The 144,179-nt window shown below is 39.0% G+C and overlaps 2 protein-coding genes and 1 long non-coding RNA gene across 4 annotated transcripts; all 3 read left to right on the plus strand.

Annotated features, from left to right (window-relative positions):
* Positions 1–18,447: 18,447 nt before the first annotated feature.
* col8a2 (collagen, type VIII, alpha 2) lies at positions 18,448–73,325 on the plus strand. Its single transcript, XM_032580185.1, has 3 exons — positions 18,448–19,264; positions 64,774–64,962; positions 66,730–73,325. The coding sequence occupies exons 2-3, from the start codon at positions 64,800–64,802 to the stop codon at positions 68,622–68,624; spliced, it is 2,058 nt and encodes a 685-aa protein (XP_032436076.1). The 5' UTR covers positions 18,448–19,264; positions 64,774–64,799; the 3' UTR covers positions 68,625–73,325.
* Positions 73,326–74,953: 1,628 nt separating this feature from the next.
* On the plus strand, positions 74,954–101,491 carry ptp4a2b (protein tyrosine phosphatase 4A2b). 2 transcript variants are annotated; one of them, XM_032580190.1, is made up of 7 exons: positions 74,954–75,094; positions 95,356–95,661; positions 95,998–96,106; positions 96,188–96,280; positions 96,365–96,495; positions 98,774–98,848; positions 100,157–101,491. In XM_032580190.1, the coding sequence occupies exons 2-7, from the start codon at positions 95,657–95,659 to the stop codon at positions 100,263–100,265; spliced, it is 522 nt and encodes a 173-aa protein (XP_032436081.1). In that variant the 5' UTR covers positions 74,954–75,094; positions 95,356–95,656; the 3' UTR covers positions 100,266–101,491. The 2 variants fall into 2 exon arrangements, with proteins under 2 accessions (XP_032436081.1, XP_032436080.1); XM_032580189.1 differs by lacking the exons at positions 74,954–75,094; positions 95,356–95,661 and having other exon boundaries at positions 95,700–96,106.
* Positions 101,492–106,888: 5,397 nt separating this feature from the next.
* Positions 106,889–113,166, plus strand: LOC116730742 (uncharacterized). Its single transcript, XR_004341400.1, has 3 exons — positions 106,889–106,961; positions 110,096–112,240; positions 112,329–113,166. It is a non-coding gene; the product is annotated as an uncharacterized LOC116730742 (long non-coding RNA).
* Positions 113,167–144,179: the final 31,013 nt, after the last annotated feature.

A 144,179-nucleotide genomic window follows, 5' to 3' on the forward strand; every position in this document is an offset into this window, starting at 1 on the left:
GAGTAAATCCTGGACCAGTTGCCAAAACATCACAGGGCCAATACAGATATATATATATATATAATTCATATTTTTCCATTTACACCTATGTGGCAAATCTAGAATTGACAGTAAACATGTAGTGTTTGACACAGTAAATGGAAACAGCCAAGCCTGCAGACAGAACATGGACACTGCAAAGAGAAAGGCCGCAGCTGGTGATGACCATCAAGCAACAGTACAAATCGCAGTGCTTTTCTGCAACTGATTACAACAGTTGATCACTTTTTATTCAAAAGTATTCATACACATTTTGTGAAGTTTAAGTTTGGGATTTTATGTGAAACAGCAAAACCCTAAGAGTGGGACGTTGATTTTTGTTAGACCAGATGGTTTTGTTGCAAGTCTTTTAAGAGTACGTCTCGACCGGCTTGGGACCGATATCTAGAGACTAAAACTATAATCCATTCTTCGACAAAAAGCTCAAACTTAGTCAGATTGAGTGGATTGCATCTGTAAACATACATTTTCGAACCGTACCACTGATTCTCATTTTGGATTTTGGCCTGACTAGATAATTTTAACACATTGACATGTTTCAAAATAAACTGTTCTATTACAGTTCTGCCTGTATGCTTATGGTTGTTTTTGTAAACCTCAACCTCAGTCTTAGGTCATTTCCAGCCTCTACCAAGGTCTTTCCAGGACTGCCTTGCATTTAGCCACATGTGTCTTCCATTCAACCTTTTTCCTTACCCTACTTAGGTAAGGGGAAGATTCAGTGTGTAATGTTTGGGGTGCTGTGCTGTTAGTTTTTTACCCAAATTGTGTTTTCCATGTGGGCTAAAAACTGTAATATTGGTTTCATCTGTTCAAAGCATAATCTTTCACATGTTTACTGTGTCTTGTACATACTTTGTGGCAAACTATGTTTTATCGGTCTTTTCTCAAACAAAGGTTTCTTATTACGCCTTTCCCATGAAGGTAAGATTCATGGAGTACATCACAAATCAATTTCCTGATTCTTGTAACGTAGCTGTGAATCTCTGTAGCTCCTTACCATAGATGTTTTGATATGGAGCTACAAGGAAAGAGAGACAGTGCTAATGCGCTCCTTGCCAAGCATGTTCATTTAGGCCACAGGTGTCAAACTCCAGTCCTGTAGGGCCTCTGCCCTGCAAACTTTTAGATGTGCCTCTGCTGCACCACACCTGAATAGAATAATTAGGTCATTAGCAAGGCTCTGGAAAACTGATCTACACAAGAAGGAGGTAATTGAGCCATTTCATTCCAGCGTTTTGTACCTGTGGCACATCTAAAAACTGCAGGACAGCAGCCCTTGAGGACTGGAGTTTGACACCCCTGATTAAGGCGGATGGTCATGTCTTGGCCCAAGTTTGCAGTTGGGCTAAAGGACGACCACTGAAAGCTACCCAACGCTTAGGATAAGGTTTTAGAAGTTAACACTGCTACCTTCCTTGGACTTCAGGTTGTTGTTTGTTTCCTAACAAACCTTTGAGGCCTTCACACAGAACGGCTAGAGATTAAATTAAACACTATTAGCTAATTAGGAGGTTGGTTTGACTGGATTCTATTCAGGGGAATCAGAGTCAATGGAGCTGAATATACAGTAAATGGAGGTCACACATTTTAGAGTGGTGTTTGCCAAAACCTTCTTCATACCACATTGTGATTATGCACTACTTAGAATATCACCTGAAGTCCTGTAAAATATGTTGCAATTGCTCCGTACATACATAACTAACCCAGAAGGAAACTGGCATGACGTACAACTACTAGCAGTTGGCATCCATGTAAAGGTGAAAGAGCGTGTGCAGGAATCACACTTCTACAAAGTGTTAGGTTGTTGATCATATATGATCAATTTAATTGATCATTTATGCTGATCAACTGCTTCCAAGGGAGCATTAATGCCTTCTAGTTCTAAAATCAAGACATTGTTTGACATAGAGCAGAATTTTGTCAATTTATTAGAACATTTCTGGCATTTTTGTTGTAGTGTGTGTGTTTTTTATGGTTCTTATTGTTCATGCCAAAGCTTAAAAGCTGTACGTAAGTTTGACTCAGCCTTAGTTGAAGGCTGTTTCCTTTCCCCTGTGCAGCCATCAGTCATTGCCTACTTGTTCCCTTGCCGTTCAGTAATCTTTCCCTCTCTGCGCCGTAATTGCCCTCTTCCCAAAAAGGCCATCAGGAGGGACTATTTCTACACAACACCACACTGTGATGCGCAAGTGCGGGCCAACAATAATATTGGGTTTAATCTAGATATTATTACATGCAAAACGAGCAGCAGAAATTCAAGGGCGCCATTGTTCCTCGCGCTAAGTCTTTCGAGCGTCCAATGATGGGGTGTTTCCTTTGAGAAACCCAAACCAACAGAGCATCTGAGCTCTAACATAGAAAAAGACATGAAATCAGACAGACATGGAAAATAATTGTACTGCAAATAATGTGATATTCAAAGAACATTAACAGTGTCTCAAGGTTAATCATTGCTATTTTCTTTTACCGTAGTTAGACAAGCAAATTTAGGCAGCAGATCAATGAGTTTAATCAGAGCTATCTTTTTCTAGCCCTGATTGCAAAGAAGGGATGCGTGTTTATCTAAAATGTCTACAATTTCTCTCTTCATTCACGTTTCCTGTAAAAAAATGAAATGAGCGTTATTGAAAAACACATTCAGAACTCTGCTGCCCCTGAAAATACCTGCTGCTGTTAGCACAGAAGAAAGTAATAACAAGAGGTTGAGAGTCTCATGTTTTCTATTAAAAAAAACCCATAATGAAGCACTGCATTAATTACACAAAAGAGATCAGCTGTGAAAAAAGTGCAAACATGTTTTCTGCATCCGGAGCTAATTTATGATTTGTGAAGCATCAGAACATTTGCCAGTTCTCAATGACAATCCTGGAAGATATTGAGGTACAGTGACAAGAAAAAGCCAAAACTTTCATAATGTCGGAGCAGTACTGCAACTGTTTCTGGCCTTAGTTTCACTTAGTAAGTCTGGAGCAGTTTTGGTGTGTCATGTCTTCCTTCACTGAAGATCTCTGTGACATACAGGTCTTAGGTGGCAATCTATTTGGCTGACAGAAACTACTGAAGGGTTTAAAAAGACTGAATATTCACCAACTAAAGATTCAACTGCGTGCGCTTTTCCAACCCGCTGTTAGTATCTTGTCACACATGAAGGAGAGGAAGACAAAAGAGGAAGAGGAAACTCAGAGAGGGTGAGAATGCCATGAGATGCGATTAGCCTGGACCTCATGTTTATGATTTCTGTAATACAGGCGCTTGGTTCCAGACATTCCCTCCATGGAAGGAATGTCTTCCTAACCAGTTCCATGTGAATGGTTTAGGAGGGAACCACAGCCTATGGTCGGGTTGAAGGCTCAGTCTTCCAAACACCCATCGAGGGGGGAATGTGTAGAGAATGGAGAACTAGACGCTCGAGAAGTGGGTAAAGAAAACATAGCAGAGGAACGAACCTTACAGCAGAAAAGACAGTTCTGGAACTCAGAGTGTCTCTGATTCAGTGCCTTACAAAGATTTTTTATTTAATTTTTTTTTTAATAAGGCCCCTGGAAATTTCTCCACATTTTGTCACATTACAACCCTAAATTTTAGTGTGTTATTAGGATCTTATGTGAAAGACCAACACAAAGTAGCACATAGCTGTGAGTGAGAAGAGTAATTTCACATAGTTTTCTGATATTTTTTTAGAAATCTCTAAAGAGTGATATGTATGTGTAGATAGCCTGTATTTACTTGGATACCCCTAGATAAAATGCACCAATATCACCTAAAGTAGCAAATATCTCTCTGTTCAATTTAACTTCCGTTGAAATCCAGCTGTTCTCTAAAGGCCTCAGAGCTTTGTTTGAGAACGTCAGTGAACAAACCCAAAAACCGGTCAGGGATGATGATGTGGAGCAGTATTGTGTGGCACTACAGTACATGAATAGTAACATTCACTCTCCCCACCCAGTGTGACTAATTTTGAGAAGCCCTCTGGGAAAAAAGGCAGACTCTAAATATGGTTTTTTTTGGAGGAATACCACCAAATAGGGGGCGTACTTGTTATCAGTACCAAGTAATCAGTACTTGGTTCTGTTACTGCACCGCAAGGTGGTTCAACAAAACAACAAGGTGATGTTTGTTTATGTGGGTTGTCGTGTTCCGAACATAGTAATGATGTATTGAAATCCCTTTGCTGAAAGTTAAAAATTCTGTCAAATTATGTCATTTTTTTAAAACAAGTTTAAACAAGATACATAAATTTAAGTAATGTGTACTTGCTACGCTAAAATGAACTATTACTTCTACCATCTGCTTGACCACAAAAACACAAATAGCAGAAATATTTTTATAGAATTAGAATATAGGAAGAAATTCAAGTAGTTAAAAACACGTAGGATTTTCCTTCCACCACACAGGAATGTCCTCCGTCATGTTGGTCTATCACATGAAATCCCAAATAAAATACACTGAATTTTATGGCTGTGACATATAGAATGAAAAAAAACCAAAACATTCAGATACCTTCGCAAGGCTCTGAATATGTGAAGGGTCTGATTCAATTTAGATTTGGCGATTTAACTATTTATTATTTTGCTTACATCACAAATTGCACTTCAATTCATATACATTTTAATATTCTTTATAACTAAACTGACATTAATATTGATATTCACAGATTTTAAGGGAAATTAAGTGTAAAATTAAGTTAAATTTCCTTCCAAACATGGCCTGATATCTTTTCCAGGACATTGTGACTTAATCTTTATGAGGCTATAAGACAAAAGGAAAGACATATTACCACCAAGGACATAAATCAAATTTATGTAAAGTTTGCCTGTGGCTTTTAGGTGACATCATCAGATGTATTTTTTTATTATATAGATCTATTAAAACAAAATGGGCTGTGCATGATTTGCTATATAAATCAAACCTAAAGGTTGTTAAGTACATATGGGGTTTGTTTTCATTAGATTTTTTTCCTTCCATGACCTTCTATCGTTCAGAAATCTGTTGCACTCAGACATTATTTAACATCATAAAGGCCCAGAATGCTGTTTGTATTTGAATATGAAGCTAAAACAAATAGCTCCGATCGTAATTGTGACAATCTGGGGCAATTTTAGAAGAATTGCACCATCAAGGAAATCATTACTGCACTTTTAAAAATGGTCGTTTTCTGCAATTCCCATTCAGCCATGAGAAGTTGGCCCGAACCAACATCTCGTCCTCTGCTGCAAGTTGTTTTGCATTCCACAGTTCAGTAGTCGAATGGTGTTGGATGCAAAGTTTGTTTGGGAATTTTTGTGGGTTTTCTGTTGATTTTAACCTGTGAACTTCAAATGTGCTATTGTCAGAAACCAATGTAGTCTTCAGCGTTTTGCAGAAGCAAGAGCCCTTACAAACAATTCAATGACTAGAGGTTTAGCTGCAGAGATGCCGATATCGGAGGCTTTTCCTTTTGCTACTGTTTCCTTCATTTTGATATTTGCATATTATTTTACTGCGGATTGTAAAATAATGTGCTGCATAAACAGAAAGTGCTTAATATAAAGAGCTGATGTTTTGTTTTCCTCAAAATAAAGTTGTTCCTTTTTTTGTTGTTTGAGCACAATATAAAGGTCTGTGCTGTATTTCAGCCAAAACAATTATGTTTATTCGTCTCTCTCCGGAAAGAAGAGAAACGGTCGCCAAAGCAGGAAATGTATGTGAGAAAAAGTAGATGTCCCAAACATATCCAGGCCACCACCATCTTTGCCTCAGTTTTGTAAACAGGCCAGTGCACAACAGATAGTATGCGGCCCAGATGGCAGCTGAAACCGTTTCAGTGACGTGCTTGGACCTGTCGAGCAAATCAATGTATTGTAGCATTACTCTAATATTACTGTGTTAGTCTTTTTGTTACAACTGATACAATGCCCTATTTTTGGTTACTAAAGCAAACAATATTGTAAATGAGCGTATTGGTGGTGTAATGATGTATCCAACTCACAAAACAAAACGGTACACAATATTAGTTTTGCGAGACGAGATGATATTAGTTTAGATTTTTTTGGAAAAAAACTGTCATGCAAACACGTTGTGTTTGCTGGTGTACACAAAAAGTAACCTAGTCTAAGTCTGACTAGTCCATTTACTGCTGGTTTTGTTCGCTGGGTATACCACACATCTATGCCACTGATTCATAACTGATGCCACTGCAAATCAGATAATAATAACATTTCTTAATCTTGCGCTACATTATTCTGTCTTTAATTGATGAAGACTTACTTAGCATGCAGGATGCTTGAAACTGACCGCATGACCTTTTTTCTTGCTTATTCCGGTTAATCATTACCTGTCCACTCGGGGGCAAACCCTTAAAGCATCAAAACTTTTTTACTAGACCATCGATTGATCCCGAAATGTAATAAACGAAAAATGAAGACATCACAGCAGCAAACTCCATCCTGACAACATTTGCAAAAAGAAACAACGTTTGAAGGAAGAACATGTTTCTGTCTCTTGGTTGAACTGGTATGTCTAAAAATATCACAGTGATTCTGTGTCCTCAATGACTTGAGTCATATTACGTACAAGGTATTGTTCTGTACACGAAATCTGATTATTGACAGCAAAATAGATAGTGAGACCAGTTATCACATCCTGTTTTAAAATAAAACCAAAACAAGTGTGTCTTGCTTAGCTGAGATACTCATTTGTACCTTGGTTGTGCACTTGCAACCTTTGTGGGAGTTCCCAACTTCAGAGTCTTTACTTTGGTATTCGTACAGCACAAATGTCCTTGTTTTTCTGGCACGTCTATCCACGCCAACAAAAGTTGGGGGGCCAGCTGTCTGTTTCATTTTTACATCTGCACATCTGGTGACTCTTGAAGAGAAACTGGATAAAAAGCAGGCGAACGCAGAGAGGGCGGAGAAGTGAAAAAGGCAGAAAAACACACAAACTTTATCGCTTCAAAGCCAAGTTGCCACTTTCCCCCATAGGTGCTTGGAGGGTGTTGGTGTTAGCCATGTTCCCTTGATACAAACTGTGGTTTGTTGGCGCAAGCTTGAGACATGCGTTGACAGCCTGAGTATTTATATTCCTCTTTGACAGCTTGTTTTGTTTAATATACATTCACATTCTTCCATCCCTGCTCCTCCCTAGCTTGTCGGTTTCTCAGGAATAAGTTAGCGTGATGAATTTTGCATGAAAAAACAGTTTCTCCTCACAGGACGCATTTTGGATCAAACAACGCCTCAGTCAACAGCACTTACAGTAAAGGCCGACTTCTCTATTTTAAGGAAGGTCAGCTTGTTCATTATTTATTCTCTTAGCTTGATCAAATTTGAATACAAATTTACTTCATAGGGTAATATTTCTACATGGCATTTCTGCACATTTCTTGACTTTGGATCTCAGTCCTTTAGACAATTTTTTAACATAGGAAATAGAAAAGTTCACCATGCATTTACTGAATATTTCAACATTGCTTCAGCTTTATGAAACCAGAGGCTATGAGGAAAACAGCAAGGAATAAAGAAAAGAAGAACACAAAGAAGGATGGAATAAAGTGGGATAGAGAATATAAATTCTCTTCCTGGAAAATGCTTTAATAAAATTCCATACTTTCCCAGCGTTCCAGACTACGTAGGAACCTTCTACATGCCTTTCCAAGAACAAGTTTAGAGTTATTCAAACTATTCCTGAGAAATATTGGCCCAAACTCCCTTTCAGAATTTCAAATTTGTGAAGCAATGTTCACAGATTGTGTGAGACCTGACCTGGTCACTTACTAACTTGGGTTCAGTTCCTCTGTTTCCTTGTGCATTGAAGACGATGAATGATGGCATCGGTGGAAACAGCTGTTTGGGGAGGAGGTTCCTGTGGGCTCTAAGGTCAGGACACATTCACACAGCCACACAGGACATCAGGTGAGACGGGCCACTGCAAAAAACTTTTAGCCGGAAAGAGATAAAACTAAAATGTCGGTTTTGTCTTAATTTACTTTTGCCTCATTAGGGAATTTAAGAAAACCTCTTGCAAGTCCAAATGTTGCAGAGCAACCACTCAGTGTAAAAAAATAAATAGAGATGGTAGTTACTTGGGAGGTCATAACCTTGATTCTTTTAAATATAAAAACATAGCTGCATCTTGCGTGTACGTGTGTGTGACTAACAGAGTAGTGCGATGATGTGTATGGCATAATCCAGAATATGATTAGCTGAATAACTTTCTGAATTTGTTGTTATTATATGTAACAGTGACAAAATTATGAAGGATTTCTTTAATTGTGTTGTTAGTGACTAAATTAAACAGTAAAGTGTGGGTAAGCTAATGTAAAATGGATTCATTGAATGATTCAGTGTTTTGGTGAACATTTAAAAACAATCTTCATTTTACTTTTTTGTAAGTATGTTTTGCCATTAATTTAAAAAAAAGAAAGAAATCATAATTTCAGTCGCCTTTGTAGTCGCCTCCACCACGAGGCCTGCATGATCCGAGTTTATATAATGTGTAAATTATCAAAAGCTGATTCTGAAATCATATCTGTTATAAAAACAAAAAAAAAAAAAAACTGTGACTCAGGCTGCCTGTAGATGAAGGAAAACAACAATAATGCTCATTCCTAAGAAATAAAGTTTGTGTAGATCTGACGTTTACCTCAATTGAGATTATTTATTATCTGTGAGGTAACACAAAATCTTGATGAGAAATCTCATTCATCTTCCTTTTGTCTTGTTTTTTTTTTTTTAATCCATTCTGAGAAGATAGTGAGCAAGACGGCACATTAACATTAAGCTGTATATTTTTGCATTAAAGTGTTCATCTGAGCAAAGAATGGTTTGAAAAAGGATATTTGCTTGTGGGGAAAGTAAGTAACCAAAAGGAGTTTAATATCTGTATGTTCATCACTCCGAAAACACTTCATTAAACCTTTTCAATGTTCGTATCATAAAAATAAGAACATTAATTTCATAAGTATTTATTTCACCTATTAAAGTAATGATTAGAAAAAATAAGCATCCAAATATCTAAAAAAAAAAAAAGGTATTGTGTTAAGTGAAACATCCAGCTTGAGGCACGAACTGCCTCAAAATCAATTCATAACAGCAGAGCAGACTGCGAAGGACTGACCCATGAGTCTGACAAACACGACTTGAGGAAAGGGAAAGGCCAACGCTAATTACTGAATGAGCACAGGCAGCGTAACTCTGGTGAAAGTGTGTTTGATTCTGTCAAGATAAAGCCTGCTACAGTTACAATGCATTAATCAAGCCACAATAAAGCACTCGTTCGACCCGCTTTGGATGTCATCGTGATTAACAATCGCGTCTGGGAATAGAAAGGAAAAAAAAAGAAAAAAGCCCTAGGAAAATATCTGTTTCTTTTCCGATTGTTGCAGCTGAATTACTGATATTACACAGCCTGCACCTGCATCAGGATAGTTCCTTCAGTAAATCCGAGCTGTGATTGATGGTGACAGACCCCGGCGTCATTAGCACACGTTCTGGAACCGTCCAGGCACTATGAATTACAGGAGGAAAACATTTCAAGCTGTTTTCTTTTTACCACAGCAAGTCAAACCGCTGTCTATAGGAGACCTCGTTAGCATGAAGATGCTGCTAGAGGCAGGACAACAAAGAACTGTGAGAATATATGACAGTATTTATCTTTCCTTTGACTGTAGATGTTAATCTTTCTACCGTGCGCAGTTTTGTACATTTTGTTCCCCAAATACTGCGAGCAAGCTCATATCTATACATGCACATACACAGTCGAAACCAGAACACCGAATAAAAGTTGTTTTTTTAAATGGGGTTTTTTCTCGCAATTTGAACTTAAATCATTAAAATCTTGTCTTGTTTTAGATTAGTAATAATTTCAAAAATAATTTATATTTACTAAATGCCAGAAAATGCAGGGAGATTTTTTTTTTTTTACTTTTTTTTTCTAATTCAGAAGTTTACATACCTTTGCTCATTGTCAGGGTTAATTGACTAATTAACAGATTACTCACAGTATTTGTGGTACAAAATGTACTGAACTGCCTACAGCTGAAGGATTTACATTCATAGTCCAAGGAAAAGATAAATATGTTTCATATATGACTGGGACTCAGGTTTTCTTCAGACAGACTCGTTGGCACCCTGCGCAGAGGTATCATCTATTTATTCGCATTCTTGTTGCATAGAAAGAATCACATTCTGTTTATCTTTACTTATTTCATTGCATATGTTGTCTAGTTGAAGACATCATATTAAAAACATATGTAGGTGGTTCAATTTGTGTAATTTATATGAAATCACTGGGTATGAATTTAATCAAAATTAACTGAAGGCATACATTTTTCTTTAAAAAATCTTGATTCCAAAATAAAACAAAACAAAACAAAACAAAAAACCAGACTTATGTATATTCATCTGCTTAGTGGGCTGATATCGGAGTCAAATGTTAAATATATTAATTTCGAGCTAATAAATCTGCTCATGAATATAAGAAACAAAACAATTTAAACTAGAAAACAAAGAACTGACAATGAGCTAAACTTTTTGACATGAAAACAGATGCTTAGAGCATTAATACTTTACTGATTAGATTCTAATAGTTATACAGGTCTAAATAAAACTCTTAAAGAACACGGTCTCCAGCTTTTAAGAAATTTTGATGAGAAATGACCTCTGTAAATTGAGATACAGTGATGTATGTTGTTTTTTTTTAATTCATACAGACTTACTTTTTATTCCTGCCACTTAAGTACTGAATAAACCCTTATGTGCTGAGTGAGGGCAAGTCTAGAGGTCTGACTTATGTTTCTGTTGAGCTGTTTTGACTCCACTTAATATGACCCTTAAAAAGTGGATTTCCAGTCCAGTTTGATGTCTTGGTGAACTCCCTAAAAGGTCCACAATCATCTTCTTTGTGTTGTTTACATTAAAGATGAGGTGATTGCTTCCACATTGAGTCATCAACTGAGTCATATGAGTTCTGTAGATGACAGACTGACCTTTCTGCCTGTAACACAACCACAGCAGTTCCATGAGCTGTGGTCTATTTTGTTAGGTAGTCAGGAATAATTCAGGTGTCTGTGGAGAAGTCCACCTGCCCAAATTGAATCATGTTAAATATAAAAGAAAAAAGCCGTTAACGTTGTCCAGATACAGCGTTATTTCACATAAGCATTTCCAAAACCCAAAAAAAACACTACTCATGGTTTTCCATACCTACAGCTAGAGAACCACATAATTATGGCATTTGAAAACTGAATGCTTCATCCATCCTCTTCAGTATTCTTGATTTCTGAGACTAAGTTGTTAATTTGCCTTTTTTTATTATTATTTTGGCCATTTTTTACATATATATATAAATATGGTTGGGAGTCTTGGGGTTTTCAGCTATTTCTGTAACAGGCTCTGAACTCACTTGTGTGGCTTTGAAACTCTAGTGAAACACATTGACAGCATTTATCCACAAATGGAGATGACTTTGAACAATGGCGAACAGCAGCCGAATGCCGGGTTTCTCCCTCAACCTGACATAAAGCTCTGCAGGCCTCGTCGGCTCGGTTACGGTCAGCAGTCTTGATTCAAGAAGAAGAACTTCAGGGAAGGGTGAACTTTGTACCTCATTGCCAGTTCTTCATATCTGACTGGGGTGGGGTTTTTGGATGTTCCAAAGAGATATCTAAACTCCAGCAGTTAGCTTTATTTATTCCAATCTGATTGTTTGGGTTGAGGGATTGTGTTGCCGCTGGACTGAGGGAAATTGCTCCCATGGCTCCAATTTTTTGAAACAGAAAAAGTTTTTTTTTTTTTCCAAAAAAAACTATAACAACACAGATTTCAGCTCTTCTCTGTCTTTCTCTTCGTTTGATAAAGATTGATGTTCTCGTTGCCCTGTCAGGAACGGGTAACTGAGAAGAGTTTTTCGTGAAAAAGGGAGCGAGGAAATCGTTGAATAGCTTACAGAGTGAAACGCTTATCAGGCAGGCAAAGATTTCTGGGTGTGTTGCTTTTACGTGAAAGCATGCGAGTCTAGATGGAAGGCCGCCAAGTTGAAAGTTAATTTACTGGACAGGGAAATTACATTTGCAAAATGTCTGTCTTGGAGAATACCCTTCAGATAAGCAAAAATATGAAAATGTGGAATAATAAACAGTCGGTTTCACGTATTTATAAGAACCTCAGTAACAATCTCCTTAGCTTCTTGTTTCCTGTGACTGACCTTTCTGCTTCTGCACATACCCCAGGTTCTTGGCTTTGCTATGGTAAAGTGGCATATAAATAGTGCCTAGGAAAGTAGACATAAACCAGGAGTGGCGCCTCACTTATCTCACACGAACAGTGAAACCAAGTTAGCAGTTGAAAATGCCAAGAGGAAGCAGAAGCCGGCCCTCCAGGATGAGCACTCGCACCAGCCAGGCATTCGTTTACCACCGCCAACAGCCAGTTTCCTTATCTATGTTCTGATTCTCATGTTGTTCCCTCTGTCATGAGACGGCACCAGCCGCAGTGCCCAGACATCCTGGTTTGTTTGCAGAGGGGTGCTCCGACAAACTCAAGCGGTTTCTAGAACCAAAGCATCTTGAAGCTATGCCAGGGATTTGGCGAGGCAGTGCAGGTCTGGTAACGGTCTTTCTTTAGATGGAGACAGAGTCCCGCACAATCCACATCCAATGTCAACTCACCAGAAACTTGTGAGGTGGAGTGAAGCCTAGTTTATTCATATATTATATTTCAGTAACAAGGCAGTTCAAAGTGCTTTATGAAACGAGCAATAAACATTACATTTTGTCAAATGCCAACATGAAAGTCATCAAGTAACATCAAATATGTTGATCAATGTTCCACTAACTACCAATCAAAAGCAACTCTAAATATGCTTTGAAACTCAGTGTTTCAGGTGTTTTGCAGTTTTCTGGAAGCTTGTTCCTGATTCGTGGTTCATAGAAGCCGAATGTTGCTTCTCCATGTTTGGCAGAGAAGCAGTGGGGTGAAATCATGAATCAAGTATAAGAACCCAACATGTACTGCTTTGACTCCGTTTGGTTCTAAGAAGACAAAAAAGAAAGAGGAGTTTAAGGAAGAAACCTCCACCACTTTAAAAATCAACAACTTTTTGATCTCTGCCATGAGCAAAGATCTGAAGTGAAGCCTTCCCACATCATGTTACTGCCACCACCATTTTATCCCATATGGGATTTTTTTGTGACATCTTTTCAACTCTCATTCTTCTGAACACGACTTCTTAACAAGAAGGCTTGTGACGTTATTGCAACTAATTCTCCTTAATAGAAATTTTGAAATGCATGCATCTTTGTTATCTTTTTCTTTTCTTCACAATACCCTTTGTTAGTCTCTCATAAAACCCCAATAAAATACCACAAAGTTTGGGTATTAGGACTAATAATACTTTTGAAAAGCAGCGTACGTGCACTTATACTTCTTTCTATTTGAGAGATGTCAGCACTGTTGCACTCTGGAAACAATTACCAGTAAATATTCCTCACATTCTTTCATCTCCCCACCAGCTCAGCTGATTAGTATATCCACTGGTACGCAAGGCTAACCTCAAACATGCACACACACATTCGCATTTTCCCCTGTCTGTCATTTATTACAATACAGTAAGTCCTCCTTCCCCTTTCTTTGCTTGTACTTCCCTCTCATACACAAACACCTGACATTTGACTCCTGCTTGCTTATTATTAACACTTCAGCTCTTTAAGCAAAGACCTCCCAGGACGACAATAACCTGCCGGAAAGAAAGAGGGAGCCATTTTTTTGTTTATATAGGACTCCTTTCTTAATGTGCAGCATGTAAATAAATTCGAATACGCACATTCGAGACAGTGCAACTCCCCTTTTTCTTCTCCTCCTCTGTTTTCCTCTGTCTGGCCTTTCTCAGCTCCACAGACAGAAGAATTGTCCCAGCTGTCCTCTACTCTCATCTGAGAGCATTTTCCCAGGGTGGAAACACTGTCATCCTTTTTTCTCTGCACCGTTCCCGTCTCCGTTCTCTTTTGTCAGTGTCAAATGATTACCCGAGAGGAAACCAAAGAGTATGCATCAAGTGCGCCAGGAGGAGCCTCGCCAAAAAACGTCTCTTTCTTCCTCTACCTGCCCTGTCCATTTTCCCAACGTCCTCCTGTGCTCGTCGTGTCATGTGTCCTCGCGTCAACCCCTGCCACGCTCCACGTCCCTTTTGTCAGTCAGTGGCGGAGCACCAAATCCACAACAGAAGTATGTCTTTGTTGAAATGTGCATCAGTCCAATTGAATGACCAACATTTCATGAAATCATGTTTGAAGTACTTAATTATATTTTATGTCTTCATTTCTCTTCCTGTTCTCTTTTGGAATCCTGCCGGCCCTTGCCAGGCTAAGGCAGGTAGATGGGGGTGCAATCTTTATCTGCAGTGGTTCCTGTATGGGGTTAGAATGCAGGAAGGTGGATCAGGTCGACCTGCAAGGAAGCTGCTCTACTGAAATGTCAAAGAGTGAAAGCTGCTGTTCTCGGCCTGTCATTGCTTGAACCTTTAACTCCGACCTTTCTTTCCAGAAATTTTGAAGCTCGTGGGATCGAAAATAGCTCGAATGAAGAAAAGCGCATTAAATGCCGTGCCTCACTGAAGTCTCGGGACGTCTTGCACCTTTTTCCCACATCAAAATCACAAACCGAATTCTATGCACAAAGTCAACAATGGATTTTTTTTTTACTGAAAAGTGTAGCATGCGTTTGTTTTAGACCCCACTTACTATATTACTGACTAATAAAAACAACAGCAGCTTGTCAAACCTTCACATTTTTGTACATAAAGCATCATGAAAATCAAAACAGCAGAATCTTTTCTGTTATGTTCTTCTAAAATAAATCTCCACCTGAGTCTGTAGACAAACTCATGAAAGAAAACAAACAATGTTGATCGAACATTATTGCGTTTATTTAGGTAATGATTTTTATATACTTTTTAAAACTATTTTTTTGGTGGAGAAGTTTAAAATGGGGCTGGGTTGCAAAATAATGTCCCAAGCTTTGAGCATTTCACAGATCACTGTTCAATCTATTGTCTAAAATATAAAGAGTTTGGCATAACATCCATCCACCCAAACTAACAGAACAGGCAAGAATCAGACAAATAGCAAATAGGACCATATAAACTCTGGAGAAGCTACGGCGACACGGCTTTGCTTGTCAACGTACATGTGAAAGGCTGTGGTGGATAAAGGTTTAATTGAAATTTTCTTAAGCAGGGACAACAAAACTAGTCAATGTTGATAAGAAGATGCAAAATGGAAAGGAATTTTGGAAAAACAAATCTTAGAGGTTGAAACTTAAGACGGGGAGAGCCACAGTTCAGATTTGAACCTATGGAAAAGGAAAGAAATGAAAAATCTACGTACACAATCTACGTGAAGGTTTTCCTCTCCAGATGTGCAAAGCCACTAGAGATTTTAAAAGACTTCGAACTGTTGTTTCTCTGCAGGTATTGACTTCGGAGGACTAACTAAGTCTTTGAATACCACGCAACACACCGACTTACCAATGATCATTTACCTGGTGCTGGTCTATCATGTAAAATTTCAAGAAAATGGATTTGAGTTGTTGTATGTAATGTGACAGAATAGAAAAATAATTCAAGGGGCATACATAAATTAGCAAGGCGTACTTAAGGTCTCTGTTGGTGAGGGAAAAGACAGAAGAAGACCATAAAATATTACTAGCAGTAACCATTCAATATAACACCATTAATATTGTAATTGCCTTAATGTCGTACCTCACTGGGTGCACTGGAACGGCGAGATCAAGTGAAAGCCAACAACCCAATTCTGATCAAACTCACAACCAACCCCACCCACCCTGCACAGTCCAACCATTCAAGTAACCCTCTAAAGGAACACACACAATCCATGCAACCCCCCCCCAAACAAACCCGCTCCACCCTGAACACACCATCTCCGAGCAGAACAGACCCCCATACGTTGAAACACAGTGGACCTATGTTCGTCGACAGCGGGTGCGGTGAAGGGTGGAGTGCATCTGTGACGCCAACCTGCCTTTCACAACTTATTTTTGGCCTGCGTTTGTCAAACATCAATGGCAAAGCGGCTCTCCGGGAAGGGTTTTCCAGTCAGTAAACTTGCCTCTGTGTTTTTTTTTTTTCTCTTACTAATGGAACGGAGAGAAGGAGAAAAGCGCAGTGAAGAAGAGAGAGGAGGAAGAAAAAATTCAAAAACTTATGACAACCAGGTGTTTTTTCCCTTTTCTCAGGAATGTTTCACCTTGTAAAAGCATGCGAGTGAGAGGCAGTTTTTTTTTTTTTTAAACCAACTCTTAGAGAATGGTTTGGGGATTTTTCAAAGGGGTGTGTTCTGACCAAAGGGTATGAGTGAGCATTAATCTGTGTGTTTGTGCGAGAGCATTAGAGACGAGGTTTTTTGGGGGGAGCCAGAGGGTGAATTCTTCATCGCAACCGTAGCGTAGCCATGACTTGGAGTGGCCGAGGCGTTCCTTCGTGTTTTCCGTGTTGACTCGACCAACCAATTTTTTGCCTCACTGAGCCTGCTTATTTGATAGGGTGTGATCACGCAGAAGCACACACCTGGCAGCCGAATGAATGGCAGGCGAGACTGCCACACAGGGGTCCTATTGATGACATCATCGCCGGGCTTCTGGTCACTCCACCCTGTGTGTGTTCACAGAGCCGTTCACTTGCACCACGGCCCTTTCACAGACGTGACGCCTCTGCTGCTTGTTTTTTAAAGGTGATTCAATTTCGTTGGCTCCGTCGCTGCACAAAATAGGTTTTCATAAGAGATTCTGTAGATTTTTGCCAGCACAATGAACAATGGAATGCCTGTGACCTTCGGTCGGTTCAGCGCGGACGTCTGTAAGCGAATGAAAGCCCACTTCGACGCTGCAGAATGGGCCACATGAAATGCTGCAAATGCAAATAAATGCTGCCGTAATGACGCTGCTCAAACGGCCGATCCCATTAAATGTAATAGACGTGATCCAAACATGCCCCCCACCCCCTGTAAGAGAAATTGCTTGAAAGTTCTCGTGTGAGGAAAAGTTGAGTTCAGCTCAACTTTGGCTCTAACGATCGGCAGATTATACAGTCTGGGGACGATGAGTGAGAGGAGAGCAGCGAGACTGCCAGCTTTTGATAACTGCCTGGGACGTGTGTGCGAATCGAGGGTTATGAATCGGTGGGTGTTGCTCTGATGACAGAGCCATTTTTAAATCAGTACCGACTGGAACATCTGGATGATTATTAAAACCATAAAGATTTTGGACAAAAATGGGGCATTCTGAGTTCCTCAAATGGTTTTGATGGCACTTTATGATCTCCTTTTGAAGTCTTTGCATCTGATCTATAACTCAGACTATAGATTAGCGTTTCCTCCGTCGCACCCAATCAGAACGTACATAAGATGAAGAAGGCAGATGAAACATTGTTTTTGGCCCGTGTGCAAAATAATACATGTGGTGGAAAAGCTAAGATTGTGCAGAACCCTGAACACACCATCCCCACAGTAAAACATGGTGGTGGCACTATCATGCTCAGGATATCTTTTTATTTTTTTTTTTATAGCAGGCACAGGAAGTTGCTCAGAGTTATTGGACAGATAAAACTAAATACAAATCTAATCTTCAAGAAAACCTTTTAGAGGCTACAAAGATTTCGAGTCTGGGGTGAAAGTTCAACTTACAGAAAGATAACAAATTCCAAATTAAAAATGTTGCACTTGTAATTATGATATTTCATGCAATTATCATATTTAAAAAATAAAGGAAACAGCTTGTCAGTTTAGCAAACTGCTTCATATGTGTTTTCTCAGCAGGAGCAAGACGTAAGTTTACTGAAACATGTAGCTGCATATATCCCTAGAGGCAAATAATAAAACTTTTCCCACTTAGTGACAGATTAGAAAGTAAAATTGCTTTTTGTCATGAGTTAACCTCATGTTGGAGCAAAAATAATTGTGTTTGTGTTTGAATTATTCAAATAAAAATTACCATGAGATCAAAATCCTGACCAAGTAACACTTATCACAAGTTACAAGGTTAAGTTAATAGTTTTACAATTAAAACTGCCCTCCCCAAGTTAAAGTACATACATGGCTTTGGTTATACTAGTGTAATGTAATATCAGATCAATACACAAACTGTAACATGTTTTCTGTCACAAAACAATGAGGCAGTTTAATGCCTGACCTGATTTGAAAGTCATGGCATAAGAAAAGGAGTGATTTCTTAGACACGAGTTGAGCAGAATATGGCCAAAAGACTCTCCTAAATTTCCTTTTTCATGTCTTTTTTTTTTTATTCCCTTCACATCGTTCTATCCCACCCCTCTTTTTGCGGCTCCTGACCCACCCAGTACTGCACACTCCCCTCCTTCCTTTCCGCTTTTACCCACAGACACTTGCTTTTTTGTATGAAAGGGGGTTAACCCGACGAACAATCCAGTCTGTCTTTTCCCGAAATAAGCCAGTGGGAGAGGGATCGGTGGAGAGTAAGCCAGAGAGATTGGAGCAGAGAGGTGCGCAGCCTCTGGTTATAAGTCTCTGGAGTGGGACCCCGACAGCCTTCAGCTCCAAACACACAGCCTTGCTGCTCGCCTGCCTGACCTGACTGACTGACACACTGAGTTTCCCTCCACTCCCTCTCCCTCTTCTGTCCTGCTCCTTCCCTCCTACTTTCCACCCTGGAGAGTGAGAGTGCACAGATTGTGAAGGTGCTCTTCAGACCTGCGCCTGGATCGCTTGAAGACAGCATAGAGAGGATTTTTCCCTTGTCCTTCACTTTCATTCTCTCCCTGGGTTTCGCCGTCTCTTCCAAGCACGTGGTTGGACTTTGTTTTTAGATTTTTCTCTCCAGACTCAGAAGAAAAAAAAAAGAGTTCGAAAATAGAGTTTGCTTCATCTGCAGCAGAGAATATCCAGTTTTTGAGATTTATTTATTTACTTCTTTGGTTGTTTTCATCCTTTTTGTCTATTCGACTCTCTGCACTTGCAGCAGCACTGGACCAGTTTAGAGTGCCAGCTCTTTGCCCTGAAGGACGCCTCTGCTTATTTTTGGCTGCATGTTTACTGACTATCTGATACTGCCACATCCCATGGGAGACACGCGTGGCTGAACCAAGGAGGGCGGCAGAAGAGAGAGACCCATCTGAGGAGCACACCTACAGCTGGCCTGACCCACCTGCCCTACTACCCCCCTCCAACCGTCCCCCCGCCCCCCGCACAGAGGGTGAGGTAAGCGCTACCTGTGCTCACATTTCCTCTGGCTCCGCTTGCATCCTCACGTCCTGTCATCATTCCATTTTATCACATGTGGCTGAGGTGAGCCGGGCCAAGAGAAACAGAAGGAGAGAGCAGGAAAGGGGGAAAAAATGTATAAAAAACAGATTCAGCATCTCAGTCATAAGAGCTGAGTAAATCTCCTCAACCCTAAGCTAGTGCACTAAGTACAAAACTCGAAGATTAAAAAGAATGTGGCTGGAGTTTGATCACCAAACCTCCCCTTGACCACCTTCGTTTGAATGTCCTTATGCATGTACAGTATATATATATATATATATATATATATATATATATATATATATATATATATATATATATATATATATATATATATGTATATATATATATATATATATATATATTGTATATGTATATACTGTATATATATACAGTACAGACTGTACTGTATATATATATATATATATAGATATATATATATATCAGTCATCTGGAAAGTAATGGCATTCTAAATTCTTCTTTGTGGCTGCAAATTCCAGCCCTGGACTTAGATGGTCTTCCTTCATCCCACATGTTTTGGGGGTGTCAATAATAATAATGTTAAGCAGGCGTGGCATGTCTAAGAACAGTGAGGCAGCAGGTTATGTTTAAGAACAGATGCGATGCAAATGCTCTTCAATAGAATGAATCTCACACAAATATGTAAGTGATAGTATATACTGTATATATATATATATATATATATATATATATATATATATATATATATATATATATATATACAGTATATATATACACACCCATGGTGCCAGAATTACCAACTGCTCTTATTTGCTTCTCTCCTTTCTCTACTCCTCTCATTTCTCCTCCACTGTTGCTTAATTCCATCCATTGTGACGCCTCTGGCAAGCGATGCTGCATTCCTTTGGTAACAACATCCCTTCACCAAAAACTCAGAGAGGACAGATAGTTGTGACTCCAAGTCTTTGGGTGTCCCATATGGAACACAAAAAGTCTCTGAGAGGAAGAAAGGAAGGGGAAAAAAAGAGGAACCAAACACAGCGTTGCCAAGAACTCCTGTTACGATGACGGTTAGTGCGCCAACTTGTAGGTCACTGCACCGGGAAGCGTTCTAAGAAAAAGCCTGTTGATCCCGACTTTTAACATCCAAAAACAGTTGGCGCCATCTCTCTATTTTCTGTCATGTGTGGAAAGAAATTGACTACAGGTGTAGAAATGAGTCAAACTATTGCAAGTGTTTCTGCAGGTATTTATATCTACTGTGATACACACCAAACTCAAAGAATGTCATGCTTCACGGGATATGACAGGACTGATGTCCCAAACTCTCTTTACCTCGACTGAACTAATTCTAGGTTAATGAATACTACTTTGTGCAATTTGTTGTAATGGTTGCTGTAGTTTTTTTTTCTTCTTTTTCTTTCAAAAGACAAGCACGTGGGTGATGCCATCCTTGTCTGCTGATGATAAAGCAGTCCTTTGCTCCTGGCTTTGATTCACAGTGTCCACCGGGTGGAAGATGGCCAGCCATGGCTCTGACTGGAGGCTGCGAGCAGCTCAAGTGTGTGCTCGTGCAAGCTATTTCTCTCTAAAACCACATATGCCAGGATCCAACCAGCTGCCTATTCATGCCTCTTGTGCAAAGTACCAAAGCGCAACCGAGCATACACAAACAACAGTCATGCTGGATGTTGTCGAGGGCACACGCGGTGTACTTTAGCTATTGTGCAGTGCAAACAACTGCATGAGTTTAACACTCACTTTAAAAACCTTTTTTTTTTAAACAGAGTAACACACCCCCGCTCTGTTTTTTTCCCTCTATGTCTGTTTGTCTGAATGTCTGTAGAAGGGATATCTTTGGTTTCAGCTGTCTCTGCACTGATGACCTTTCAAGCTCATCCTTTCTGGCTTGTAAAACACCCTGCAGTTTGTGACCACAAGGGGGCAGTGTAGCTTCCAGCTTCCCATCCAATGCTCACTCAAAACACATGGCGTTGTGTACAAAAGGAGGATTCATGTTGAACCGGTGAATATATTTAAGGTTGCGTCCTTCCGCACTCACATTCTGTGAGCATAGCCTGGATTTGTTGCAGCCACCCTGCTGTCCTGAGTCTGTCTGAAGGATGCAAATTTGCTGTTCAGTGTTTATTTCCTTTCTGCTCCCATAAAGTTTTTTTTTTGTGTGTGTGTGCTCTGCTGAGATTCGTAATGCTTTTACTTGTGCACTTCTGTTCAAGACTCGGCCAGCACATGTGCCTCCACTACTTTCAGCGTTAACAGGAAATGAAGGAGAATGCCAGTCATTCTGTAGCAGAAGCAAACGCCCTACTAGCCCTTTACTGTACTGGAATCCAAAACACCTCCTGGACGCAAGAACACACACAAAGAAGCATACACACACACTTCTCTTATCAGAGTCTTTTGTTCCATTATGCCTCTCGGGGCAGAGAAAGTGAAAATGGGCGACTGCTATCGTTTAAAATCAGGCTTTGAGAGTGTTTTTTATTAAGTACATTGTTTCCCCCCCCCTCCCTCCTTAGCTAGAATCTGTAATTTCAACCCCAAATGTTCAATGAGTCTTCAGCGCACATTAGAAGGAATGCTAACCAGTTCTGGTGAAACACTGAGTGAGGAACTGCAGTGAAGGGTGGTGGGAACCGAATACAGGTTCTGGTCTTAATCAAGGCTTGGACCAAATCGTTAAAGACTAATAGGCTGGATTTGTTTTTCAAACTAAAATGGGGAGCGAGAAAGAAAAGACAGGCTCAGTAAAATCTATAAACACTTTTTTTTTTTTCTGTGCAGATGCTTAAAGGTTTGCACTTTTGCTTCATTTGATTTGTTTATTCAGTTTAAGCTTGTTTTTACTCAACCGGTAGCCCTCTTGGCCTGGACATCTAGATGACATGTGGAAATTGCTCTGCATTGAGCCGATATGGTGAATCGACACAAATATCTTCCCCTTCAAACCGGATGGGGCAGCTTCTTACTAGAGAGACTGTTTTGACTCTGTGTGAGCCAAGGGACCAGCACATGAACAAAAGTCAAATTGAAAAGTAGAGTCTAATTATCTCTCAAGTGGAAGCTTCACTTATTGTTTTGTGATTTATTTGCCTGCTATTCCATATCTTCGTTTATCAATATCCCTCTCGTGGTTTCAGCCTCTCATAACTGTTTGGAGCAGAGGAAGTTTTTCCACTGGGTTGGCAGCAACAGGAGGATGGAGAGAGAGACAGGGAGAGACAGAGAGCGAACAGTAGGGAGGCTTGGCAGACACCCCTTGTTATTTTTCCTCCGCCTCCCATTGACTCTGTCAGCGCTTGGTTCGGTCTTAGACGGGGCCGCAAGAGCAGAATGGGTTGAGAACAGCGTCTATCAGTCAGGACTTATCACAGGAACTCTGGTAGAACAAAAACTGTGGTCAAGGTAGAAGTTGTCAACACCACATCACCACGATTTCCCCACCCCTAATCTTTTTGGCCTTGTTACGATTGTCAAAGCAAATTTGTTTTCTAAGGCCAGATGCTGATTGGCATCACTGAAATGCAGACAAGGAACAGAATGCATTAAAAGCGAGGCAGTTTAAATTCCCTCAATGGTCTTTTCTTTTTTTTTTTTGGAACAGCATCTTGCGTTTCCAAAGGGATCCCAGCACAAACAAAAAAAGAACTGTTCTGCTGGTCAGACAGTACCGCTGGTCTCAGTTAATGGACTGTGATATCTTCATTTTTACTGCTCAGTCCTCGTTTTCTTTGGTTTTCACTCATTTCTGATTGGATGCTGTTTCCCTTGATATTTCTGACATCTGTGGCGGCCTTCTGCCATGCAGGAGTTGAGTCCGTAAAATGAGGGGAATCGATAACACAAGCTAAAAATGACCTAGTAGAAATTGGGCACTTGAGTGGATTTGACTGAATTTTTTGTGTTTTTACCTCTTTGGTTAATTATTTATCACAGCAAATGAGTGCTTCCTACATTGAAGGAAGAAAAGATAATCTCAATATTTATCAATACTTTGATTTGTCAGGTGAGTGACCAGTCAGTAAAAGTCGTTGCGAGAATTGTTACTTTTATTTTTATTTGTCATAAATCACGCAATTCTATTTCCTGCCAATATATTTAGTGTCATACTGTCATGGATGGAGCAGAACGTCAGGAATTTTACCCCACTGATCTCAATATACATGACTCTTTTTAGAACCTGCTCACATAAAAAGTGAAAAGAAACATTTGTAAGCTATGCCAGAACACTGGTGTTGTGCATCTGTGTTGATATTTTATTATGTGAAGTATTGAATTTGCTTATATATATATATATATATATATATATATATATATATATATATATATATATATATATATATATATATACATATATATATATATATATATATGTATATATATATATATATATATATATATATATATATATATATAGACAATTATTTTGTCAAGAAATGTCTTATTAGACATTATGAGGTAGTTGTCCTTATTTTTTCATCTGAAGAATAGAAATAAATAATTTTACCCTATTTCCCTTTACATGTTATAAGTCATCCTTTTAAACCCACTCTGAGAAGGCTTAATGTTAGACATTAGTCACTTTAATCCATTTGTTTGGGTTCACAACCCTACCTTGTATGATTTGTGCAACTCAAAACCCTTAACCCTTTCCATATTTAATGAGCCTAGTACTGGATTAGTCCATATTTGATCGAAGGCAAGATTAGCAAAGCACTCAGCTTGGTTGTGTGTTATTACCCAGGCCATTTTTGAGCGCATTGAAAGTGTGCTGTGCTGGTCGGTAATGGCAGTAAAAGCACGGGTGTCTTATAATCATTCAGTGCATGTGGGGAGGCTTAGTATACCCCTCCTGTTTTTTACTATGCTACCTCATTGCCCCTCTGTTCACTGTCTGGCAAGGGTTTTGTTTGGGGCTTTCAAAAGCAGGACATAGGGCCAACTCTTTACAGGATCAACTACTCAGTATAAAACTCCCATTATCCCTCTTTTCATCATGTTACAGACAACCCTCCAAAGTCAAGTATTTATTTTTCTTATTTCACTTTTGATCCATTATGGATATATATCTCCCTGATGGGTCAATAGCGAATAAGAGGTTGGGAACAAGTCCTCTGAGACTGTTAGAAAAGCTCAAGACTCTGTTATTGTTCAGTCTGAACTTGAACAAGACGTGTGCGTAGGTGTTCGTAAGAAAAAAAAAGGAAAACAAGAAACAGAGACCGGGGTTATTGTGGTGTTAAGATCCCCTTGGATCGGGGTCGTAAAAAGTTTTTTATTTCACAGAGACAGACTCTCTGGAGTAGGAAATGGATGCTTTGCAAGTGACACATGCATCATATGATCGCACGCGGAGGATTTCTCCCCACTCTCCGGTAGAAGGCAACAGCTTCAGAAAAATATGTGATCAATCAACAAGGCTTGTTCCACCACTTATGTCCAAAACTTTACTGGTGCCTTTTATTTTATTCAAACAATTTCCTGTGTCAGACCCACTTAAATATGGTAGTTTCTTAATCTACAAATAATACTCAAGATGACTGCCCGTGTTGTTCTCTACTGGAGGAGAAAATTCCAAACACCTTACTTCATTGGGGTTTTCTTTTTTTAGGACGGGGACATTTTTATTTCCTCTTCATCGTGCACAACTGACTGGCAGCTTGAAACACATAAAAGAAGAGAGGAATCTTAATTCATATACCATAATACTGAGCAAGAACAGTAAATGTAAAAAAAAGAGCAGAATTGGGATAACTAAGAACCTATTAACATTGTTGCAAACCTTGGAACTAAAATCTGGCTTACATTTATAAATACCAGAAGTGAACATAGTTTAATATTTGAAGGTCAAGTTCAGACGTCATCAACTTCCTCCTGACTAGCTCCACTCTGCCAGTCTGACTGGTTAACCCTGATTACAGGTTGATTTCTTAACCTGTGACAATAAATCACAAGTTAATTGTGAATTCTGCGGCACTTCTGAGAAGCTTAATAATAAACCATCTGGATGACAAACCATCCGGCTTCCCAGATTTCAGTATTTTTTCGACTGCGGTTGCATTCAAAACGTGTATGAAGCTGTTTCCCCGTAAAAACCAAAGGTCGTGGGTGGTTGCTTCAAGGAAAACATTTATATGTAAAGGCAGATCTAAACACAGAATTAATGATCTTGTGGTATTTTGCATGGGAAAGCAAAACAAGGAGTAAACAAACTTGTGGAAAAGTGGGCCTTCAGAGACATTTGTAGCACAGAAATTTGGCATTGTTTGGCACACATTTTTCTGATGTCTGGAATTCCATAAATGATTGTCATTGCACACAGTGTTTTCAAAATTCTACATGTTGATCTAAATGTCTTTTCTTATTTAGATATGTCTTTTGTTGGTGAGACCTTCAGCCCCCAGGTTTGAGATAGTTTTTCACGCACACTGTTGGAGTTCGGGGAAATTGAATTCAAACACACCATATTTGTGACCTCCGTTAGTTCCAAGACCTAGAAGCTGTGGGTACCTGAAGTGGTGGATAGTTTGGTGAACAGTAGGGAGCACTGGGGTCACTTTTACAGCCTATTCAATTCTTGGGTGTTCCAGGTACTGGGTGGATTTCACCAAGGTTACCCCCTTCTTCACCAAACCTCTTTGTTGTGTTTATAATCAGGAGGTACCTAGTGGTTTTCTAGACCCCTCCTGCTAATAGAAACCCTGCGACAGCTCATACAAACTAGTTGTTCATGCCTAGGAATGCCTTGGAGTTCCACATGTGGAGTTAAAGAGTGCTGCTGGAAAGGGAGGCATCAGGAGTCCCTTCCTAGACATGTCACGTCCATCCTACCTAATCTCTGAAGTAGAAGAAAATAGACAAACTGCAGGGAAAGACTCCTAGCCGTTGCAGTTTTGTTAATTTTTTCATCATTACCCTGTACGAAGCACCTCATTAAGAAATAACTAACTCCCAGAAGTGTATTTAATTTGATCAATTGAGTGTGACAAAGACTTGGGTACAGTGAATTGATCAATTGAAAAGCAACCAAAACATTGGTTTTCAGAATTCTTTTCATCTCATTACAGCTGAATGCCTTTTCTCCCAGACTTTATGTTTGAATGTTGTGGCTCAGAAACAAAATCTTTTCTATGCACACCATGAGCCGATTGACCAACTTGTATTTCATACCGCAGTGCTCAAAGGCATTAATGAAAGTACAGCACAGCCATTCCTTCGGGGCTTTTGTCCTAATCATTTCCTGTAATCACCAGCGTAGTGAGGCGATAAAATGGAAAAGCAACTTTGGACTTATTTCAGCTCATTTGAGGTAATTCTTTTTGAGCGTTGCTTTAGGGACTGTGCTGTTGACTAAACCTTGGTCTGTAGGGGCGTGTGCATGTGTGTGTCTGCATAGTTACAACTGAACTCCCCTTGTTTTGGTTTATCCCTGCTGTAGATGTAATATGTCGCAGGGTTAGACAGCATACATGATGCAGTTTGGCTGCTTAAAAAAGCAACTGAAAATGAATTAGTTTCTCAAATAGTCCCATGAGGGGTTACAGTTCTGCTTCAAGAAAATGACGTGCTAAGCAGAGTTTCAAAGGATTTATTTTTTTTATATGTCGTAAAGAGAAAGACCAGGAATTGTTACATTAAAAAGACTGCTCTCTAGCTCATTGTCAGCCTTTAACTTAAATTTCTCGGTGAATGCAAAGTTATGTTACAGAAGTACGGTATTCAAGTGACAGGCAAGTTACAAATTGCTGTGAAACGGCATGAAACTGTTTTGAACCTTCCTTAAAGTGCCAGACATGCTAAAATTACTCCAGGAGTGTATTGACAACTCATCTAGCAGGTCCCAAACAACCGTCCATAAAACATTTAAAGCACTGCAGACCTCACGTGTCTGATCATGTTTCAACATTAGGTTTTAAGGCGAAAACAGCGACTGTCTTAAGGGAACACAAAGGCATCACATATGCTAAAAACATCTTGATAGTCCCCAATACTTTGCTTGTATTACAACCAAAGGTTGTAGTATGATGAGCTGGAGCTGATTAGTTGCTTTTGGACATCTGCGACTTGCCGTAAGTGACAGAGTCATTAATTTTGCTCTATGCCACAAAAAATTAGAACATTTAAAAAAAAAAAAAAGTGAATGAGAATGTCCACCCATCAACTCATGACCTGAGACTCAGGAATACTTACGTTATTCAGCAGAACAAAATTCTGCCTCTGAATGGCTAGGAAGAAAAGAAGGTTTTGGTCTGAAGTTAAAATTTGATTACGATACTGTGGCATGACCTTAAAACAGGCCATCCATGATATTTTGAAAACAATCCAAGCTAAATTCTAGAGTGGGCCAAAATTGTTCCACAGAAATGAAAAAAGCAGAATTGCCAGTAACTGCAAATCCTTGATGGCAGAAAAAGTATTAGGTTTAGGGGGAAATTACTTTTTCACATACGGTCAGGTCGGTTTGGCTGGTTTTGTCCACATGTTCTGCCCTTTACTTTATTGTAAAATAGGATCTTAGTTTTAATTTTTGTGTTAGAGTAATACGGCTTTTATTTTGAAGGTCAAGGTAGGTCTGGGACAGGAAGTCAGCCATTTCAATAGTTTTCTTTTGCTCAGTCACACATGAGGTGAATCTGTCACAATCAGCCTTTTGTTTACGCCATCGACATCACCGTCTGTAAGTTTTCATTTAATATTCAAGAGTAGATTTTATTGATATCTTACTTGTTAAGAATGTGTTTTTTGTTTTAACTCTTTTCTACTCATAATAAATGCAGCTATTTTATTTATGTTACAGTTTACTCCATGTCATGCGAGTACTTGGGTCACCAAAATAAAGCACAAGTAAAGAACCTGCATCCGGACTCAGGTGTTCATTTTATTGGAGTTGGACTTGCTGCTAAATTGTGTTGGTAAACACACAAGGAGAGCAGAAAACCACAAATAGATGAAATCGTCAGCTGAAACCTGGAACTTCTGTTTACTCAGGTCATGCTTGTTAAGTGACCTGAAACAAATAATCGTGACAGACGAGCAAAAACAGAAGCAAAAAAAATCTCTAAGAGAGGAAACACTTTTTCCACATCACTGCAAATGTTACACAGCAATACCGGTGTGACTGTGGCGACAGCGGTAGGAGTTTGACCTATAACTAGTGGGTTGATGGTTTGAACCCCAACTCTGTCTGTCTCAGTCATTGCATTCTCTGGCTAAATATTCCCCTGCCTGTCTTCTGTCAGACTACCCCAGGGTAACTGTGGCAAAAGTGTATTTTTCCACCATCAGTGCATGAATGTATGTATGAAGGGGTGACTGAATGTTTTGTAAAGTACTACACAAGTACAGGCCATTTACCATACTTCATTTCTTCAAATCAACTATATTTAGCAATTGGTTAATTCATCGGTGCAAAGATGCAACATTTGAATTCACTTGAATGGGATTGGTTTTAATAAAACAAAAGCTAATCTAAAAATGCAATAGCATTTCCATTAGGCAAAGACCCCATGAAATTAGTCCAAATACATACATGAGCCGAATGAAATACGGGATTTCTGGTAGACGATGTATTTCAGAGATGGCAAAGCGAGTGAACACAAAAACTTCACCTCAAGCTGATAATAACCATGCATGTCTGATTGTTTGAAAACTGAGAGAGAGCTACAGAAATACAGCCACCTCTGGAGGATGTTCTCCGGCCAACCAACATAATCCTTAATTACAGAGGGTTTTGAATCAATTACCACTCACTTTCATGTGGTTTGCAGATGGCAATGCTCCTTCTTGCGCACCACACACTTTTCTTGCTCCTTTGTCTGCAAGATGCCTGAAAAAAAACAAAAACTAAGTGCAGCGTTGCCTCATTGATAATTTGAACCAGAAAAATGATCATTTCCTAACAATAGGGCTGGACTGTTTCACCGAGACAAACCCGAAACCAGTCCCAGCTTCGCAAATTTTTAGCTGGACCGCTCCCAACACTGGGCAGAAACCGCACAAACCCTGGTCTTCCTGACATGTGGTGAAAGTGTGATAGAGGTATGGAAAACATGAGCAACGGGGATAGAAAGGAGGGCTGACGATGGATAGAAAGTCGAACCTGATGAAAATGGAATTTGGAACGGGACGAAGTGATAGCAGAAAGCAGACGAGGATGAGTGAAAGAGCAGGAATGACGTGAATCAGATGGAAGCGTAAATGAGAGAAGAAAAAATCACTGCCACTTGATTTGAAACCATGTGGCGTCTTTGTAGTTTAAGCCAATGTCAACAGAAATTTTTAGGGGGTCATGTGTTTGTTTAGACACTGAGTATTTGTGATGAATTACCCTTTGCCACAGACTCATTGTTCATCACCCGGGTGACATATTAGTCAAGCCAAGTGGAAGGGTCAGTAATGCCCCTGAAATCCTGCAATAGGATAAATGTTCAACGCACACTTAAAAGTTGAAACCTATTTTTAAGTGTTAAGTGATTACTCATTTTGTCGCACAATATAGGAGCCATCCAATCTGCTGTTGTCAACGTTATTTCCAGAAGATTAGGCTTCATCTATGTTATTTTCTGACTAGAAGGTGAGCGGAATGAATGATAAGGAGCAAGACGAGGATGCGCTGATGCCTGCCAGATTGTTGTATTGAGAGGATGTGTTTTGAATACTATGTCCCTGTCTTGTGACCGCCTCCTGATTTAAACCTCATGCTTGAAGCAGAGACATTAAAGAGAAAGCGGGAGTAGAAAGTTCTGAGGGCCGCAGTAGCATTGAGAAATCTTTACATTTTCTCTTTCTTCAGTACTTCTACCCCCACCTGGCACTTTGAAGGCATTTCGGTTTTCAAGCCTTCTGTTTTTTACAACCTGTGCCTGCTGGACTTTCACTCTCACCCCTTTTATCAACGTCAAATCCAGCTGCTGTTTTTGAAAAAGACGCAGAAAAGAAAAAAAAAATGAAGCAATAAATGATAGGCTGATAAATGTATGTAGCGAATAAACTGGCAACATGTATGAGCTTGTGTTGTTTACAAAGGCTTTAAAAGTGTTGGTTTTGCAGTCTGATAACTTGAATTTGACTTAATTTTTATGGTGGCCCAGAATTTACAAATCCTGCATTGGCTGTGGGGTTGGCCTTCTGCATTTTTGCAACTGATGTAGTTTCTTTTTACGTCAGGAATGGTAGAGTCTGGAGGTCCATGACACCTAGGTTGCAATCTGTAACCTTGCCACAAGATGTCACTAATATGCACAACTCAATAGCCTATTTAACAAGGCACTTCAGGAGCAGAGTTGAAGAGAGACACCTTCTGGATGTTTCAATGTGATTGGGGCCTGCCATGCAAAGCAATGGCAGGAACCTATTACTATTGTCGGAGAGAAGCGTCTCTTTAATTGGGGCCTGCCATGCAAAGCAATGGCAGGAACCTATTACTATTGTCGGAGAGAAGCGTCTCTTTAATATTCTTTATTCTTCCGTAACCGTTAATGCGGCTCATACCGCTTGGTGCACACCTACAAATGAGGTATCAAAACGTGCAGAAAATTCACGCCATTGGAGCTATTACTTGTGGTGGGATTTGGGCTTAACGTGGCGACATAATTCGCAAAACACTACGAAAAAAACCCCATTATAAGTCAATGGGAAAAATCCTAGAAATACCCTATTTTTGAGGATTTTCTGTGTCGTCACAAATTCACCTAGAAATGCCATTCAAATTTCATTTTGTAGATACGTCTGTGATCTCTTCGAAAGTGAAGACGGCTCGTCGATACCAGTTACGGTTTGTCCACAATTTGCCTCTAAGCGACCCAAAGTTTCTCATTTTTCTTCAAATTAGAGTGACAGCCCATCTCGGTTCAGATCTGGGCACAACATTTCTTTCTCTCATCGCTGTAAATGCTCTGAGTGAGGTACAGATATGAATCTCGGGACTATCGCAGAAGACACATTGAACTGTCATACGCTACAAACGCTTTTTGAATATGTATTACGGTTCCTGAACAGGAAGGATTTGTTTCCAATGCTTCTTTTCAGTAAAACGTGTTTGCTCAAACACACAATTGTGTGTTTGACAGCTCAGAGCTCAGAGCTCACACCCTGCTGAGACCATTATTTACCATAGCAACGGATCTCAAGAGGCTATTGGCTGCTGATTTGTACTACAAATACGCATCGCTGTAGTTCTATCTATCCTCAGTTGAAACAGATCAGGACTGAGAACTGGCCTTTAGAACTACCTGCTGCTATGGGCTGTATATAACTGATTTAACTCAGTAACTGTTACACATGGGATTAGTTTGGAACTTTAAAATTAAGCATACTGAAAATTTCAAAATAAAAGCCTTGAATATTTTACATGACGTAATTGCTCTTTTTGGCCGTATATGACTTTTTCATCCAAAGCAATGTTACACATGGGATTAGTTTGGAACTTTAAAATTAAGCATACTGAAAATTTCAAAATAAAAGCCTTGAATATTTTACATGACGTAATTGCTCTTTTTGGCCGTATATGACTTTTTCATCCACAGCACTGTTACACATGGGATTAGTTCGGAACTTTAAAATGGAGCATAATAATAATTTCAAAATAAAAGCCTTGAATATTTTTACATCAGGCAATTGCTGTTTTTGGCTTTATGTGACTTTTTCATCCAAAGCACTGTTACACATGGTATTAGTTCAGAACTTTAAAATGAAGCGTAATGAAAATTTCAAAATAAAAGCCTTGAATATTTTTAAATCATGTAATTGCTGTTTTTGGCTTTGTATGACTTTTTCATCCAAAGCACTGTTACACATGGGATTAGTTTGGCCCTCTGAAATGAAGCATACTGAAAATTTCAAAATAAAAGCCTTGAATATTTTTACATCATGTAATTGCTCTTTTTGGCTTTATTTGACTTTTTCATCCAAAGCACTGTTACACATGGTATTAGTTTGGCCCTTTGAAATGAAGCATACTGAAAATTTCAAAATAAAAGCCTTGAATATTTTTACATGACGTAATTGCTCTTTTTGGCTTTATATAACTGATTTAACCCAGCAATTGTTACACATGGGATTAGTGTGGCAATTTAAAATTAAGCTTGATGAAAATTTCAAAATAAAAGCCTTGAATATTATTACATCAGGTAATTGCTGTTTTTGGCTTTATTTGACTTTTTCATCCAAAGCACTGTTACACATGGTATTAGTTTGGCCCTTTGAAATGAAGCTTAACAAAAATTTCAAAATAAAAGCCTTGAATATTTTTACATCAACTACTTGCGTTTTCAGCATTATATAACTGATTTAACCCAATGACTATTACACATGGGATTAAAATAGACTGTTTTGCATGAGCAGCAGATAGATCCTCTATTGCACATGTGTCAAACTCAAGGCCCGCGGGCCACATGTTGCCCGCTACGTCATTTTATGTGGCCCTCTCCCCCCTACCACCGTTTTACAGCCCCATTGATTGACTTAAAATAGGTTTTGAGGACGAATTGACTACAAACTACATATCCCATAATGCCTTCCGATTCTTACCAACCAACATTACAGCTTCTCGCCACTAGAGTGCAGCAGAGTCACCTCAAGCTGATTATTAATTTTCCCAGCGAATAAAACTGAAACATCGACAAGCTAACAAGCTAAAGAGCGAAGTCCCGTGATGTTTCAATCGAGGACTTTTACCGTCTACTGCCCCCTGATTTGATGCCACAGCTTCGACTCCATGCAGCTCGTGTTTTGTCCACGTTTGGAAGCACCTATCTGTGCGAACAGATGTTTTCAATAATGACTTTAAACAAGACCAAGCACAGATCGCGCATTACTGACGAAAACCTACACGCCGTTTTGCGGATTGCCACAGAATAGAACTAAAACCAGACATCGACGAACTGACCAGGGGAAAACGGTGCCTGACATCCGGCCAGAAAACATTGGTAAGCACAAACAAACTACATTTAAATAGAATGAATGTAAAACCAAAACTCAGTATACTGGAATATGCATATAGTTTATTGATTTTGCTAACATTAGCGTTTCTGCTGATTTTAGCTGATATACTTACTTTATAATACTGAATGGTGCACGTCCGCCTCGCTTAACGTTCTTGCGGTTCTCCGCGTGCCACTGATTACGTTGCGGCGTTCTTTAGCGTCGACGCCGATTTGTGGCGTGACGACGCCGGGCCCATGCCCGACGGGCGCGCCTTGGCAGGCCCCGGCTAAATTTCTTCCGAAATTTTCTAGTATTCTTTATTTTTCTTCCGTAACCGTTAATGCGGCTCATACCGCTGGGTGCACACCTACAAATGAGGTATCAAAACGTGCAGAAAATTCACGCCATTGGAGCTATTACTTCTGGTGGGATTTGGGCTTAACGTGGCGACATAATTCGCAAAAAACTACGAAAAAAACCCCATTATAACTCAATGGGAAAAATCCTAGAAATACCCTATTTTTGAGGATTTGCTGTGTCGTCACAAATTCACCTAGAAATGCCATTCAAATTTCATTTTGTAGATACGTCTGTGATCTCTTCGAAAGTGAAGACGGCTCGTCGATACCAGTTACGGTTTGTCCACAATTTGCCTCTAAGCGACCCAAAGTTTCTCATTTTTCCTAAAGTTAGAGTGCGTCTCTGGCTGCTTAGAGTGAGAGATGAAGACAACTTTTTCAGCCCAAATCATTTTTGAAATCGCCATCACGCCCACAAATATCGCACGATTAGTATCAAAATCGGTCCTGACATTGATACGCCTGTCTGCTCCGGTAAAATGTTTCCGAAATTTATCTAGACCGTACGGTTTTCTGTCACGGTGCTTCAGAGCAAAGTCATGCGACAGGATTTTCTGAGGCTCTCAGGCTCTTTCACTAACACTTCACACCTTGGTGTGAAACTTATTTAACATAGCAACGGAACTCAAGAGGCTATTGGCTGCTGATTTGGACTACAAATACGCATCATTGTAGTTCTATCTATAGTGAAACCCTCAGTTGAAACAGATCAGGACTTAACTGGCCTTTATAACTACTTGCTGCTATGGGCTGTATATAACTGATTTAACTCAGTAACTGTTACACATGGGATTAGTTTGGCCCTTTGAAATGAAGCTTAACAAAAATTTCAAAATAAAAGCCTTGAATATTTTTACATCAGAAAATTGCTCTTTTGAGCTGTATATAACTGATTTAACCCAGCAATTGTTACACATGGGATTAGTGTGGCAATTTAAAATTAAGCTTGATGAAAATTTCAAAATAAAAGCCTTGAATATTTTTACATCAGGTCATTGCTCTTTTTGGCTTTATTTGACTTTTTCATCCAAAGCACTGTTACACATGGTATTAGTTTGGCCCTTTGAAATGAAGCATACTGAAAATTTCAAAATAAAAGCCTTGAATATTTTTACATGACGTAATTGCTCTTTTTGGCTTTATTTGACTTTTTCATCCAAAGCACTGTTACACATGGTATTAGTTTGGCCCTTTGAAATGAAGCATACTGAAAATTTCAAAATAAAAGCCTTGAATATTTTTACATGACGTAATTGCTCTTTTTGGCTTTATTTGACTTTTTCATCCAAAGCACTGTTACACATGGTATTAGTTTGGCCCTTTGAAATGAAGCATACTGAAAATTTCAAAATAAAAGCCTTGAATATTTTTACATGACGTAACTGCTCTTTTTGGCTTTATTTGACGTTTTCATCCAAAGCACTGATAAACATAGGATTAGTTTGGCGCTTTGAAATGAAGCTTAACAAACATTTCAAAATAAAAGCCTTGAATATTTTTACATCAGCTACTTGTGTTTTGAGCATTATATAACTATTTTAACCCAATGACTGTTACGCATGGGATTAGTTTGGCCCTTTGAAATGAAGTTTAACAAAACTTCCAAAATAAAAGCCTTGACAACATTTTAAATCATACTGAATGGTGCACGTCCGCCTCGCTTAACGTTCTTGCGGTTCTCCGCGTGCCACTGATTACGTCGCGGCGTTCTTTAGCGTCGACGCCGATTTGTGGCGTGACGACGCCGGGCCCAAGCCCGACGGGCGCGCCTTGGCAGGCCCCGGCTAAATTTCTTCCGAAATTTTCTAGTTTCTGAATGAAATCACACTGCCAGCATTCATTTTGGAGACCATATTGGTAAGACATGAAATTAGAAGTGGACTCCAGATCGGATTATAGCCCATAGTTAGTTACCTTTACTAGTTCACCCTTTAGGCCTGGGTAAAATCCTAGTGGGGCTCTCATACAAATGTTAGACGGGGAGACACCAAAAGCAGCCCCTACTACCATTTTTGCCTAGGTATTGCTATTATTTAAGGTTTTCATTTGGTACATATTAAAGTAACAAAACACAATCCATCAAATCCTTGAAACCCTTTTGCAACTGGCTTGCAGATAAGAACATAAAAGTTGCAAACCTTTCTTTAGTGCACAGATGTTTTCTGTTTGCAGCATATAAAAACCAGCATCTGTAAATTAAAGAAATTTGTAAAATATTAGAAGCACTTGGAAAACCATAGATCTGTATGCTTATTACTTTTCTGACAAAGGATCAGTCATGACATTTCTTCTAAAGGGATGCCGAGTGGAAAAAGCCAGGTGTAACAAAGTAAAAATCCACCAACTTTTTTTTCTGAGGCGGTACCTGGTCCAAACTCTTTTGCCAAATGTAGGAAGAGTTCATATTCCCCCTCCTAGTGAATACAGTATTCTTTAACAATTTCCTAGTTAGATTTTCCAAAGGGGGGGATGTACTGTATATACTGTATGTGTATCTTATTTTAAAAAAACAGGCTCTCTGGCATCTTTCTCTGTTTCCCCTCTTGTTCCCGTACTTAATACTCTTGATCACAAATGTTTATTTGTCTTTTTCTTACTTCTCCCATAATCACATGGCTCATTTTAGATTACAACTCAGGTATTGTTTTTACTCCAATACCACATCCATACTTAAAGGAAATCTCTTCGTTGATGTTTATGCATAAATTCAGAAGAGCCAATACAGAAAAATGGGAAGGTTTTACAAAGCCAAACAGAAGCAGTGATTTGAAGATTGTGGTGGTTGAAAGGGGATTACTATCTAAATTGAGATTGTAACCAAACCACGTGCTAATAAGACGTCAACAAACCGTAAAATATATGATGCTAGTGCCTTTTTGTTACTAACAGCGTCTGTTTGTGTCCCTTTTGGGCAACTTCACTTCCTAGCAGTTTGAGTCACGTCTCTTCTGATTACCTGTTTCTGATTCACAACTAAATATCCTCATCAAAGAGACAGGGTGCCTCCTATCCTTTAATAGTGGAACAACCCTCTGCATATCTGCTTCATTTGGAAATGTATACATATTTTAATGCATTAACTCTACAGACGTTAACAAGGTGTAAAACACATGACCCTGGTACAGAGGCCTCTGTCCTCAACGCGGTCATTACGGGTTCGAGTCCCAGCCAGTACTTGGTGCGTTTTATTCTATTTTTCATGGTGAACACAGAAGAAAAGTTCACTATATGCACTAAATAAGTCCTTCATAAAATTAAAAAGATAAGTAGAACTGTGCTGAGTCCTTTGGGTTAAATTTATATGCGGTGAAGAAGAAGATGAGCTTGAGGCTTTGGGCTGCATGCGGGTCTTTATGGAGCTATCCAGTCACACCATGGAAGAGAATACTTATATATTATAATAGCAATAAGATAATCCAACTGCACTGAAGACTTTTCTCCTATAGAGGACACTTCCTGACTCAAATTGCCAGAAAGTGAAGTTGCCCCGAAGGGACAAATGCAGACTCTGTTTGCGCCTAAACAAAAAGTCACAAACAGCGCATATTTTCCATTCCTGGATTTCCATTTTTTAAATCTAGCTAAGTCAGTCAGATTTTTTTCTTTTTTTTTCTCCTGCAGACCAGCTTTCAGTTGATGGTTTTTTTGCAAACTGCCCACACAAACAGTTACGGTCTTTTGGAATTTCGGGAAATTCTCAAAATGTATATTTGTATAATACTTATATAAATATATATACAGTTTCCCCTGATTATACAGTTTTCACTTTGCATCAAGATTTGGCATGAAAAGCACCTAGAGGTTGGTCACATTTATCGACCTGTTGGTCATATGCATTTATAAGAGGCAGAGCACACCATGGAGAGGACACCAGTCAATCACAGGGCAACACAGAAACACCACAATAGAAAAACCATGACTCCACACACTCACTCCTAAGAGCAATGTAGAGAGACCAACTAACATAAAATACTTTTATTGGAAGCACTTAGAGAGAACCCATTCATGGTTGAGGAGAACATGTAATCTCCACACAGAATGACTGAGCAAGTACCTTCTTTCTGAAAGGCAACAGTGCCAACTATTGTGCCAAAATGCAGCCCCAAATAAATTGTAAACACAATAAATTTTATGTTTTAATGAAGCATTTGACCGAGTATCCAGGGTGGAATTATTAAAAATATATATATATTTTGTGATTTCTGTGAGAAAGAACTGAATGAATTTATTGTGGATTTTCTCAAACCCAGATAACAAAAATATACAGAGCAGAATTAGCCAAGATTTCAAAACCCTGGAACAATTATTATGAAGCATGGTGGTGCCAACATTATACTAACAGCACAGCCGCATTGCATCAGGCATGTGAAATAACAAATATGTAAAGATGGACGGCTGCGTCTATATTATTCGACTTCAACTTACCAGATATACATATTACATATCAGCTAGATATATAAATATCTAGCTGATCAGCTAGATAGATATAGATATATAAATATCTAGCTGATGTGAGTCTCACACAACCAGAGTCACACACCAGGCTGTGCTGGTGTAGATTCTCATTGGTCCAGAACCTGACAATCCTAAGTGTTTAGGAAGAAGGCAACTGGAGTTTTTGTCTTATTTATTGGAGACATTCTTTCAAGCCTTTTGGCTTGTGTCTGGAACTGTGTGTTCCATAAAGAACAAAGATCCAAAATAAGATAGGGCGCTTGTTTGTCCAAGGATGCTAAACGTTTCTGCAAAGTGGGCTGCCTTTTCGTAAGCTATAATAAGGAGACACCAGTTTAGCATATTTGTCTTAAAGCAGGATAAAATCAACGTTCCAACCACCATTGAGAGGAGGATTTTTTTTTTCATTTCCTTATTGATGTTGCCTTTAGCAGTATGAACACTTCATCAGCTGTCATAGTGATCTTGCAAAGATTGTATTTGACCCACAGTTTTAGTCATGTTACTAACCTTATAGGCAGATTTACTGTTTACGTTGCTTGTAAAAGAGCTACTGTGCTACATAACAGAGGACCAGAGCTCCACCAGGCAGAAGCTTGAGGCTAGATCCTTTTTTTTTTCTTTCTCCTCACTGCAGCTTTCCATGTTGATCACTGGTGCATGTCGGACCATTGGGAGAACAACGCATGGGAATGTACTCGGCAGAGTCCACATCGATTAATCTGCTAATCTACTCCATGTGACCCTCCTCCTGCTTGCCTTCACCCTTACGTATTACACAGCTCAAAATACGATTATTGTAATGCTGCCGAGGTCCTAAAATTGGCCAAATATTTCCCAGGCCAGTGAGACACAACAGCACCCTCCAAGACTCTGCTTGTCTGCTTATTTCGTTCAGCTTGGCACATCCGAATGTTGCGTTTTGCTAAGTTCGTCTAACATTTTTGGTACGTCATGGCTGGGTTGTCTTTTTGGCAGCACGGTGATCCTTGTCCATCATCTGCGAAATACATAAAAGCTCATTTTCCCAGTGCTGAGACTCAAACTTAACCCCTTCAAACATTCTGAAGGGAAAGTGCAAAGGCCCCACTCCTGCCTCGTCTGCAACCTCAGATGCACTTCATCCTTTGTGATCCCTGCATCTTTTCTGTGTTTCTCCAGCGGTGCATCACTTGCTCCACAAAGCGGATCTGGAATGTGTCTGCAATCATTTTTCCTCTGCCGTGAGAGTGGAGTCCACTCAGTACAACAAAGTAATTCTGGTAGTACAGAAAGGCAGCACAGACAGGGAATATAATTGATTGGGTTGTTTGTTAACTGATGGCATCAAAAGATATTGAAATGGAAACTGCCTGGGTTGTTGTGATAAGTGTATTAGTGCTAAAACACTTGTTCTCTTGACTTATGATCATTTGGGAAATCAAATTCTGAACCCAGATGGTAAAGTTTTTTGTCTCCGCTATCAGTCTAGACATTTATTTACACATCTGTGCTTGCCCGATAAGCAAATTGTTGCCATTACCTTACTTGTGCGAGAGGGCAGTTGTGTTTTTTTCCCTGCTGAGTAGATAAATAAGCAGTGAGAGGGAGAAAGAAAGAAAGAAAGAAAGAAAGAAAGAAAGAAAGAAAGAAAGAAAGAAAGAAAGAAAGAAAGAAAGAAAGAAAGAAAGAAGGAAAGAACTAGAATTCACCAGCAAAAATGAATGCAACCACTGTGGGAGATGTGGTGAACATCAAGAAGTGGGGGCGGATGGGTGGGTGGGGGTTGAGGAGGGAGAAATTTGGCAACACTGATGGAAACGAGGTCTGGAATCGGCTCTCGCTCACACATAAACACACACGCACGCACAAAGAACGGAGCAGACAGAGGCACCCACCACTTAAGAGACATTGCAATAGCCATTTTAAGGAATTCCTATAAAAGCCACAGACGTTATTAGAGCTTGTTGAGGAGAGAAAGTTATGACAAGGACAGGTTAGGAGTACAGGAGTAAGAGGAAGAAAAGGCAAGAAAAATAAGTCAGACGGTGTTTGTTTTTCAGGTCTGCTTTTTCTTTTTTTTCTTTTTTACATTTTTCGTCTTTTTTCACTTTCCTGTATTTCCATGTGAGCAGAAACAGATCTTCTGCCTGGGGAAGTAATTGGTGGGTGACAAGAAGGTGTGAATGCCAGTCGGTAATCAATTTAGACCCTGAAGAGATGCTTCCAAATGTTTTAAAGTATGCCTTTGATTAAAAGTTATATGCAGTTATTTTGTCTGATTTTCTTGCCATTTTCTTGTCATTTGTATTCAGTACAAGCCCAAATTAGTTGGTCCTAAAGGCTGAAGCTCAACGAGAAGTTAAGATCAAAGAGGATGTCTGCTGTTTAAAGTCTCACAAATGTCCCACTAACTATACAAAGACATTTATACAAAACTTTAAACATTCTTTTTTTTATATAACATTGAAAATAAAAAGTGGCGTTGCAGCTCGTCAATCATTATTTCCTCCTCCTCTAAACTTATGAAGTAGTATTAGTCGTCCCTCTCTGCCTTGATTGCTGTGTTTACTATACTATTGCAAACCACACACATGATGAAACATCATGCCGTATACTGCAGTGGGAAGGCCTTCACAGGAGCTCAACTCTGTGTGTCTTGTGTACCGTGAAGGCCATAATCGAAAACGAACATCCCGAAACCACGTGACCGACTGTTCAACTTCAGTCCGACACGTAACCCTTAACTGGGCCCTTAAACTTTTAGCGGAATCTGTAAATCCGTGGTACTGGCCACATATCTTCTGACGCTGGACCTTTTTTGGTACCTTGTTGCCAGAAGATGTTGGAGAGTGTTTGAACCGTTACATTTGCTTTTTGCTTTACTTCATAAAACCTGACTCGTCATACCAACCGACCGTTTAGACAAACTATCAAAACCCAGCACCGACCTCCGACAACCATCTCCCGTCAAAATCTTTCAGGCCAGACCATCGTGCAACAGGAGCAGAAGGGGGGCGTTTATCTGTCTGTCTTGTGACCTTAAAATGTCCACTCAAAGCCAACAACCACAAATGCATCAATGCATTCCGTTGACTGTTATTCTGGCATTATGTCTGTTTGCACTGCTCTCAACTGAGGAGCTATGAAAAACCGTCTAAACACAACTATTTCATACCATACAATCCTGAGCCAACATTAGCAGAGCTGAATAAGTGCAAATATGGTGTAGGCCAAAGCAGATGTTGGAGACTGCAGGTCTCATCTCTTTAGATTTTTTGACTGTCTTGATTTGTTTTGTCCTTTACTTTTTAAAATGTGTTGTCTTTGTAATATTCATTTAAAGGGGAGAAAAAAAAATCACCAAATAACAAAAAAAAGTCACTTTCTTAACTTACCGCAAATATTATCAGTCAGTATGTTGATAAATGTTTGTTTATCCCTTCTGCTTAAATAAAAGCCTTTTGATTGTAAAGCAAGCAAAAGTAAAACAGATTTTCTTTTGTATCGAATAGTTTTGACCCACAACCATTTTTCAACATTGAACTTTAGCTGTGCAATTCTGTTTTGTCTAAATGTAGTCCTGGTGTTATCATGTAGGCCATACTTAATCCGTTATTTTAATAAGTAATGAACTGAACAGCAATCCTTGAAGCGATATATATATAAAATCTAACTTCACTTTTAGTCTCTGCTCAAAACATATAAGAAAAAATTGGTGAAACCTCCTGTACATCACATTGTTCCCATTTAATTAGTCAGAAGTTCAGAAACCATCTGTTGTTTTCCTTCTACTCTACGGTCATACACTGCTTTGTCTTGGCCCATAAGATAAAATCCCAACAAATGCATTGAGGTTTGTGGTTGTAATGTGACAAAATTGAAAATAATGTTCAACAGGCACAAATAGGTACCGGGTGTTTTTGTGTAATTTAGGTGAACTTAGTCTTTCAGTAACCACGACTACCCAGTTAAATCTAATTGAACACAACTTTGTTTTTTTTTCCTGTTTTTTAAACAGTGTAACATATTTTTGTCTATAGAGTAATATTAATACTACATACTGACATTAGGGGGTGTAAACACCTTCAAAGTTGTTTCAAAGACTTTCATAGATTATTAAAGAATCTTTTTTATTGGATTACAGCTTGTTTCTTTTGTAGCCCTTCATCATAAATATATTTCCTTACAGGTACCTCCGACACAAGAACCTTGTTCTTAAACTGATGACTTAAACACAAGTGAATGCCCCAGTCTGATTTTTTTTTCCTCTTTAAAATACACACACACAAAACAAAGGGACTCGAGGTTTTCAGCCGTACAGCTCAAAAACCTAAATAAACACGCAAGCTTCCAAAGCACACACAGTCGCATTAGAGCGTCGCGTCAGACAAGTCCTGGAGTTATGCTTCCTCAGCAGTGGATGAGTGATTTGAAAAGAAAAACGAGGTTTGTGGGTAAATACTGCACATACACTGAGGCACTTCAGGTTCAACAGCGGGCTTGCGAGAGATTGTTCGTCTTGCTCTTGACGGATCAGGAAACCTCAGTCTGATAGCCATCATTCTCACACGCTCTTTAACTACCTCACAATTACAATTCCTTCTTTGAGCAGAGATTTCAGGTCCATTCAGTGATCCACATGATCACTTCCCTCCCCTCTGTCAAATAGCCCCTTTTATTCCTTTGCTGAGAAACAATGGCAGAAGTCCTCCATCTGGTTGTAGTTTGAATCCTGTGCCAGTTTGAGTGGGAGTGATACAGAAACCTCGGAGGGGCTTGGGAAAACATCAGCTCGCAGTCGAGAACACTGGGTGCATATTTCGAGCTACTGTAGCAACAAACATACTCACTGAAACTTACTCGCAGACACACGGACTCGTATGGAAAAATGCAAGGCCATATCTGCTTTTAAGGTATTATTGTGTGAAGTACGGGGACCAGTGTGTTTTTGGGAAGCCTAGAATGAAAAGACATTGTGTGATATGAGAGACAGAGGAAAAGTACCTCATGTTCCGGACCAATGGGAAGAACAGCGATGGAATGCCCCATAGTTTTTTGAATGGATTTTGTCTCACTACACCTGTGGAACTAATAGCAATAATAGCAAGCCAGTAAAGTCAGATGTACTATGGAAATATTTGCTGGAATGAAAGAGTGGGAGAAGGTTCTGTTTGGAGGTTCATACCTTTGGAATGACGTGCTGTTTGGCCAGGTCTTTGGACTACCATTAAACGGAAGATTTTGGGAACGTGAAGGTTTTCTTCACAACAACTCATTGTTTCTGTTTGATGAACCGTAGCCAGATTGAATAAAGTATGCAAATGCAGCCGTTGCTCAAGATCATTAAAACCTTACAGTGCACCCAACTGATTTAACATGGTTTTTTCCCCTCTCCTCAACAAAATACCTCAGCAATCTTGGGAAAGTGACCTTATTTTAAACTAAATGAGGAGCACCAAGCTGCGTTGTGGATTTAGAAACATGTGTCTTCAGTGTGCATGAAGCCTTTTTAGAACCAGATGAAGTGCTTCAAAAATGCATGGCTTTCTTGCTAAGACACGTTTTTCTTCTTCTTTTTGTTCTCACCCGACAACAGTGCTATGCCAAAGGTTTTATGAGGGCAGTGAGGATGAGGAGCCAGAATGTGGTATGGAAATGGTCCTGGTAGCATTAGGGGATTGGTTGAGGCTTTCCACTGATGCAAACACTCCCCTCTGCTTCTCACTTTGTATTTCTTTGAAGTCAGAGATGATTTTCCTTTGGCCTTTTGCAACTGTGGAGCAACATGAAGCGGTTAGGCCCACAACTGAATCTGTTACAGTGCATGTGTACATGTCTCTTATTGCATTTTATTGCATTTTTCCTATTATCTGCAAAAGAGACATTGTTTAACTGCGTCTTGCAGTTCTAGTTCTACTTGCCATTGATGTATCTAGCCTTCTTTTCTGAGCCGCATCAAAAAGATTTGGTGCAGAAATTGTGAAGCTAAGCTAGTTTTTGTGGTTTGTACAGGATTTTATAATCAGTTGGCAGGGTTATTGTAGATGTTCCTGCAGATATCCCTGGTTCTTCTCAGATTCATATGAATCACTTCTGCCCCTGGACAGTTTGCCAATCTATCAGTGTGCGTGTGTGTGTGAGTGCCTAAAGTGCTTTGAGTGGTCAGTATGACTACAAAAGTGCTAAATAAGTTCAGCTCATTTTGAGGTTTTTCTTCAATAAAAAGGTTTATTGCATAAATGAGTTCATACTCCTGAAAAAAGTTACTAATTATTGAATTCTATTCACAAGCAGATCCTAAACAAACTTTACTTTGTGTCTGATAAGAAAGCTTGACAGAGTAGATGAGCGATAAGTGTTAAAAACAGCAGCAACTAACAACGGCTGACACCAGACGTGACCCTTTGAACCTTCCAAGCACTTCGTAATTGGGTACATTTCCGAGGTCACAATCGGTCATGGTCAGCGCACAGCTGGAAGTCAGGAGGCAGTGATGGTCTGGTTGCTTTCGACTGACGGATGCTTAGCTGGTGGCTAAATGCCACCTTTTTAAAAAAAAAAGTTCAAGGAGACATTAACTGTGCTAGGTCAGATTCCTTCCAAAGGGGAAAAATTCAAAATTCTCCCAGAGATCTAGGTGAACGAGTCATGCACAGAAAAGCAGCAGAGTTTTCGGTCTCACAGATACATCTCCCAGCAGAAATGTCAGTTCGTGCGCAGTCAGCTGACTGGAAACAAAGCCTGGTCTTTATTTCCCTGTAAACCTTGGTCACCAGAGCTACCAGTGGGCAGACTCCTTTAACTTTGTAGATCAAGCTCCTTCTAAAGCTTTGGCTGTGTGCTGGGCAACCCTATATCACACAAATCATTCCCTCACTTTGACTTTTATCTTTATTCAACTTTGATATCACAGACAGAAATGCTAACGTGGGAGGAATAAAAGAAGGAAGGGAAAGAACTGGAAATGTGGAGGTTGGGGGTCGAAATGGGGAAATAATTGGGGAAGTACGGTCTTCTAAAAGCTGCATCTTTTTTTATTAAGCTTGAAGACGGCATTCAGGTTTGGAGATCAAACGTTTGTCGAGTTTTTTTTTTTTTTAGGCCCGAGCGTCGAAAGCGCTGCGAGGGCCTATTGTAATCATAGTGTTAATTATCATTATTTTTCTTGGCACAAATGAACTGGCTTTTTGGGGGCTTTATCATATTCAAAAAGTCACTAAACTTGGCGGAGGGGTCAAGACTGTGAAAAATGTACGTATTTTAAGGTCGACGCAAAAATCGCAAAAGAAACGGCTCAACAGCGCCACCTGGCAACTTTCAATAAACCTTCCTGCTTAGCTTATCATAGAGACAAGAAATTTGTTACACTTCGAACTCCTAGGGATTTTGATCGATCGCCTTCAAACTTGGCTAGATTGTTCATAAGGCATGGCCGGTTAAAAGTTATCAAAACGGTGAGTTTTCGTGCATGCTGAAGGGGCGTTACCAGGGGTCAAAGTTCACCTACTCGCCATGAAATACAAAACTGTTATATATCCTACACAAAAACTCAGAGAGGCACCAAACCTTCAGTGATTGATCATCATCGGGTGTCCTACAACACTCAACAGTCAAATTATGACATCACTTAAGCCACGCCCCCAGAGAACAGGAAGTGTTATGTTTTACTGTGAATGGTCACTATCTGACCGGTTTGACCTAATCAACATGAAACTGTGTCCAGAGACTGAAGACAAGTTGGTGTGATGTGGTTTCCAAGCCTGCCCAGTTTTGATGGAGCAGGTGGGTATGGCAGCGTGGCAAAGTGACCTGTAACGCCATTGCCATACGTTTGGCTCTAAATTCCACAGTTTCGAGCTGAGGTGCATCAAACTGAGCTACGAGTTCCGTTCGAGGCGGATTGCAGCTTTAATTTTTATGATTATTTTCTCAGACCACAGGGCATGAAAGAGCTGAGGTTTCCTGCAGCTGCCTGCGCTCCGTTACCCAAAGATGCAGAGCAGCTCTCCTTTTTTCCAACTCTTTCCCTCTTAAACAGCCTTGTCAGTAACCGGATGCCAGTTCAGATTTTTTTTGTGAGGCTTGGTGAAAGCAATTTGCATCATTTAGCAAGTTGCAGGTAATATTTTCTCCTCTAGAAGATTCAAGAAGCAGAGTGCTAGACCTGCTGCTCATGTAGTCACTGCTGGGTTTTATAGCCGGCAGTTGTACTCTCTTACCATTAAGTGTTCAAGAGGAACTATTAAATTTTAAAAGCTCATTAACAAGTTGGATTTGTTTTTGTCTCAAATTGAATTACTTCAACACTTCTTTATCTACAGAGGACTCTGGTTTCCTATCTGATATGAAACATTGAAATTTTTTTCTATGGTATGCCAGTACCAGACTTCTTTCTTCTCCGAGGCATGTGAGTCTGCGTGAGAAAACTTCCAAATATCTAACTATTTTTAACCAATGGCAAGTTTTTTAATTTTATGCTAAATGTTATTAGTGACCACAATTTATGTTGTTTAGTATCAAAACACCTCAGTCTCAGGAAGGTAAAGTTTGTCTCTTAAAGTTCCGTCCATCTGCTCCTATTTTGTGAGTCTAATAATAGTGAGCTGAACACAAAGGTCACTGCTTTAAACTCAACACCATAAATCTATTTATTTGGTTGCATTTTGAAATATAAATGATTAGGAAGCTTTGTCAACATACCGAGGCTGGTGAAGTTGCTAATGACTGTAAAGATAGCATGGACTTCAAGATTTCCTATTGGCACCGAGCTAGGAGGCTATTTCACTGTTCTTAATCTTTCTGGGCTTGTACACCAATTGTTAAAATGTAAGCTACTTCACACCCAAACATGATTATGGATCAAGGAATGTAGATTCAAAGTCAGTTTGAGATTTGTAAAAACCTTTAGCATTTTTAATTTCTGTTGGAATTAGCGTAGAATTAAGACTAGCATAAAACTGAACTACATGATCTTGTCACACCTTGATTATAATGAAGAGTTAAGTTTTTACTGGGTTTATATAGATAAAAAATTTACCTTTAGTTTTTTTTACAAATACTGTTAAGATTTTGTCTCGTTCTTATGAAGCTGCTATTGGATCTCATGAGGTTGATGTATCGTTACAGTCATACGTTACACGTTTCATAGGGAAGTTGTGCAATAGGTCTTCTTTTTTGAGCTGCGACTGATGATTTTAGTAGTGCAGTGTGAGCGTCATTTTATTTTTCTTCCAAAGCAATAAGGAATTTATTTTAAAAATCACAAAAAAAAAAAAATCTTTGGGGGGGATCTTTGTTTTTCGGAAAGAACTTGTAAAGTTCGGAAAGAACAGCACGCCGCGTAATCCAGATGTCTCAGAGACAATGCCCTATATTTAGACAACATGTGCACCTTGCACTGCTTGCAAAGACGGCAGCACCAGTCTTCGTGTCTGTTTTCATTTAGTAGCCCTGGATGGGCTCTGTCTCAGCAGCTCGTCATCCACCCCCAGAGAAGCTTAGGTATCCAAGGATGTGTCTCGTTCCCCTGTCTGTTGTGTAAGTTTTATTCCTCTGTAACTCTCATATTCCTCCCACCAAGCCCTCCCGTCATCCTCCGCATGCCAAGCAGAGAGACAAAGACGCTACTTCATCCCCCCTTTGGTATGGTGATTATCTAAGTGAGGGCCCGTGAATCTAAACTAACTGCAGACTCTGAAGAATGTCCCCTCCGTCTAGCTGCCAGGCCTGAGATAAACACATCTGATCTCGCAAATCACCTTTTAATGAACCATGAGATGCGTGCGGACTGATGGCGTCTCTTATCATAACCTCTCGAATCGAGCTCCATTATGTTAGACAGACAGATGTCAGCTCAATTAAGCCGCAGTGCTTTCAGATCCCACAGCGCAGAAACCTGCGGCTCTCTTCTTCTTTTAACGGTTGACTTTATTCATTAAAATGATTTGGTTATTAATAAATCTGTCCTCGCACAGGCTGGATGTGCTGTTTTGTTTATCGCTGGCAGGAGCCTGGAAGTTGATCTCATTCAACACTGCACAATAATCTAAATGATTACAACAAATAAGTTTTTGTATTTTTTCTTGTTGCAATCATAAACTCTCCTCTCAATCGTATCATTCTGCAGAGCAGACCATATGCATCTTCCAGACTATCCAGACTAAATTTATCTTATGGTTGTCAAATAAATGTTTTCTTCATTTATTTTGTTTTAATAGTTTGTCTCAAACATTCAGATAGTGCAGATGACCTTACAGGTCACGTTTGAATGATATAACTTTGGGAATTTTCCCCTCACCGTGAACTTTCCCGTGCTGACAAGCCTTTCATCATCACATCTCGTCTCGCTGCAACCGAGGCATTCCACTGTTGTGTGTCTCTGATCACCACCTGATGACTGGATTATGGAGATAAGAGACGAACATGCTCAATGTAATCATCAGGAAAGGAAAACTGAACAGTAGAGTCATCTGAGATTGGTTGATTAAGAGAGACAGATCTTTCTTTTTCACCGACAGCGTCAGATGGTAGGGAGGAGGGAAAGCTGAGTTAACCCCTGTATCTCAAAGGCATCCTAATCTTGTCCTCCTACAAACCTGAGTTGATTTACTCGTCTTCTCCATCTTCACTACCTCACTTTTTCTTCACCTCCTTAAAACTCCTGGTGAGACTGGACATCTATGACAGTCTCACCAGGTTAACTGATTGTTTACCAGCAGTGGGGAAAAAAAAGAAATAAAAACTGTGATTTTTGTTGAGATCATCCACGCTTGTCTAACTTGAGAGAAACCCGTCTTTATTTATTCAGTGTTGTTTTATTAGGTACAGCCTGTCTGTTGCGTTGGCCTAGAAGCCTGATATTCATCAAACTGACAAATTATTGCATTCTTGATGTTAAACCAACTTACAGATTGAGCCAAAAGTAAATCATTTTGCAAATAGTTTGCACAATATATTCTTTCAAGAGGATTTATAAAACAGCGAAACTCACTAGGCGTTGTGGTGGTCTGTCTTAGCCTTTCTGTGGACTTAGGCTCAGTTTCCACCTGATTTTGTCTTGGTCTTGTAATTAAACATTGTAATATTATTCAGCATGTCAAAACATGGTTATGAGTAGTTATGAGCTTAAATACTATTTTATCAATCAAATCAAAGTAGTTTTTTTTGTTCTGTATGCTGCGAAATTAAATCAATATGAAAAGATGTGTAATATTATTTAATTTTAAGAAGTACTCATCAAATGCAGAGAGAGTTATTTATTAATATTTTTGACAATTATTAATGTATAGTTTTATCAATACATTCAGCCACAACCGGACCTTTGAGGACATTTGGGATCTTGAAGATGAAAATGACTTTGACATCCCTGATCTATTGAATGGTAGCTAAGAGCTTTTTGGCTGTCAATTTGTTGGTTACAATATTATTTATAATACTCATATTTAAAACTAATGAATTTGAGGTATTGTATACACCTTTTCCAGATGTTCCAATAATTGTGACGGGCGCTCTGTACAGTTGCGCCATAAAAAAAACCCACGTGAAGTGTAAATGTAGCTCTTGCAGGCACACATGTACAGTGAATTAAGGCCACAACTCAGCATAAAATCACAAGTTGATTCAGACAACGTGTCTTACATACTCATATGAAGTAGAACTGGGCAATATCCCAGTTCTACTTCACTTGTCGTGAGTGCCTGACGCTACCCAGAGCTCCCAAAGCTGCGTGCTCTGACCTGTTGTGCTCTTTGGTGGCTTTTACAGCCTTCATCGGACCAGACTTGTGCTCACTGCAGACAGCGCCCGAGGGACACATCAACTGGTTTTCTCACAGCTCTTACATGGCCCAGTGTGTATATTTCAGCAGCCAAATAGCCTTTTTCTTATGTGTTTCATGTTAAAAAAGCAGAATGGTTATGACTGGGAAGATGTAAAACTTTCACTTATCGCATGCTCGCGCCACCGACACTGGATTGCTTTTTTTTTTTTCTCTTTTTTTTCCAGGACATTGCAGCCATTAAAATCGACGAGGTCAAACACCAGGAAATTCCTGTTTTTGGAGATAAAACCTCTTTTTTTTTTCTTTTTTTTTTACATTCAGATCACATTTACAACACAATGCAGACATAACTTCTGCAAAACTATGCAATCATGCTCTCACAGACACTGGGCTATGCTTTTACAGCCCAGCAGTGGATCCTGGGAGGCGTGAGGCCAGAACTGGCGGGGTCTCCTTACACAGTGAGCCGACTCAGCCAGCAGCTAATAAAGGCTCGCATTGATCCCGATGGGTGGGGTGGGCCTGGGCACAGACCACAGTCGGAGGAAGCAATGTGCTGCACGCTGGTGGTCTGAGCGAAAGGCATGCATGCGTGTCAGGATATGAGGTGCTTTGTGTGTTCTTTTCAGCTGGCAGCGGCTGGAGATTTAAGTGAGTGATCAATCAAACAAGGGCCAGTGAATTGTTAATGGGCCTTAAGTTGGATCCAAATTATCTAATGAACATCCAGCTGAAATTAAAAGGGATGAGGGAGCAAGGGGTTTTCTTGAACGAACATTATCTTCCCCCAACGCTCCAGAGCTCACAGACACAAATCAAGGATACGGACTGAAGAACCCCTGTCCTGACTCCAGATGAACTTCTGTGCTTTGACCTTAACCTTTAGATGGATGTGCTGCTATTGCTGATTTCAATGCACATATGCAAAGCAATATTTGTAAAGTGCACCGTAGAACTCAAGGGATTGCCTTAAGAGATCACTTCCAACGGCCCAGTTCTCTGACTTATCTCCTAGATTTATGGACGCCTTTCATGGCAGCTGGATTCTTTTAATATTTACAAAGTCATAATCTCAAGAGAATCTACCTTGCGTGCTTTTGTGTAGCAAAGTATTCTGTGTGTCTGGTTAACAATGTGCATTTGGTACAAGACATGAAAGGAGAAAAGGCAACACATTCGTCTTGTTTCACCCGTGGCAGGTCATACTTGTTTGCTTTTTATCTTTTGCTACAGAATCACAGTCATTCATGACCAGCTGCTCAAGGTGGCTGATATTATTAGTGCTTTTGAAATAAACACACCTATTATCTGTATTAAACCTTAGATATTTAACTATCTACAGTCCGCAGTTTGTGGAAAGCAGCTGGTGAAGCCTTGGGCCTGTAATTTTGCTTTTGTTTCAATGTTGGGTTTCACCACTTCTGAACACACGTTGGCCATCACTGCCTGTGTTGTTGTATATCTACACACAGTCTTAAGACTTGTTGCAGTTTCAAAGTTTACCTATGGCACAGCTGTCAAGAATGAAGAAAAAGATAGAAATTGGTTTCTTTCTCCTTTAAAGTTGTGTGTTGTATGTATGGGGGTTTGTAGGCAGTGACTTGGGGTAAAATCCCCCAAACTATTGACATCCATTTTTTATAGCTATCTTAGGTGAGCCAGTCATATTTTCTACTTTGTTAAAAAAAACATATTTTCATATCCTTTATATATAACATGTAAAAAGTTGTTGAATGTCAAGCTTAGTTATGTTTTTATGTAAACATCTTTACCTTTCCCTTTCAATTTCCACATTGTTTGCCATCTGATAGAATAAAATAGGTATGATGGATGGATGGATGGCATTTTATATTTATCCGCTACTTATTTTCTCACTGTATGAGTGCATTTATCACAACAATTTTAATACTTTTAGCCACCTGACTTTAATCTAGAATAATTTTTTTTTTACAGACAAACTATAGTTTGGGCCTCCAGGAACAATCTTTATGTTTCTGTGCAAATTGTGATTCTTTCTGTAAACCTATTTAGCTGATGTGGCAGGTTTTGGCCAAGATTCACAATTATAGATAAATCTAGAGATTGGGGTGTAATATATGATTAACTTGCACCACAACACAGTGACATGGTGAGGTTCTATCTATTTACAACCATACAGAAGTACAGATCAGAGCAATTTTAAAAGTCTGAGACCTTTGAAATAAAATAGAAAAGACATTTGGGATGATTTTGCTTAATTCTTCTTTGCGGCACAACTCTTTTGTAAAAGTATCATTATACAGTATGTCCATATCATGTTTATGAGCCTTTGAACATAAGTGGCAGTTTAATGTACCATTTCTGTTCAATTAAGTCAGTTGTTCCCTTCAGTGGCATTTTTTAAAGCCTCTTACTTAAATGACAACCCAGAGGTAATACTATATCATTTTTGTTATATTAAATATTTTGCTACCACACATCCTAGACTTCTCAAAATTGCCAATTAGAGATGTAATATAACAGAATGACTCAGTGTAGTGTCAGTGCCAGAGGGGCCCATGTTGAAGCGTTCAGGCTGCAGCACAGTAGCCTTTAGCACAGAGGCATTTCGACTCTTTCGGGGGGGATTTAACCGAGATTTCCTGCTCCTTATTAAATTTTAATCTCTCTTCTATGTCTCCTTTTCCCCATTTTGGACAGAAAAATAGTCCTTCCTCTGTGTTGTGCTGCCAACCAACAGTGTCTGTATGTGTTCAATGTGTGCATCTGCGTGGAAAACTGTTTTATCAGCAAGTCGAGTGAGCGTGGAAAATGATTGGCAGGGGATGTATATGAAGTGGATGGACGAGGAGATAAAGATCTAAAGCTTTTATTCTCCTCTTTCCATCTGTTTCTTTCTTTTTTTTGTTCAATGTCTTGCAATGATTTCATGTCTCCTTTATAATTTTCCCTATTCCGTCTAATGCTCAGGTCTTCCTTTAAACATCATTAAATGCTTTACACTTAAGCTTCAGGCACCAAGCTCAGTGTTTTCATGGAGAATAAACTTGGACAGACGCAGACTACTAGTGATTTTAACTTTGTTTTTCCTACTTGGATATTTGTCCCAACTCTAGTGCAGCTTAAAATTGTTTCCCAGTCCTACCAAAAAAAAAGAGTGGAACAATTGACAGTGTGTTATTGTTAGCCTTCTTTTTTAGCCCTCTAGAACATGTCTCACCTTCTGCACACACATTCTTAATTACACCCACATGCTCCACTCCCACATGGACTTTGACCATTTCAAAGTTATTGAATAACTAAGACAAAATGCAAAACTGTTATTCCAGTTTCTCCATTTGGTGAAAACTGTGGACAGTTTATATGACAGCTTGTTTCAAACTTATGTGTTCATCACAACTAGAGTCCATGATTAAAAGTCCATGATTCATAAATGAACTCATTACTTTTGGGTAAAGTAAGATTAAAATGATGCTCTCTATAAAAATGTTGTATGAGCTCCTGTCACATGTTGGTTTGTTATATTTTCTGGTCTGTTCTGTGGAAAACTGATTTTATGGGTCCGGATCAGACAACATGATGTCTGTACTGTCTGCCAGTTGATAACAAGAACAGTTCTGTATAAAACATTCATAGCCTGAGCTATGAATCCAGGTAAATATTATATTGCCATGACAGCAACATGTGCACATTTTGCTTCTTTTTACATTAAATGCTGAAAAAAGCAATCAGAATTGCGTTTCTGACTTATTACATTTCTGTCACAACAATTCTGTGGGCTTCTTCAGGGTATGCTAGAAATGATAACACACCAGCGTTTTACAGATTCAACTATTTTATGGAATAGAGGTCATCATTTTTGATATTTTCCTTCTCTTTCCTGACTCAATACAAAACACTGTAGTGTGGATTGCAGGGGCATGTATATTAGGAGTTGCCATACTTACCTAATGTGTGTTGCCTTTTTGGAACTAAAAGTTTGTTCAAGAAGTGTTTCTAGAAAATTCAAATTTCTGTTTCAAGTAAACTACACTGAAGCGATTTAGCAAATATTAAAATCTTTCTTGACCAGTTGTGGGAGAGTTATTCAGTCTCTTATTAGTTCATACTTTTACAAAATAAGTGGCCAAAATCTCTGTTTTGGAGTGATTTGGAAAACACAATCTTGCCTTTTACTTCTATGTCATACGTTGAAGAATTTAAATGAGCTGATGTACACATTCTTTCCCCTTCTGCTCTTCTAAGTTCTTCCCTCTCCACCTTTTTGCTGGTACATCTAAGTTAACTGCAGGAACAGAATCGCCAAGTGTTGCCCTTTTTGGCAGCACACAATAGGAGCATTCACACCAGCAACGGGCTGTGTGTGGAGAGCAGGACGCTTAAAGAAGAGAGAGGAGGAAATTGGAGAGGGGACTCGGGGTGGAAAGGCCCTGAATTTGCCAGAGGAGACCTGTATGGCACGACGAGAAGGCAATCATACTGATTTACAGGAGATCGGATTCCTGGTTGCCCTTGAAGTTTTCCCACTGGTGAGGTGAGGTCATCTCCTCAGTGCTCTCTAACACACAACTCCCTTCATAACAAAGTCGTCCAGGCATAAGTCTGCATCAATGCATCAACTTCTTATTTTTCACTTGACGAGAAAAAACAACAAAGAAAACTTAATGTCAGTTTTTGTGCCTGTGAAAGTTTGCCAGTGAGTCTTGAGTCAATGAAAGGCAGAATATTTATTGCCTTGGAAAGGTTTAAGCACAGAGGCCTTTATAAGATTATTTTTCTACTATTTTCTCTCGATTACCTAATCAGGGGCTTGTATAGAGTTGAAGTGCACTGCTGGGGCAGGAGGAAATCTGCAGATGTCTGTGTTTACCTGGAGACTCTCGCTTTTTTTGTGGTTTTTCTCAGTCACAATCCTCCTTCTTGTTGTGCATATTGCGAACCCACCACCTCCTGGACCAGGGGTAACTTTCCACGCCGCGCAAACTCAATCTGCAGAAAAGTTGAGATGACAGAGCATGAACTGGCAATGCGACAGATATCAGTCAGGCGAATACAATGAACTGGATGCCCTTTTACTGACCTGAAACATGTAATTGTGTAACATGTAACATGTGTGAGACCCCAGAGATCCGGTATTGTGTCAGTAATTCTGCCTTACTTTGACTGCTTCACCTTTCATCCTGTGCTCAAAAACTTTCATCTGCACAGTGCATCAGCCCTTATTTAATTATTAGCATGTCTGGTTCTGCACTCAAATTTACTCCCAGTGGTATTAACAGCATGTTCCATCTAATGAAGTCATCAAGCAAATAACAACCTTGAATTTGACCTTGTCCCATCTTTTCTCTTTCTGCAAACTTTCATCATTTTATACACTTTACTCCTCTCATTTTCTTACAGTTTTACTACTCAATCAATTGACATGAGCTCATACTTCTTTGAATGTCTCTTGACCTTTGTCTATTTCTCGCCTGCTAAACGACAGAAAAACATGAGGATGGTCCACATGTGCTATCTCTTTGAAGTCACTTGGTTCTACTCATTTTACCCTTTTTACTGGGTGTTAGGTGTTTATAGTCCGAATCAATGTGAGCTGCAGGAGCAGGTATATGGAATCGAATGCCATTAGCAGGCTGCTAGTGCAAGACTGCTGTCACACTTGAGTTTAGGCAACATGGGTTTAAATGTGAGAAACTTAAGGAAATCTTGTGAAACATACGCTCTTAAGTTACATATGTATAACTTAAATAAAATGTAGTGTATAAAATTTATGCCTTAAATGAACCCTGGTAATTTTGGTTTAAATGACTAATTTTGTCAAAATTGCTTTTGGCATTTAGGAATGTCAAAAAGTAGTGTTTTGGTTCAACATAAGAAACACATTGCACTTTTACACTACACCTCAGAGTAAAGTTGTTTTATTAATGTCTGATTAGCTAAAGTTAAAACCTATGTGAAATTTGTGCTTAATTTGGCACAACCTGACATTCCCAGACAAATCTGAGTTGCTCTGAAATCAACCTAGTTCCCTTTTGATTTTCCTATCAAGATCCCTCTGGATGTCAGAACACCGACCTTCATCCAATCAGACTAAACACGGCATGTGACTTAAAATCGAGCGTGTAAAAGAAAAAAATATCTGATGATGAATTTTGACAGACACATTCTGCCAGAGCAAATAAACATGAGCTCTGAGACTATTTGATATCCAAGGCTAGTTTTGGCATATCTTGAAGCAGACATTGGATATTGTTCTGGTTGGTTGGTTGCCTTGGTGGCATCCCAGCATACACACACCAACACACCCCCACACACACACAAGGCTGCGCACCCCCACAAACCGAGAACAGACTTATGTCTTCTTGTTAGATTTAGGTAATAAAGCTACTTGGATGGGATTAAAACCTAATATTTCAAAAATAATTGAAAAAGGTAAGGAAAAAAGAACAAAAAAACAAAGCGGTTTCATATGCTTTGAATGTTATTGCAAGTCATTAAAGTCATCTTGGAATGAATGAACCACCCATGGAACTGTTTTTGGAACAGAGGACAGTCTCAGAAAAGCAAAAAGGAGCTTTTTAATGTTCCCTATGACATATCCTACTTCAGCTTGCTTTACAATATGCCTTACTTTAACTCCAGTTTACTTAACTAATGATTTAAGGGAAACAAAACCGCTTTAGGCAGGAGATTTTTTTTTTTTTTTTTTTTTGCTGGCAGAGAGAGAAAAATAATAATTTTCCTGAACAGCAACCAAACAAAACCTGAAATTTACCACTGCCACCTAAAATAACAGATGTTAATTTCTCATTATCCATGCAGATTTTTGGCCACCTTTGCACACAATCATGGTCGTGTTATGGTCAGTCTGTTTCTCTGGTGATTATTTTATACTGTGGAGAAGTATGCAGTGGATTCAAAGACACAGGGACTTGTGACCACAGCTCAAATAATAGGCCACGATCTGACACCTCCAAGTGCTCATCAGGCTGAGGGAAGAATTACCTCATTGAAATGAGGCAGACGCCAAATAAAACCTCAAAATACTCAGTTTTCAGGTTCTAGACTTTTCTCCTTTCTGTTGATCATATTATTGCTTTTTTTTAAATACACAAGTCTTGCAGGTAAAAGCAGAGCTGACTGCCACAAGATTAATTCACCTTTAATTTGTATCTATTATGATAACATTTTGTGCTGAAAATAATGACTTAATATAACGGATATTTAATCTACTCACAACTTCGTGTAAAGAAATGTGGCTATGTGATATTGACTAAAAAAAATTGATATTGACTTGCACTAGGTAGCTGAGATATATTTTCATTTGACTCGTCTCATCTTCTGTCATATCCCATCTGAGCTGTCCATCAGAAATATAAGTGATTGAAATAGGAGAAAACAGAACATCTGAAAAACAAAAATCACACACAGTTCATTTAACGTACTGCAGACATTTAGTTGCTATGGCTACTTATTTCCATAAATGATCGAAATTCTTCATTACTGAGGCAAATAACATGATACACAAACTAATTTCAAGGCACTTTGAAAAAAAACATTATTCAGGGAAGGAGTTATCATGAAGCGCTGATCGACGAATCGGAGATGGATCTCAGGAAAGAAGTAGCAATGTATGCTGCGCGGTTTAAAATAAATTACTTCTATGAAGCTACCAAAAATGTCAACAAACTATTATTATGGACAAAATATGATCTCCTGATATTGAGCAGTTTTAATATTAAAGCTTTCGAATATGTAATCATTCTATTAAATAGAAATGACAGTTTCACATTTCAGTTTGTGTTGATCAGTAGTTGAAAGTGGCTGATTATGAAGTGTTTTACGTCTGAATTTCTATGGTTGCAAAGATCATTTCTATTTCTTCATGTGCTAACAGGTGTTCACGCAGCACTTCTCGTGTGCGTAGAATTTGTTAAGATCGTGAAATTATTCACATTTTGAAGATCTCTTGAAATCATTGGCGAATGATGCAGTTTGTGTAGGTTCAGATGTATTTATGTACATTGCAGTTTATTTACAGGTAGAGCACAGAAAGATGTTGAAAGAAAACGGAACAAGTGTGTACAGAGACAAACAAACGAAGAGAAAACCGGGTTAGAAAAAAATTGTACTGAAGGCTGATTTCCATAAAAAGCAAAACTAAACCGGTCTCATAATTAGCACCTATTTTGAAGAAATGAAAATCACATATCTGACAGATGACCAATAAGAAAAAATGGTTCTAAATTGCAAATTTCAATTCATTCCAAAGAGAGACGACATTCATTATTTCTACAAAATGCAATTATTCATCATTCAAAACTAGGTTTGGTGATGACAAAGTTATTTTTTTGTTTTTTAAGGAATGAAATATGCATCCCACCGCAGACCATAATGTTGCAAAAGTGTAATTCAGACACGTCAGCTTGATGGTATGGCCAGCAAGCAACCTGGGGGTTTTAAACCAGTTGCAATTTTATGGTTGGAATTCAAAGTGGAAACGATCTAGAACAAGATGCTTTTCTGCAAAATTTACAGTGCTTCGCAAGTATTTAACTTTTTCCACATTTTGTCACATCTCAACCACAAAAATGTATGCATTTTACTAAGACATGATATGATAGGCCAACACAAGTCCAACATCTTGGTGAAAGAGAAGGAAAATCAAACTTTGCTTTTCAAATCCTTTTCAAATGAAATTCTAAAAAAAATTGCATTTGTATTTAGACAGAACCACCTTTCACTGCTGAACAGTTGAACGTGTTTTGGCTTAAGTCTCGACAAGCTTTGTACTTACAGGCTGAATTTTTTCCTGTTCTTCCGTAACCCTAGTCAGATTGTTCACGTAGGAATTTTCTATCTTCACAGACAAACTGCATTTATCGACTCTATTTACTAATTACGTGACCTCTGAAGGGATTTACCAAGTTATTTAACACAAATGTGCACCTTTGGTATGACGTAAACCATTTGTTCCATTCTGTTGTGGAAATGCTATGCAGATGTTGCACGAGAACGCATGAAAAACCGCTAAGACTATGTATTTTTGTTACCTTTATGTTTATCTTTTCACCTACGGTGTTAAGAGCCATTTTGCAGGGTCTAATTAATGAATTAATGAATTAATCCATAGCTGCAGGTTGCAGAGTACTGCTTTATACCAATGAAATACTTTGAAGTTGTAATTTACAGATATGAACATTTTTATGTGGTGTTAATATGCTATCGTATCTTTTGTGTGAGATATTCATATGATATACTGCAGATTGAATATGTTTTTGGTTTTTTTTAATGGTAAAAGCCATATCTCATAGCATTTAAGCTGCCACAAAAGCCAAAAGATACGTGTCAAATGACTAGTTATGTTATTCTTCAAGTTTCTACGCTTGAGCCTAAAAAAGCAATTAATTTAAAATTCAAAGATCTTTTTAAGACATGTTTTTAAAAGACAGAATGTTTGGCTGATAGAGAAAAAAAACAAAAACACGTTTGTGTCATGTCTGGGATTTTCTTTTCTACAAGATAAAACAGCTGAGTAAACATCCTCCAGAAGCGGTGATTTCATGTGTTCTTGCCAGCAGACGTTTGAGCCCCGTTTTAAGTTTAAAGGCTTTTCTTGGCATCGTGCACGTGTGCTTGCCTTCTTAGTGAAAATATTTAGAACCTGTAAATGCTGTTATGTCTAGACTGAGCCAGTGCTCTTTATGCGTGTGAAAACGGCTCCCTCCGCCTCTCTTGGTTTGCTTTAGATATTTGCAAAGAGGGGGAAAGTTTGGTGAAAGAAGGTGGCGGTGGTTGAGAAGCCGCCTGCCAGCCGTGTGGGTTCATGGTTGAGTGAGAATTCATTATGGTCACCGCTGTGGCTGAGGTTTATCAGAATTGGATGAATCAGCTCAAAGTTTTGTCAGAATTAAAGTTTGGTTCTCTCCGAGGTCTGTGGTTGGAACCAAAACTATTCAAGCACCGCTCGACCCGATTGTTGTATTCTGTCGTTTTGTAAAAGTTGACCTCACGCAACATACAACGTTGAGGTGCCGTTCCGTCCGCTCGTGCAGGCTCGTACTTTCACCGCAAAACAAGCACCTCCTCTTCCTGACCTTGACGCCAAATCCTCACGCTTGGGTTTATCTGTGATCTCTCTGTGGCACGTGGTTTGGGAAACGTCTGGCAGTCTGGACCGGCACATGTACGGCTTAGGGGGTAAACGTAGGCCCTGCTCGTTGGGTCAAACCTCTCCGCCGCTGTTCATTTCATTAGTGGGTAGACGGCGCAGCGAGTGCTTGGCTTCAGTCGTCGGGGTTGTCTGTGTCTCTCTGGCATGTCAGCTCAGTCCTCTTGAGGTGCTGCTAAATTACAGTTTGGAAGCTGCTGCTCATGCTTCGGTAGTTGTTGCAGCCCTCCTGCGCTTTTAAAGACATTGCACCAGAGCCGCATAACTCACGTTCATGAAAGGTGATAACTGCAGGCATCACGTCAATGTCAGGTGGTTTCTAGATATAGGTCTGTGAGGTTTACTGAACAAGTAGAAGTTTATCTTCCACCTTTTATGGTCTACTTCAATATTTTGGACTACACTGTGGCAGTTTGGTTTTTTTCACATACTGCAGTAAATATCTCTTGAACTTATTCATACTTTCTCATGTTACAGTGACAAGCCCCAATGTATTTTATTTGGATTTTATGTGACAAACCAACAGAGTTGTTAGGTGATCATTTCTATTTCGTCCCCTTCACTCTGATACAAAACAAAATCCAGTGCAACCTATTAACAGACTGCTGATCTCTATAACCAATATACGAAACACTTTAAACAGCATGAAACAACATTGGACGTCACCCGGAACACAACTTCTCAAATAGAAAATGTTTTAATACCATGCTGTAGGGATGTTACTGGTCATAGATGGTGGGAGGAAGGATTTTAAAAAATACATTTTGGGCTGAGGTGAAGGTTTGCTGTCAATTGCCAGTTGTGCTTTTGGCTATCGGCCATATAGGCAGTTGCCCAGAGCAGCATTAGAAATGGCCTCCTGTAATTTTGGATTGTTTAGAGATTGGCTGAAGGTGAGTCTCGCCCACTGCACTGTTTATGTAAGAACCACCACTGGGCAAAAATATAAATCAATGGCTCTTATCAAGACATTTTCATGAGTTAGAGTCATATTTCTAACCCAGGGAAACAGGAAGTTCCTACACCTCAGAAGAACAAAATGAATGAAAACGATGAATTATCAAAAAAAAAAACTGATGCCAATGTTGTAACACAAGTGGTTTGGTACAGAAAAAAACACTAATATTTTTTAACATAGTGTTTTTTTCCAGAACATTTCAATGCATTGAATTTTTTCTTTGTCTATAAGGTTTGAAGATGCTGTTTCTCTCTAGATTTCAACTCTTTTCCTTGCAAAACAGCGGGCATTCAGACCTGCCTCTTAAATTGCTGCGCATTTGCGCTGAAACCACAGGCCCCCACACCAGACAAGCTTCCTTGCCAGCCAGCCAGAAAGTCGGCCAGCCACCAAACACTGTCTCACTAATACTGTCTGCCTTCTCCTATTTATTTTTCTTAACATCTCTTTCTTTGCATTCCTCATGTTTCTTTCAAGTGAAGATCTGTAGTCTCCAAAATGCATAAACAAACATCAGTTACAGATATTTATGATGAATCTCAAATATACAGCTAAAGGAATTCTTTGGTAAATGGCCGTAAATCAAGAATTTGGGCTATCTAGCTTTAGTTCCCAAAAGAAATCGCAGACTTCAGGCTAATCTCAGCACATGTGGTGCCAATGAACGCACCTCATTTTCTAAGTGCTTGTGATTTAAAGCGTGCCATGAATTCCCAAATTACTTCCAATCCTGTTGCCAATTAACCATTTTGTGTAATGAGATGTAATTGTCAAATTAGAAGATGTCAACTTATGTTCATATGAATGCTGCGCCTCGGCGCAGACGTTCATTGCGCAAACTTTTCTCTCTCGTGCTGAGAGGAAAACAAGCAAATGACAACCACAAACGCTGTGGAAGTAACCGTCTCACAATTACTTGAGGAGAGAAAGATCCTTCTTCCCTCTATAAATTACCCAATTTCATAGAAAGAGAAACCTGATGCTGCTACTGCACACACATGTACTGACATGCATGTGTACCGTAGAGGAATGCGGTGACAAATATAGAGTGGTGTGAAATATTTATTTGTATGAGTGGAACTTTTTCACATCTTGTCACATTACAACTGTAAAACTCAGTGTGTTTTGATTGGGACTTTATGTAGAAGAACAACGAAGGTAGAGGATCATCTTTAAAAATATGTTTTCCGCATTATTTTTGCAAAGAAAACTCTTAAAGGATAGTCTTGTAAAAATTTTACAACACACACCGATTTGGACTTAGCCCTGGGCTTTGACTGGGCCATTGTAAGACGTGAGTACACTTTGATCTAAATCATTTTGTTGTAGCTCTGACAGAGTGTTGAGTGCTATTATCCCAGTGGAAGACAGACTTCCATCCCAGCGGCAAGTTTAGAAATCCTCAGATCACGATGCTGCCACCACCATGTTTCAAAGTGAGGACGGTGCGTTGAGTGAGATGTTCATTGTTAGTTTTCTTGTACACGTAGCATTTTGCATATTGACTGGAGTATTTAATTTTGGTCTAATATGATCTGAGCACCTTCCGTCACATGTTTGGTGAGTCAAATTATATGTGTCAAACTATAATTTTTGACTGTCACGACTTCCTGTGACCTGTCCATGGTGAACCTCACTCGGAACGTTAACTGGAGATAGGCACCAGCACCCCTCTCGACCCCACTAGGGACAAGAGTGTTAGAAAATGGATGGATGGATGGACGACTTCCTGTTAGCATTATTTTTCCTCGTGTCGTTTCCAGCAGTACTTAATGAACCCTTTATGCAAGGCGATTATTTGGTTTATTGTATTTGCTGCGTACCTTCACTAAAACATGTTAGAACGCTCTGTGTTTCTGCTTAATTTTGTCTTTTCCACTCAAATATTCATCACCTGTCTTTTGCAAACTTGTTATACAGCGCTGTAAAAGTACAGCACAGCTGCGTGCTAATTGCCTCAATAAACCTCTATGTAAAAATGTTTGCTATGCAATAAAAATTAACCACATTTACAGAATTTCCTTGCCTAATAAAGTGGTGATATGGTTGGCATTTATATGCAGTTAGTCTGAGCCTCAAAATACATTTTGCATTCCAAATCATTAAAAACCTAACTCTTTAGCCCAAATAGGGCTTAAAAGCTTGGGGGTAGAGTTGGATTTGGAATGCATCTTGGTTTTGCAGGTTGAATCCAGTTGTTCGCACTTAACATTGCATTTTTTTTAAGACCAAAAACATGCCAAGTGTCCTCAGGTGGTTTTCCTGTTAACATAGGGCCATGGCTGTAAAAATATTTGGCCAAAGGCAATGTGGCCGTCTTTACCTGAGGTTAATTTGAGTTGACAGAAATGCATACTGTGGATGCCTAAGATCATTAAGATCTAAAGTTGTCCCTGTTGCCGGTTCAGTTAGAAAAATAAAAATAAAAGCATGCTGCTGTTAACGTAAGCTACATACTGAATGGAAAGAAGTCTGTGTAAATATATTTGAGTTTGAAACTTAGGGAATTAGAAACATGGCAGTCATGATATAAGGCTCCACAGCCACCACTCATTTCACGGCATCTATTTTCCAATGACCCAGATTATATTGCGACCTTTTAAAGTGGTTTTTACTAGTAGTTTACCAAACTTTCTTATTTTCTGACCTCTTATTGACCCAGTTATCCAGTTTCTTGCAATGTGTTTCCAGGCATGTTATTACTACTATCCAATGCCACATTTACACGGAGCTGGTTTTCAGTGAAACCAAAACATTTTTGTTGAGATCCAGCCACTCGTTTACACGTCTCCAGTGATTGGACTCTCTGACACCGGCACTTTTTGAAGTCCACTCTGAGTGGGAGTTTTCGGGAACACCCCCGCGGAGGTGTGAAGAACTCCGTAGATGTGAAAGCACACGTGCGCAGAACACACGGCTGCAGTTTGTTCTATGTATGCAAGAACAAACTCAAGTAAAACAATGGCGGATTGCATTGTGTCACATGTGCTACTTAACCTGTTCAGTCTAACATAACATTTGATACGGAATATGTATGTGTTGCATGAACACTTGGTTCATTGGAAATGGGTTACCGTTTTCTATATGAGGTAGAAGTTAGTGAGGTGGAAGCTAAGGTAGCCAAAGCACATGCTTGCTTCGACAACATGCTGAAATCACAGTGCCATTTAGTGCCTTAGGCTTTAACAACAACAGATTAAATGTCTTAGCGATGCTGTCTAAACATGGAACTTTTCACCAGTCAACATCCGAAAAGATTCCAGACAGAAGTCTTGAGTAAACATAGCATAAATGACCAGTTTTGAAGGGCCAGTCAGAATTTTACTCTTGATCAGAAACAATATCAAGCATAACTTAATTATAGTGACTAGTAGTAGTTGTTTCTTATCATCTTCAAAGTCTGCTCACCCTTCTAAGACTCATGAAAATGTAATCTACCAGGCCTTTCTAACCATAAAACAATAATTCACTAGATATTTCTTCTGATTCAGATTCTATGTAAAATTGTACATTGTTAGAACTTGGCTTGTTGCCAGGTGGCGCCCTGTTACCTAAACATACTGTAATTCACATTAGCTCCTAAGAGCAAGTCATTCTTTCATAAATGTTTGCAGAAGCAGTCGGATTTTTCACATTGGGGAGTATGGATGTGATTGGACACACAAATTCAATGACTTGAAGGAGTGAGCAAATACTTTAGCAGTATGATGCACTTTAGAAATTTGTAATACTTAAAAATAAAAAATTATGAATATTTATCAATGGAAGAGAGTTGAAAAAGGTTAATCGAAGCTCATAGATGAAAGCCTTTACACCAGAACGAGTTTTCAACTTGTCTTCCTCTCTCACCTACAGATCTTTGTGTGTATGAGAAGCTGGGGATGCCGGTGACCATGCTGTTGGCTCCTGTCTGCTTGCTGCTGATGCTTGGGGGCCGTGCTTTTGCTGGAGGTTACCCCCCCATCCCTCATGTGAAGTACATGCAGCCCATGATGAAAGGACCTGTTGGGCCTCCGTTTCGAGAGGGCAAGGGACATTATGTTGGTAAGTAATCCCTCTTTCCACTATCATTTGTTTTCACGTTCTGCAAACCACACGGAGGAACAGACCGCACAGCCATTCTGCAGCCTAATAGGTCTATTCTCTTTCTGTAAATAGACCTAATATTTGAAACCTATGTTCAACGTACACAAATATCCCTCCTCTGGAATCTGGCATTGCTCAGTAGGGGCCTATTAAAGGTCCGATTGCCAAATGTTAGTTGAAGTGAGTGAGCGGGGCTAGTTGTTCCTCACACCATCTGGATGCCGTTACTTCAATGTTTTTAATCACATATTTTCCAGGAAAGAAAATAAATTACTTAAACAAACACTCAGGGGAAGGAGAATAGAGGTGAGGGGATGGGTGGCAACCATCACTGTACAACAAAGGCATACTATTGGACTTAAAGTGTACCTGACCAGTTCTGGATCATGTGAGAGGTGGCGAGTGTAATCAGAGGCCCAGTTTTTAAAGCAAATGTAAGTACATAAAAGGGTGTTAAAAAAAAAGATGAGTGAGATGGGGAGACTGTTTGATGGTGACGTTTAGCACCTAATTCTCCTGTTGAAACTTCAAAGATCTGTCAGGAGCGTCAACAAGACCACAGGGATTCCTTTTTTCTGTGAATAGTGAGCTCAGACCTGAGAACTAAACACTGCTCTTTGATGAATGGTTCAAATAGGATGTATGATTATACTGCCACTCAGTGGTCAAGAGTCCTCACTACGTCCCTACATTGTCACCTGACTCACAAACATGCAGACTTTCAAAACAAATGAACGTGCAGAAAGAGAAAAAGACATTTCTTGAATTAAAGTGTCTTTCATAAAAAATAATGCTCATTAAATTCTAAAGAAAGCAAATAAACAAAAGAATCATCTTCTGTACCATGTAACATAATGAAAGGTAAGACTTAGAAATTAGGTCGGATCTTAAATGTCCCATATTATGTTAATTAATTTTAAAAAGTATTTCAAAAAAATAGATTAATTAATCAAATAAACATTGCAAATTAGAATTTCCTTTTTAATTCATCAATAAAGAAATAGAATGACTGAACAAAACTTTGTCACCATAAACACTGAGTGCATATAGAAAGCAATTTCTGAATGGCCAATGCTTTTGTTTAACAGCCTTTGGTAAATTACTGTCAGTATGTTTTTTGGTATACTTTCTAGTAAAATGTGTTTGATTTCAAGTTTCTTATTTCTAAAGTACAAATGGCTTCAAGACTCATGCAGTACCAGCAGAGGGGAGTAAAAGCTCTAAGTTAAATGTTGAATATCAGAGCTAAAGCTCTAGAGATTGTTGTACTGAAAGGCACTTCAACAATCTAAAGTCAAATCCTCAATCGAAAAGGTCCTTTCTGACATTATATCTGAAATTTAATGTTCCTATTAAGGCTTCTGCGTCTTTATATGAATTGTGCTCATGTATCCCAAATATTATTCCTTAATTTGTTTGTAATTTATTTATTCATATTATATTAATGAATCTATATCTTGTCAGTTGTTGCATATGTATGAAAAAGAAAACAATAAAAAGATTGTTTAAAATACTTAATTTAATGTTAACATTGTGACATGGTGTCAGCAGATGTGTGACATCTAAAACAGTTATTGTAAGAACAATATTAGTATGATAAAAGTACTGTAAAAGAGAGCTGCAAACAGGATTACACTGTGGAATAACTTAAATGGCTTTAGTTCTTTGCAAAATAAAAAGAGGGAAAGCAATGATTACTCTAACTACTTGATTTTTGTTTTTTAGATATGCCACCTATGATGAAAGGGGAACCAGGTCCTCAAGGGAAACCTGGACCAAGAGGCCCTGCTGGGCCACCAGGATTACCAGGAAAGCCTGGACTGGGAAAACCAGGTCTCAATGGACAACCAGGGCTTCAGGGACCTCCAGGGTTTACAGGAATTGGTAAGCCTGGACTCCCAGGTCTTCCAGGAAAGATTGGGCCGAATGGAATGCCAGGAGTTAATGGAGAGGTTGGACCTCGTGGTGAGCCAGGACCCCGTGGACTTCCTGGGCCCCCTGGTATCCCAGGCCCTGCTGGTTTATCACTGAATGGAAAGCCTGGACTCCCAGGTATCAGAGGTCCACCTGGAGCTCGGGGTGAGCCAGGATTAAAAGGTATTTCTGGCCAACCAGGTGAACGTGGACTTAAGGGTGAGAATGGTAATGGGAAACCAGGAATTCCAGGTATCAGGGGCCCACCAGGTCTAAAAGGCAGTACAGGACCCCCTGGTTTTCCAGGTATTGGCAAACCAGGACAGAAAGGTTTACCAGGACCGCCTGGATTTAAAGGTGATGAAGGATTGCCAGGAAAACTAGGAGAACCAGGACAGCCTGGGCCACCAGGTCTACAAGGTCTTCCTGGGCCAGCTGGGTTGGGGAAGCCTGGTCTAGATGGACATCCAGGAACACCAGGTCCTGTGGGTCCTAAAGGTGAACAAGGGACTCGAGGAAATCCTGGAAATCCTGGCGCACCCGGCTATGGAAAACCTGGTCTAAATGGGCCAAAAGGAGAAAAGGGTCATGGTGGATTTCCAGGTGTCCCTGGGGACAAGGGAGAACAAGGAATCATTGGTCCAATTGGGGTGCCAGGTCTTGATGGACAACCAGGACCACAAGGCATTCAAGGTCCAATGGGACTTCCAGGAAAACATGGAATGCCAGGGCTGAAGGGAGAGCTAGGACCCAAGGGACCCCCAGGACTGCCTGGACTCAAAGGTGACCAAGGCCCCAGTGGTATCTCTGGGCGACCTGGTTTCCCAGGGGAAAAGGGCATCTCTGGACCTAATGGTCCTATTGGTAAACCAGGCCCTAAAGGTGAGTCAGGGCAAATTGGCCAACCTGGGAATCCAGGGTTGACAGGTTCTCCAGGGCCTAAAGGTGAGGTAGGCTTTATAGGGACTCCAGGAGCCAGAGGCCAGTCTGGAATTCCCGGTCTCCAAGGGCCTATGGGTCCTATGGGCCCACAGGGTGCCCCTGGACCACGGGGAGAAGCTGGACTTCCAGGGCCTCCAGGGTTAGGCAAACTGGGTGACAAGGGAGCAATGGGTCCACAAGGTCCACCAGGAAAACCAGGGTCTTCTGGGCTTAATGGTATGACTGGTCCACCGGGTCCTCCTGGACCTCCTGGCCCTCCAGGAAATGGCCAAACTGTTGCTGCAGGGGATACTGATGCAAGTCTGGGTGGGGAAGAAGTACCTGGGGACAGGAAGGGTCCTGCATACACTCAAGTTCTCTCTGCCTCACTAGCGCCAGCATTCACTGCTATTCTCACCACACCATTCCCACCTTCCGCCCTGCCAATCAAATTTGATAGGACCCTGTATAATGGACAAAATGCTTACAGCACTTCTACTGGCATCTTCACCGCTCCTTTATCTGGTGTCTACTACTTTGCATACCACATGCACGTGAAGGGAACTAGCCTGTGGGTGGCTTTGTACAAGAACAATGTGCCAGCCACTTATACCTATGATGAATACAAGAAAGGCTACATGGACCAAGCATCTGGCAGTGCAGTCCTAGAGCTTAAAGAAGGTGACGAGGTATGGGTTCAAATGCCCTCAGATCAAGCAAACGGCCTTTACTCTACCGAGTACATCCACTCCTCCTTTTCAGGATTCCTGCTCTGTCCCACATAACCTTTTCTTCTTTTTCAAAAAAGTTCCTATATTTGTGACTCAGATCAGCCCTATACCCAAGACACCTGCAGCCATAATAGAAACAAAAGAAAACCCATAACATATTAAAAAAAAATATTACAATCACATTATTTCTTTCACCTCCAACAGTCTGTCTGAAAAAAAAAATTGTGAATTCTATATGAAATGTAAAAAGGCAGGGGAAGGATTGTTATACTGTGTTCTTTTAATGTCCTTCAAATGTATGTTTTGGGTTATATTTTGTGATGTTTTTAGCCTATATTATTTTAATTATTATATTGTCATATTTTGTTATTATTTGAACCTTGTCATCAGTATCGCTTTTGTCTGTTGGATTTAGACTTGTAAGTGCCTTACACGTAATGAGTGAGTAACAGACCTTCCCGTGTGACTGCACATACTGTCAGACAATATGGTCACCAAAACGTGGGGCAGGAGGGAGACATGTTTCCCGGCAGCAGTCGCTTCTGTGTGTGTAATTTAAATAATTATTTGAAGAAAAAAAAAAAAACCCTGCACAAAGAGTAACACTTCAACACAAGATCACAGTTTGTTCTGTGAAAAGAAATCAAGGCATTTGGTCCTCCAACACTTTTATTTTGCCCAACTTCTACATTTCTATAGAGAAATGTATACTTTATTATTTGTTGGTATATGAACCTATTGGGTGCTATTTAGTTTCTCTGTGTTTTTTGTAGTTTGAGACAAATTAGGATGTGAATAGAGTTTGTATTTACATGCAGTAAGAAATGTATAACAAAAGCATCTGCAAATGGACAGTAAAGTCTGTCTACTGTTAGATTAGCTTAGATTGATTTTTTTTCCCCCCATTTGCACTGTCTTATTGCACCAGAGATTTTGTTTTCCCCAATACTCAATCTTTCATACATCTGATTCAAAAGGATATCCTATAAATGAATAATTCTACATCACTTACCAGTTCAAAACACAATGCCAGAAATGTCCCTTTCTTCTTATTAGAGAAAACAAATATGTGAAAATGGTAAAAGCTTGAGTGTACTCCAGAACTGGAGATGCAGATAAATTTCAAACAAAATGCCTGTGACTATGCCATCTGTGATTTTTGGCACTTCTAGTAAACATATGTACAGAGGCTTAACACTGTAAACTGGATTATATAGAGAAAAAAAATATCGTTCTTTAAATTGATCATGCTTATTTGCTAGAAGGAAAAAGAGTCACCTTTTAGTAAAGAAATTCCTTACAAGCTAAAATAAGAAAAACTATGTTGTAATATTTTTTTTACCTCTTCAACAATAAATGAATCATATAGAGGCACAGCTGACTAATTAAAAGAAAGGGTATCCAATTTGCCGATTCTTTTGAGCTTTGCTGAAAAAATAGAGAACCCAATTGGCTATTATCAACAATAAGAATAGGATTTGTGCCAATCGTTTCTTGAAAATATTTCCTGTACTTAGCCGAGTTTAATAAACTATTTAATGTCATATTTGTGCGTCATTGTATAGGTGCAGTTCTATTTACTATGCAATTAATAAGGAGGCAAGAGAACATTTCCATTGTTCCAAGATTGATTCCAAGATTTTAATTTGTCGGAAATAATTTCCCCCAGATTGAAAATAAAAAAAAACATCTCCATCTGCATCAACCACCTGTCCTGGCTTTCTAAATTTGCACAACTCTTTTCCAAGGGCTGCAAATGGCCCCCGCACTTTGGACACCGCTGTTTTGGAGCCTTGCTAACCTTGGAGATTCTGTTTCCATTTCCTATGTTATAAAGATTAAGATGCATCTGTCTCGATTTAATGGCTTCTTCTGTTGTCTTTTACATTTTTATAACTGCCCGCTTTGTCCCATCAAATCTGCACCACATGTAAACGGGAGGTCGTGGAGTTCTAAAAACATAAGCTTCTACAGAGTCTGATCGACTTACAATTGCAAACTATGACAATATTGTCCCTGTATGGTTTGGCATTGGTGAGATTAAAGACAATTATTTATGTACAGGGTTTTTCTTAACCCCTCTGAACAAAATCCGGTTAAGTTGAAGGTTGGATTTTTTCAAAATTATTTCATCCATAAGAGGAGTATTTATTATTATGTACGTTTACCAGCCGTGCCAACAACTTGTGATGGGTGCTGTACGTCCAGAAGTCTGAATAAATAAGGATTTTCTAAGCAAATAAGAAAAGGGACCAGCAGAAGTTCACCAGTTGTGAAATACAGGCTGTGTAACATTTAACAAACCCCCAGTTTATTTCTAGAAGAGGCAGCAGGTCAGAGGTAAGAGCTCTGTGTTTACTCACTACTGCTGGATGAAACATTGAAGATCTTCCTGTCAATAAATGTGTGGGTGTATGTGTGTGGTGGGTTTTTTTTTTTTTCTTTTTTTTGGCTGTGTCATGTTGTCCCGTTCAAAAGTCAGGACATGAATATTTCAACGAACATAATAATAAACTTGAACAAGCTTACAAAGTCTTTGGAAACACTATGATTTCATTAATGCTCCTCAAGAACGCTTGAGAATCGGAACATCAGAATGCTTCAGCTCCCTCTGGGTTTTGGCAGGAATTCCACAGGAGGTTTTACATCACGAGTCTCTGCTGAGAGGAGAAAGAGAAATAGCTACTGAAATAGATGATTCATGTGACATGGAAAACAGCCAAAGCTGAAACGAGATACTGATGATAATATCGAGGAGCATTCATGATTAACACTGAATTTGCTGTTTTTCTACGTTTTGACTCATGCAAACGGAATCACGGCTTGCTGCAACTCTGAGCTGAACCAAGTCAAACAAGAAAAGTAAACAGTTTTTGAGATGTGCCGATTTCAGTAGCTGTTAGCAGGCGAAAACACACAGTGCCCAGCCGGGGCAAAATTTGTCATATTTGCAGTGCCTTGCAAAAGTATTCACGCCTTGAACTTTTACACATTTGGTACCGTCACCAAAACCTGCAGTGTATTTTATAGTAAGGATTTATGTTCACCGCTCCAGATGAAATACTTTGCAGAACCACCTTTCACAGCGATTATTTCATTCACACTAAGGATCCTCTACCAGCTTTTTGCACATCAAGAAATTGAAGCTTTGTGTCTGCGAACGTCGACTTTCAAGTGTTGCCACGGCTTCTACATTAAAAATGGGTCTTAAAGAAGGCATCTCCAAAGCGTTATACTGCCGTCTCCTCCCTGCTCGGCTTGTTGCAGTCTGTACTAATACTTCTTGTGGCTTTCTTTTTCAAGAACCTTTTTTGTGGACTGCAAGGCCAGTACATGTCCTGTCAAAAGGATTCTTGCACCTGATCTGTGGATCTCTGCAGCTCCTCCAGAGTTACCGTGGACTTCCTGGCTGTTTCTTTGACTAATCCTCTCTATGTCTGCGACCTGTCACTTTAGGTGGGCCGTCGTCGTCTTCGCAGCTGTCCCGTACTCTCTGATGATCTTACACATTGAATTCCACCTTCAATATATTGGATTTTGTGGTTCCAGCATGAAACGTGAAAAGGTTCGAGCGATACTTTTGCAGAACACTGAGTTACAGAGAAAAGCCTAAGTCTGCTCTTTTATTTCTCTGAAATCCAACAGAATCTGCTTACGCTGCCCAAACACTTGTTACACTGAAAGAAAACAGCTTTACACCTTAGGTAATGGAGATGATCTTTGTGCCAAACATTGAGATCTGCAATTAAAAGGAATGTGTGCTGTTAGACAGATTTTCTCCCCCCATAATTGATCCAGAATGCTGTCACTAAACAGTAACCCTTTAAGTTGCTCTAGAATAGCACTGCGAGGATGGTGCCTAATCAGTATTTTATACCAACACAACGCACTTACCCTTTCCTTCACATAGCATGAGCACACCAACAACTGCTTGTGTATCATTCAGTACGGTTCTGTAACACATTCTAAGACTTGTTTTGTGCTGTCTGTTTTTTCTTTGTGTTTGTGTGTGTGTGTGTGTGTTTTGTTCTTTCGAACTCATCTTTTAGTTTTGAACAAAAGAAGCGCTGATGAGAGTCACACGTGCTTATTGCTCTCTTTCCTTAAGTTTTTACAGACAATGTCACTTGCTTGCTAAGTTTGCATTGTGTGCAAATCATTTAACAAGTGTCAGTGAGATCCTAAAACGCAAATTATATATTTGAACTTGTTTCCTTTTCGTCTATATTAAACAACAAAAAAGAGAAAAAAAAAAAACAAAAAAAAAACGACAATCGAAAAAAAAAAAAAAAAAAAAAGAATCCCAACAGTTTTGCTTCAGTTCTTTAAGGGATATTTGTTTGTTTTTATTTTCAGTAAACACAAACGGCCATTCCCATTTGCACATGAAATTAATGGAGATGTATTTATACATTACTGATAATTTAATAGAGATGCCAAAACTGACCACCGAAGCCTAGAACATACAAATGGTATTTAATAGCATTGACTAGTTAATAGCCTTTGTAACATGTAGCTAGCATTCTAGAGTTGTTTGTGAAGGATTATTTGTGAACGTTTATTTTCTTACGTGTCACGTACAATGTAGTAGTGTATGTTTTTGTTGTTGTTGTTATACATGACTATTGCTTGCACTCTGCAATAGAATATGGGTATAAAATGCACTCCTTTTGATTGAAAATGTTTGTCTGCTTATACAAAATCTACAGTACTTGATTGTATTGATAACACATCAATAAAAATAGAGAAAGAAAACCTTGTGCACTCTTGTCTCATGCCTTGAAATACATCTCTTTGTGTGTGTGTAATCATTTTATATAATATAGGAGTATTTTAGTTTTTAATTTGAATTACTGAAATAAGTTAACTTTTTGGTGATATTCTAATACACTGAGATTAACTTGTGTGAATGAACAACACTTGTTACGGAGCGGATTTAAAGAACAGTATTTATTTTGTGTGCTGCACAGTTGGTTGTGGGAAGCTGTTGCAAGTAAGTAAATTGCCGCTAGAGGGAGCCACAGAACTCCAGCAAAGATACAGCCAGACTTATCTGAGGGATTACTGAAGGTCCCAGGCGGAGGTGCCGATAAACCTTTGAGCCAGTTAAGATCCAAAAATGTACAGTAGATCCAAAAATAAGCACCTTACCAAGAGTACCTTGCTGCTAGATTTTAAAAGTATCAAATAAATACGAGGTCTGACATAGCATTGTAAATATGGAGAGATTAAAGATATTTGAATATGATTTAAGAATTAGCTGAAGATATTTTTTTTCAGTAATCTCAAATTTCATAGATGGACGATGGAGGATTAAATAATCTTAAATAAGCACGCTTGTATTTGTTTGGAATTTGATTCTACGGACACGTGACAAGTATATCTATATATAAAACAAATAACCCACGAGCATAGGGATGATTTGTTGTTCTAACTTTCTGGAACTGTCGTCACCATGGTGAGCTGTCATTATTCACCCGGATTCCTCTTACGTCTTACTGACGCAGCTCTCCGTGTTGCGTTTGGATGATTCTGGTAAACTAATGTAGCGATCGGTTTTTATCTTTGTTTTGTTTCAGTAGGGGAGAGAGAGAGAGAGAGAGGGGGGTGGGGGGGGTGGGGTGGGGGGGGGGGATAAAAAGCATTTTTCAAAAGTTGTATTCGGTTAGTTATCTATTTTGTTACAGGTTCAAATTTAAAACCGTCATATCAATTTTAAAGATACATATAAAATATTAAAGTTAATTCAAGAAAAAAGTTTCATCAAGAAGAACAGATTCAGAGAAAAGAAAAGCTGAATTTCCAATCAATGCCAGTGTTTAACAGATTGTTATATTTTATATTAGATTATAGTAATAGATATTTTCTTCCTCTTGTAGCACATAAATGCAATGGTAAATATTAGTACTGAGTCTTAATTTGGGTGTGTAAAAATACAGTGTGTCCTTAATAAGTGATCTTTGACATTTCATGTTTTACAACATTACAAAATTAAGAAGAATGTATTTTTTTCATTTGACTACGTTTTCATGGTGAATGGCAAATTTTTACTACTTTTTTTTACAGTTGCATTATTCTATGCCTGGTTTTTCTGTTATCATTAATTTAAAAGGTATTAATTCGTCTAAAGGAAGCTATATATTCTACATTTTTCTCCATTATTTTTCTCCATTTTTTGTGTTTACAAAGGATGCATTTTGAAGTAGCTGTCACAACAAGTCCAATGAAAAGCATTTAATGGTTTCCCATATTTCACGCAATTCGTATGTGCCCAGTAGGAATGTGTATATGGCTCTGAAATTGTTTTTTGTTGTACCTTCTAGTAGTTCGTATCATTCGTGATACAATTTCCGACGGTCCGCAAAGGCATCGGGAGTCTCCTCCCCTCCATCATAGCCCGACTTCCAACGAGAATCGAGGGTGCTACATTGAAGAGGAACAAAAAGGCGACCTGACAGCGGTGTTTTCACTCCCTCCACTTTCTCCGGGGTAGTTACGGGATTTCAATGTTCAGCCTGATCCTTGTGAGTATTCATTGAACAAATTACGAACATTGGCTTTCGATTTTTTTGTATGACTAATTAGAAGAGGGATGTTACATGATAAGAAGGTTTCTACGATACATGGCAACCGCAGTAAGTTGCATGAGGGCTTGCCTGATAAGGCGAACCACTATGTTAGCCTAGCTTCATAGCTTAGGCAGCCACGACTCTGGCCGCTTTTACACATAAGATGTATTATGAGGCAAGGAAATGTTACCAGTTTGTTTATGACCTCGGTGTTATGGAGTATACATCTGGGAAAAGTCTTAAGTTATTGAGACTTTCCCAGATTGAACGTTGCTAGTGGTGACGGCAAAATGCGGAGTTCGGCTAAGCTGCTAGCTAATGTAGCGGTATTAGCGTGCTATTGTGACCACTGCCATTTCCTAGAGGAAAACGGAACATTTCGAACGGGTTTTTATTGAAATGTCGACAAGAAAGTCCACCGTGAACGTTTCAAAGGTGTTTTTTGCCAAAGCTAAATATTATTCGTTGTGTCACATTGGCGGTTAATGATACCTTTAATTGTACATTAAGCTTGCGAAACAGCTCAAGCTTAGCAGATTGTGTTGTACGATCTAGTTTGCCTTTAAACCAGTGGTTAACGTTTTTTTTTTACAGTTGCTTCAAGTGTAACATTGACCGCAGACGTACTATTATGACATCTTAATTTATAGCAAGTGGTGGTCATCTTACGTTCTGGGATTTAGTTCTTTTACAGAGTAACGTCAGTAGTTTGGGCATAACAGTCGTGGCTCCCAGATGGCCAAGACTGGCAATAGTTTAAGGCGACTGAGTTAGCCGGTTCCACCCTGAGTGACAAATGTTGACTCATTTGTATGGTTGACCTATTTGTTCGAAGCCGTGACCCAGGTCACCATTTAAACTTGCTCTGTTAGTTTAAACTTTTCAAATAATACCTATATGTGTATATTTTAAACAGTTGAAAATCTGAAATTCTGGGCAATTGTATGTCTATCAATTAACACTCAAATATTAGGGGAGGGAGAGCTAAAAAATGATCCTGTATAGATTGTTAATTGAAATTTAGTTTTATTATATGTGCTTTTCAGTAAAACTTAAAAGAATCATCTATGCATTTATTAATACATGACCATTGCTTGCACTCTGCAACAGTTTAAGAATTAAGATTACTTCAGGACATACTTGTTTAGTTTTTTTTTTTTTCATACGAAAAGTTCTGACTGTACTTTGCTGTATCCCAACATGAACTGAATAGACAATGCACTGAATTCTAAATTTATGTGTGTTATTAATGTGGATTTTAGAAGCTAAAATTCCACAATAGCAAATAAGCAGGTTTGACGAAGATAGCAGAGTCCTCTAAAAGGAAAATCCAACAACTGTAACAGAACAGACTCGCTGATAGAAACATACCTGTTCCCCTCACAAATCAACTGAACTGACACCTTGTCTAACAGTTTACACACAGCCATAGTATTTCCACCAGTAATTTACTTTGATGCAGAAATTGCTGCTACAATCGAGGTTGGACGGGTCTGTAATTTATCCTTTCTGGTGTTTCTTGAAACAGAAAGCACCCCTGCATTTTAGCTTTTGTGGGCTGAAGTGAAATGAGGAAATGCAGTTGGGGGAGGAAGTTGACTTGAGCAGCTGTGACACTAAAGGCCACTGCAAATTCCCATGCCTCGCTGGTTTTTGATTTATGGCTGCTCAGTGATTCCGGTTTCGGTGCTGGTAGTAAATTTCAACGAGAGGGTGATACGATATTGACGCTCTAAACATTCCTGCCAACATGGGTGGATAAGTGAATGAGTAACAGGTAAGCTAATTATACATTCCTGCTTATGAGTGAGCCACAGCAAGGTGACCCACTTAGCTTGTAGTGGCAATAGAGAGTGAGGTATAGAAACCTGTGATATAAAGAGCTTTTTTTTTTCTTTTCTTTTGTTGACACACAGATTTTTCTGTGTGTAGGACTTGATGGTGTCTAATTGTAGCAACTGATTCAAAGGTTTGTTTCATGTAAGACCAGAATACCTGACAATCTTAAGTAATGCCACCTCAACTCTTTTATATGACTCATGCTTCAACACATGCGCAGGTCATTCCTGCTGGTGAGCTGGCTTTCATCTTGAATCTAATTGGCGCATGATGCACTGGCCAGTCTAGACAGAGATCACACCTTGCAGTCATACGGTCTCACACTGCAAGGTATATGCTTATAAATGGATGTGGTGAATGAGACTTTGAGCTAGAGGGAATCCCATGTCATGCGGCTTGTCATGAGAAACCAAGTCCCCCCCACCACCCTCCCACACAGACACACACTTGAGTTGAATTTTCAGCTTTTTTTTTTTTAAGTGTGGTAGATTGAGTCCTAGTTAAACTTGAATGTCTCAGTTCGCAAACCTTTAGATGGGATTTCTTTGAGATAACCTAGTTGTTGGTGCATGTTTGTGTGTTTTTACAGCAGAACACCCCCCTCCCGTTTTAAATCCTCGTTGTTTCCACTGCAGGACGTGGGCCAAATAAATTTTTCCCGGTAAGGTGTTGGGACTTTGTGGATGTACCTCAACACAAATGTCAAGGTTTGGTTTATTTGAGAATGGATGTGAAACATTTCTTAGCATTTTGTTTCTGTCATCTCCCACTTTAACTCAGTTGAAGACTCGTATTTTACTTGAAATCCAGATGGAACTGCTGTTTTTCAACCATAATATTAAAACTCAAAATGAAAACTAATGTTTTATTTTGCTTGGATTTAAATAGATTAATAAACAGAGGCTGACTAAGTGAGTACTTCTCCTGTCAATGTCAAATCTATCTCAGTTCCTCAGCATTGAGTATTATTAACCAACTTTAGGCTGAAGGAAGTGAGGCACACTGCAACGCTTATTTGGTTAATTTATCTTTGGGACACAGAGTTCTAGATTTAGCTCCTAAGGCTCTGTACATTTTCTGACTTTTTAGAGTGATTTTAAATGTTTCAGAGTGTAACCTCTGTGATATAAACATGTTATCACTTTACAATAATGGGCTGTAATCCTGACCACAGTACAGTTTCCTCTGCTTTGCTACAGATGTGAACAAATGGAAAGGCTGATTTAGCATAATTTGGTTTGATTAAATTCCATCTTTTCTTAGTTTGTATTGACTTTACTAAAGTTACAAAGTCTAACCGCTGAGGCTAAATCATTGGTATGAGTATATTTTTATTTGCCCCCCCAAGAATGATCAGAGTTTCAGGTTGCTTAACTTGAACCTCTAAAGTTATTTCTGGGGCTTCCAGGTAACTCAGCTGAATTTGCAGTGGTCTTATCTTATTGCCCAGCCCCAAGGGGAGACTTGCTTTCAAATAAAAGTAAACAAAATAAAATAACCATGCTTTTAACTTAAGAGCAATTTTTATATAATCAATCTTCAAACTGCTCAAGTTATACGAAGAAAAAACTGTCGTGTTTTATGCGTACTATGTTACAGGAAAAAAAAGGTAGTGTTTTATCTGTGTAGAAATACACCGTGGTAGAAGGGGAAGTTCTCAGCCTTGGTTACCGTAACTGTGAAAGGCGAACCCCATGTACTGTAACACGATGCCAACTTATCAAAGCGGGTTACTGGGGGAGAACACCACCTGTGTTGTTGCCTGCTGGCTTTAAGCCCATCTAGCCACAGGGATCCTGTGAGTGTTGAAAGGTAGGGTGGAGAAGGCCTGCTCAATGTTGACTGGCTTTACATAGTTGTCTGAAATTGTATTTATTTTCTTTTCATTTTTGTTTCTTTTTTTATAAAAAAAAAACAAAAAACGACATAATACAATCTTTGGCTTCGTTAAGGGTTATTCTTGTGCATTGAAGTTGTGATCACTTCTCACCGTGCGAGCAGCAGGGAGTCAATCTCCACTTTTTTTCTTTGAACATTTGGATGCTCCAACTTTTATATTGCAGCGCATCACTCTGTGTATGCCTTTTCAGTTTTTCTGCGTAACGTATCTGTTAATGAGTCATGCTGTGTTCGGCACAGTATTCGTTTACAGTTGTTGCCGTAGCGTTCGGTTAAAGCAAAGACACAGACTCGTTGGGACTGTCTGTCAGAGTAACACCTCATGTAGATGCTGCTGCTGTGGTGTTGCCTGCTGAAACTATAGCAACAGGTAGGACTTGACCCTTGCTTTGGGTTTTTTCTTCTTTTTTTATATGAAGCTGATGCATTGATTCAAAATCTGTTTTGGTCTAACGTGCTGGGGAACATGTAAACATCAATCTTGCTGTGTTTCTCTTATTACCTAGGCATTAATTTGCCTCATGCTGCAGCTGTTTTTTGTTCTCCCTCTTAAGAAGCTTATCAAACACTTAAACTGACTGACAGCTTCTCCCCGAATGACTCTAAACTTGCATGGTCTTCACGAACATGATCTCAGAACAAAAGGGATTTGTACCCAGTAGCTGTGATTGTATAATTAAGTGTATTTTTCCTATTAAGAAAGTTGCCATTCTAGCAGACGGACCTTGCTGTCCATTTTCAAACATTAAGGTCTAACGCTGCATGTCCAGTTTCTTGCTAGTCTCAAATATGTGAATGTTTAAAGATGTTGCCTTTGTTCACATCTCTTCACAAAGAACATCAGAATTCCCTGTAGAAGCACTTGTTGCTACCACAGAGATAATTGTTGATATAGCAACAGGCGAGTCCTGATGCAGCTCTCCGAACTCAGCGTTTGCTTCCAAATGTCAGCAGAATTGATGCTGCAGTGGGACCAAACCTCTTGGTAAATATTTGTGCAGGCGCTCTCTTGTATCTGTCAGTGTTGGCATTCTTTTGTAAAGTAGATCTTTATTTTAGTGGCTCACCTATACATCCTGCTGTAGTACATCTCTCTGGTTTCATCACATGTATATCAATAATATTCAGACGAATCCACAGTCCAGACAATTAAACAACAACCATCTTTTTAACTCTCAGATGATAAACTCTCAAGTTGATGGTTTGTACAGACAACTTCATGCAGCATTTTGGACTTTGAGCATTGGTTATGGCGCTCCAACTAACCTGTTCATTGCAGTTTGGGTGGAAGTCATTATGTAACATCTGCTCATTCCAAATGTTCACATTTACCCAGTGTAACACTTGAGCAACAGGAGAGGGTGTGTATGCCAACAAAATACCAAGAACTAATTATCAACTTTTTCCTGGTTTACATAAAACTTTTTAAAATGCACTTTGCAGTAAAACTAGTAGGTGTAACGCTAGTTGTTGTTCTAAAAGTCACGCATTTTGTTAGTTTTAGCCTAATGCTTACATTCCATCCTAAAATATCAATGATTTTAAGTTTGTAAACATTCTTCTGGAACTAAAAGCAGCACATAAACTTGTTTCACCGCTAAAACCAGAAGCACACAATGGAATTGGAACAATGTTTTTTTTTAGTTTTTTTTTTTTTCACTAGTATTTTCTTTTTTTAGCTTGATCATAATTCTGGGTCGGTGTGGTTGACAATATAAGTATCTGAAGAAAAATGATACTTTATACTTAGTTTCTAAACTAAAAACACACTTTTGTGGTCTGAAGGATTCATGAACAAACTGTTTGATGCAATTTTTTTAGTTTAGTAAAAACAGATATAGATCGGAGAAATGCTTTATTGCATAAATTGAGATAATCAAAATGGTCCTTTAGTTTAGTGCTGATGGTAAGCCATGAGTCGGAATGCCAGCTTCGGCCTTAGTGCACCACATCGTACAGCCTTATCTTATTGTACTTGCAAATTGCCTTTTTCCTATCTGGTTCCCCAAATGATGTCACACAAAGTTGCAAAAGTAAATGGAGACGTTTTGGTTGTTTTCCGCCAGCTGACGAGCAGGCGGAAAACAGCGTCTTTATTAGTCAGCTGGGGCAACTCGAGAACTATTTTCTTTCTTGCGTCAACAGAAGAGTTTCCAACATGGATTCAAAATGGTGGCAGCCATATGCAGCAAAAGCAACAAATGTGCTTCTTTTTGTCAGTTGAAATAATTTATCATTCATAAAAGCGTCTCTTTTTGTGCCTTGGCTAGATTGCCAAAGCACATATTTGGCTTGAACAGCAGTGCCACTACCCCTCAGACTTGTTAAATGTTCCTAGTGTATTTAGAAATAATTTTGAGTTTTATTATGTTGTCCCACTGGTTATTTAATACTGTAGGTAGATATGTTTTAATTTAATGAAGAAACTAAGACAAAAAGGACTGCTTTGATTGCTTGGTGCTTGTTCTGACACTACATTTCTGTTCCCTTCTGTAAGCTCTTCAGCCCTTTTCCCTGCCCTTGCCCACCCTCTAAGCACTATCATAAGGCTTTGATCGTTGCATTGTTTATCTGTGCTCACTCAGAGGCTGTAAAGCGATGTGATAAGTGGCCGTAACCATGCAAAGTACATGTGTGCTGGGTGTTTCTTTTCATAGGAGTAGGGAGGGGATTTCCATATTCCCCCTACCCTCTATAATTCCCCCACCTCCTGTTTCTAGCTTACAGGGACACACGGAGCCAGAACAACAAGCACTCCAACTGAAGATTAGCTTCTGTCCTCTGGGGATACAGCAAGGCAACCTGTTGTGCTGAACAGGGTATAGTCAGCATGCCCAGTTTATCATAACATAAACACAGCAAATAGTCTTTGTTTAAACCCCAATCATTTAGATTGTCAGCTAACTTGACTTTGGAAGATATTGTATAAAACCTAAGATTTTAAGTGCCAATTATCAAAAAGAAAAACCTAGGTTTAAGTGAATATGTGACACTAAGTTGATTTTTCTTTATGGAATTTTGAGGTTTGCACACACCTAAATTTGTACTAAGCTACCAGTAATAGGGGATCTAATAAAGAACAGCTCAAAACAAATGACTGCTAAATATTGTGCATTTGAAAATAGACATGCTGATGTCTGTCTGTAGAAACTGCAAGCCAAACAGGAACAGACCATTTTCAAAAGCCAAACTGTAGCACTTTAAATTTAATTAAAATGTACTGCTTTTGCAAACTGTTGGTTGAATGTGTAATCTTTTCTGTATAGGGCTGCCCACATTTTGATTACATCTACTGAAATGGCACGTATCCTCTCTTCTGTTATTGGTTAGAAAGCTCAGTTTGCTCACAAAACTGCAGTTTTTACTGTTTGACATTTTGCTTTTAGTTCCCCAAAAAGTTGCCTATGTAGACTTTCTCTCTGGACTTTCCACATTCTGCTGTGTTGAATCTGGTGCAACTATATCGCCAACGCAGTGTCAGTTTGTGCATTATCCATATCGCAAAGGACTGGAGTGCAATAATTATGGCTAATATATTACAAGTCTTATGAACTTGCACTGTAAATGCTTATGCTATAATTAGACAGGTGGACAGAGTCTCATTCAGCAGCAGATGCTCACATGGGACAAAAATGATATTACTTACAATGTAAAGGGTCACAGAGCGACATTATGAGAAAAGAAACATATCGCCACCAACATCATGAACGTATTTATTATTATTGCTGTTAGATTTTTCTTAAGTCATGCGGACCTGGTTACCTTGAGAAATAGAGCCAGAATGTCACAGGACAAGTGAAACTCTTGCCATTTCTGTAATTTCTTTTAGCTTGTCTTTGCCTGCCTGCCTCAGTTCATTGGGAAACTCCATTATTTACCAGAGGTGATGCCTCCTTATAGTAGAGCTGAACTTATTTGGCCTGAGGGTAATTATTGGGCTATAGGTCTTGACATCTTGACCCATGGGAGTCCCAAGCAAACCTTGCTTGAGCTCTGAAAGCAAGGTTTCACCCACGTTATGCTTAACCCTTAATATGAACTGTTTTTCTTACAATAGTCCTTTATTTCTGTATTGTAGTACAGCAATCAACTAAATTTACAATACCAAGTTAGCTTAAGGTTAATTACTTATCAGAGACTTTCTTTATTACCTGCTCTGGGAGGGAATTTCATTTTTTGTTGCACTGATGAATAAATATTCTAAAAAATTCTGCTGCCACAGAAAGCAACATTTGTGACTAGTTTTGTATCTTTTTGTAGGAATGTTGCATGCATTGTGCATCATTCTGCATATCGATCTAATTTTAGACTTCTATTAAACACTTCCCACCCACAGAGTGACTGTAAAAGAAACATATTTTTGGTACAGTCAATTGTGAAAGTTTATTCCTCACATTTCTTGTTGGCCTCTATTGTCATATTGCAATGTGAGTCATGTTTTTGAACTGTATACTTTCAGAACCACATTCATGCTTTTAGCTTTGATATTTCCTGTCCGGCTGGTTGCACTGAGTATTATTCCACGCCACTTACGCATGTTGTGACTTTTTAACATGCATACTTCTAGAGATCTTGTAGACTCCAGATATGAATGATTAGCAAATGTACCTCCTGGTTTCCTTTCTTTTTTGTGTGTGTTAAATTTTTTTTTTCTCGCTTGATCTTCTTTGGATAAATGCAACATGGTTAATGGAAGATTGGGACACTTTTCTGTGACTTTGAAAAAGGAGTGTTGAAACAATTCAACCGCACTTTAAATTGCGACATTCAAATTAAATAACAAGATCATTAAGTAGTGAAACTCATCATCAATAAAGCATGACATACTGCTACAAAAGTTGGTATTCATAAAAGTTTGGAAAGAGGGTGAAGAGTGTTTGACTAGACCCTTGGCATGGCACTGCCTGAAAACCATCCTTTAGGAAACAGTTCAAGCACTCTCATTTAAAGGTTAGGGGTGTGCTAAGTTTTTATATACAACAACAAAAAGGACCATTGAAGTGGAACATTGCGCAATTTTTCTCTCTCTCTTTAATTATCTTTTAAGGCGAACAAAGATTCTGTTCTTGGAAACATTCTGAAAGGACATGTTCTAGTGCTTCCCACATCCGTTCCTGGAAAAGTGGCAGAATTCCGTCAACAAAACACGTAGTCACGCAGCATCCACTGCCTTGACGTATCACTTTCTGCCGAGCCTGCTGTTTGCAAATCCCCAGGAGAGGGCAGGTCGTGAGAGGCACAGCAACAGTCTGGGATCTCCGGAGCTGAATTTTGCATATACGCCCCAATCTTTCAATGCTGGCCTGTCTAGGCATGCCTGGGGATTTGAGTGTTGTGCTTGTTACACTAGATAAACTGGTGAAACTAAAAAAGGAGAGGTTTAACTAGAGTTGCTTATTGTACTTTTGTCTTTTCCTTTTTGGTTTTTGCGTTTGACTTTTGTATTCCTTCAAGCATGATGAATAGCAGGGTGTTTGTCACTTGCTGAATTCCGACACAACTAGTTTACAACCGCATGCATTATTCTACTCCATATTCTTGGGGTATTTACTTTCATTTGTATATATATTTTTTTTAATAAACCATAACTTTTTCCAAATATGTCACACTTGTAGTCTTTGCAATTGTCTTTAAACCTGAACATTTTAAACAAGAGTAACACGAGTAGTCCTGGGAATCGGTTTAAATTCTGTTATTCAAATGGTTAGTAAGACTTTCCTAAGATTTGTCTAAAAAAATTATTGTTTCAACTTTTCCTGGAGGTGTTGTACTATCACTGCAATTCCCCTCCTGAACACCAGCTGTCACTGCTGAGAAAATATGGCCGAATAGCAGGAATATTCCTGAAAGGAGCTAAAATATTTAGTTGCAAGGTATAGAGTCTCAAAGGCTGGTGTGATCCTCACCATTGAAAAGACCTAATATTCACAGAACTTTAGGCATTTCTTTGTATTTTTTTGTTTTGTTTTAAAAGTGTTTGTTTTTTCAGTGAGTTTAAGCGAGAGCTGCAACACGTTACTTATTTAGCTGTTTAAAACAAGCAGCAGCTGTAGACCAGGTGGAAAGAAATTTTGAGCTGCGTCATTGTTCGGCATTTTACTTTGTCGGAACAAAGTCAGTTAGTGTAATGAGCGATGTGCTAATCGCGTATGCTCCACCCAAAAACAATATTTCATAAGTAGAACAAGAAGTAAATGAGACGCCATTCATTTAGACATGGATGACCTTAGACGTGAAGTGTTTGCTTTTTGAAGACTCCTGAAAATCTGAAACTGTCTTTATCATGAGTTCTTACCAAATATGAAACCATAGTCAGCTCTTGCACATTACATATTATAAAGAAGGTGGTTATTTTCATGCTATATGTTATTTGCACAACAGAAGAGGGAAAACTCTCTAAACTCCGAGATTTTCCTCTGGGTCTGCAGCTTGACCCCTCTTGAGTAAATTCATACCATAAGTGTGAACGTCGATCTAAAGAAGTTAGATTTATAATATGTATTTGAAGAATATTTTATTACTCTATCAGTAAACGACTGTCATGTAGTGTGTATGTGTGTCACCTCAGAAAGTTCCCAGAAGTCATTCGCTGTCGATATGAAATCGTAGAAACAAAGGAGGGGGAACACTTGAATCTTGGGTATTTTGTGATCAATAAATTTGTCTGTTTCATCATTTACAAGTGAGGTACACAAAATTTCTGTCATTATTAGTTACTGCTATCTTGGCTGATTATTGCTAGTTAGTGATTTTGAGACTTTTATCTAGGTCGGTGTTGCCTAAAGACTATCAGAGAAATAAAATATCACATGGTCTTTATGTAATGGTAAGTTTAGGAAGAACAGATGACCATCAACTATAAAAATTAAGCATATCCACACTTTGGGGTTTTTTTGTGTTTGTTTTCTTTGTCTTCTAAGGAACATTGTGTATTTACCTTCATTAATAATATATTTTGGATATTTTTGAATACAAGTTTAGGAGCAGCAGTCAGATGTGTACCTTGCTGTGCATCAACTGTTTAACAGTGATATTTATATGAATAACTTTAACTATAAATCAGGCGTTATATATAGGATTCAAACTGTATAACCTAAAGTTGCGTGGTTTAGAACATGTGCAACATTTATCGTCATGCATTTATTTTTGGACATTCCTGAAAGTTCCCATTTTCACTAAGTGGCATTTTGACCAGATTTTCCTGTTGTATTACTACAGTGACGTTTAATGAAGTCTTAATTTCTCTACATGATTGGATTGACATTCTTGGACTGTTTGACTATACATTTTTAATAACTGGATTTCAATAATGTCAGTATGCTTTCTATCATTTGTTGTGAATGGTGAAAAGAAAAAAAAAAAAATTCCCACTGCAAACAGAGCTTGTGAATGCTTCTGATTGGGGGGAAACTTTTAAGGAGAGGAGCGGAGCAATACAGTAGCCATTCTGAATGTGTAAACAGTGTAAACATTCTGTCATTTTGAAATGTTAGAAATGGCAAACTTGCCAATCCATTTTTCTAACATTCTCAAAAATGTCCATCAAAATGTTAAATCAAAACACTTCAGAAAGGACAAACCGCCTTCTTGAAAAGCAGTTCTCTTTCGAGGGTTCAGGTGAGTTCAAGTGAAATGAAACCTGTTTTGGACCAGCGGTAAACACTGATCTAATGGTTCTGGCTAATGGAAAAGCAAGCTGGTTTTGAGAGGTCTTGAAATTGAGGTCCTTGAACTTTGCTTACACTTTTTCTTTTTTTTTCTTCAACATTTGAATTAGTCGTAGCTGCTGTGAAAGTTTGGGTTGAATCAGCCCCAGTTGGAGGCGAGAGCTGCCGAACCATCCTGTCCAGTCAACTTCGTTTTTTTTGTTTTTATTTTTTATTTTATTTTGCTTTTGTTCCCCATTTGGTCTGGTTTAATGTTACAAACTTATTGTTTTGTCCCTGCTCTCTTGGATGTCAAAGATTTATCAGCTTTTTTCTTGAAACTGTACTTTCTTGAACTCATTGTCATTTCCAGAGATACCAGTTATATTATTTAGTACTTGGAGAGGTCAAAGCCATGTTTATGTCTGACACTTTGTTCCTCTTTTACTCCTACAGATGGTGTCTGCGTAGTGTTAAAACTGTCAGCAACCACCCCTCTCCGTTTTCTCCATTTTTTTTATTTTTTGTTTTGTCACAATTGATATTGGTACTTACTTTTTTTTACAAAAGTTCAGAATAAAAACTAGAAAATTTCGGAAGAAATTTAGCCGGGGCCTGCCAAGGCGCGGCCGTGGGGTTTGGGCCCGGCGTCGTCACGCCACAAATCGGCGTCGACGCTAAAGAACGCCGTAACGTAATCAGTGGCATGCGGAGAACCGCAAGAACGTTAAGCGAGGCGGACGTGCACCATTCAGTACGATTTAAAATGTTGTCAAGGCTTTTATTTTGGAAGTTTTGTTAAACTTCATTTCAAAGGGCCAAACTAATCCCATGCGTAATAGTCCTTGGGTTAAAATAGTTGTATAATGCTCAAAACACAAGTAGCTGATGTAAAAATATTCAAGGCTTTTATTTTGAAATTTTCAGTATGCTTCATTTTAAAGTTCTGAACTAATACCACGTCTAAGAGTGCTTTGGATGAAAAAGTCAAATAAAGCCAAAAAGAGCAATTACGTCATGTAAAAATATTCAAGGCTTTTATTTTGAAATTTTCAGTATGCTTCATTTCAAAGGGCCAAACTAATACCATGTGTAACAGTGCTTTGGATGAAAAAGTCAAATAAAGCCAAAAAGAGCAATTACATGATGTAAAAATATTCAAGGCTTTTATTTTGAAATTTTCAGTATGCTTCATTTCAAAGGGACAAACTAATCCCATGTGTAACAGTGCTTTGGATGAAAAAGTCATATACAGCCAAAAAGAGCAATTACATGATGTAAAAATATTCAAGGCTTTTATTTTGAAATTTTCAGTACGCTTCATTTCAAAGGGCCAAACTAATACCATGTGTAACAGTGCTTTGGATGAAAAAGTCAAATAAAGCCAAAAAGAGCAATTACATGATGTAAAAATATTCAAGGCTTTTATTTTGAAATTTTCAGTATGCTTCATTTTAAAGTTCTGAACTAATACCACGTGTAAGAGTGCTTTGGATGAAAAAGTCAAATAAAGCCAAAAAGAGCAATTACGTCATGTAAAAATATTCAAGGCTTTTATTTTGAAATTTTTGTTAAGCTTCATTTTAAAGGGCCAAACTAATACCATGTGTAACAGTGCTTTGGATGAAAAAGTCAAATAAAGCCAAAAAAGAGCAATTACGTCATGTAAAAATATTCAGGGCTTTTATTGTGAAATTTTCAATATGCTTCATTTTAAAGTTCAAAACTAATCCCATGTGTAACAGTTACTGAGTTAAATCAGTTATATACAGCCCATAGCAGCAATTAGTTCTAAAGGCCAGTTCAGTCAACCTCTGTTTCAACTGAGTATTCCACTATATATAGAACTACAGCGATGCGTATTTGTAGTCCAAACCAGCAGCCAATAGCCTCTTGAGATCCGTTGCTATGGCAAATAATGGTCTCAGCAGGGTGTGAGCTCTGAGCTCTGAGCTGTCAAACACACAATTGTGTGTTTGAGCAAACACGTTTTACTGACAAAAAGCATTGGAAACAAATCCTTCCTGTTCGGGAACCGTAATACATATTCGAAAAGCGTTTGGAGCGTATGACAGGTCAATGTGTCTTCTGCGATAGTCCCGAGATTCATATCTGTACCTCACTCAGAGCATTTACAGTGATGAGAGAAAGAAATGTTGTGCCCAGATCTGAACCGAGATCGGCTCTCACTCTAATTTGAGCAAAAATGAGAAACTTTGGGTCGCTTAGAGGCAAATTGTGGACAAACCGTAACTGGTATCGACGAGCCGTCTTCACTTTCGAAGAGATCACAGACGTATCTACAAAATGAAATTTGAATGGCATTTCTAGGTGAATTTGTGACGACACAGAAAATCCTCAAAAATAGGGTATTTCTAGGATTTTTCCCATTGACTTATAATGGGGTTTTTTTCGTAGTTTTTTGCGAATTATGTCGCCACGTTAAGCCCAAATCCCACCAAAAGTAATAGCTCCAATGGCGTGAATTTTCTGCACGTTTTGATACCTCATTTGTAGGTGTGCACCCAGCGGTATGAGCCGCATTAACGGTTACGGAAGAAAAATAAAGAATATTAAAGAGACGCTTCTCTCCGACAATAGTAATAGGTTCCTGCCATTGCTTTGCATGGCAGGCCCCAATTAATTGGGTGCAGAAGACAGCCTGCTGCTTTCAAATTTACGGGAGCCACCAAATGTCACGTCTGTGATGTATGTCGCTCAGCTCTCCTCCTGCCAATGGACAAGGATTAGACACAGAAAATTAGGCCTCCGGCTGCTTCAAGGCGGCATAATCTGGCCGTACCCGGTCTGGCTCCAGACAAAACATCAGCCAGGAGACACACAACCTCAAACCACCAGACGGAGATGCATATAACATCTCTCACAAGAAGGTGGGGGAAGAAATGCCCTCGACATTCCTGTTTACTGAAAGTCTGTTTTGCCATCACGGTCCTACTAGTTTCTGTGTATGTCTGACCAGACGCTTAACCTCATGTGTGTGTTTGCGCGATCTAATTTTAGTAAAACACCCTTTCGTCCATGTAGCAAATGTATTCCCTGAGCCGGCTTCTGTGTGTTTACACTACTTACTTCTGTATATGTTGTGCTTGTTTCAAGAATCATGGCGATTGACCACCTGAGTGCTATCAGGTGTCAACAGAAACTCTCGTTGTCCTTGTTAGTTACGGAGTCATGTTGCATTGAAGTGCTTAACAAAGTGAAAGGTTTTGAATTAAATCAGCTGCTATCAATTCTATTTCCAAGCCCTGCAATCTGTTGAAACATTAACGCCGTTACAATGTCCGTCATAAAGGATAACATGTATTTTTAACCCTGGTCAGATGATACTTTTTATTCAGATTTCTCTACAGCTGAGGCCACCTAAACCAATGAGTCAGCACCTGTTGGATACCCATGCCTTGATTCCCATTATTCTGCTTCTTTTATCGCATGTTTTGGTTTGCATGTCATGTCCCTCTCTGTTCTCAGATACCGCTGTTCTTATCAGGTGGTACCGCTACTCCCTGCTCAATACCATTTTATTCCGCCTCCTTCTGTTCTTTCTCATTTTGTCACTTAAAAAGACGTGTGCAAGTAGTTAGCTTTTTTTAAACTCCATGCTATATACTGTTGGCTTTTGTCTTTCCTTTCTTTTTCAGTTTTAGCAGTGCTTCATCCACAGCACATGTGATGTGGGAATGGAGCACAAAGTAGCCCACTGTGTGGGCCTCTGCATGTACATAGTGACCTTTTACCCAATTTAGAATATATATTTGTACAGCCAGGCATGCACAAAATAGCAACTGCTATGTATTTCTTTTCTTATATAGCTATGTGTGTACATGGCAATGCAAATGCTTTTGAGCTGATCACTTTTTTTTGTTTGTTTGTTTTGAACACCTGCACTGTAACAAGGAGATGAATTCCAATAGAGATGTGGATCTTACAGTGTTTAGTGATTAAATTCTGAAACAATTTTTTCTAGCAAAAATGCTAAGATTCTGTTTAAATTATGACTGAGAAGAGGAAATGCAGTGTAAACAGAAACTTAATTTAAAACGATCTATAAGGTTCCATAGTGTATCAAATTCCATCAGTTTATTTAAAAAGAAAAATAGGCGTGTGCATAAAATTCTGCAACTTAAATTCCCAGCATCGGGTTTTAGCTTAGCTTTCTGGATTTTCTTAAATAAAAATGTGTCAAAGAATTATTTAAAATGCGCAAAGATGGCGTCCTACGGTAGCCGAGTGGACGCATAATGCGACTTGCAGCATACTCTCAAAAACGTTCAAGTTGAACACATCTTTAAATTATTTTTTCATTTTGAATCAATTCAGATTTCCCACGAATAGTTTTTTTTTGTTTTTTTTTCCCCTTAATTTATTTCCAATTTTTTGCACCCCCTTAAATTTCAAGACTTCTATTCCGTTCTCTGGGATTTATCAGGAGTCATTTACATAAGAAAGTAAAAGCAAGTTTTAGTTTACTCATGCTTTTTGGAGATAGTGGAATTCGACAACCTCCGGCTATGTGCAGGATAATGTAGAAACATGCTGATTTTCTGTAACAAGGACAAATATTACAAGGGACTTTTGGAGGTATTGATTTAAAAAAAAAAAACAGGTTTAAACTGATTAACATAAAATACCTCTACCACTCATTCACTATAAACTCAACCAAAGATGGCTGGCTTGTCACTTGGCAGCTCTGACTGCTAATTTATGCATCACGGCTTGTTTCCTGTGTGGTTAAACATGCTCTGTCGTCTACAAACCAAGTGCAAGTGCATCTCGTTCTTACTACATTGAAGCGGTTCTTGATCGCAGAACCAGTTTGCAAATTTCAACTGTAGTTTGCATGCCTTCCCGACAATCTAGTGATGACAGCCCTACAGGCAGCTGCTTTGGTCTGATGTTGCCAAGTTTTACCTACTTCCTTTTTGAAATCACCCCCACCCCAATTTGTTTATCTACTTTGAGGGCCCAATAAAGTCAACTTCCTTTAACTTTTTTTTCTTATCCTGTTCTGCATTTATTCACTCTTTTCTAGAACAAGTCAGGTGAAAATCCGAAAATTTGGAACGTAAACAAACTTGAAAAACTCAGTGGGTGGTATCGTTTCAGGATTAAATGCAATCTAAAGAAACTTTGTTGAACGCAAATGAAGGCATGGTGGTTAACTCAAAGTGTATATCTTGATCCTTTGCTCATATTTATCAGGGAAATAAACATGTAAATGCTGGAGCAACCAATATCTATAAATACTGTTGGTTACACTTTTTTTTTTTTTAAGAAGTTGTTGCATAAACAGTTTTCGGAATCGTTGCGAATTTTCAGTTAACTTCATGAATTTTGTTTGCTTATCTGCATGTTAAGTGGATGGAAAGCTAAAAGGGAAGTGAAGATGCTTAGTTCTACTCAGACTTCATTAGGCATAATGGAAATCCCGCCCCAAAATAAAGCCCTACTTTCTTTCCTTTTTATTTATTTATACGCATGGTGACATTCAAATTGTTCAATTCAAATGACAATTCAAATTTGTTGTCTTTTTGTCTCTCTAATTCCTGCTGTTTGCTGAGTCTTCAAACCAAACAATATGACTTCTTTGCATCTAGTCAACCATCTCTAGTCTGTTTCTTTTTGGGTTTTTTTAATCTTTTGACCTAACCTGTCATTGTGCAAGTCCTGTCTGGTCCTTGTGTTTTGCTCCGTTCCTGTTTATTCATCTCCTTGTATCTTTGTGTCTCATTGCTTATGTTAAAAACAACCAGCAGCCACATTTTTTGACACTCCTCTCCATTTCTGAAGAATCAAAAGTTCATCAAGTCCTTCAAGTCCCCATTCTTCAGCTGTCTGCATGCAACCCTCCTGTTCTGTTTTTGGCAGCTCGAGGGTGGTAATTAAAGGCGTCACAGAGGATCTCGGCCGTCACAGAATGAAAGGAGTGGGGGGAAGAAAAAAGTCGAGTCTGTCTTTGAGAGTGCCCTTATAGCTGTTGCCAAGCACAGAAGAGGGAGAGAAGAACCGAATAGTAGAATTTACAGTGGGTAGATGCGTCCCTTTGGCTCTGGTTGGTAGTTGACTGCGGATAAGCGGCAGCAGTCTAGATTGGTGGGAGTTGAGGAAAGATGAGAAAGTTGTTGTGGTTTCTAAGAATGGCATCATATTCCTGGATCCCTTGAGCTGTGTTTCTTCTTTATAAAACCTACTACAAGGGAAGCAGATTCAGTTGAGACGCATTGAAATGTGCTTTTGCTCTCGTAAGCGAGAGAAACGGTGATTCAGAACCCAAGTCTGGTCATTTTTGAAGAGTTAAAAAGGGAGCGTGGGACTGAAGTTCTGGCTCTTGAATCTTTGCCCACCCTTTAATCCTCACCTTGTGACTATGGCCTGTGCAGTGATAAAGTCTGAGCCTTCTACCACCCACTCTTGTGTGTACTTAGTCCTGATAGCCAGCTCCCCGCAACCCCTCCTTCCGCGCAGGCCCTCACACACACCTCCGTGTGATGTCGCTCTGAGACGGTTCCAGCCAGTTTGCGGCAGCTGGCTTTAGGCTGTCGAGGACTTGGCAGCGGTTTGAGTGGCAACTCCCTAGCTAGTTACAGACCAGACATTACCTGTTCTGGGACGGAGTCTTCTGAAGCCTGTGTGTGCGCCAGCCCTGCTGTGCATATTATTAGTTTCCATTTGGGTGACAGGTGGTGAATTTACAAAGTGTCGTAATCCAAAGGTGTTGTAATTTAACAGCTAAATAAAGCAGTGTTACAGACTCAAAAATGTGCTGCAGGTTGCAGGATTATTTTTTTTTTATCAAAATGAACTTACTGTGTAACTTTCTGGCCTTTGTTATTCCAAGACCAGAAAATTTTATTATTCTTCTGCGTATAACAGGTTGTCTGCACATACTTAAATGTCTTACCTTTTTTTGAAAATGTAAGATTAAGGCCTTAAAATGTCTTAAGTTCATTAGGATAAAAATGTAAGTCAGCCTGAATACGTTACTCACAGCTCTTATATGGGTAAGTGCACATTTATGGTCAGCTCCCTGGACAATATTTGTTTCCACCACTTGTGCTGCCAACTCAAGATTTTTAGCGTGGCACTCTGGTCTTCAAGACTGCAGATATGCCTGAAGTCCCCCTTATATTTGTAAGCTTTTTGGCTTTGAATGTAACGTACAGTGATATTAGAAAAAGGTCTTAAATTTGACTTTCTGAAACCCGCAGATACCCTGTGTACCTTTTGTTCTAGTTTTTTGTTGATTAAACAACATGTAATTAGATCAGTCTTAGTCACTGGAAGAGGAAGTGATTTGTTGCATGTTTAGACATCTCAGATATGCTGGGTGTGTGGTGTCCTTCAACCAATGAGACGCCGCCTGCACTGCGTTTAGCTAGGTGTGTCCTTTTTATTGAGGGTTTTAGTCACTCAAGTTTATATTTAAGATGATTAGAAACGGATGGATGTGCTCTTGAAGAGCTATCATTATTGCATTTTAGTGTGGACAGTGACAGTGGAGACTTTTGGCCGCATTGCCATTGCGTTGTCCTTGAATGTCACCATTTATTGTGGAGCTAATGGAATAATACGAGATATTAGGACTTGAATATATTGCTTATGATGAGGGATGCACACATTGTTCGTCGTTGACCTCTAAATTTCAGTATGTCTCAAACTGTAATATTTAATCGAGCTTTAGAGCTGCAAACACACACCAATTGAAAAATAATAATTATTAACTTTTTAGTTACTTTTAAAGTTGAATCCATTATTATTGAATTTGATTAGGATGGGATGCTTGTATGATTTAAAAGAAATTCGAATAAATCTCAACTGCTGCATGCATAGTCCAGTCAAGACTTCTGCATTCATTTTAATAGCCCTTTATTACACTGCTGAATGGACAGCCATTTTCTATGGAGAGCTAAAAAACATAATGCATAAGGTATTTGGCCCAGTCATGCCCATCCAAAACTTGAGACAATATTTTTTCATCTGAATACAGCTTATAAAATATTTTATTTCAGCTCATGGACTTGTGCTAATTTAAGGCACTTTGCGGTACCTTAAGCATTTACTGCTGGCTGAGGGAAAGGAATCAATTAGTTTGGTTTTTGGATGTATACTGAGTTTAAAGGTAACATGAGCACTCTAAGATCTAAAGCAAGCTTTATGTATCAGAAAGGGGGAAAAAATGGAAACCAGTGCTTGGGGATTTTTATTTTCTGTTTTGTTTTGTTTTTTTTGCATTAAATTATTAGAATAAGGACATAGTCTGAGGTAAGAAACTTTGAGTTGTTTTTGTTCTGAGTCTGTTTGTGTTTAGTAAACCGGAGCAGATAATTTTTAGACTTTTATTGACAGAGACAAGGTTCTGACTCAGTTTGGAGGACATAAATGACTGTTTACCTCTCATATTTTGAACACAGGAAGTATTAATTAAAAGATTGACACTCTGCACGTCTTCTGACGGACAGTTCTGCTGCTGCGCAGGACAAACTTGCGGACAGGATTTAAGCCCAATGATCCGTTTTTAGCTTTGTTGTGCAAACGTTTCGACACGATCTGTGTCTTCATCAGAGTCGCAAGTGAAATATCAACGGCGGGTCACACAGTCTAATAAGCAAGCAGTAATTACATTCTGAGAATAGCATTTCTGCATTTGTGGTCGTAAGTAGGTGATCATGTGGACATCCTCTGCAGAACAACTTTTAACATTTTGTAGTGTGAGAAATGTGCACTTCCCTTTTAATTTAAATTGATCTGTTTTAAAAGTGTGATATTATTATTATTATTTTAAATTTAAGAATCCTTTTTCCCCTCTCTATGCAGGCTTTCTGTGTCGACTTCAGCCGTACCTATATGGCGTGTGTGACCGGAGAATTCTGCCAGGCACAGCACCTCACCTCAGTGGAGAAGTGAATCGGCCGCCCCCCGAGGGACTACGCTACCCAGAAACCTCCCTGACTGCCAGCACATTAGGAACTGCTGACGTTTTTTCCAAAAGGCCTCCCTTCCTCTCTGGGATATCGCGTAGTCCTTGGCCTGACTGCCCTGCCCTATCCCAACCAATACGAGAAATATTTGCTTTCCGCTTTCTCCTTGAACAGCCAATCACAACCAGCTCTCCTGAATGGGGTAAACTCATTGGATGACTTTTGGATAGTCTCATCCTTTTTTTTTTTTTTTTTTTTTTTCCTCCTCCCCTCCTATTTTTTTGTTTCAATTTCCTTTCAATTTACATTTTTCTCATCCCAGAAAACTGTGGACTAGTTTTGTTTGGGTTGTTTTTTTTCTCTCTGTGTGCATCATCCCTCAGTGAAGACCTGTCGTTCTCCTGACCCATTCTTATTCACGTCTTGTCCTTTTTTTATTTATTCTACCCTTCCCCGATCACACAAACCTCATAGCAATCTGTACATCTGAGCCAAAAGTCGCTTTTTATTTTATGAGTATTGTAATTGTTTTTTCAAGCCGTCTCGCCAACATGAACCGCCCTGCTGCAGTCGAGATTAAACATGAGGCCATGAGGTTCCTTATCACCCACAATCCCACCAATGCTACGCTCAACAAGTTTACCGAGGTGAGAGGCTTTATTGGTCATCGAGTGCATTCATATTTGTTATGAATGTCTCCGACTAAAAGCTTATTTGTCGTCTGTCAGGAGCTGAAAAAGTTCGAGGTAGACACGTTGGTGAGAGTTTGTGATGCCACCTATGATAAGGCTCCAGTGGAGAAGGAGGGCATACAAGTCTTGGTGAGCATCGCTTTTCCGGGTTTGTCTCTGCCTTCCGAAGTCATTCGTGCTGATTAGTTTTCAATTTGCTCTTTCCAACTCCAGGACTGGCCCTTCGATGATGGTGCCCCTCCTCCCACGCAGATTGTGGACGACTGGCTGAAGCTGCTTAACACCAAGTTTCGAGAGCAACCCGGCTGCTGCGTCGCTGTGCACTGTGTGGCAGGGCTGGGCAGGTACGAATGTCTCAGTTTGTCGTTTTTCAGACAAAAACTTAAACTAAATCCTACAGAAATTGCTCTTTGCTACACATTCAATTCACACAATTTCAGTTAGGTGTTTTCAAGGCTTAGAATTTCCTTGATTCCTGGATAAAGTCTTTAAAAGAGGTTATTACAAAACTGTGCAGTTTGAAAATCAAAGTGCAATGTGACGTCTGATTATAATCCTAAATTTGGAATACAGTATTTACAGTTGAAAGCAGATGTTTTTATTCACCCAATGAAAAACCCAACACATTTTGTTTCTTGCTGTCTGAAGTGAAATTAGAAATAACTTCTTGTTTTACATCAGTTAGAATCAGCAAAATTATTTCTATTTGCTATATGCCAGAAAACCTGGCAAAAATATTTTTTTAGAGATTTTTTTTTTCCTTTTTTTTTTGTACATTTTGTAAATTGTGTTAAGTATGTCATTTGAGAAGGAAGGTAATTTGCATTAGCATGACCTGTTTGGATTGGTCCACCAGGTTTTCCCCCAGTGTATTATAAGCCTGGCGGGCCACCAGGCTTTAATTGTGCCCCCACCAGGCTAAGCATCGCTTATTTATTTAAGTCTTTTAAAATGTTTGCATTTTTAAAACTTTATAGTTGGTGTTCAGGTATTAATCTTTCAATAACGCATAATTGTCAAGTGATATTTTCAAATTTCCCTTTCAACTTTAACCATTTTTTAACCACTGGATGAATGACTGCTGAGCGCCCAACCACCGGGCTTAGCAAGTTTTCTGGGGGGAAACCTTGTTCACTATAATAAAGATTTATTATTCCTTTTGATACAGTAACTTATTGATCTGCATAGTATTAGAAATAAAGGTTGTCTTATATTTTGCATGTTAAACAACATTATTGAAATTGAATTTTTTATGTACAAAGTGTGATGCTGAAAAAGTTTGAAACTTTACAACAAAAGTGCTTGAGTGTTATTTTAAAAGTGTATCTGTGAACAATGGTTTTTATATCGTGCCTTAGAATTCCAATTAAATTTAGAATTGGGCTTTGACTGGGCTATTCTGATACACAAGTATATTTTAATGTAATCCTGTTGGCTGTAGCCCTGCCTCCACGGTTAGGGTTTGTTGTCCAGTCGTGGGGCTTTTATTGGTCAGACAAGGCTCTGTTTCATCTGCCTGTAACACACTGACAACTAGAGGAGGTCACAGAGTTCACACACTGCTACAGAAAGCTCAGAATTGTGAAGTGTCTGAGAAGTCAATTCTTTATTTTTTTTTCTAATCTTTCTTGCCATCCTCTCACCCTCTGTTCTTCCCTTCACCACCTGTTCCTTCTTCCCTAGACATGACACAGCTTGAGCCGATTGTCTTTTGTCCCAGTCCTGAGTTTCATCTTGTAACTTGAACTGTTGTGTTCTCCTCCTGTTCCCTGAGGGCTCTGTAAATAAAGTCAACAGATTAGATAATCCGTCATTAGTTACAACACTTTCTGTCTGCGACTGCAAAATTAGGCAATTCGATTTTTGCTCGCCATAAAGCGAGGTTGCACGGGTAATGTGAAGTTATGCCGCGTTGTAATCGCACCTTAGTGTGATGGGGAATTACAGTTTAGTTGTGTAAAATAGCACAAGTGTGAAGACAATGCAGGCAGAAGCACATGATGTGGGCGAACTGGTGTGAAAGTGTCTTCTCAGACCACAAGTACTCAGCACACCCAGCAGCTCCTCTAGCTTCTAGGCCTTTTTTTCTTCTTCTTTCTTTTGCATTGCTGTGACATTCCAGAGGTTTCGTTTTTCCAAGTATTGGTTAGACTGGTATTTTCTGAAACCACCACCAGTCTTTTTCGTAGAGGTTTACTTGCTGAACTCATCTGCGTGAGTTTGGTACAGAGAACGTGTTGAGAGAGATATTTTCATCTGAACTTCATTTTTCTTTTCAATTTTCTAATTCGCTGGTCCTAGAAAAGTAGCTGAAGGAAATGCTCCGCAAGAGCTGAAATCTGACCTTGTCCAAGCTATATTTATTTACTTTTTCTCATCCCATCTTCTCTCTGGTGAGCGAGGAGTTGGCCGTTTTACTGTAACTTATCACAAAGTACTAGTACAGCGGCTCAGTAGGGCGCCTGTGAACTTGTACACCCCTGTAGATTTCCCAGGCCTGTTTCCCAGGTTTACCTTCCTCCCCCTGTTTTATTACCAAGGAGCCCTGCGAACCTTGGCATTTCATCTCCTGTTCTCCCCGTTCTTGCTTTAACCAGTCTAATGGATTCCTTTACCTTTCAGAGCTCCAGTCTTGGTGGCCTTAGCCCTCCTTGAGGGAGGAATGAAGTATGAAGATGCCGTGCAGTTCATAAGGCAGTGAGTACTAGTCTTAGAGCTTTACAGACTCAAAACATGATTATTTCTTTATGGACTGAGATTAGGTTGAAAGGTTATAAGCAGTGAATGAGTATATTTGCGTCTTTATTAATATAAATCCAGCTTACCTGGTTGTGGAGGCTGGAGCTAATGGGTTGTGTAACAGTTTTTGGAAATAAAGAAGACTTCAGTAGTTGTAAAATGACTGAATCCTTAAGAACTTCACAGCAGTTTACACCAACACTATTTTTTATGACATCAGGAGGCTATTTTTTGCAAAGAAGCCACTGATTATGTACACAGGAAATCAAGGTAGGTGGTGTGCCACCAACAGTCTTCCTACATGAAATGTGTTCTTGGACACAAACTATATCATTTTCCAATCAGAATGTCCATGTAAAGTGAGTTTAAAGAGTATTAAATACTTGTTAAATACTTAGAATTTAATAATGGAAAATGGAAAAAGGCTTTAACCCAAAGTTCTCAATCTTCTCTGCAAACCTGCAAAAGCATTCTTCTACTGAAGCGTAAGCCATCTTGTTTTGGTATTCTTCCTGCTCTTTCACTGTCTCTTCAACAACATTCTTGTAAACACGGATTTCTAAATTTTATTAATGCCTATTTTTAATGACATATATGACACTTACAGTATATGCTCTAAGTGTAGCCAAAGAGTCAAATCATCCACAAAAATCTGTTAAATATTATTTGTAGCATTTTAAGTTAACATATTGTTGCTTTTTACACTTTGTTTCATGGGACGATTATTGGGAGTGCACAGCCTCCTAGATCAATTTTCTGTGTAAAAACAATGGTTAGCTTATATGTAAATTAGTATCCGACGCAAACATGACAGTGGTTTAAAGTTATACAATAGCATTGGCATAAACTGCTTTGACATTTTTGATTTTTGACAATTTAAACATGCTGCACGATGGGCTTCTTTCAGTCTAGCTAGGCCTGACCAGTTGAAATTCATACTTTTAAAGATACCAAGTAATCTGCTGCAGATAAGACAAAACTGGCTTGTTTTTTCTTTTTTTTTTAAATAACCTCATTCCAGAAATTCTCCACTGTCTCTTTAAAGAAGCCTGCATGGTTGCAATATGAACCTTTTTCATGTGGTTGAACTGTTAGAGATGAGTTAATGAGTTGTAGACACATTGTTGGTCCTTGTTGTCAGTGAGAAATGGTCAATAAGCAAAGAAGTGGATTACTCTTAACAGGTTAATAATTCCTCTGAGTTTGAGTGTGTGCCTTCCCATTTTAGAACTAAAACTTCTTTCCTGTTTTTTTTGTTTCCTGTAGGAAGAGACGTGGAGCCTTCAACTCCAAACAGCTTCTTTACCTCGAGAAATACAGACCCAAAATGCGTCTGCGGTTCAAAGATAACGGCCACAACTGCTGCGTGCAGTAGGCCGTCCGTCTGTGCATCCGCTTTCAATGCACATCTAGTTCGGAATCTTCCAACAAAGAGAAGATAACAAAAAAAAAGAGTGCTATCAGTAATTGTTGTGATGATTTGTAAACACTGAGTCATGGTTAATTGATCTGAGAGAAATCGAATGATCAAACAAAATCTGGGGAAGTCCACCAGCCGAACCAATGAATGGAAGGTCAAAGCACACAGATGGGCCCGCCTCCCGGTTCTACAGCTCAACCAAACCACGGGCCAGAATTTTATTTTATTTTAATTTTTTTTTCTCTCCACTCGAGTCCATCCTGTACTTGTCTTTTTGTTGTTTTTTTTTTTGTTTTTTTTCTTCTCACTTTAAGTTGTAATCATGGGATATTTTACCTTTCATTATGTGAATTTTTATTTTTACACATACATGGTGATGATGTTTTGATTCTGTTCTTGTTTCCTTTCATTGCTATTTGGCCTCTATTTTAAGAAAGAAAAAAAAAAAACATTTTTAAACTTTGAACACATTTCGATTGTGTTTTTTGTTTTTGCACAAAACTCAAAAGGTTCACCCTGAAAATGCAGTAATGTTCTGCTTGTTTGTTTTTTTTGTTTTGTTTTATTTTTTATTGAATTTATTTTTTTTTATTTTTTGCTCCTCACTTGCTTCAAGTCACTTTCAGTTTAGGGCCTCACTGAGTCTAAATATATAATATTTATTCGCAAGAGAATTGTGGCAGTGTTGAGTTTGGCAGGGGCAAGGACACTTTGTTATCCAATTTTTCTTTTTTTAAATTTTTTTTTAAAGTAACTATGTAAGAGCCATGACTTTTTTTTTTCCCTTCTTCTTACAAGTCTTGTTGGAGTGCAATAATCAGTCCACCTCAGATAAGCCCATCAGACCCTGCTGAGCATTCCTCACACACATTTTACATGTACGCAGACATTTCAGACAGGAAATCAGAGCTGCTCCAGCTGGTACTCCTCCAGCTGTCATTCATTTTACCAAATGGGGAGGAGAGGGTTGTGATGAGGTGGGGGGGAGGGGCTACAGGATTTCCCAAACAAATATGCAGATTTCAGCTCACACACTGAGCCCGGGATCTGGTCTGACAGACGGGGTGGAGGAGAATGGAAAATGGTCAGTTTTCTTTTTATCGTTGTACCCATTTTGAAGACATCCCCCCTCCCTGATTCGTATTGGTTCTTTAAAGATAAATAAATTGAAATAAAAAGCATTCTGGTGGGTCTCATTCTTTCTATTGCAGTACATACCAAAAGGCTGTTATTTATTGACAAGCTTGTTTTGGAAGATCAAAATCAATTTCCTTTTGTGGCAACTTTTTTTTTTTTTTTTTTTTTTTTTCTGAATTGCTCTGCTCCTTATAGCCAAGTATTTCTTAGATGGTATCTGCTCATCAAGTATGTCAGTCAGAAGCTGTCCTACATGTTCTTTCCCCACTGGAGGGTGACTCACCACCACGTGGAAGGCACAGGACACCGTGGTACTGAGAAATGACTCACTAGATCTCAAATGGATCACGACTCCGCGCAACGCAGGAGACCGATCAAAGCGCCCCCTCTGTTGTTGAAGTCGGGTAATTGCACTCAGAAATCCCCCCCAAACTCGTGTTTTTGCACTGACTGCTGTTACAAGTGTAACGACGTTAGCTTTAATTATGCACAATTTAATGAACTGCTTGATATGAGAGTGATCAGTGAAGTGGGAGTGTGTTGACTGCGAGAGCACCGACAGCACCTCGGTCACAGTCTGTGCTTTCAGCAGTGTTGCAGAGCTGCAGATGCCTCGCCGAAGCCTGCTTTGAATACAGTGAATGCCATCTACAATGAAATCTGTGCCAAGTGAAACAAAATTTGCATTCAGTTTGTTACTCATCACTCCCGTTGGTGTGTGGCACCTTTGTTGAGTAGCAGATTAAGTTACAGCCTAACACAGGAACAGAACTGGTGGTAGAAGGGTTCAGGAAGGAGTTTGTCTTGTCCTCTGTGACCTTCTACAAAAATAAAAAAATAAATACTCCACTTTGATACGCTTGAGTTGTGCAGAAGGCATATTTCTAAGTACTGAATACAATTACTATCAGAGGTAAATCAGGAGAGAGAACCTCTTCACAGGTTGATTAAAAAGTAGTTTGTTTTTTTTCCAATGGGCTTCGTGTTTTCCATCTGTGGGTGTCACTAAGAGCTAAAAAGATCTTTGTATTGTAGTAGCTGTGAGTCAGCATGATCTCATACTGAGTCATGCTTACAAAGATAAAGATCAAAGCCACAAACCTGTTGCAGCGACATCAGGGTGGCGTTGTGTTTCTCAACAGGTCAACATTGTGTGTTTTCTTTTCTCTTTACAGTGTCCGGTGTGCCACGTGAACCGGGGTCACGTTTGGGTTCATTTTGCTGTTTGACCGCTGCAAAACAATCTTTTCCCAGAGATTTCACAGCTCGATGTAAAATTAACAGTTGCTTCTAATTCAAACTCATCACCACAGCTGCTGCCAAAAGTATTCAAGCCTCTTTATCACATTACCACCACAAACTTCAGTGTATTTCACCTTCTCAGGTAGGTCTCTAATATCCTTACATATATAAAGACTGAAAATACAACAGAATTATACAGTGAAGCACATGTGCATTGGAGATTGCTTTTATAAATTTTCAGGTCACAAGTCAAGGGGTATGAAAACATTTGCAAGGCACTGGACACCTTCAGTGTTTTTAGGTCAGTCGCCAACTTATTGTTTAGGTCCAGTCAATGAAAATATTAAAATAAATGAGGGGAAAAAAGTAAAGAGAGAAACTTCAGGGATGTTTATCTAAGTGTAGGATCACGTCTTTAAATACCTAAAGCACAATTACATTTTCTGATTATTCTCATCCTCTCTGTGACATTGGCTTTGAATGATATCTCATATTTTAAGATTCAATTAACTGCAGAGTGAGGTGAGGAGAGCAAGGAAGACATTGAATTCTCATCTTAAAGAATTTGAAAAAAAAAGACATGTCAAGAGCACGTATTTCTCATTTTAAAGTTATCTTTTAATTACCTCTTACAGTGTACATACTGTTATGGTTTATCATGCCTGCTTCATAGATGTTTTAGAAATTGTACAGTTTGTTCTCAGCTTTATTTGTAAAGTACATTTCAAACGGCTCACTGAAATGCTGTACAGTGGAATAAATTGTTGCTCTTGGTCGTATTCTCTCTTACGCAACAACTCTGGAGGTGGCAGCTCTGGACTACAGGCCAGATCACATTATTATAAAGCCATCTAATATGCAATAAATGTAGTTTGGCACTGTGAAGCTGAGATACAGCACGACTTGGTGCCCCCAAAACCTGGATGTATCGTTCATGATTGCTAGTGTTTTCTAAGGCGCTATAATAATACAAAGCTATAGAGCGGAATAGTTCAGCGAGTTTATCACAGCAATAGCACACTTTGAGCTCTTTGTGCAAAAGCAAAGAGCACCCAGCAGAACCCTAGTCAAGCAAAAAGAAACCAGGCTTTACATTAGCATGAAAGTTGTGAGCTTTGAATGATTTATTTAAACTCTAGTTCTTTTGTTATCGTTTGTTCTCGGGGTTTGAGATTATTGCTTTGTTACCTGCTGCGAGTACTGCGATATTTGCAATATTCAGTTTTGAGTTCATGAACAAAAAATCATAAAGGGACTTTGGGAAGAGATGATGGATTCTTCAACTGTTGAGACATTAACATACTCTGACACAGTCTTCTAAATAGTATCGGTCTGTGCCGTCATGCCAACGCATTGGGAACGCTGCAACTTCAATTCCAAACCAAAAACATGAGGCAAAATTGTTGAGATTAAATGACTAAGGTTTGTGAATTGAGCTTGCCATTTTGTAGCATTAATCTTCTTGATCAGGAGCTAACAAGATTGATGTTCTTGCTGGGTGTGTTTTGGTGTCATTGTTTTGGTGAGACATTACCTTCAAGGGCATTTCATACAGCATAAGGCAACATGAGCTCGTCAGGTATTTTGATGCTGTCAAACTGATCTATGATCCTTGGTTCTACCTAGAAACTGATGCTATATTAGCATGAGAAAAGGAGTGGCACTTTGCCAAAGCTTTCTGCAAATAGTTCAAATAGCTGGTAATTTGAACACCGTGCAGCTCATTATTGGCTAAGTTTTCGCCATTTTTGGCTTTTTTTTTTTTTATGAATACAAAAGCTAGTTGTCAGCTTTCTTCCACAGCTTTCTAGCTTTGGTTCCAAACATTCGAAAACATTTCAGCAGATCAGGACATCTATTCCTGCGGTCCTTCATGTGTTTTTCTTCATCCAGCCGGCTTTCTAATCAAAGTAGACAGTTCTCCTGAACGATGATTTTGTTTGACACCGAATGAATCACCTCGCTGATTAAACTCCACGCTGCTTTTATTTTGAACACACTCCATTTTCAATTAATCATTCGGTTGCACAAAATCAACAGCAAGCCATGCCTGTTAGGCCTGTTGCTTTCTACTCCTCCACAATACGGTACATATAGAAAACATTGTTTGATCTGGCCAGAGATATCAGTTTGATTTTATTTTGAACACGGCAGCATACTGTTAGAATAAAATATCTAAAAAATACTACATGACATATTTGTGCGTGGGTGGATGTAGAGAGCCCACCCAAGCAATTCTTTTTCTATTTGCTTTCCATATACTACAGGAGATAAAGGCCAAGGGGGGTTTGACTCCCCTACAAGAAGAGCTTGATCTCTGGCAGCTCTCCCACTTTCTGCAGAGCCGATCTAGGCCAGCACCAGTAAGCAGCCGACTCTGCGAGATTCCATTGTGAATTGTGGCCCTTTTAAAAATGCATGCTCGCTCTCGGCTCTGTATCTTTAATGAGGTGTGTCTGAAATATTTGATAGGCCTCGCACTCATTTGAAAAACAAATACGTTTATTTCCATTAATATTTGATACGGAAATGAATATATGTAAAACACATACATTAATTAGTCTGTTTTGATCAATTGTCTCTGTCAAAACGTGGAGCGTGTGCTTCCGCTCAGTTGCTCCCCACAGGCGATGCTGCTGCAAATCTTTCCCTGTTGCTTCAGAACAAAAGAACCATTTAATTTTCAAAGATTTAGCTGGGCTTTTTTTTTTTTTTTATGTAAGTTTGTGAACACTCAAAGAAATTATGTGCTCACTCAGCAGTGGGGCTGATTTATAAAATGGGTGTCACATTACAGTGTTTGCATTTTTAAAACTGTAATAAATAAGGAGAAAGGAAGCCTAGCATTGAAGTTTGAGTGAGGGTACTGATTTTACTTTGCAGGCTCTGAAGGATGATTGTTTTTACCATGCAGGTCTTAGTTGTTGAGAACAGTGAGGTACAACTTTATTTCTAAAATGAGATGGAGCTAAAAATGGGACAGTTTACTAATAATTTAGGTGAAATTACTTTTTTGCTGCACACTTTGATGATTACACCAAGGTCTCGATCCATTAATACATCCATCCATTCATCCATCCATCCATCCATCCATCCATCCATCCATCCATCCATCCATCCATCCATCCATCCATCCATCCATCCATCCATCCATCCATCCATCCATCCATCCATCCATCCATCCATCCATCCATCTAAAGATTTAATCAACATTTAGGTCTCTACAACCAGGATCTTCAGTCGAAGCCTCTTGAAGTATAAGACAGATCATTCAAATTTTGTTCTTTTAAGTTACTAGAAGCTTAGTTCCCTTACCTTAGTGGATCCCAAACATTTTCTACTAGAACTAACGTTTTAATTCTCCTGGATTCGTTCAGATTTTTTCGTTTTGATTCCTAGTTTTGATTCCCAGCCACATTTAAGTCAGATTGAAGAGGCCGCCGAATCCCAATGAAGAAGAATTAGCTGCAGTGTGTTCGCAGAAGCGATTGAGAGTTTGCCTTCACTTTATTAAAAGAGCTGTCCAGAGAGCTCAGTGAAATATATATAGACATGCTTAAACACCTCTAGATTCATGGTGCACAATTAATATTCTTAATATTCTGTTATTTACCATCTAGAAAAAGCTGTGGTAATTCTAGCTGACTTAAAACAGGAACATTTTTGTTAGATTTAATGTCAAGCAGTGAGAGAAAAAAATGTAATGTGTATTTTTATGAAGCTATCTTGCTGCTATCAGTCTAATTTATGCTTTGGATTTCTTTCAAATAATAGCAGATTGCTAGGACGTAAATAACATAAAACCATAGCAACTGATTTCAAGACAAAAACATCTAAACGTTTGAATGACCCAAGCTCTCCCTAAATGATGTATAATTATAGCCACTTAGGAGCAGGTTGTTTGGGGAGGCACAATTATTCAAAGAATGCCAGTATGAATACAAGATGCTGCAATAATATTCACGAAGGAAAATGTTCCTCCTCTCAATCAAAATCAGTGTACGGCTCATTCTCTGACATAATTTAGTAGTTGTGGGCGACGCTTAAATTCTTCGCTACATAGCAACACAAAATTAAATTTCGAATAAATGCATTCTCTTCCCTCGCCACCAGATGGTGCTGAAGATCTAGCTTGGTAGTGTTGCAGTACCCGCGCTGAACAGCAGGGTGCAGTGCTAAGACACCCTCTTCTCAGGCACCAGCGGTGGGCCGCAGTGTTGATGTGTGTGATGTATTTCGTCGCTGGCAGCCTCCTCGGACAGCTCCAGTCTGGTGAGTCACTCTGCCACTGTATTCAGGATGTTTGGACTCAGCAGCTGACGCCACGCAGTAATTAATAACCACATATTGGTGTTGGTAAAACAAGCACAGTGAGAGAGTGAAAGAGAGAGCGGGGGGGCGCGAGAAAAGGAGCATGTTTGACTTGTCTGTGACTCAACCTACCTGACTCAGAGAGCAGAGACCGATGGGAGGAAAATATTTTTCCGACTGCAGCAGCAGCGGCTGACAGCAAATTATGTTTGCCTTTTTTAATTGTTTTTTCTTTTTTATTTTCTTTAATACTCCTTCAAAGAGATGACGGTGACTTTAACGCTGCTTGTTTTCAACCAGAAACAGTTGACACGACTCTTAGATGGCTTGCCAGAATAATAGGGAAATAAAAGGTGAGGCTTTACTGATATCTGTAGAGAGAGAGAGAGAGAGAGAGAGAGAGAGAGAGAAAGGAAGAAAAACCTTTTATGTGGTGAGCTTGTTTGGAAGGGAACAGCTTCAGATTGATGAATCTTAATGTGCCTTGCTCGTTTTCTGCCCTTGGCTTCATCGCAGGGCGCCCGGCCAGCTTTGATGAGGATGAGTAGATGTTGAATGACAGGCGAAGATGGTGCCAGTCAATCAGCCCCTCCCCCAATTCTACTTTTACTCTCCAAGGAGAAGAAGACATGTGTCATCCTCCCATGTGGAATCACACCACTCCTCCCCTCCTTACTATACGTTTGCATTTTCCTTCCTTCTCCATTATTCATCCCTGCTGGCTTAGCTCTACAATATTCTATTTTTGAACTCCTTCTCACTGTCTTTATGCACCTGTTTGCTTATCGGCCCTGCTTTCATCTTCACCGTCAGCCACCACCCCCCACCTCCCTCTATCCCCCTTTTTGGGGGGTGGGGAGGATTTGCAGCCCGGCAGTGCATCACTGTTTTAATCTAGACTCCCCTATTCCCTCGATTCCCTTTCTCATGAAGCTAGCAAAAGAGAAAAATAAAATGAAGCAGCACACACAGTATTTTGCAAAGGTAGTCGTAGGCCTTGAAATGCAATTTTGCAACCACAATCGTTCATGTCATACTACCATCTAAGAAATATTGCTAAAATTAGACGACTCATGTCCCCACAAGATTCTGAAAAATTAGTTCATGCCTTTGTTTTTAGTAGACTCGATTATGGCAATTGCATTTTTACTGCATTATCAAAAAAAAGCAATAAGACAGCTCCAGCTTCTCCAGAATTCTGCTGCAAGAGTCCTTACTAAAACAAAAAGAGATCAGCATATCAGTCCAGTACTAAGATCCCTGCACTGGCTGCCTGTTGCTCAAAGAATAGAATTTAAAATCTCCTTAATAGTTTACAAAGCACTTCATAATAGAAACCCAGACTACATTTCTGACCTTCTTCAACCATATATACCACTCAGACCTTTAAGATCATCAGAATCAAACCTACTAACCATTCCGAGAGTCAGAACTAAACATGGTGAAGCAGCTTTTAGTTGTTATGCTCCAACACTCTGGAATAAGCTTCCTGCTCATTGTAACACTGTCCCTACCTTGAGTTTATTTAAAACAAGGTTAAAAACCTTCTTATTTGATGTTGCCTATTCTTAATTTTTTAAAATTCTATTCATTCACTATATTCAAAATTTTAATGTTTATTTTGTCTATTTTTAATCTGCTTGATTTTTTAAATGTTGTTTTTAATTTTCTTGTACAAGCACTTTGAATTGTCTTTGACTGAAAGGTGCTATATAAATAAACTTGCCTTGCCATGTGTGATTAACCAACACAAAGTAATTATGGGTTAAGTTATAACACAAAATCGTCTCTCACAGCACTGCTGAATCCATTAGTTGAACATGGGAATATCGCAGCACAACTGCACACAAAACATGGCCGTCCACCTGAACCCTGAACTGAGCATTAATCACAGAAGCGCCCAAAGGAAGTATTGTAGCTCTGGAGGGTCTGGAGAGATCAACACCTCATGGGGGTTGATCTCTCCATGCTGTAAAAATCCGGTCCTTTTTTTTTTTTTTGTACTGGTAAGCAGCAATAAAAAAAAACCATCGCAGACACTGCAAAAATATAAAAAACACATTTTACATGATGCCAGAATTGATCTTTCTTTGCACCATGCAAAGTGGTGGCAGCATTGGGGGGGAGGAGGGGTTGCTATAGCTACTACTGTTTTATAAAATCTAATTGTAAATTTAAAGGGGCAGTATTATGTAATTTTCAGACACATATTTCCATTTTATAGCACAGTAAAGTAGCTATGTTGTCTTCAGTTGATATAAATACACTATATATGTCAAACATGACTTAACATAAATTTGACTAACACTTTGGAATTGGGTCTGTGTCCCTTTAAGAAGCTTTTATTTTTTCAATAGTCCGCCTTCAGCATGTCTTGACAGCAATGCTTCCCATACTGCTGTTTACAACCTTTCTTAGGTGTGTTAGACTAAGAAGTACCGTAGTGTAGTTTGCATGATTAGCTGAGCAGACGTGCAGTTCCACCGGGTGTTTGCTAATTGCTACTGCTGCTCGGCAGGGGGTTGCGTTTAGGCTGCCACAGCCTGAATGGCTGCCACCAGAGATTCAAGGGTTCCTCAAACTTCTATGAAAGAATCAAAGCAAAACTCCAGCTATGCTTTTGCTGGAGGAATAACATTATAAGATGATGTAAAGCTCCGTTTTACAGAATACGCTCTCTTTGATCTAAATGAAAAAAAAAAAACTTTAATAAACAGTCTACTATGAATATGATAATGACGTAACAACAGCAAAGACAAGAAAATTGAGAAATGGTGAAGAGTCCATGTCTGCATTTCACATCCTACCAGTGAGTAGTAGAGCTGGACCTCTTGTAGACAAGCAGAAAGGCCAGTTCGGTGACAATATTCATCATGTCTGAGGCTCAACAAAGAAGTTTCAAAGAACACATTCCCCTTGTGTTGCATCACTTTAGTCAGTGAGGAGAACCAGGAGGCAGAGCTCCACCAGGCTAGCAACACGCTGCAGAGGAAACAACCATTTACAACACTGAAGTTCTTTTATATAATGCATTACAACAAAGGTGCATTTTCAGACTTCTGTAAGTTAATATTTGTGTCTCTTCTCTTTTCCAGTTCATCAATGAGCTGGTAATAGAGTTTGTCTTGTTGGAAAATGCTACCTGAAGAACACCAAAAGGAACAGTCTAACCACTCACCTGGCCAAAAATCTCCATTTTTAAACACCTTCCCCCTCTACCACAGCAACAGTCACATTTTCCTGTTGTGAAGAAATCTGACACTAAGTGACAAAAATGTTGCTTCTGTTACCTGCCATTGAGTTTTGTTGTTGCAGACCAAGTTTGTTTCTAAATAGATGGTTTGCTCTTTTTTTTTTCCATTGAAAAACCAGACGCTGTCTACATACGTCACACTCTTGGTGACTGTAGGGGATGTTGTGTGTGTTAGAAATGTAATAATGGAAAAGGTTATTGTTCATGTACAAATTTGCCTCTACACACTTGAAACTGTAAAAAAGGAAAAGAAAAAAAAAAGAAAATGGAAAAGATGTATAATTTTTCTTCCACGCTTTATTATACATAACTTTATTTTGGTCTGTCACATTAAGTCTATATGTTTTTTGTTTTTTTTATACGTTGCTGTTATGAGTTCCCAAAACGTGATGAAGTTGAAGGGGCTTGAATATTGTTGTGAAGCCTCGCAGGCAGCCAGCGGATGTGTTTTATTTGCTTGTTTTTTTTTGGTGGTGCCATTTAGCCAGCTGACCCTCATTTCTTTGCCCACTATGATGAGAATGCCACAGCAAACAGAGCAGACTAGTTTGGCCGGAAGCATTTTTCCCTATTTTTTAACACACTTGTCAGCAGCCATATCAGTAGGCCCAAAACTGCCATGAAAGGCCAATCCATCCCAACACAGCAAGTGTTACTTGGCGGCTTTAACAAGCACTGTGTCTAATTGGCTGCGTTTGAGTTTTCCATTCATTAGCAAGTTGGTGCCAAACCACTCCATCACACAGGTGTGACAATTTCCTTGATTTTGATCTTTGTTGTTTCTTTCGCCCTGACCTTTTTTTTTTTCCTTACATAAATTTTACTTCAACCCACTCCGTGAGTCATCTGAGCATATCCTCCACTTTAGCACGGATCCGATTTGCCATGGAAGCCAATGTGCGAGGAAAAGTGTCGTGCCTCCACACACACAAATACACAACGTGTGCTACCTAATTAGCAACAATTCTTCAGTCCTCGCCCACCTTTGAAGATGTAAGATGTAGGCAAATTAGTTCTGACCTCTTGAATTATGCATGCACTCACAATCATACAACCATCAGTTACTATATTAATGTGTTAAATAATTTTAAAATTACCTAATGTGTTAAAAATACAAAGGAAGATCAGGAGCTTCATAATCATATTATTAGGTATGATAATATTTTGTCATAAATGTTACAATGAGCATCTAACAAAGTGACATTTTTGCTACACATGTGCATTTACTTCCCTTTGCTTTAGCCAAAATCTTTGAACACTCAACACTGCAATGCTGGATGAGTTGTACCGCAAAAAAACCTGAACCTTTAATTGCAGCAAAAGCTGTCTTCTCCAGGTTCATGGGAGGCTGGAAGCCTATGCCGGCACTCATTAGTTGGGAAGTGGGCCCTGGTCAGGTTCCCTGTCCATCACAACACAGAGGCCAACATTATGTGTCTCTCTTCTAGGCAAAGCTATTGGCTGAGCTTTTGCTGCAACTAACTGAATGTGCTCTCTTTCACTTTACACCCTTTAAGACCCACTCAGAAGTGATCTGCTAAGATGTGTTTCTCTCCTAGATGAAGCCACTGAAGGAGCTAACACTGCCATTAACTTATTTTTCCTCTAACATAGAAAATAGTCCTGGATGAGGGCTTCTGTTTTTCTTTTTTTTTTGCGTGGGCCTATATATGCTCTGTATTCTCAAACCCCCAGTCGGTCGTGGCAGAGGACTGTTCACACTGAGCCAGGTTCTGCAGGAGATTCTTCCTGTTAAAAAAGAGTTTCCCTCTCTACTGTCGCTATATGGGTTTATAAACTGGACTTCACTGCATTGTTTGTTGTGTCCACTGGGTTGTGCGATGGGTGGTGGTTGTGTGAGTGTTTGTTTTTCCTACTTTCCTCTTCCTCAGGAAGTGACTGGCAGGTAAAGCCTCAGGCTTGTGCTCATCAGCTGCAATCAAGGGTACAGTATTCTGAAGAGTGATTTCTCTGCTACCGGTCGTTGGTAACCGGTCAACTAATTGCTCTGTTCATTAAGATTTTGCTTATAGCTTCTGGTACTTAACTCTTCTCCATTTTCTGTTCTTTTGCAGCCAGTGCCCTATTGAAGACCCACTCCTTGACCTCCAGATATGTTTCTGATGCCACACCTAGCTGTTCGCCTGGATCCTCCATCGAATCCTTGCTTGCCTGTCCACTCTCCAACGCTCACCTCCATCCAGGGTGGCTCATAAACAGGATTGCTCACTGCCCCTCTCAGTCAAACTGAATCCTTGTGGATACAGTTGCGTCCTGCTCTGATCATTACCATCAACCGGAACAGTAGGACCTTTAAGATCTACTTTGTTCACTATGTGAAGATTCTGTTCAGCATGCACTCAAATTCAACCCAGACAGGACTCTCTGCATTGCAGTCTTTTCAGCACATTCACTTTGGAATAAACTTTTCTATTGCTGCTTGCACTAGAGTTTCCAATGTAATCGTCAGGGCATTGTTGGGTTTAGGGTAAACTGAATGCATGATTGAATTGTCTTTCTCGTTTTTGCAAAGTGTCTTGAGATGATGTGTTGTAAACCGGCACTCTAAAAAAGTTGATTGAAATGCTAAATCATATTGTCTATAGAATATGGTAGACTTTGTCACAAAATGTCTTCATCTGTATTAAGGTACAAAAAATAGTATCTGAAAAAAAACCCATAATTTTGGTGTTTCTAAAATATACTTTTTCATAGGAACCCTAGTTGAAACATTTGTGTATTCACATAAAACGGTTCTTGTTTGATTGTTACGTAAGGAATGCAGTTAAAGTTGCTAGAAGCTCTATGAAAAAAATAGTTTATTCTTCAATTGAAATTCAAATGTAAAAATACTTTATCCCAAAGGGAAATCAAATGTCGTAGCTCATTATTTTGATGGGTGTCTGAGCTCTATGCTCCGTTTTGCATTGCCACTCAAAAAAAAAAAAGCACCAATAAAACAAATATGTAGCAAATATCCTCCTCTGTGAGTATCCATGATAGACCACCTTTTGGAGACAGACTGTTAAAACTCCAACAGTTTCATCCTCCCTGGTGTAATCTGCCTTGGCAGACAGTTGATCTCTGCAGAATATAATCACTGCCAAGGAATCAGGCTTGAATGGCAACACTCCTCTGTTGTCTCCCACTGACAATAACCGGGCCGGGTCCATCTCTGCGGTCTGGCTGCTTATCAGAACAAAGGCATCAGCTATTCTCTCGAAGCATAAATCGACCTACAACACTGAATCCCGACATCTCTGGGATGCTTATTTGTTTACACCCAGCGTTGAGCCACATACATTAGACCCAGTAATGCTAACACGCAATAATGGTAAAGTCATTGCCCCGGAAAGGGTTTCTGTTTCAGAGCTGCCCTTCTCCAGCATTACTCCGGATATGATGCTTTGCTCATTGACTATTGCCATTGATATTACAGGGAGCGGATGAGAAGGGGGCTGGAGAGGTGATCTGACTATTATCCCTAAGCTACTCCTCTATTGTAGGCAGATCAAAGGAGTACTTAAGCCGGGCTGCTGGGTGTGTGCATACCATGTCGCTGTAGAAAAGATGCTCAAATGCAAAATGAAATGCTATCCATTAACAGATGAAAGGTGGCAGGCCCAAATCGTCAGACTGAAGTTTAAAAGGGCTAATCAGCCCCCAAGCAATTTCGAGCCATGTTAATACAGCGGAGGTCCAGCAACATGCACAAACCTTTTTCTATTTTTATAGAAGGGGGTTTGACATTTTGAGTGAAGAGTAAAGGGCTGCCATATGTTGTGTGCATGGAGTTAAGGAGATGCGAGCATTATTGTCTGTGCTTAATCCAGTGTTGAGAATTAGAAGCAAAATAATTTCTCAAGTTCAAAGAAGTGCAAATTTGAAATCTAATAGTTTAAAGATAGGTCAATGCTAATACCCAAATTAGAAAAAAAATACTTACAGTTGTGTATTTTATTTTATTTTATTTTTTTTACTCTTAATAAAATCTGCATGCTTAAAACAACCAAACACCACAGTGAGGGGGTCATTTGTCTCTTTGATATTAAAACAATTCAGTTTAGTATGACTGATGGTGGTCATATCTTAGCTGATCATTTTATTAAAGGCAATTATCTGTAAAACCTTAAATTTGATGCCCCGGGAAGCAAAGCCCTTTCTACTTTCTTCTTCAAGTGGATCTTCACACATTAATTGCATAAGAATTTTAAGAGTCTTGGTGTCATTTTTTTTACAAACGGTAGTAGGCTGTAGCAAGAATTGGATAGACAGATCGGGTCTGGTAAGCTGTAATGACAGTGGTGTTTCAGTTGTATCAAAATGGGGGGGAAAAAAAAGAACCGAGTGGCGAGTGCAAAAACCAAAACTGAAAATCCCCTAATTTACTTGTCCATATGTGTTCCGACACTTTCCATGTCCGAAAAACATGAGATTCCTGACAGAAGCTGTTTAAATTGAGTTTAAAGGAGCATCCTCCGTCGGGTGGCTGGGTTTATCCTTAACAAAACGCTCACAAGTTGCTCCTTCCTTTCAGGTTGTTCATGGTGCATCCCACTAAAAGTAGACGTGGAAGCAGACACTGTTTACTGAAGGGCCCAGATCAATAATATCTGCAACTTGATTTCTGATTAGGAAAAGATGGTGGATGGACAAATCTTCTCTGCAAAGTTGAGGCAATCTTATACCAGTCTGATGTTATTTGGTTAGCTGGAATGTATCATGACTCTTTTAAAGAACACTGTTAAGAATCGCTGCATTTCATAGGTTTCATCAGGTCTCATTAGGGTTTTAAGTTATTCTTAAATTATATTCTTTACCATTCTGTACAATTCTCTGCATAATCTTTGCTTAATTAAAGATTAAAATTATAAGTAACTCCTAACATTTTTAAGCCCGAACCTCTTTTTTTTTTTTTAAAGCCAAGAATTTGTGACTTTTAAAGCCAACACTTTCCATCCAAATTCAGATTTTTATCAAATGATTCAAGACCTTGGCTTATCATCTTAAAAGGTAATGAAAAAAGAAAAAAGTTTTATAGAGTTTCCTCAACAACTCCCAATTCAAAGTTTAATTGATCGTGAATTAATTAGAGCGCTTTTCAAAATCGTAGCGGGCTCTGAACTAGCCGAATAAGATGATTGACTTTTAAGAGGCCTATTTGAAATTTATTGACATCCATCTAAATAAAGTGTTTTTATACAGGCTTCGGGGTCATAAACACTGCAGGGTTGTAATTCCCAGGGACAAATTCTGAGGAGTAAAGTGCTGGTTTAGTCCAGTCTCACTATGAAGGCTTTCTGCAAAAGTCTTGTCAGAGTGAAAGGTAGGCATATGTGTGCAAGAAAAGTCACGTTTCTGAGGGACTAGATTGTTACAGAATGTATTACTAAAATATGAAACACTAGATGTGCCCACTTCATCACGGCCTGACACCAGAGGTTTGCGACAAGGTTACTCTTTTTGCCTTCAGAGTGAAACAGGCCCTGCAGAAAAGTGTGCACTGGTGCAAACATTTCTGTAAGTTACTACAGAGTTCTTGACAGCAACGCCTTGAAAAATTTGGTCATATGTATTATTATAGAATGCAGATGCAACAAAAAAAAGCAATCCTTCTTGAATATGTTGTGTACACCATGTTAACAAATTGCTGTGCAACTCCAGGACTTATAAAAACAAGATATATGTGTTGTATGTTTCATCCAGAATATCATTTTGTATCCTGCTTTCTAATAAAACACACTTAATGACAGTCATTGAGCAGACAGAACCTCTATTAATGTATCTTAAATGAAGGCGTGATTGCCGCACAAGTCGTATCAGTTCATCTGAAAGTTCTTTTGGGCAACTTAAATCTCCACAAATATGTCTTCTGTGTTTACAAAATGTCTGAAAACCTTTTAAACGTCAATAATTAATCAGTGCAACTCGTTTAAAACATTTACCTCAATTAAAATCTGGTGAGTGCAAACTAAACTCCCCTCTAAGCTTCCAGAGAATGAGTCATTTTGCAGCCATGTGCTAATGCATGGCTGAGCACATCAGACTAGCAAGGCTGGTTGGAACTGGAGCAGTTTTCTGTCCAAATATTTTGCGTTTCAGATTACAAGCTGACATTTGCCATCGTGATAAATTACAGGCAGGCTAAGCTTGTGTCAGAGGGCCTGTAAATACTGTCATGGAGTGCCGGTTTGTTAAGTCCCCAAGCTGCTGCAATCAAACGACATTTCTTCTGACTTCCAACTACTTCCTGTCAAGATCTCAATTTAAATCTTCTCTTTAAGAACTTAAAAGGTAGCAATGTTGCTATCACTTCTTTGTCTTTGGTGTTGGCATTACAAACCTAACGTCACTCTTTGACATCTTTTGTCTATCCTGTCTGCCATGTGCTTGTGTTTGTTGTTTCTTGAATTTATTTACTTATTTTTTTATGCATTTCTGGATTTCAGTGCAAATGATTATTTCAAACCACAACTCTGCAAACACACACACACACACACCCCTACAAAAAAGAGATATATTTAACACAATCTTCCCTCAACACTCTAAAAGGGCATCCAGTTAGATATATTTAAGCCAGGGGTCTGCAACCTTTACAAACATAACGGGTCATTTTGCTCTCAGGACAGAAATAAAACTCATTTAGAGCTGCAAATGTTACATGACATTTAAAAAAAAAAAAAATAAAATAAGAGAGACAATCTTGTAAAAAAAAATATATCTCAGGAAATGTATTGTCAATTTTTAAAAGCCAGTGATTTATTTCTATTTTTAGGATTTAAAATAAAGATAAACATAAAAGATGATGGATATTTTATTTAAAAAACCATATGGATTCCAACACAATGACAAGAAAAACATCTTTAAAGGCATATTGCTGATACTTTTAGTGTCCTTCTTTGGGGCAATTTATTTTAAATATCGGAGGAAAAAATTCAAACATGGTTAAAAACCAGAGCTTCTTATTAGAAACGTATAGTTGTTCTGACTTTTTGTTTTGTTTTGTTTTGGTCAGCCAGTGTTAGTTCTTCTTTTTTTTTTCTCTTAAACTTTTTGTGTGTGTGTAGGAGGAAGGTACGAGTCGGTAGCATTTGTTGATTGCCGATAGTCAAAGCACTGCATGCAGCAAGGCTTGCATACTTAATGCTGGAAGGCTGAAACTTCCGATTGCAATCAGGAGGACTGTGCGAAGACGGCAAAGGGAGGGAGCAAACAATAATACATCCAAACCTGAACAAGTGCAGTTGACATCGGGAACCAGATACAGAGAGAGGGAAGGAGGATGTAGGGGGTGAAGAGGAGGCGTGAATGATAGCCGAGTCTAAACAGTGAATCTCCCACCACAAACATTCGCAGTGATCTCTAAATGCATGTATAACTCAACTCTGTTTCTGAGCCGCAGCTTATATAGAGGCTTTGTATAAGCCTGCTTAGTATTCCGTCCACTTACTGCACGGCATAGCTGCAGACGCCCAGGATGTCAAGATGTATAACAGGTTTCCTGGTTGGGGCAGTAATAGGAGTAGCTGCGGGGGAAATCAGCAGCTGACAAGAGGTTGAGGAAGGGATGAACTTATCTTCATGCAAATGCACTAGTCCATTATTGTGTGCTTCCCTGAATGTTTTTGCAGTGCACTGCCTTGTGAGTATTATATATAAGCGTGCCCTAGCAGTTAGCGCTTCCTGCTATGAATTCCTCTTGCTGTTTAATGAGACTTTTAGATAATTTGTCAAATGTTTGAGAACCTGGGTCGAAGCATTTAGCCAAGATCTACAGGGTTAAGTGGGAAGGAGCCACGAGACGAGGATTTGACTGAGATCCTTTTGTTTGTTGCTTTAAGAGTTAAACTGTTTTAACTCTTTGTTTGCATCAAATGTGTGCATCAAAACATTTCTGTGCTACATGACAATGTTGGATCAAATATCTTTATGAAAGTAGAACATCATAACAGAGGCCAAACTCTCAGAAAAGCTCTTCCTTTAAAAGTCCTAACTGTTTTCATAAGTGCTCTCACACTGGATAAAGTGCATTTGAGGTAGTTTCACTAATCTAAGATTTACCAAAGACTAAAAATCCATTATTCAAGTGTAGAATCTAAGTAGTGTTTTCTTATAACCTCAAACCATAATGATCTAATTGTTTTGATTCTTGTGAACTTTCCTTGTGCTTCTCGAATCGTTAGAAATATTTTCAAAAATAAAATGCAAGCATTACATTTTTTGAAATGTTTAGAAGGTTTCAGATTTCTAAAACCTTCTCAACACAGCTCCCATGTCTTTAAGCCTTTTTAAAAAACCCAAACTATCCGTGACTTAGAAAAACAACGCTTTAGTGCCCCAATACTTACATAATATGCCAGCTTTAGTCAGTCACAGATGTTTGTATTTAGCCTTATGCTTACATTTTCTCGCAAAAGTATTTACACTTCATGGAATTTTTCACATTGACAACCGCAAAATTTAACATATTTTTTTTGCAATTTTATGTAATAATCATTTAAGTCGACAGGCATGGCAAGGACAGCCCTCTTCAGAAGCAGCCAAGAAGCTTGTGGTGACTCTGAGGGGGCTGCAGAGCTCTACAACTCAGGTGTGACAATCAGTTGTGCACTCCAGAAATCTGGCATTCATGTAAGAGTGGCAAAAAATGTTGTTGAAATAAAGCCATTAGACAGTTTATTGGCATTTTGCCACCAGCCTCAAATAGTAAACTGTAGATGGACGTGCCCCAAAAGATATTCATCTGTAACTGGAGAGAAAGATGGGTTTGGATTTAAGGAAGCCCCAAACATTATTATTTGTAAAAAAAAAAAAAAAAATCTGGAAAACGTTAATTTTCCTTCCACTTCACAATTATTTGAATATTTTTATTGAATTTTCAGTTAAATAAAATCACTAATACATTCAAATCCAATCTCAAATCCACATATCTATTGCGTAAACATAGAAACAAAACAACAACAAAATATCATTGTAGGCATCGTGTCTGAGCCTGATCCAACTTCATTGATAACCCAACATATTATTTTTATTTTTACTTTCATTTTTAGACCACTAATGAAAGTGTAACTTCACCTGGTTTAATCTTTTGTTCAATGTCTTCCAGCTCCATCTTGTCACTTGTTGTAGCAGCAGGGTGAGTAAAGGCCAAATCATATGCGATGTAGGATCCTATTGCCACCGCTGCGCTTGTTACAGTCTGAATAACTTCTGCACCCGACTTACTTTCTTTATTTCTTCAACATGTTAAACTATCTACTCCTCTATTTAAACTATAATAAGTATGCTAATGCAGCTTTATGTCGTGCATTGTCATTTGGTTTTCTCTGTGCTGTAGAGCAGGCTTATTAAAGGCGCCACGTATGCCCGTTCGAACTATCAAGCAAATAATTCTGAACCGACCTAGGAGAAATTTCGGGTCGGGCTCGGGCCATAAATCTAAACTCTATTCTATTGCATAATATCTAAACGAAATACATTGAAAATTGTGGTTGTAGCAAGATGATTAAAAAAAGCCAATGTAGCTGAGAACATAATATTTTAGCAGTCTTATGTTACTCTGTACCCATAAAGTGGTAGAAAACTTGGAAAATGTTACTTTTAATAATATATTAAACAGTCATGTGTTTTTCCCAACCTTGTAGTGCTGATGCTTATGCTGATTTCCACATTCAAAGCAACCTCATAAGACTCCCTTGTCCTGCTTTCAGCAGTGAGAGAAGGAAGACAGGAGAAGGTCTTGGGAAAGGTCTCTTCAGGGCTTGCCCCCTTGTAGCTAATCAGACTCTCTCCCAGGATGCTTCAGTCTTACTACAGACGAATACTTACTAGGGACATAAACTTCTTGAAATAAACCATTTTGTTACTCTTTGACAAGCAGGCCTGGGTGCATAGGACTCAGTCAAGACAGGAAGACAACGATAAATTTCTTTGTATACTCCAGATGAGAGTGATAGATGATGAATGTGCTCTATTACTGCTAAATATATGCTACATTTATTTCTAACTTTCATATGACTAAGAGCTAAGCGGTTCAATTTTGTTCAAAAAGTTGCCTGATCTGATTAAAAGTTGTAAATCCTTCGCTTTAGGGTCCGCTCTGTTGAAGAAACCTACTGCTGGCCATCGCATTTATATTATCTTAATTTCATCAAACTGTTGAGCAAGAAGTCCAGTCTAGCACAACTGCATAAGACAAATAGCACATATGCTTCCTTTGCTTCTTTCAGCACCATCCGAGCTTGCAAAAGCATTACAGTCAATAAATATCTGAGGCCATCTTCCCTTTCCATCCGTTTATCGGTGAGACTCTAAATCCAGTCTGGGATGCATTCCCTGCTATCTGATCCCAGCTTTCACATTGTCTCCACTACACAGCCACACATACATACACAAAGCTCAGTTGCAACACAGCCAACCAGTTTGCATGGTTTCTTCTATATTTCATTGCGTGTCATGTACCAGTGTGAGATACACTCCCTGATTTCATTTATGTGGAGCAATGGTGGCTCTCTTATCTGCGCCGCAGTGAAATAGCTCAGGATCACAGTCGTAAATATGCCAGTCTCAAAGTGACAGAGTGTGCCCGAGCCACGGAAAGTTACAGTGGAAGCTACACTGAAAAGTTTGGAGCCTCTGTAGTGTGCTCGAGTGACTCGGTTGGCGTGCGGCGGGAGCCCGACACCAAAATCACTCAGAATCAGATGGAAGTTTTGTTCCATGTCGATGTATGAAGTTGGAGACTCTACCGATAGAATAAAACATGTTGTTTAAAGTCCTACTTAAAAGATTAAAACATCTGTAGCTTGACTTTGGGTCTGACGTAACCCCAAAACTTTCAAACTTTTGACAGAATTTCCATTCTTAGCAAAAGAAGTAAGGCCATTTGTGTTCGATTATTTATATGTTGTAGTAATGCTTCTTGGTGAGAAATCTTTAACCAGTGGATTCCATGTTTCATTTTCAAATGGTATATTTGCAAGGGAAATGTGTGCGTGTTGAGCAGCAGAGTTGGATTTTGTGGGTTGTGACCATAAAAACTTGCCAAATCATCCATTTCAAAGTCAAACAGCTTTTGATTTGCAAACCAAACCCTTAGATTTGTAAACCCTTCTGCAAACAGCATGAAATGTCTGTAAGAGCTTGAACTGAATTCAACTAGACTTTAGTTGCCTTTAATTTAATCCCCTAGGAATGGCCTGCCTCACGACTGATCTACACGGGTGTATCAGAGAGCTGATGAATCATAGCTTAACCTCATTTTAACAGTAGGAAAACAGACACTAATCTGGCCCATTATCTACTTTTTTGCAGTTGAAAGCAGGCAGTGTTCGAGATTCAGCTTTACTTTAAGGATCTGACAATACTGGTCGAAAGAGCGCTGTCCAACTTTGCCGAGCCAAACTCGTCTTTGCTGTCAAACATGACAGAGTTTGTGTTTGAACCTTCGCGTCCTGTTTACAATCCTGAGACCACGATTTTGAAAAACTCAGTGAAAACTGTTTCATTGGACTCTGTTTTATTTCCTCAGCTGGCACCGACTGATCTTCGTGGAACACTGTGGGCTTTTTGTGGGCTTTTTCCTAAAGTCTTGATGAGATTTGTGTGCTGCGGACCCACAGGTTGAGCTGTAATCTTAGGAAACTATTGGAAAGAAATGGATAAAAAAAAAAAAGCACAACCATATAACTTTGCAGGCACTCCAAAAGCATCTCTAATTATTGCACAACTTAGTGCGCTCCATCAAAGCAGTGAAAATGTATAATGTGGAGACATTAGTATGCAGGTCCAGATATAAACCAGCACTGCCTGAACCTGCAGTAAATCAGTACACTGAAAATGTACTTTAAACTTGAACGCCTGCAACTTTCACAATTTATTTATTTGATGTATTTTTTAAGGATTTGTGTGTGATAGACCAACGCAACGCAGCATATAAATACAAAGATAAAGGAAAATGACAGATGCTTTTCCCTTTTTATTTAGAATTACAAATCTGAAAACTTCCACACAAATGTATTTGGCCGTGTTCATTCTGGTACCCCTAAATAAATTCAATCAACTACATTCAGGAGTCATCTGATTAAATAATAGATGTAAATCCCTCTCAATTTAAATTCAGGTGTTCTTTGAAGGCCCGAGAGATTTTGTTGTAGCACACCAGTGAACATCGGTGACCGAGGAACACAGCAGACAAGTCTGGGATCAAATGTGGAGAGATTTTGTCCAGGGTTAGCTCATTGCAGAATATTCCAGTCTTAGGACACTTGACATGCGTTTTTGAACCCTTCATCCAAAAATGAAAGGCGTGTGGCATAACTGACCCAGACATGGGCCAAATCACCAGATCAACAAGAGGTCAACAGTGAATAAAGACTCACATCTCATGTGAGAATTTCTTTTTTCCTTAGAGAAACAGGGAAGCTGGTCAGAGAAGACAGGATCTAAATATTCTGAAATAGTTGAGACGCTGCAAAAACTGGAAACTGATAACGGTTAACCTTCCAGCCGGACCGCCACTCTAATTGTACACTGTAAAAGAAACCGTCTCTATTTACAGTAATATACCGGCAGCTGTGGTTGCCAGAATTTTACCGTGTTTAACTGTATGAAGTATGGTAAAATCCGTATTTATATGGCAAAATAATGTGCTCGATAGTCTATCTAGTAAAATAGCTGCCAAAAATATTGTTCATGTTTTAGAAGGGTCTTGAGAAAGTCCAGACCTAAATCTGAGAATTTTGCAACCCATGAAAAAAAAGATTTGACTAACACGACTGAGGCTGAGATGTCTTGTAAAGAAGAAGATGGAGAACATTTATCTGTAAAAGAAAAATACATGTATGTTTTCCTGCTCCCATTTGTGGTCTATCACATGAAATCTCAATAAAATACACTTTCAGTTGCAGTTATTATGAGACTGCATGTGAAAAAGGTCAAGGGGGTGTAAATACTTTTGCGCGGCATTGTATAATTTGGCAGAAACTTCCACTGAGTGTGACAGCCACTGTCCGCTGAACACCTAAAGTCTTATTTTAAATTTCTCGAAGCCTCTTATGTTGCTGGCATCTCACAGCCAGTTGCATTCACTAGTTTACATAAGCAGTGCGGTAATTCTCAAAGGTTTAATAAAACAGAATACTTTTGGAGGCTAAAAAACAGATATGGAGTTTTTAACATTTAAATTATTCCATAATTTGTCTCTAATGCGTGACTAATAGCTTTCTTGCTCTTTTCGTCTTCCGCCTATCTCATCCTCTCGTTCCTCCCTCACTTGGCTGTAAGTTTCTAAAAGGGTGCTATAAATATGTTTTTTTTTCTTCTGCAGTTTGTTATGAAATGTGGCAAAAACAAAAATAAATAAATAAAATAGGGAAAAAGAAAGTGAGGGATAAAAAGCTTCCACTTTGCCAAAGGAAGTTTTAATTGGGGCTCAGGGGAGAAGAGCTTTGCCCGATTTTGGAAATTCTCTCTGCTCTTTACGGAAGCAATAAGCAGCAATCTGATGCCCAATAGGGAAATGAGATGCAGTTACATTGACAAAAATTTAAAAAGGAGGGATGCTATGGACTTTTAGAAACCGCCCGCTTTCTGTTTGTAATTATAAAACAGCTGGGTTTTCTTTCTTTCCCAAAGCAATCCAGCGCTTCTCCGCCGAGGTTTCGCGTCTGCCACACTAGACTCCATCATGCTGTCTGAAGTGTCTCACAGGACTCGAACGCAGAAAACTGTAGAAAGAAATCTCATACATGTAAATAGAAATCGAAAGACGCTGGGTATGAATAAACCATGGCGATTTCACAGCAGCCCAGGACAAAACTGTTCCATCCCTCCTGACTAAAAAAGAAAACAAAATCTCTTCCCCCCCCCTCCACAATTCTTACATTTTCATTTCGATTACATGGCATCCTTCACCTTCTCCTCAAGTTCATTCCCACCGACGACGGCCCGTATCGAGTTTCTGTCCAGACTCAGTCGGCAACGCGCGGCCTAAACTCTAAAGAAATGCCTGTCAAAAGTCGGGCCGAGCAGGAGGAGCCGCGCATAACAACAATGGCGGCGAGAGTGACCCTTTGACAGACTGACATCTCCGAGAGTAATTGCCTGTCATGTGCGGCACTGTTTCGCAGTTCACATAAAAGTCCCCTCTGTTGTTCATTTAAAGTTAAGGCGGGGTGGCCAAGGTCGCTGCACTCGTCCGGTAAAGAGAGAGGGATAATTGAACAACGCACCTTCTCAGCTGACTGCCGCGGGATAAAGTGACAGTACAGTGGAGAATGACGGGATGTTAGAAGGCCGCTCTTGATGGGACTGTAAGTGCAGCCTGTGGGACGTGCAACTGTCATGTGCGGACAGCTGGATGCCATCCCGCTCCTCTTTTCACTACAGGCCTTGCAGAGAGCGTCAAGAACAGAACAAGTGACCAATGAGGGGAAAGTCATGTCTTCTCTTTGCCACGTCTTTATTATTTATATATAGTTTTTTATGAATGACATCAGAGGGAACTGTCAATTCAAGCTAATCTAGTTTTGGTTTTAAATTCCATGAATTTGACAGTCATGTCTGTAAATGTAAAGACATTCAGCAAATTTGACCAACAAGTAAGATTGAGCACTGTGACAAAAAAAAAACATGGACGTTTATTCTTTGGAAAATCGAGACTTTATTATGATTTTATTTTGCAACAATGCGCCTAATAATGTGAAACATTTGCAGTCAGGTGAAAAAAAAATCCTGAGACCACGACTTTGAAAAACTCAGAGAAAACTGTTTTTCATTGGTTTTATTTCCTCAGCTATCACCGACTTCATTTTCCTATCTCTGAAAAAGAAAGGGACATAGTGTAGGTATACTCCTAAAATGAACCTTAATTGAAGCAAAATACATTCACTAAGATTTATGTTTTGTTTAAGAAAAAAGTTTGGACACCCCATTCTCCTGAAAGCAATTTTTGTCAGGTAATTTAATCATTTCTGAATAAATGATGATGCACAATTTTGCTTACTTCTATCAATGGCATTTAAATATCAGACTACATGTTGTCTCAAACTGTCTTGCCAAATTCCAAAAAAGTTATCAGATTTGAAAGGTAAATAATGGCAACACAGGGCACATTCACAACATATTATTATGGACAATAAAGAACTCCATCATTGTGTCACTTTCTCCAAACAGATGAGTGGAAGTCATTGCAACTTCAGGCGTATTTGGTGCAAGACAACATTACAATACTTAAATATAGCTGCAAGAATCAAAATGCTGCATAAAATGACATGAAAAACAATATCAGGCGAACTTTTTTTAAGTTAATATGTGTTCTGGATGTTGTTGATGTACAGCTACTGTATTTTTTTGGTTATTGTAACATCCACCAACATTTTCAAGTACAGAGTGTTTTTATGTTGTTATGAAGGCTGGGCTTTAAATGTGGGCAAATGCCATCCGCTGCAGAGAAAAGCTAATTGCTTCGTCTGAGGTGCTAAACTCTCTTTGAGTGGGCTTCGTGAATTAGGCTAGCTTGCAAACTCTACTTCACTTCCATTTAGCGGAAAACAAAAGCAATCTTTTGGTGTATCAGATCCTGGATGTGTTAGTTGTATTAGAAGGCTTTGGTCCGCAAGAGATTCTTGAAAGTAAAGAGGGGACACTGGTACTTCAATTGCTTTCGGTCGCTCATTCTATATATAAATATAGTACATCAGTATAATAAGATTTCCAGAAAATGGCTTCATTACCATGGTTGCAACTTCAAAAGAAAATAAAATGAAAAATGCACAAAAGTGAAATATTAATTCTGTTTTCGTAGGCTCGTCACACTCGCCTCTCCTGTCTAATGTATTTTTCTCCTTGAGTCCCTGTTACTGTGACTGTAAGAATAAACCAGACTTCTTATTTGAAAATGTAGCCCAAAGGACCTGTGAGATAGAATAATCTCATTTCCTTTTTAAAAGAGCAATCTAGTGTTTTCTGTTCAAAAAGAGAGATAATAAAGTCGCTCATTTATATAATTCGACCAGCTCTGATCATGGCCGCCACCCTAAACGCCTCTGAATGGGAACCTTCCTAATCAACGCCATTCATGCAGACCCTTGGTAATGCGAAGGCTTCCCCGCAGTATTCCGGAGGCTGATACAGGCTGACAGTCTCGTTCGATCCCTCTGCATTGTCTTTGTGTGGGGCCAAAGGCTTCAGTGTCTTGGCTGGCTGCGCATGTGAAGGTTAAGATGTAAGGCCTGCCTGGTGGGGCTTTCAGGAGTTCACCCCCACTTGCTGCCGCAGCCCATTATGCGCTCGCTCTTGCGTCCCTCAAGTTTTAAACTTAATTCGCCCTTTTCACTTGTTTCTGAATGCTTTTATGCCAAGGCTCAGATGCAGGGTGACAAGTTTTTGGGACATTTAAATTTTGTCTTCGTGCTGTCTATGTGGGCCCTCAAAGTGCATGATGGTAAGGAGGAGGGACAGTGCGAGGAAAAGTAGATCGGATGGGGTGAAAGCAGAGCAACTGTTGCAGAGGTGATGTGATAAAAGATTCATAACCAGGCAGATCCCAGGTCAGCCAGAGCCTCTGCAGCCTCTCCATATTACTGGCAACAGCTCCCGGAGCTCAACATGCAGAAGGTGTGCGTGTGTTTCACAGTAATATAAATAGAGAGGTATGGAAATTGCTTATATAACTGCATTTACATTGCCATAGGAAAGTGCTTACTCCCTTTTCCTGTTTTTGAAAGTCACTAAAGGACTCCGTAGTGAGTAGCCCCGCCATTCTTGATGCTAGCTTAAAGAATTCGTAAAGAGATTCTTCAGTAAAAAGTGTTTCTAATGCGACGGGATGGCCTCTCTCCCAATGGAGAGAGGCCATGCTTTTTGAATCTCTACTTACAACTTGATTTTGATCCATAAGCATAAAATGCAAATACTTATATGTTCGTCTCTGGCCCTACGTAGCAACAAACACCATTAATAGCTATGATGACTATCGAAGAATGTGTTTTTAAAAATGTACCCACTTTTCCTCACAGGATAGTTTGAATTCAACCATATTGGAGAGTTCTGTTTTTTTTTTTTTTTTAGAATACACAGTCTGTTTGCATCTCAGACAGACATAAATCCAGACTTTGACTAGGCCACTCCAAAGCATTCATTTCTTTATTCTTTTAGGCACTCAGACACAGAGTAGTTGGTGTGCTTCATATCATTGTCCTTATATATAACCCAAGCGGGTTTTAGCTAAAGGTTATAAGACGATTAGAGATTCTCCTCGAGGCCTTCATGTTGGGGAGCAAAATTCATTGTTCCATCAATTAAGGACAAGTCCTCCAGACGAAGTAGCAAACAGTCCAATAAAATCCCACCGACGCCATTATGTTTTACTATGGGTACAATATTGAATTTCTGAAAGGCTGTCTTGGATTTTAGACCAGATGGTGTGAGCTCTCCCTTTTGTCTCATCAGTCCACACAACATTCTCTCGGGAATCATCAAGACATTTTTGGCAAATGTGAAACAGACCTTTGTTGTTTTTCTGGTCACCTTGGAACTCTCCAGTGGTTGCCATTTAACCCTGCCGTATTGTTCTTGTCAAATCACAATATTTGGTTTGTATAGCTTTTTCCCCCCCTTGGTAAACTGCTTTTAGTTTTTAAATCACTTGTGTTATCTTTGCCTGATTTTAAGGGTAATAAAAAAAAGCACAGCTAAAGAAATCTGTAAGGAAGCAAAACCCTTTTTTTATATTTTTGCTCCTCATCTACGCTGATACAAATTCCTGTGATCCAAACCGTAGCTATGCTAGCTAGGAGCTACGTTTACTTAGAACTCTGCAGCAGCTTCTAAGTTCATAGGCGGCAATATTGTTTTAATATTATAGAAACGCACAGCGCTCTCCAATTCTGTACCGCACTCCATATGTTGAATTGAAATGTTAGAAGCTGCATATGGGTTTATCCATATAACAGCAGGCGCTAACACCCTGCACCTTTAGCACGGCGTGCCTGACAGTGCCAATGAAAACGTTACCAGGTCTTTGAGATTAAGAGGGACAGGCAGAGTGTTCCATATCAAATCAGATGGAAGTCATTTACACCTCCGCCATGCATTCATCATCCCTTGTCAGAAGCCCCCTCCTCCACCTCTTCCACCTCCACCAACCCCTTGTTCTCTCCTGTTCACTCACGCTGTCAAAACATCACCTTTGGCATCTGCTGGGTTTCATATATACGAATTCCTCCTCGCCCTCCAGAGAGAAGCAGAGAATTAGAGGAGGGAGAGAAATGAGCGGCCCTATGATGAGTTAGATGTGATTTATAATAAGGTGTTCCTGTGCAAAGTGCAAAAAAGAAGTTTCATTATTCAAACTCTTTTTTTTCACAGGGATTCTGTAATGATGATATATTGCCACATTACATCCCAGTTCTGACTACTCTGACACCAGGAACCATATTGAATTTGGTTTTCAGGCTCTTTCCGTGCTCTTGGAGAAGAGGGGGAAAAAATGTGCTCCACTGCCAATGAGTTTTTCAAAGTAATGTTTTATTTTTAGGGATACAAAGACTTGGAGGCTTGCTGGGGGAAATGTCACAAAATTCCCTTCTTTTCCAATTGCAGGAATGCAACTGCATCACGAAAGGTTAAGCTTAAGCTTGGCATATGCAGTATATGTATATGTGGCCCCATCCTTGCCTATTTTAAGGCTGTTTGTGGTGGGAAAAAAATGGAAAAAAAAATAACTTTGCTGCAACACTGTTTGAAATGTGTTGCAGCAAAGTTAACAGAGAGTGCACAGACTCGCGTGGCACGTCTTTGGCTGTGATCAAATATCCATAATGCCACTGTTGTTCTGTCACTTTTGATTACACAGAGAGTCTCCGAACGCTCCCCGAGGCCGCGTGTTTTCACCACCACTCTGGCTGTTCTGGTGGCTGCCTCCACTCGTTGTCCTTCCCTTCATTACTTTGCAAATGGTAGGCATTTCTCAACGGATCTGACATCGTTTGTGTTCTTGTTCTAACACGCCGAGGAGAGAGGGGAGAGGAATGGAATGGAATGGTGGGAGGGGATTGGAGAAAGATGTAAAGTTAAGAATGAGGAGGTAGAAGGGGAACGCGGGCGCACACATATTGCCACACAAACACAATGTGTGTTAAAAGACAGCTTTTAATCTTCTGGGTTGCACCATCTGTATATAGTTATGGAGGAGGCTTTTAAAAGGATTGCTTCTGTAGACACCGGACGGCCAAACATCCCGGATAAAAGACAGAACACAAATTGTTAGAGATTCACAAGGCAGTGTTATCAGAATGAAGCTCCGGGCAATTTACTGTCAGAAGCGTATTGACTGCGAGTAACGCTGAAGGAAGCCATGACATTTCACAAGTTCAGAACACAGAACTCATTATAGCTCGGAGTTTGTGAGTGTGTGAATGCATTCGTATTGAGTGATTTTTTTTTATTTTTTAGATGATTTTCGATTATCGCACAGGGGCCTAGAAAACTACAGAACAACTTTCTCCAAGCAAAATACTAAGTCTGTTTGTGTTTTTAATTGAAACAGTCTTGTGGTAGAATGGCATTTCATACTTTTTGGTGTTTGCAGAAAAAACAATGCACAAAAAGACAAAAGGAATAGAGATGTTGATGAATTTTATTTTTAAAAATTGGAGCTCTGATTCAACAGGAGAAGTCTGAAAATCACCAGTAGCATCTTGGACATTCATTAACAGAACAGTTTGTGTCCACTGTAAGATAAATTGACCCTTCCAATGGGGACACCTCATGCTAAGCTGTGTAGATGCTGAAGATGTACTCACCTCGGCATGCTAGAAGCTTGAAGTGGCTCCAAATGACAGCGACACTGTCAAATTCTTCTTAGCTAAAAATTCTTAGTTCTCGTTAACTTAACTAAGAATTATTTAACTGCTTGGGGCAGTTTTAACTCTAATAATGTTACATAAATGAGCAAAAAATATACTGTGTACAGAATGTTTATCTACAGATGATAGATTGATCTTTAAGTATAAAAAGACCCATGCTGGCTCTGAGAATTACACTCTTTTTTTCCCAATGCACATAACAATAGAGGTTCATCATTGGAAACAACAGTCTTCAAAGTTAGGATAAGACATCAAGATCCACAAAATTTGCTATATTTCTTCTCGATTGAACCCTATAACTGGGTTTTTATTTTAAAAAATAAATAAATGTCAGTACACATGACATTGTGACAGCTTAAACTTCCAAAGTCATTTTAACCTAAAGCATACATAATGAAACCACTGCAGTAGTAGTATATTTTCTATATGTTGATGTCTGCTATTTGAAACCCTGAGAGTGTTGTGCATCTTATGTGGCTGTATAAATTTTAACAACTTTATGAACCCAGACTCAAGGATAATCTGGGCCTAAGAGCTGCCTTACAGGAAGCAAACTTAGAGGGGAGGAAATTGTGGAGAACAAACTCCTTCTGTGGAACTACTTCTACTTCAGAGAATCTCAGGTATTATATTATGATACCACCATAAATTAGCATCTCTAACTATAAAATAATACAGCTATGGGTATGGAAAATAACTAAAGAATAAATAAATGTAGACTTTTATATGTGTTTCTGTGACAAACAATGAAATTGTATGTTTTTCAAAGAAAAACCCCACAACCTCATTCATTACATGTAACAAATCCACACTTAAATACATATTCACATACTTGAGAAATGCCCGGGTTTTTTTTATGTTGTGTTGTCGAATGTGTTCTTTTAATGAAGAGAATAAAATAAAAGGCACAGCCAGTCGTTTGTTGTTCAACATAGATATTCAGCACTATGCTCAGTGCATGTAAAAAAAAAAAAAAAAAATCCTTAAGGGGAACGTAAAAACAAGCTTTATGTTCACACAAACAAGATTAAATTAAGTACACATGAGCAAGTTCATTTCCGTTGCTGCACAGAAAAAAAAGAGAAACAGTTTCACAGTAAAATTTCACAGTGAATTGAGTCATTAATGACATCAGTATTTCCTCGGTGACAAATCTCACAATTCTCTCCAGGTGTATGTGGTAATTACTCTTCGTAAGTCGGGCATTGATTAGACTCATATTTCGTTTTCTTTTTATGAGACGTCTCCAGAGGGGTGGAAGAAAATGAGATGGAAGATGAACGCTGCTGAATATTTTCCCTGCTGGTTTTTGAGAATGTAGATCACAAATATGCACAAATATAACTAGGAAAGATCAAGTCCTATCGCAAACTGCACAGAAGTTCACACACATAGATGTAAAAACAATAAAACAAAAATAAACAACTAAGCAGTTGTGCGAAAAGAAAAAGCAAAACAAATCTCTTTATAAAAATGTATGATGCTACATTTGGATCCTTCCAGATTTCTTGAGTTTGGGTGTTTCCTTCAGGTCATCAAAAAACTTTTACCAGTGGATCAAGTTAATCTGAGCGAATATTTAACTGATGATTTCATTAACAGAGGAAAATAATTATTTCAATGTGCAGAAACCCTCCTTCCAATTAAAGAAAAATAACCTAAAACATAACAAATAATTTTTTTCTTTTCTTTTTGATGTTAAATGTCAAGACGGAGGACACAGGAGTGCAGCTATGGCAGAAAGGAAGATAGATTATACCCAAATAATTTCTAAGAATAATATTCCTCAGTGTTCTGTATCTCTACAAATAATAGATTTCAGAAGTACATTGGCATTAATCATTAATCAATTAATACTAGTGAACATAAAACATATGTTCACGTTTTATGGTTTTGTTTTTTGTGTGTTTGTGTTGCTGTTTTTTTTGGAATGACATCAAGTGATTTTGAGAGAAGCTCGATTCGTTTCAACATTTCCAGGAGATGATCCTGGTGCAAAGTGACTTGGTTTTATTTTATCGCGTATTTCATCATTGACCGTATTGACGTTACCCTTGATGTTTAGTAATAATACGTGAATTCATATGTGTAACATCGTAGTCTGGCTATTTCTTAAAAGGTGACATTTTCAGTATGAATCAGTTGCCACCTATAAAGTGATAAAAAATTGGGGGTTTTTCCCACCTATTTAAAAATAATTTGTGGTTATTATGAGAATACAAATTAACTAAGTAACTTAGCTAAAAAGAAAGCCTCAAGTTAATTAAAACTAAAATTATTTAAAGTAGACTCCAGGAAGACTTGTGACGCCTGGATTTATTTATTTATTTATTTTCAAATTTCAATATCAATGACGGTAATCCTAAGCGTGCCATCGTAGAAGGCGACTAGACTTCTCAAAGAGGCTAACTTCTGCTAGTATAAGGAGAGTTACAGCTTGCGTGTTGAGAAGGAGGAGCAGCATTGTGAACGTCTGAGCAGGCAGCTGGATGACTTACTTCAATTATTGATCCATGGAATAGGGTGGGCTTGGAAACAGCAGCTGCTGAGCAAACTTTTGTTTTGTTTGCTGGAAATCACTTTGTGGTGATTTGAAACAAATAAATAGCAGTTTTTCTTTCTGACTTTCCTCCCCGGGGTGACATTATGGATTATTATCTGTTCAGAGTACACACACAAGGTACACCTGCAAGCGAGTTTTCTGTTTTTGTTTTTACTCCCCGGCAACAGTGCTGGCAGCTAACATCCCACTGCCCAGATGATGAAATCTATATCCCACTACTCTAGTGTTTATCTAAGTTGAAACTCAAGACATTAATGGAATTATTGAACACTTCCACCATCAACTGGCCAGTACACCAGTGGTTTCCAACGGAGAATAAATGCAGGCTTGTGGAAAGGCAAACTGTTGTTGTTTAATGTCTTTAACATTTGAAGGAAGATACTATATATATATATATATATATATATATATATATATATATATATATATATATATATATATATATATATATATATATATATAATGATTAATAGCGTAAATGTTTCTTCTTAGAAAACTTGATATAAAAGCCTGTAATCTTGTGAAAATTTGTTATCAAGGAGTCCTAAAACGAATATTCTCGAGATATTATTCTAAAAATCCTTTTGTCTCATTCTTGCAATTTTTGCTGTTTTCATGTATTAGCATATATTCCTGTTGAACATGTATGGACTAAGAAATAGTTGTCTTTTAATCAAATTTCTTTAATTTTATTTATGTTTGTATCAAACATCGAGTCTGAGATATGGGATATGGGGAAGATGTTTTTACAGTCGGATTCGCTTTTGCAAATGTGTCCGTTGTTCCCACTGTGTGACCCGAGCTTTCCTCCTTAGTTGTGCTGTGATTGAGAATCAAACATTTGCGCTGACTGGCTCTCCCAGATTTGCAGAAAATTATTTTGAGCTATAATGTTTGAGTTAAAGAATTAAACTTGATGCACCTTAAATCTTTTTCTCTAGATTTGAGGTCTTTGTATTTTTATTTGATTTTTCTTTGCATCTTTCCATTTATTCTATTTGCACTTTATTAGAGATATACACATATCTTTTTCTTTACTGTGAAATACTGATCGCTCTGTGCTCCATGTGGCATAAGTAATTATATTCAGATAGATCTTTAAAAAATGACTAATTTGTGAATATTAAAATAGATAGATGCAGTTTACTCCATCTACTATTATTCAGTGCATCTTATATGTTATTTAGTATCTGTATCGAACTCTAATACTGCTGTTAGGTAAATAGTATTAGTAATTATCAAATATTTGTTGTATCATGTAGCTTTGTAGTTACATTTTAGATAATGTTTCTGTGTGTTAAATAACTTTGATTCTATCCTGAGACTTCCCTGGGAAATAGAGGTGACAGCTACTCTCAGCAGCTGTTGCCCTGCAGGACTTCCTACAAGACAGAGGTGTTAATTGCTCCCAGCAGAGTTTTACATGCCTGACAATAAACTCTGCTCTGTGCTTCTTTGTGATACAAAGCCGTTGCTTTGAAGCTATGCAACGTGTCTGGAGAAAGAAAGATTTAGAGTATAGATAACATGTGTCTAGATTAGTGAATGTTATTTAGCGCTGCAACCATGTTTTGACTCCACCCTTTTAGAGTTGCAGCGCCCCGTGTGGCAGGGTTTCCTAAAGATCAATAAAAGAGAGGAACAGACAGATGTGTTGCAGAGCGGTCGGAGGTTTGTAACTGTAAACACATCTCTGTCTGCTCTCCTCGCGAGAAACAAAGAATCTAACTCTCTTGTCTTTCCTGTATTTGTTTAAATTGTCTCTAATAGGTATTTAGACCTGACAACTGCATTAGAAGATCTATTTTTTTTCTGTCAGTTAGCAATTAAAGCACTTGCTACATATGGAGCATACTTTATTAGACTTATAATAATTTGCTTTTTCTCCTGATAAATAATTCAGAGTTGAGCCAAGACCAAGAAAAAGGTGAAAGATTTAATTTGAAGAAAATTAATTCCGCAGATTTAAGGGGAGAAAAATGTCCGAGGTAGATAATGATACTGTGGCAGAAAGAAACTTCACGTACTATCTGGAGGCGACAGGGTGTATTTCACTGCTAAAAGAGGGAGGAAATTTGCAGCGCTTATGCACTTAAAGTCGCCATTATAATAATGCCGGGGTAATAACAAAATCTTTTTGTGGCCACTGAGATTGGCAGTGTCGCTCGTAGCAGTCCCTCTCCTCCTACTAACCAAACAGGAGCGGCTCAATTATGGCTAATTGAAAAATGTGCTGCATACAGAGTTCATCTGTTCCTGACCCGGAGACATGACTCTATTTTTAAAGCGCGCGGTCAAAGCGGCTCAGAAAAAGCTCTGTTTTAATGTGAACTAAAGACAACAGGCAAGAGCATAAATGACAATGCAGCTATGGCTATTATGAGTGAGAGACCAGGGTTGATTGCTACGCTTTTTTTAAATTTAGCAATAAACCTACTAATAGAAACAGTCAAATTTAGCAAAAACGCCAAATCCCATGTGACCATGGCAACGTCCTCTACATGTTTCTTGTGTTCCCTTCAGTTAGCCATAAAACAGAACCTGTTTTATGTTTCTTTTCATTCATTATTTTGCCTCTGCTCAATAAAAGACAGTTTTATGGAGTGCACCACTAAATTGTCGTCCCATCAACTGCTGCACCTCTAGATGTAAAATTTGCCAGTGGGCCGCTTCTCTGGTTAATTATTTCCCTATTTATACTGGGATTAAATTACACACAGGCGGAATGTGCCCGCAGTTTATCCGACCTCGCAAAGCAGTTGGCGACACTAGTTTTAATTTGTGGGTGTCAGTAAAAGGGGCTCGACACATGCCTTACTTTTCAGGCTGGTAGTTGTGGAAAAATGTGTCACCCCCTTTTTGGCTTCACTTTGCAGTTAAACACTGCTTTGACTTGTTTAGTGCACTTCATTCAGATTTTATGCAACTCAAGTGGTACTTATGTAGAAGGGAAAGCAAATTCAAAAGGGGTATGAATACTTTTGCGAGCCACTGGAATCTTTGAGAAAAATTACATTTCTGCTTTCCTCTAAATTGCCCGTTCTTGTTCAAAAATGGGAAAAAAAAAAAAAACATTTTCGTGACAAAGGAGTCGACAGCTAAAAACTCTTGATTTGATTCTGTTTCCTAGAGGTGACTCGAAATGAACAAGTGAGTCCTCATTACAAAGCTCCTGTTTACAAAATGCCAGGCAGTTGTGATTGAAGCGTTTGGCTGCGCACTTATGAAAACCCATGTTTTTCAATGAGAGCCGAAATCAAATGTCTCCCATGATTATTCTGCCGCAAAACAACAAGCGGCGATAAGGCCATGTGTGTAATCTGCAGAAAGAGGCTTGTCTCTCTTCTCCTTTCTCTTCTTCTACCTTTCCTTGTCCATCTGCCTTATTCCCCTGTCCAATCTTCTCTCTCCTTCTGCCTCCCAAAAAAATCGAGCTTATCCCAACACTTCCCAGTAATTTTGGATTCCTGTGTTTCTCTCCTGCCCTTTTTGCCGTTGTTGCAGTGCAGCTCTCTGCTTTTCCTCCGTCTACCCTGTTTTCTTTTTTTTTTTGATTCATCATTAATTCATGCTATGCAGCGCAGCAAAGGCTGAGTGATAGACTTCAACCATAACAAATAAGCCCAAATATCTGCACTCAACAGAAACAATCTCCATTAAACCCAAACTGAGAAGAAGGAGATCTGAAGGGGGGAAAAAAAAAATTGGCTATCAGTCTTTTTGTTTGTTTGTTTGTTTGTTTGTGTCTTTGCTTGTCAAAAGGCAACAGTTTCAGGTTTCAAAAGAGCTGAGTCTGAAAATACCTCATTCTGTGAGACGTTGTTATTCGGAGCGGAAATGTGTGCCACTTTTTCAGCTCAGAGTGGAAGAAATCTCACTTCGAAATCTTTACCTACTTGTACTTAATCATGCATGTATTTGTTTGATAGTAACTTATCCTGGACCTCAGAATGTTTTTCGTTTTTTTTTTGCAATTAACCTCTTAATTATTCAATTTAATTTTATGAAGAACCTGTTTATTTTTCTGTGTGACGCACCGCTACTATTGAATCTTTACAATACATTTTGTTGAAAAACATTAGTTGACGATGCTACATTAAAAGTAACCTACCTCGTCTTGCTGCAGCAGAATACTGTGAATTCTATACACGTAATCTAATTACACATGAAGTCTTCAGAAAAGTGACACGCATGCTTTAAAGCTTTGGTAGTCCATGTTCCGCCTAATGCCTTTTCATTTCCTTGTATTAAGGTCCAAAAAATACACATTTTTCAATACATTTTCATAAGCGGAGAGACAGGACAACCACTGAGCCCATGCTAATTGGTTGATTTAAATGTATGCCAAGAAAATGGTCTCTTATTATCCAATGCTGTACAAATATGTATGTTGAGTTTTCTAAAGGCTATTGGCATTTTAATTGGAACCACATGCTTTGGTGAAGTAAGACAAAGATTGATATTTTAACAATAAGCTGCTCGGATGGTCTGGTGTGAAACGGCAACAGATAGTCCGAAAAGCACCTTGATAAGCATGGTAGAGGATTTGTGTTACTTTTTCTATTGTTGTTAACGTTGACATTTACAAATTTGAAAAAGGGGCATAATTTGGTCCTTCTTTTGAGGCTGCTGACACATTTCCATCAGACGTACCGGCGCTAGAGTTCAGTCAGCTGCAGATGTTGATAATAAAAGTATTGGAGAATAAAGCTGTGCTTCTCTAATGGTTTGCTAAATGCTAGTCTTCACTCGGGTTGCTGTCAGTCGATGTAAAGCGTCAGACTGAAAACTGCAATAGAGCGTGGGGGGAGTCAGTAATCTCACTAGACTCCAAAAATCTGCTGAAGGAAAATAGTTTAAAAAGAAAGCCTGCATTAGAGGGTTTTGGCGCATATTGATCAAAGCACATAAAAGACATTTCATCAGAGCTTCAGGAAATTGTGTCGAGCTCCTCAAAGATGACATATGTATAATTTACCCAAGAAATTGCCTTTGTTGTGCGAGCCGTTTCTAAAAGTTCACACATTATAGAGAGCGTAATCAGGTCATTCGAGTTGCAGAGGCTGAGAAACACTGCCGCCTTTTCTCGCTCCTGATTAGCAGCTGATGTAAATTCGCAGCTCCCCTGAAAAGGCTTTAATTTGAGACTAATTTCTGATAACTGCCTCATCAGCTTATCGCGCCCTCTGCTTGGGAGAAAGCTGCAATTTTGTGTCACAGATTTGGCCACAACAGTGCTTAAAAGTTCGACTCTTGTCAGGGAGCAGCCAGAGGAATTCATTGTTCTCAGACGGCGGACCGTCCTTGAAGTCGCACAGTCTTCCAGGACACTGAGTAGATTTCATCCCCTGAGGAGAGAGGCCGCCTCTGAGCACTTTCCACTGGATCATGTCCCTTCTCCGTGGACAGACCAGCTCTGGCAGGCTGTTTGTCAAAATGCCACATTATTGAGTGTGCCCGTTTTAATGTATCCACCAAACAGTATGCCCTGTCAAATCTGCACCTGTCATAGATTAATCTGTCAGATTTATTGGTGTGCCTGCACGTTCGAGAGTTCCCTTTTATTATTCTTATTTTTCTTTTTTTTACCTCTTTTCTTATCATGGCCAGAAGTGATGTCTGTATCGTTACTAACTGAGACGCTTCAAAGCCTCCCCTAAAACTGCTCGGCCTTAACACAGGGACAGGCCGGGTTTTTTGAAAGTGGCCTTCAACAAAGATGGCATGAGGAATAGATTATATCTGACATGATGCGCTGAAGATGTTGCAGCGAGTTTGTAGAAAATTAGAGAAATCTTCAGAGCTGCGCAAAGCTAGTAAGACAGATGCTCCTCTTTTCTGATTTTAGCAACTTGCAACAATTTGAACTGAACTTGAAACTTTTTATTTGGTATCAACCTTTACCTAATCTACACTTTTACAGGACATAGTTGTTTAGATTGATGTTTTCTTTCTCGACTGATTAACATCCATGTTCAGGTGTTGGAGTAACAGCTAATCTCAAGGGCTAAAGTTGCCCTTCACTGTTTTAATACCAAGTAAGGCTACAATTAGGAAAGCTGCCTGAGTGGAGCTGCACCTTTACTTTATCGTATTCGAAAAAAGACTTTCTTTACTTGCCTACAATGTAGTTTCTGGGCTTATTGTATTATTTAAAGGTCAGATGTCATCCAGGTTTGACTTTTGCGAGCTGCAAATTTGTCAAAGACTTATTATTTTAGTGGGCGATTTCTTCTGGGACTTCACCTCTAGTATGCAATGCAGCTGGGTCATCCTATCAAACTAGAATCAGTTATCATGCAGGTGAGCCCAAAAACAAGCCAAAAACAAAAACAGACTGCTTTTTGGTCTGTTTCGACAAAAACCAGTCTGGTTGCATTAATGCTAAATATTACCAAAACCAAGATTTCTGTACAGGTTTTAGAAAGAATGACACATTATCTGCCAAACAAATCAGTTTGGTGCGTATAAAGCTCCGTAATCATTTCCTACAATTCTGTGATGAACCTGTTCTTACGTTTGTTCACATTTGCCAACATATTAGTAGAGGAGAAAAACAGGATGAAACAAATGGGATAAATGGCGGCAGAAATTAGCCGTTTATGGTAATTTTCCCACAAAAGGTGAAAGACGTGCTGCATTCCCCTGATCACCCACTTCATGGTAAATTTGAGTTCTTACCGTCTGTCATCCTAAATCAAGTACCAACTGATGGGAAACCTATCACTCAGCCCATTATTTAGATAAATCTAAAATTTGATTGCGTGCGACTGTTCTGTCATTTCAGGCTAATTGCTGTTATCTGAATCTATCTATTTTTGAACTGATATATTCCCTGGAGGTTTCTTGAGTTTTTGTGAATGTTGTAGAGTAATTAGGCATTGTTATATATATATATATCTATATCTTTCACGTGGGTGCAGGGGAAACGTCCTATAGGGACAATAATAAAGTGACACTGAGACTGACTGATAGTGTTCAATGCATGTTAGACTTGCTCTGTACTCAGTGCATTGTTTTCATTTCAAAATGTAATATTCATGCAAAGCATATTGTCCATGGATCTGTAGAAAACCTGTTATGGCAAGAGTCTAAGATGCCTTTCAAAAAGATAATATTTCTAAATACCTGCGGTTGTAGGTAAGCACTAACCAGTGCAGACTTGAATATTACTGTTGTTTTATTTTCAACAAAAGCCCTTTTGAAATACCATTTCAGAAGCCAGGATGACACCTCTTAAATCCTGTTTTTTTTTTTATTTCCTTTTTGTTGTGTTTGAACAAAAGGAAATAGAACATTTCCTGACAAAAGACCTGCCAAATCAAAACAACATTCAGCATAAGCAAACAGCACAATGTTTACAGCGCTGAAGTAATTCTTTCCAATAAAAAGAAAACTCTCATTGTTGGAAAAACAGAACCACAAAACCACATTCCTCCAGTGACATCAATGTATCTCTCAAATGGGGAGACAACCTTGTGGTCAATGTTATGAAGCTACAGCTAACATAACCCATGGTCATGGAAAATCACTGGCTTTTATATCAGAACCTTCCAGACTGCCATTCTGCTGCACACCAGCTTGTTTTCACATGCTAACGCTCATCAAGGACTGTCGTGGATGAGTCTGAGTTCAGTTTCAAATTGCAGATCAAATCTGTGCAAGTTAAGTCTTTAGTCTTCAGTGATTTTTTTTGAGTTTGGTGTGATTCAAGTCAGAAACTGAAACCCTGAAGAGTTACCATCTCTTCACAAATTGCAAACTTATTCATAAAGTTGAGACATAAAACAATCCGATGTTACTTCTGAGCCACTAGCTTCCAATAAATAAAAGTGAAAAAGCTTTTTGCCCCCAGGCTTTTTCTTAAGATCCATACTTTATGCCTTACAGCATCTGCATGGGATTTTTTAGCTTTCAAAAAAAAAAAAAAAAGTTCTCATAAATGAAAAGGGTTAATGACGGTAACAATTACATGAAAGCGAACAACGCGGAAGATGATATTCATGACTGAAATCTAAGTACTTAGCCTTTCAGCAAGTCATGATAATGGATTTTTTTTGTGTGTTTTTTTTGAGAAATGTTCTCAGTGCTGAATGTGTTGACCTTCCCTGAGTAGGTGAAGGCTTTTCGCTGTGACGCCTCGCCAGTGGAAATGTTTTTGGATTCATCATGCAGTCGTACAGCCAAGAAAGAAAAGCATCTTCTCCTACTGAAACCGCCTGAAGGCAAAAGAGAGACCTCATTTGAATTATGTTTTAAATAACGTCGACCTCATCATGTGCTAAACACTGCAAAGAAAGGTGTTACGAAGCACTGCGCTGTGGATGACACCTATTGTCTTTTGTCCGGTTTACTCTCTTTGGGGGGGTTTTTTGGTGCTAACTTGCGACATCTTGCTTTTCCTGCTTTTCATTTTGCTCATAAACACACACATTTTTGTAAACAATTTGCCTAATCATTAGCTACCATCATCTTGTTTTTATCTCCGTCGCGCAAATTATTTTCCCCAACTCCTCGCACGCACCATTTCCCCCCTCCATCGCTTCCTTTGACTTCGGCTTAACCACATTGTATTCACGGGCCGCATTACAATTGCAAATAATCACGTTATTGTCAAAGAAGAACTGCGATAAACAGAGCATGTGTGCATGTTTGTGACTTGCTGCAAAACAGTCTGTTATTATTTTAATGAAGGTCTGTGACTGTTGTCAATGCGTCTCTTTGTGAACTGTCATTCATTTGTCACAACTGTGCCACTGGGGCCAGTCAAGGAATAATTGAATGAGATAGAAATAATGAATTAATATAAATGCATTAAAATGCCTTTTTTTTTTCCTATGGAGAAATAAGAGTTTAACAGCTTGCTTGTCCATAAAGTAGAAACTGATTGAAGTGACACTGTGGTCTGTGGCTATTAATACGAATAGTTAAACAGCTTTCACCGAATTATTTGTAAAGGTTTCTGCAGCTGTGGGCAAAGCCAGGGATCTGTTTGATTAATCACTCATAGCACAACCACAATGCTAATGAGGAACAAGCCAGATGAATCTAATTTAGGATTCAGGTCCAGGGGAAAAGTTTGGTAAGTAACAAATGAGGGGAAACATGTAAAATATTGAGAGCCCGACTGCTAATTAGCTATCAACTACGTGCTAAGATAGATAGGTGAAGAGCCAACATGTCGGCATAAGTTTTTAGGTTGTATTGCGTGAAGGAAATACCTTGTTGCCAGCTTGATTTAAGTAAAATGTCGACATTTAACTTGGAAATTCACATTCAAAACACACAAAGTGATTTTAAGCGTATTTTTTGGTCCTTTTAATTTGGAGGGGATGAAAACCCAAAATTCAAAATGCAAGACAATATTACAGGAGAGTAATAAAAATAGATTGTTTATACAGATTTTTTTTTTTTTTTTTTGCCTGTTGAATATTACGTCCATGTACTGTACAATACATGCACTCAATATGTGCTTGAAGCTCCTTTTGGATTAAAATATTTAATATTTTCTAAGAAATTTGTTTTTTTGTTTTCATTAACTGTTAGCCAACATTATTGAACTCATTAGCCATTTAAAACTTTTATACTTTTCATTTCTTGACTTTGTGGTTTTAAATGGAGTCATCTTCCTGGGTATGTTTTGTACTGACCACGAGTCAAATCTGCCTCTGGAACTTTTTGTACCTTTTTGCAAAACCTTCGATATAACGTAAATTTCTGTAATATTTTACTGTAGGGAAATGTAGCATAAGTAGTAGAAGTGGGCTGGAAACATGACCAAGGAAGAACTGACAACTCCTGAATTTCCCTTCTCTGGGACAATAAAGCCCATTTCTATTCTGTCGTAGAAATACTTGTCAAAATTGGTAAAGTGGTGAATTTAACAGATTACCACAGATCACATCTAATGTAATTCAGAAGAGAACGCTGGTCTGTCTGGTTCCAGATCCACGGAACAGCGTTGTGAAAATGTTTTGAAAAGCTTCATTCAGGCCACGTTAGAAATCTGTCAGGAGGTCTAAGAGCTTTATAAGCATCGAGGGCCCAGTATGTTGACCTCTGCTCACCTCTGGAAGTTTACAGTAGGAGTTATAGAAATGGATTATGGAGCAGTGAAGATTAAACACATTTTTATACCAAAGGTCAGAGGTGATAAAGCACCTGAGAGCCAGGATGGAAATACAAGCCAGATGCAAGGTGGCAGCCCTACGCTAGCAAGCAAAGGCATATAGGATTTGCTGTTATTTTTTTCACGTGGACACCAGATATCTTTCTTATATCAGGCCAGTTTTCTTCTGTTTTCGATCACCACATCCTGCCCAAGTGGATGACACGTGTGGGCTTCAGGAGGAGGGACAGAATATTTGCTTCTTAGAGGAGTACTACAGGAAATGAAGAATGACAAAATAGAAACGGGAAGAAAATAGTAATATGAGAAGCACTTGTCACAGGAGGCAGCTGCAGTTTCCATCGGAAAAATTAATAATGTATTCCTGCAGGTTCTGCATGTTGCTCTGTGCAAAGGGGGCTTGGAAAGGCAGAAAGAGGGCAGAAAGAATGGAGATCAGCTTGAGTCTGAAAGATATACTGTGTGGGTACAGGTGTTCTATATATCTATGTAGAAGTTAATCAAAAAGACAAGTCTGTGTTATTTGGAGTACTTTGTTTTGGTCTAAAGCAAATTCATATCCAAAAATATAGAATACATGGAAATAAAAATATGGAGAGAAAAAAAAGCAAATAGAAAGAAACATTGTCAATGGATTGCCTAAGGGGCCCAAAAAGATTGTCTCACATTTACACACTTTTACTTCTTCCTTGAACAAAATTGGAGTTAAGACGTACTTAAAACCAATGTTAACTACTGATTTGTGATGTTCATTAAATTCATTAAAAAATGATGAGTTTCAGGAAACAAAGGGAAACAGATTGAGCAAGATTTTTTTTTTTTTTTGACGACATCCTGCAAATGACACCGCCGGAGAATTGCCCTTCTCTCTTACATTTGCATCATAATGCAATCATCAGAGACGAAAAGAATGCGTCAGGAATGTCAACCATCCTCGTGGAACCGTGGGAGCAAGTGAACGCGCACAGTGGCAATTGGGTTTACTGCGCCTTCATTAACTCGAAAAATGTGTCTCGCAGCCATCAGTCGCAGACGGCGGTAAAAAAAAAAAATTCAGCCAAATCAGTCACATAATAGATGCTTGAATAAATGGGATTGTGCACATTGAGCTAAACAGCGCGCGCGGGCTGAAGCCGCCTCGTTATTACCGGAGAGGCCGGGGATTTCGCAGCCTCCTCCGTGTCAGTTGGGATATTGCTTCTCCAAGCGTGGAGGGTCAGCTCGTTTGCTTTACTAATATCCTCAGGTCCTCTTTTCATTTTCTCAAGGCGTTCTCCTTGTTACTCTGTGCAGCCAGAGGCCTCCGAGTGAAGCTCGGCTTTTTTTTTTTTCTTTTTTTTTAATGGGTGGCTTCTTCGCGGGGGCC

Source organism: Xiphophorus hellerii, chromosome 13 (genome assembly GCF_003331165.1).
Source record: "Xiphophorus hellerii strain 12219 chromosome 13, Xiphophorus_hellerii-4.1, whole genome shotgun sequence".
Lineage (NCBI taxonomy): Eukaryota > Metazoa > Chordata > Actinopteri > Cyprinodontiformes > Poeciliidae > Xiphophorus > Xiphophorus hellerii.

Bases quoted from the DNA above. Each gene is read 5' to 3' on its own strand.
- col8a2 (XM_032580185.1), top strand. From the start codon at position 64,800: ATGCCGGTGACCATGCTGTTGGCTCCTGTCTGCTTGCTGCTGATGCTT. The intron at 64,963-66,729 runs GTAAGTAATCCC...TTTGTTTTTTAG, and splicing joins GGGCAAGGGACATTATGTTG to ATATGCCACCTATGATGAAA.
- ptp4a2b (XM_032580189.1), top strand. From the start codon at position 95,972: ATGAGTATTGTAATTGTTTTTTCAAGCCGTCTCGCCAACATGAACCGC. The intron at 96,281-96,364 runs GTGAGCATCGCT...TTCCAACTCCAG, and splicing joins AGGAGGGCATACAAGTCTTG to GACTGGCCCTTCGATGATGG. The intron at 96,496-98,773 runs GTACGAATGTCT...TTTACCTTTCAG, and splicing joins TGTGTGGCAGGGCTGGGCAG to AGCTCCAGTCTTGGTGGCCT.